A 144,179-nucleotide genomic window follows, 5' to 3' on the forward strand; every position below is an offset into this window, starting at 1 on the left:
TGTACCACCAGTAGAACCCTAAGGGGTTCCCCATTATTCAACCATTGAATTTCATTCTACAAATTTCATTTCACAATAAACTGATGGTTTGCGTGCTTATTCCGAGCTCACCAATTCTACTGATTATCTCATGCCATCAGGTTTATTCTTCTTCCCTGACCACGGTTGGGATGCCCCGGTGCCTCGGGATGATGGAGTACCTACGCGGGCTCCCTGAAGATGTTCGTGAGTTCGTGGCACGCTCTCCACCGGCAACGAGCTCGGCTCGTTCTCCTACCCTGACCACGGTCAGGATGCCCCGCCACAACGGGATGCCCCGATTCGTCGGGATGGCCCGAGACATCGGGGTGCGGTCTTAAGTGACCGGACGAGCTCGGCTCGTGCTCCATCGACTATTGAGTAGCGGTCCTCTCTGACCGGACGAGCTCGGCTCGTGCTCCATCGACTATTGAGTAGCGGTCCTCTCTGACCGGACGAGCTCGGCTCGTGCTCCATCGACTATTAAGTAGCGGTCCTCTCTGACCGGACGAGCTCGGCTCGTGCTCCATCGACTAGAGAGTAGCGGTCCTCTCTGACCGGACGAGCTCGGCTCGTGCTCCATCGACTAGAGTAGCGGTCCTCTCTGACCGGACAAGCTCGGTTCGTGCTCCATCGACTATTGAGTAGCGGTCCTCTCTGACCGGACGAGCTCGGCTCGTGCTCCTACCCCGACCTCGGCCGGAATGCCTCGAGACGTCGAGATGCCCCGGTTTATCGGGATGCCCCGATGCGTTGGGATGCGATCTTCATTGACCAAGACGAGCTCGGCTCGCTGTCCGCCGGCTTCAGCCGACGAGCTCGGCTCGTTCTCCATCGCCGGATTTCTCTGCCGACGTCCCCAAAGAATGAAGTCCGAGCAGAGAAGCGTCTTCAGTCGCTTCGGTGCCAGGACGCACACGGTACAAGCTACCCATTTATTTAATAGTTTTACATCTTATCTGCTTTTGGACTTCTCTGCCGACGTCCCCAAAGAATGGAGTCCGAGCAGAGAAGCGTCTCCAGTCGCCTCGGCGCAAGGACGCACACGGTACAAGGTACCCATTTAATTAATGCTTCCACATTAATGTCTCTATATTGTCTATTCTATTCTTGAATTTCTCTGCCAACGTCCTCAAAGAACGGACCCCGAGCAGAGAAGCGTCTCCAGTCGCCTCGGCGCCAGGACGCACACGGTACAAGGTACGCATTTAATTAATGCTTCCACATTAATGTCTCTATATTGTCTATTCTATTCTTGGATTTCTCTGCCAACGTCCTCAAAGAACGGACCCCGAGCAGAGAAGCGTCTCCAGTCGCCTCGGCGCCAGGACGCACACGGTACAAGGTACCCATTTAATTAATGCTTCCACATTAATGTCTCTATATTGTCTATTCTATTCTTGGATTTCTCTGCCGGCGTCCCCAAAGAATGGAGTCCGAGCAGAGAAGCGTCTCCAGTCGCCTCGGCGCAAGGACGCACACGGTACAAGGTACCCATTTATTTAATGTTTTTACGTTATCTATTCTGCTTTTGGATTTCTCTCTGCCGACGTCCTCAAAGAACGGACACCGAGCAGAGGAGCATTTTCAATCGCCTCGGCGTGAAACACTCACGATACCAACAAACTTGGTATAAACAGTGTTGAATCCCCGTCACGAGCTGACGAGCATTCGACCCATTCGCTGGAAAAGAATCCGACCCGCCCCGGCAATGTGGGGCTCGGACCCAAAGTTTACTAACTTTGCTAAAAAGTTGTCCCAGTGATCGCTTTAGGGCTTGGTCGAAATCTGGGCTAGGCTCGGAAAGACTCTCCGAGCCCAAATTCCTTAAGCACAAGCGTTGCTATACCACTGGTCGAAGGGCCGAGCAATGGAGCTCGGCTAGCCAAACCTAAAACCAAACCCTGTGGCGGGTAAAGCTGAGGCCCTAGGGCCCATGTCCTCGGAACCTAAAATGGATCCGAGCAGAGAAACTTGGACTACAACAGACGAGTTTCCAAAAAAGTATATTCATTTCAAAAAGCCCGTAGGCTGAGTACAAAAATTCGGGTTCGGCCCTTACAAGTATGGGGACCATCCCGACTTTACAAAAATAACAAAATTACACTTTAAGGCTCGAGCTCGACCACTTCGGCTTCGGCAGTGTCGGGGGCGGCGGGCTCAACAGCCGGGACCTCCTCGGCCTCGACAGCGATAGGAATAGCCTCGGAGGCGACCTCGGCAACTTCGGGGACGGCTCCGGCCGCCTCGGCCAGACCTCCCTGGTCGGCCCCCGGAGTTTCTGCCTCCGCCTCCGCCTCCGGCCTTTCGACTCCTGCTCCCGGTCGGAGCAGGTTTACATCAAAATCCGGGAGGAGCCGCCGCAGCTGGTTGCGGAAGTCCCGGAAGCCCTGGATTAGCCCATTCACGCCCTCCTCTGCTAAGAGGTCACGGAACTCCTCCGACTCGCGAAAGAGCGCCACCGCGCTCTGGGCTTGCTCCCGAGCCTCGAGCTCCCGAGCCTCATGATAGGTGGCCTTCCGCTCGAGGTCCCTTAGCTCCCGCTTGAGCTCTAAGTGGCGAACGCGGGCATTCCCCACCTCCTGCTCACGGGAGGCCAGCGCTTCCTCGGCTTTGGCCAACCGAGCCTCTGCGGCGCGCAGCTCGGACCTCGCCAGTGCATGCACGCCCTTCTCCTCATCGAGCTCTGCGGTAAGAGCTCGAACCCCCTCCTCGGATGCTCCAACTTTTTCCTGGAGCACCTGACGTTCGGCCTCGGCGGCTTGGTACTTCGCCTCGGCGGCTAGGTACCTCGCCTGGGCCTCGTCATAACCGTGCTGGCACCTCCGGGCCTTCTCCCGGTATTCTTGGACTAGGTGCATCAGCATCTCCGTCTCGTGCAAATGCTGTAAAAGAGACGAAAAGAAAAACATAAGGCGCCACTAGTAAAAAACCTATACAGATTACACAGGTGGAAAATTTTACTTACCCGGACGGCGTTACAGCGGGTAATGTCCATGAAAGCATTGTAGCTCATGGACTGCATCGCGGCCCGGTCGGCTGGGAGCAGCGCGACCCGGAATATCTCACGCGCTACTCGAGGGTTTTCGAAGGCTGAATCACCCTCGAATACCGACCAGGTGAGTGCGAGGGGCACCCGTTCTTCCAAGCCCGATGGGCCCGGAAGGCCAGCATCGGCTGGCCTAGGCGGAGCCGACCCCAAGGCTCCCTGATTGCTCCCCAGCTCGGAGCTAGGGGGTTGGGGTCGAACGAGCGGCTGATTTGACCGCCGCACAACTATAGCGGGGCGTGCAAGCACGGGACCCGCGGAACTCCTCCCCTGGTCGGCAACTGAAGCGTCCTGCCGACCAGAAATCTGCGCTAAAGGCGCTGGGCATGGGGGCGCCACCGAGGTTTCTCTGGAGCCCGAGCCCCCAGAATCCGCGCCCTCCCTCCGACCAGCTTCAGGGCGCGCGGGCTGAGAAGGGCCCGCCTCGGAGTGAGCGGGGCGAGAAGGACCCGCCTCGGCCACCGCTGCCGCCGGGGGCGCTGGGGTCGCCGAGACCTTCTGTTTCTTCCTCGGCTCGGTGGGCTCGCCCGAGAGCTCGGCTACCCTCTTCTGGAAGCGGGCGTAGAGGACTTCGCTTTTCGTCACCATCTTTGCGATATCTGCAAAGGCAAAAAGGATTAGAACATTAGAACAGTAAGGAAATAAAAAGACATCTTGTAATTACTTACCGTGGGGACGCGCCGAGCTCAAGCCCACGTTCACCAAAGCGTCCTCACATATGAGGCCGTTCAGTAAGATGCCGTCCCCGAGACTGCGGATGGCGTTGAGGATCCCCTGCTCACGCGGAGAAAGCTGGGGGGGCCTGTTGATAGACTTAAGCTGGGCCGGCCCCCACCTGGGGTCAAACCCCCAGGACCGTTCAGAGCCAAGGAAGAAGAATTTCTCCTTCCAGCCATGAATGGACGAGGGGGCACCATGAAAGAGTGGCCGACCCGCCCGAAGGGCGATGTAAAGCCACTCCCCGTCTCCCGGATTCGACTTAAAGATAAAAAGTCGCCGAAAAACGTTGACAGAGGTTGGAATCCCCTGCAGCAAACACAGTGACAGGAAGCCCATCACTGTCCTCCAGGCATTCGGAGTGAGTTGCGCCGGAACCAACTGGCATACCGTCAGCAACTCATTCACGAAGCCGTGAAGAGGAAATCGGAGGCCGACCCAGAGTGATTCCAGGTGCACTCCAATCCGGCCTACCGGAGGATCGGTTATCCGATCCCTTCGCCTGGCGGGCTCCAAACGGAACTCCTGAAGAGGGAAAAACCACTCTTCGGTCATTTCGACCTCCAGGACGCTCATGGTAGATGCAACCTCACTGGGAAGAGAACCCATTGAGAAAGAGAGATTAAAAAGAAAAAGGGGGACCTGGGGAAGACGCCGGAGAAAGGAACTTCGGACTGTGAAAAGCTGGGAGAAGAAAAGCTAGAAGCAGAAGGCAATAGGAAGAGGACAGAGGGCCAGGGGGGAGTTTATATAAACCTCCCCAACGGCCCCGATCGGCAAAAGAAAAGCCGCACCCTGTTGAGATGACCACACGTGTCGGTCCAAAGGACAGAACGACGCATTTAATTAGGGCTAACGCTTCGAACGCCGAAGCGCCCCATCGGATCGTGCGGCCCCATCATGAGCCTACGGCGCGAGGACGCCTCGCAAAAGGTGTCCCAATAATGAGGATTTTCGGGAAAGAAGAGACGCCGCCTATTAGAGGCATTTCGAAGCGTCCGATAATTCAAAATGCGCAATAAATTAAAATTTTTGGAATTCGTAACGGCCCAACTAAAGCTACTTCCCACGCTCCAGCTGGTAGCCAACTGGAACTCGGAAGTCGGAGGTAGTGTTGGGGGAAAAACTCCAAGTCATACCGCCACGGAGGCACTCGGCCAAAAAGCGCCGACCGGAAAGGCGCTCGGCCGAAGAGTGCCGACCAAAGAGCACCAACCGGAGGGGCGCTCGGCCAAAAAGCGCCGACCGGAAAGGCGCTCGGCCGAAGAGTGCCGACCAAAGAGCACCAACCAGAGGGGTGCTCGGCTAGAGAGCGCCGATCTGAAAAGATGCTCGGCCCAAGAGTGCCGACCGGAGCGCCAAGAGGCGCTCGGACCAACCAACGAAGTAGGGATGTTCGGCTAGAAAGAGCCGACCAGAGGACGCCGACCAGAAAAGCGCTCGATTAGAAGGCGCTGACCAGAGGAAAGCGCGCGAAATAAAGGCGCTCGGCTAGAAAGAGCCGACCAAAGGGCGCCGACCAGGAGCATTAGAAGCGACCCCGCCACAGGGCGCCCCATTGGGCGACCAGCTCGGCTCGGCACTCCTGCCGAGCCGATTGCCTTGACCAGATGTTCAACTCCTACCTAACCCCCTGAGGGACTTGACAACTCCACTACAACCTGCCGCTATCTCCAAGCCTTCAAGGCATAAGATCTCCGCAGGTATTTGGCACGACCTGCCATTAATGCATGAGACCTCCTCAAGTCTCCGATGCGCTCAGTCATTTAATGAACACGGCTCAAGACGATCTCCGGATCACTGAACCATCAAAGCGTATGGCTCTCCCTGACCGCCGGTTCATTCGGTAATAAATGCGCTTACCATCCATGGACCCCGGGCCTACCACGGCCGGCGGTTCAACCACTCCAACAGGTCCGATCGACCGTGACAACTCCCTGGTTCCGGTCTGAGTCGGCCTTATTTTCCACTATGCCATTAATGGGCCAAATCGTGCCCAATTATTACAAAAGAGGACAAACTCCCTGTCACCTCCCGGGCAACATAAAATCCCTCTATAAAAGGGAGCCTGGGAGGAAAGAGAGGGGGAGGGGACCGAAACACAATAGCACAGACAATTAAGCACCAATATCCTCTTATTCTTCTTCACCCTCTGGCTGGCTCTCTCCACATATTTGCCCCCTCTGACTTAAGCATCGGAGGGCCGGCGCCGGGGAGCCCAGCCACCGGCTTCTTTTTTGCAGGACGGGACAGGACAGGACGCACTCTCCTCTCCGCTCTCTCACACACCCCAGGAGGGTACAGGAGGACGCAGCCGGCCGGCGCACCGCCGTCCGCCCTCCCCGCGGCGGAGCTCCTCCTTCCCCAGCTTCGCGGCGGCCCCCGGGTCCAATTTCCAGCAACAAATACAATGAGACACACATTGATAATATGTGATGCAGACTTTAAAACGTCGAAGGGTAAGTGGAGATACATATGCACATGTTTGAAGTATAAAATGCATGCATTTAAAATAGTCGATGCACATTTAAAATACACAATGCATTTATCTAACAATGGGCACACACCCACTTTTTGCTAGTTGATTCTTACTCTATGATCTTTAATGCATATATTTAGAACATATAATATACACATAAAATAATTTATGTTAAAACAACTTGATCATACAAATATTTCATCTAGTAAAATAATGTACCAGACTCTCTATTCATTAAAATAGATTCTACGTAATCATATGTATATATGTCATATATACAATTTATATATGATTTTTTTAATATATGCTTTCTTTGTTTTTTATGTGCATCACCAAGTGGATGAAATTTTTGTAGTTAGTGTTAAGTACTTATTTATTAAAGAGAAATGCATACATATCAAGAAGATATCTATAGTAGATTTGAAATTCTAGAAAAATCAATTATGGTATTTAAAAATTGTTTCAAGATTACAAAAGATATGCCTTCCATCTCTCTCTCTCTCTCTTAAAATCTCTCTTAGTAGTGAAAAAGTTGATGATGGGGATTGTGGAACTTTGCATGCTTCTGCTCTTTCCCTCATCCATTTCTATGGAGGAAATAGTAATAATGGTAACAACAATAGTGTTGAATGATAATAAGATGATGAGGATCATTTTGTCCCCTATCAATTTTTGCTGAGAGAGTGGTAACAATGACAACAAGAAAGGGAGTTTGAAACTCATCATAGTTGCCTCCCTCCACTCTCTTTTTTGAAGATAAAGGATGGTGGTGGCGACCATGGTTCTTATCCTTTCCTTCCTCCTGAGTAAATGGCAGCTATGGTAGTGTAGTGGCAACCATACAACCCATTGCAAAAATAAGAAATAGATATGATTTTCAAATGCTTCTTATTTCTGAATGGTGAAGACGACAAAGATGACACTGAAGGCAATATAGGGAGAGAGAGGAAGAGAATGGTGAGCTGGTGATGGTGGTGAAGATAGTTGGTAGCAATGAAGGGAAGAGAAGAAGAGGATTGTGGAGCTGACAATTGTGGTAAAGCTTGTTTGCTATGGTGGATGATGAGAGAGGAAAACGATCATAGAGTCGGAGATGGTAGTGAAAATCATTGGTAGCAATGGTCGAAAGAGAGGAAGAAGATCATGGAACTAATAGTAATGATGATGAAGATCATTGGTGGTAATAAATTGGAAGAGGGTAAGATGATTATGGAGTTGGTGATGGTCATGAAGATCGTTGATCATGGATGGCAAGAGAGAAGAGGGTTGTGAAAACCTTCTCTTCCTCTACTTTCTTCTCTCCATAACTAATGATAGTAGAAAGAAAAATATCCAAGGTGAGGATGATAGTGGTATTTTGATGATTAATACAATGATTAATAATGAGATAAAATTTGCGATAGGAAAGGGATAGTGAATTCTAAATTTCAATTCGGCAAAGTTTCAAGTGAAATGTACTCTTAAGTGGACAATAGTAATTTTCATTGTTTAGAGTATGTAGCACCACCATGACATATATCCAAAATTGTTTAAAGTTTATTTCATTGATTATATGGATAAATCTAACCTTAAGTTGCAGCAAAGTATGGATTGAGTCGACCTCAAGCTTGATTGAGTCGACCCCGGCACATCAAGAAAACATCTGGCACACTTCTGCAAAAATGGCACGGATGAACAGTACTTAGGTCGACCCAAGTGAAAGTTGAGTCGACCCCATCTTCAAGCTTCAAGAAAACAAGTCTCTGGAATCCCTGAGAGGGTCGACCTAAATGAAACTTGAGTCGACCCAACCTTGAGTCGACCCCAACAGAACATGAGTCGACCCAAAGGCTAATGTCATTCAAAAATCAGTTCTCTGAAATCTCTGAGAGGGTCGACCCAAGTGAAATTTGAGTCGACCCAACCCAACCTTGAGTCGACCCAAAAAGTGTTGAGTCGACCCAAGTGAAGGAAGGCTGAAACACAAGGTTCTGTGGTTCCTGAGAGGGTCGACCCCAATGTTGCATGAGTCGACCCAAGTGAAAGTTGGGTCGACCCCAGTAAAAGTTGAGTCGACCCAAGTACGGGCAGAAGCATAACGACTAGTTCTGCAGAAGTACTTTTTGACCTCCAAACAGTAAGTAACGGCTAGTTTTTGAAATCTGACAAATGAGGGATGTCCAATGGGTGAGGAAAACTATTTAAAGAGACACTATTCATCAGAGAAGAATATCCTTTTGCAAAAAGATCAAAGCTTACACAAGAAAGACAAGTGCCCTAATCTTCTTCATCCAAGTGCTTCATTCAAGAATTGAAAAAAAGTGGTTGAGCAGATTCCAAGAGATATCAAGAGCTCCATCCACCCTTGAAGAGTGAAGCATTCTAGACAAAAAAGAGAGAAGTCTCATCAAGCGATAACTATTATCTAAACTCTTCTTTGTAGCTTATAATTATTATATTTGCTCATTTAGGAGCTTCAACTTTCTTCTTTCTTTTGTTAATCACCTTGTAAAGGTTTGTTGGTGAGCCCGCAAAACCAACGGCATAGGTTTATTGGTGAACCCATAAAACCAATTGTGAAGGTTCGTTGGTGAGCCCGTAAAACCAACAAAGGTTATTGGTGATCCCGGAAAACCAAAGTGTAAAGGTTTTTGGATTGTGAGCCCGGAAAACAATCCAACTGTAATCCGAGGGATTATAGTGAATTTCCAAGGGGTCGCTTGGGGAGTGGACGTAGGTGCTTAGGAGAGCACCGAATCACTATACTTCTTGTGTGTTTGTATTGTGCATTGTTCTAATTTCACTCACTCATCAATTAACTAAAGTAAGATAGCAAAAATTTAGAAAAACCAATTCACCCCCCCTCTTGGCTTGTCACCTTGGGCAACAAGTGGTATCAGAGCGAGGTGCTCATATAGTATTTGTTGATCTCACAATCAAGAGACAAAGATCATGACAACCTAAATGGGATGTTCTATGAGTGAGGGGCAATCCACAAATAGACCTCCTCTGTTTAATGGCACTAATTACACATATTGGAAAGCTAGGATGAGGATATTCATTCAAGCTCTAAACTATGAATTGTGGCATATTATAACTAGAGGACCTCACACACCCACAATTAGTGTAGAGGGCACTATCATACCCAAACCAGAAATGGATTGGAATGAAAGTGATAGAAGACTAGCACAACTAAATGCTAAAGCGATTAATGTACTTTACTGTTCACTAGATGTAAGTAAATTCAATAGAATATCTACATGCATCTCCGCAAAAGAAATTTGGGATAAACTTGAGGTCACACATGAAGGAACTAATCAAGTTAAGGAGTCAAAAATAAACATATTAGTACATAAGTATGAGTTGTTTAAAATGGAATCCACTGAGTCCATAACTGAAATGTTTACTCGTTTCACAGAAATCATAAATGGGCTAAAGAGTTTAGAAAAGTCTTATACTAACTCTGAATTGGTGCGAAAAATTCTCAAGTCTCTACCAAGAATTTGGGAGGCCAAGGTAACAGCAATTCAGGAAGCAAAGGACCTCAATACACTGCAATTAGAAGAACTTCTAGGATCACTCATGACCCATGAGTTGACCATGAGGCAAAATTCAGAAGATGAAGTCAAGAAAAGAAAGACCATTGCATTAAAGACTACTACTCCAAAATAGGAAACTGAATTGGAAGAATCTGATGATGATGAGGAATTTGATGAAGAAGGAATGGCTATGCTTGGAAGAAAATTCAGAAAATTTATGAGAGGAAAGAAGAAACTTCATAAAAAGAAGCCCTTCTTCAAAGGTAGTTCAAGCAAAGAAAATGGTAAGGACAAGAAAAAAGAAAAGAAAACGCCAATTTGCTATGAGTGTAACAAGCTCGGGCATTTCAAGATAGATTGTCCGGAATTGAAGTGGATGGCACGAAAACTTACAAAGAAGAACTTCATGGTTGAATGGAGTGAAAGTGAGGTGTCAAGTTCGGAAGAGGAAGATCAACAAGAGACGGCTCAAATCTGCCATATGGCTAATGACGATGAGGTAGATTTTGAACTTGAATGTGATTTTACTGTTGATGAATTACATGATGCATTTTTAGAACTCATGGAAGAACACAAAAAACTAATCAACAAAAATAAAGTTCTAAAAGATGAAAATCAATCTCTTATCAAAGATAAGTTGAAACTATCTAATAACTATGAAACATTAAGTAGGAGATTCTCAAATGAAACCAAGAATCTAATTGCTGAAAATGTCAAGTTAAAAGAAGACGCTGAAAAATACAAATCCTTAGTAGACAAGTTTACACTTAGCTCAACCAAATTAAATATGATTCTTGATAGTCAAAAAGCTGTATATGATAAAGCTGGATTAGGATATAAATAAATAGAAAACAAAAATACTTAAAGAATATATTTGTGAAAGCAAAAACATGAAAATATAACTTGTCATTGCTGCAATAAATTAGGACATAAAGCATATGAATGTAACTATAGAAAGTCCAGCTACAACAAATTGAGTAATAATTATAAGCTTAAATCTAAGAAAGTTTGGGTTCCAAAAGGAACATCGAGTACTAGCCCTAAAGGACCCAACATAGTTTGGGTACCTAAAGTTTATTCTTGATCTTGATTGCAGGGGTGTCTTGCAGCTAATAAGATGGATAAACGATGGTATCTAGATAGCGGCTGTTCAAGACACATGACAGGTGACGTAGAACAATTTGTCACCTTGGAATCTAAAAAGGGTGGAGTAGTAACATATGGAGACAATGGAAAAGAATATATCATTGAAAAGGGTATAATTTTCATTACTCCATCTATCTTTATAGAAAATGTCTTATTAGTTAATGGTTTGAAACATAACTTACTTAGCATAAGTCAATTTTGTGATAAAGGGTTTAAAGTCACATTTGAAGCCTCAGTTTGCATAATCACAAATCCTAAAGATAATAGCATTGTACTTATAGGTCAAAGGCAAAGAAATATTTACTTGGTAGACCTTCATGAATTAGGCAAGAAAAATGGATTATGTTTAATTACTAATGAAGAAAAGAAAAATGAAATAAGTTGGCTTTGGCATCGTAGACTAGGACATGCTAGTATGGACTTAATATCAAAACTAGTCAAGAAGGAATTAATAAAAGATGTGCCAAAATTGATTTTTGAAAAGGACAAAATCTGTGGACCATGTTCATTAGGAAAGCAAATAAAATCATTCTTCAAATCAAAGAATATAGTATCGACCACTAGGCCCTTTGAACTCATACATATGGATCTATTTGGACCTACTGAACCGCGAGTCTAGGAGGAAAGAAGTATGGACTAGTTATAGTAGATGATTTTTCAAGGTATACATGGGTTTCATTTCTTGCACATAAGAATGAAGCATTTTCAGCATTCTTTAAATATTATAAAAATATCATAAATGAAAAGAAGCTCACCTTAATAGCAATTCGAAGTGATCATGGAACTGAATTTGAAAATCAACACTTTGAAGAATTTTGTAATGAAAATGGTATCTCACATCAATTTTCAGCACCTAGAACGCCTCAACAAAATGGGGTTGTTGAAAGAAAAAATAGGACCTTGGCAAAAATGGCACGCACAATGTTGTGCGAGTCAAATCTTCCAAAGTATTTTTGGGCTGAAGCTATAAGTACCGTTTGCCATATTTTAAATCAGGTTTTAATATGACCAATAACCAAGAAAACTTCCTATGACTTTTGGAAGAATAAGAAACCAACTGCTAAGTATCTTAGAGTATTTGGATGTAGATGTTTCATTTTAAACAAAGGCAAGGAGGATCTAAGTAAATTTGATGCCAAGTCAGATGAAGGTATCTTCTTAGGATACTCTACATCTAGCAGGGCATACAGAGTATTCAATAAAAGAACTCTTATAGTTGAAGAGTCAGTTAATATCATTTTTGATGAGTCTGATAGTGAGTCTCCTAAGAGAGAAAGTATTCTTGATGATGATGCAGGAATTATTGACTTTGAAAAATTGAATCTTGATGACATGCCAAATCAAGAGATGGAAAATGATTGCGTGCCACCACAATCTCAAGACTTAGCAAAGGAATGGAGGTATGCATATGGACACCCTAAAGACTTAATCATTGGTGATCCATCTCAAGGGGTAAGAACTCGATCCTCTCTTAGAAATTTAAATGATTATCTTGCTTTTGTTTCACAGTTAGAACCTAAGACTTATGAAGAAGCTGAAAAAGACACCAATTGGATAAATGCTATGCAAGAAGAATTAAATCAATTCAAAAGAAGTAATGTATGGACATTAATTGAGAGACCAAAGCATAACTCTGTAATTGGAACAAAATGGGTCTTTAGAAATAAATTAGATGAAAATGGGGTAGTTATAAGAAATAAAGCTAGACTTGTAGCTAAGGGATACAATCAAGAAGAAGGGATAGATTTTGAGGAAATATTTGTTCCCGTGGCTAGATTAGAGGCTATTAGATTACTTCTAGCTTTTGCATGTTTCATGGATTTCAAATTGTATCAAATGGATGTAAAAATTGCCTTCTTAAACGGTTTTATAGAGGAAGAGGTATATGTAGAGCAACATCCTAGTTTTGAAAATCATGAATTGCCAAATCATGTGTTTAGACTACATAAGGCATTATATGGATTAAAACAAGCACCTAGGGCATGGTATGATCGACTAAGCAAATTTCTACTGAATAATGATTTCAGTAGAGAAATTGTAGATAAAACACTTTTTCTTAAAAGAAAAGACAAAAATCTGCTAGTGGTACAAATATATGTAGATGACATAATTTTTGGTGCCACAGATGATAATCTTTGCAAAGAGTTTGCTAATTTAATGCAAGGAGAATTCGAGATGAGTTTGATGGAAGAACTAAATTTCTTTCTCGGATTACAAATCAAACAAACTAAAGAAGGTATCTTCATTCATCAAACTAAGTATACAAAGAAAATATTAAAGAAGTTTGGGAATGAAAATCACAAGGGAGTAGGCACCCCAATGAATCCCACTAGTAAGCTAGACAAAGATGAGAAAGGAAAAAGTATAGATATGAAGCTTTATAGAGGATTAATTGGATCCTTGCTCTACCTTACTGCTAGTAGATCAGACATAGTGTTCAGTATGGGAATATGTGCTAGATACCAATCAGATCCTAAGGAGTCACATTTAAGTGCTGTTAAAAGAATTCTTAGATATTTGAGAGGAACTACAAATATAGGATTATGGTACTCAAGAGACTCCTGTCTAGATTTGCTTGCCTACTCTGATGCAGATTTTGCTGGATGCAAATTAGATAGGAAGAGCACTAGTGGAACATGTCAATTTTTAGGAAATAATTTAGTATCATGGTTTAGCAAAAAACAGAATTCAGTAGCCCTGTCAACGGCTGAAGCCGAATATATAGCCACCGGCAGTTGCTGTGCTCAAGTATTATGGCTTAAGCAACAACTAGAGGACTATGAAATTAAACTAGATAACATTCCTATAAAGTGTGATAATACTAGTGCCATCAACCTTACTAAAAATTCGGTTCAGCACTCTAAAGCCAAACACATTGAAATAAGATATCATTTTATTAGAGATCATGTGCAAAATGGGAACATATGTATTGAGCATGTATGTACTGACAAACAATTAGCTGACATATTCACAAAACCTTTGAGTGAAGATAGATTTTGCATGCTTAGGAGGGAATTAGGCATATGTGATCCTTTTGATTAAGGAGATATACAAAGGAGCAAGATGTCTTATGATACTCTCCTTCCATTTCTAAAAACCTATGAAACATTAGTCAAACTAGTCGTCTATAGATTCTTTACTAATGTATCATTGTCCCAGTAAGAATTTGTAAGGATTGGAAGAAAGAAAAATTTTTTTTGAAAGGAAAAAGGAAGAGAAGGAAAAATTTCTGAACTTGGGTCAACCCAACCCAGAATGGGGTCGACCCAATGTTGAGTCGACCCAAGAAAAATCTAGGATCGACCCAACGACGAGACCCCACTGTTAAAAGGAGGACCCGTGAGCAATCTAGGGCACTGTTTTCACTTTGTCCTCTTCCAAAAACCCTATTCCCCACTCTCAAATCTCCTCCAATCATCTCTAAACAGTAGAAGGAAGCTTCCCAAAGCCGTTAGATCAAAATCTTGAAGAAATGGGACCCAAGAGAGCCGTAGCCAAGCGATCCGGGAGGGTTTCACGGACCACCCGTGTTGATAAAAATGCTACAGAGTCTTCTACAGTGCCTCCACAAGGTGAGACACGGGTAGAGCCTCCTCCTCCTCCCTCCCCTTCAGTCCAACTTGCAAAATTTGCGGGGAGACCGGTTACTACAGGAAGAAGGATTCACTCCGAGTTTTTGGATCAAGAAGGGTTCCGGTTGGGTGATTGGATCCGAAGGCAAGAATGGGAGTATCTTTGCTCCCTAGATGTGGTGATCTACCCAGGGTTGGTTCGTGAGTTCTATGCCTTTCTGAAATCTGGAATGGGAGGGCTTATATCTGAAGTCCGAGGAGTAAGGGTTAGGGTTTCCGAAGAAAGTTTGAGTGAGTTGCTTCATCTCCCCTGTGAAGGAGCAACTCCAGAAAAGCCTGAAAATAAGTTGAGAGCTCTACAGTTGATTCTTGAGAATGATGATTTCGACTATTCCGAAAATGTAATAGCAAGCTCTCTTTCAGCTGAGATGAGGTTATTGCACAACTTCATAGGTCGGATTTTGTTTTCAAAAAGCGGAAGATTTGATCTCATTTCTGAGCGAGACCTGGTCGTCATGGAGCACATTATTCAGGGCATTCCCCTGAACCTCCCAGCTATGATGCTTAGGCAGATGAGAAATGTCATATGCAACTCGAGAGTCTCCCAGCCTTATGGTATGATACTCACCCTGATCTTCGACAGCATGATATATCAGTAGAGGGAGAGATCTCCAGGCATCTACTATTTACTGACACATACACTGCACGATCCCTTATTCGCATGGGGTATGAAAAGGTGAACGGGCAGTGGGTGCGTGCAGGAGCTGGGATTCATGCTGTATCAGAGGGTGATGCACCAAAGGGTGATGCACCAGAGATTGGAGATCCCATCCCTGAGGATGAGGAGCCTAAGGATCATCCTACAGCACCTTCAAGGGCTGGACCTTCGTCATCTGTTCCCACGGGATACACAGATGAGTTTTGGAGTAGGATGACTGAGCTTATGACAGCTCAAGCAAGGACTATCACTGATGGATTGACGAGCAGATTGGATATTATGACTGCTGAGATTAGCGATCTTAGAGAGCAGGTAGGAGCTCTACGGAGAGAGAGAGAGGTTCATGGACCATCTGTGCCCCAGGCAGCTGAGTCAGAGATTTCGGCACAGAGTCATCCAGCTCACCGAGCTCCACGCCAGACTTAGTCCCATCAGGCCCGACCTCCCCTCGCCACATATGCTCGGAGGATGAGGACTAGATCACAGCCATTAGATACCCCCTAGGCTGATGTTAGCACTTTTGGTATTAGTGCCTAGGATTTATCTAGTTCTCATATGTATTTTGTGATTGATCATGTACTTTGTACTTTCATTGAGGAATATTGTATTTGTTTTGTTTTGGCATTAATGTACTACAATGTTCCATTTTGATCAATGAAACTGAACTGTTTATTAATTATTGTGTCTATTTATCTATTACCATGCACCTATTTGATGATAACAAAAAGGGGGAGAAGTAAGGAAAGAGAAATAAGTTGACAAACAAGGTTGAAAATTATAATAGGAAAGACTATACATTTAAGGGGGAGCAATTTGTACAATGAAAATGTTAAAGTCTAAAATTTAAATCGAATTTCAGATTTTGGCACATACCTTTCATACCTCGATACATAATCTGAAACTCTTTCATTATCTCAAATTTTTGAAGTGTCATCTTTAACCAGTATAAAAGAAAGGGGGAGAAGACCATAAGTTCAAATTGGCAACATTTGGATGAAATAGGGGGAGACTTCACTCTCATATTTGAAAAGCTGAAATTCAGCAACTTGAGCCCTTCTAAAATTAATTTTAAGATAAAAATCAATTTGATCATACTCAATATTTTGTAATCATCAAAAAGGAGGAGATTGAGGATGATAGTGGTATTTTGATGATTAATACAATGATTAATAATGAGATAAAATTTGCGATAGGAAAGGGATAGTGAATTCTAAATTTCAATTCGGCAAAGTTTCAAGTGAAACGTACTCTTAAGTGGACAATAGTAATTTTCATTGTTTAGAGTATGTAGCACCACCATGACATATATTCAAAATTGTTTAAAGTTTATTTCATTGATTATATGGATAAATCTAACCTTAAGTTGCAGCAAAGTATGGATTGAGTCGACCCCAAGCTTGATTGAGTCGACCCCGGCACATCAAAGAAACATCTGGCACACTTCTGCAAAAATGGCACGGATGAACAGTACTTGGGTCGACCCAAGTGAAAGTTGAGTCGACCCCATCTTCAAGCTTCAAGAAAACAAGTCTCTGGAATCCTTGAGAGGGTCGACCCAAATGGAACTTGAGTCGACCCAACCTTGAGTCGACCCCAACAGAACATGAGTCGACCCAAAAGCTATGTCATTCAAAAATCAGTTCTCTGGAATCTCTGAGAGGGTCGACCCAAGTGAAATTTGAGTCGACCCAACCCAACCTTGAGTCGACCCAAAAAGTGTTGAGTCGACCCAAGTGAAGGAAGGCTGAAACACAAGGTTCTGTGGTTTCTGAGAGGGTCGACCCCAATGTTGCATGAGTCGACCCAAGTGAAAGTTGGGTCGACCCTAGTAAAAGTTGAGTCGACCCAAACACGGACAGAAGCATAACGGCTAGTTCTGCAGAAGTACTTTTTGACCTCCAAACAGTAAGTAACGGCTAGTTTTTGAAATCTGACCAATGAGAGATGTCCAATGGGTGAGGAAAACTATTTAAAGGGACACTATTCATCAGAGAAGAATATCCTTTTGCAAAAAGATCAAAGCTTACACAAGAAAGACAGGTGCCCTAATCTTCTTCATCCAAGTGCTTCATTCAAGAATTGAAAGGAAGTGGTTGAGCAGATTCCAAGAGATATCAAGAGCTCCATCCACCCTTGAAGAGTGAAGCATTCTTGACAAAGAAGAGAGAAGTCTCATCAAGCGATAACTATTATCTAAACTCTTCTTTGTAGCTTATAATTATTATATTTGCTCATTTAGGAGCTTCAACTTTCTTCTTTCTTTTGTTAATCACCTTGTAAAGGTTTGTTGGGGAGCCCGCAAAACCAACGGCGTAGGTTTAGTGGTGAGCCCGTAAAACCAATTGTGAAGGTTCGTTGGTGAGCCCGTAAAACCAACAAAGATTATTGGTGATCCCGGAAAACCAAAGTTTAAAGGTTTTTGGATTGTGAGCCTGGAAAACAATCCAACTGTAATCCGAGGGATTATAGTGAATTCCCAAGGGATCGCTTGGGGAGTGGACGTAGGTGCTTAGGAGAGCACCGAACCACTATACTTCTTGTATGTTTGTATTGTGCATTGTTCTAATTTCACTCACTCATCAATTAACTAAAGTAAGATAGCAAAAATTTAAAAAAACCAATTCACCTCCCCTCTTGGCTTGTCACCTTGGGCAACACAAGGATAATCTTGGATAAGAAAAACTAATTACGCGTAATCTTACAAACGAGAAAAAATTCTACCTGAATGTGCAAAGCTAAAACGAAGTAGATTTTTTTTTTGAACTTATACTAGTTTCAAAGCTAAATGGTGAAAAATAACCATCTATTTTATTCAATATATATATTAGGTACCGTAGTATACTCTTTTTTATATACATTTAATACATTATACGTTTATAATTTTTCAGTCAATATGAACAATAGTGATGTATTCTTAGCCAAGATCAGTATGGCTTTACCCGAAAGGGGTGGACCCCTCATGTAGTACATGTGCCCCTATGCGTGATCCGATCCCCATATTTTTCATCTGGAGCCTAGATTTTTTTTCTTTAATTTAGTATAGTTTGTTGGAATATGGTGTGTCTTTGTCCTTTCGAAAGCCCAGCATATTCCCCATGTTGGAGGTATACCCCTCACTCATCTTCAACTCAATAAGTCTGCATGGAATTAAATATGTAGACATGGCAGATGGTGGGCTATACCATTTTTCAACATGGTGAATGGATATTAGCATATTAGACTAGATTAGATATACACGTGAGGTGACCTTATCCTTAGCCACAGCTATTACTTAGGACTCGTTTCGTGGGCCATATGAGTTTTCAAAGGAGGGGGGTTTGGTTAGTGGTAAACACGGTTGCAATTGGTTAACCGTTTCACCTTTAAATAAGCTATGTTATCGTTTATCTCTCTAGAAAGTAAGTTCTTGTTCCTCCCCTCCTCTTATTAGGGATACCTTTGGGGGAATCTTGAATGGGGAACCAAGATCACACTTTTTCTCCAAGATGATCAGGTATTGAGATAGAAAACTTAGGACTCGTGGAAAGAGGAGGTAGGAAGTGGATCAATAGAAAAATAGAGAAATGCTTTATGTTTGGTTAGAGTTTTTAAAGGAGAAAGATTGAAAAGTAGTTTTTTCATGGGAATAAGATTTTCATGTTTTATGAAAAAAAATCTATGTTGGAAATGGAAAAGTCCAATTCTCATTGGCTAAAAATAGGGATAATTTTTTTAAAAAAATATCTTGAAGCTTTTAGATAGAATGGGGCAGGTCATTCTCTTTATTAAGGGCATGACAAGTATTTTATACAACTTTTGTAGAAAAGTAGATGCTCAACCAAATATAAGGTACTCTGGAATGTATTACTTTTTCATGGCCAACCAAACGTGCAAAGATACTTTTTAGGCATCATATACCCAGGCATTAGCTTTTCAGAAAAATATTCTAGTGAGAAAAAATTCATTCCACGAACCAGACGAGTTCTTAATGCTACTTCTGTTTCTTTGTTAAAAGAACTTCTTGGACTTGATGAAAAATAAATCTTAGAATGTATTTGTTTGTTTATTTATTTATTATGCATGCATGTATGTATCTATGCATGCATGTATGAGGTATTCTGCTAATCTTTTGCATTCTTCTTCTCATTATGTGCAGTGCTACTCTTTAAATATTGATGTAGGCTAGTGAAAACTTTTGGGTGCCTTCATTGTGCTTTCCTTGAAGCTTTCTTACCATGTGATGTTTTTTGTGGGACACTAAAGTAAGTTATTGATGTGAATGTGAATACTGAACTGATAGGTTGATTGTTCTAGACTTTGTGGTGGTTTGGATTGTGAGCGAATGGAAAAAAAAAAGAGTAGAAATTAAACGTTATTACACTGCATATTATGTTGTTGGGTTATAAAAGGGCTCGGACGTTGAAATTTTGTTAGCTTGGAAAAGGAATGCTAGATAGCTACTTGGCAATTATTTTATATGTAATTGGATGTTGGCAGACAAATTGCTCACAAATATGAAATGGAAATCATGAGATGACGTGTTTAGACCGATTTATTTACTAATGATGGTAACAATTACATTATGACTGCCTTTTTTTCGTTGAAATCATGTAGGGAATTGAATTTACTTATGTTTCATAGTGTCTTGGGGATTCAAAATAGAAGTCAATCTACAAATTAATGTGATAATTGCTTCATATTCACGCACCTGCAAATGAAATCATGTAAATTAGGTGGGTGCAAATATGAATTGTTACATTCTAGTTATATGCTGAATTCAAAATAGTCATTTAAGAGAGATCTTTTTTGCCAATATTATTTAAAATGGTTGAAATTTTCTTGAGGATCCAAAAAAGAAGTCAGCCAGTAAAATAATGTGATATCTACTTTATATTCATGAACATATATATAACACCATGTTACTGCATTGTCCGGCTTTACGCGCTTTGTGGCATGTATATGGATCGTTCATATATCCATGTGCCTAAAGCAAGCACACATCGTGCTTGCATAGTTCATTTCTCTAACATGTGTTTTAGATGGTATTCACATCCATATTATTTGATGTTCCATTATGATGATACACAAGGTTTCTACTATTTATTAATAACTTTCATCTTTTCTAATTTATTTATATGTGTTTGCCCGCACTTGCACCTATGTGCTGGGTGGGCCTAGTCACTTTGCCCACTTGCACCAATACTTTTTTACTCATGCCTGCGCATCCATGCCTTGCACAAGCTTGCGTCATGTTCGGCTAAGCTAAACTCCATGGTCACAATGGTGCCTTGCTGCAGCATGACTCCGAACCACGCCTTGTCCACCTAGATTGGCACCAATGCCAACACATAAATGCTGCTAGCAAGGGTTTGACAAACCACCGCCATTGGAAGAACCCGACACGCATGGCGGAATGCATGATAGACAGTCTTGGATTTGCTTCTCAAACTGCCATAATGTTGTTTCTCTCTCCCAACCTGCCTCACTTTCTAGTTCCTCCTTCCAATGAACCAAATATTCTGGCCTTTTGTTTTTCTTACTTTGCCCTAAAGTTCTGTGGTTCAATATCTTCTCCACCTCCATGTTGAAATGCATCCTTATAGTAGATGGCGCACATTGTGCCTGCGCATGGGAAGGATCCACCACATCCTCATGAAGAATTGCAACCTACAAGCAACATTATTAACCATTTTTACTACCTCAAAGGGATCACAAAACCAAAATGTGACCGGAGAGAGACGAAGTGAATCATCTTTTGCTTTTCGGTATAAATTTCCATATGGAATTAAATATGATTTATACATATGGTCACGGATGACCATTTATATATATGGTAGGTGGAGAGCTCTGCCAAGGTAGAGCACTCATTTTAATATATATCTATATTAGATTCCAGGTTTTTCACTCAAAGTCTATAACGAACTTGTGCAACATTGTGGTTATCGTTATAGTAGGTATATAATTGATGTTATTTGTCCCCATGGTATTAAAAATCTAAAAATAATGACCATTATGATGGTAGTTGCAACATAATATGCTAGTGAAGAAGATTTTTTTTTAGGTGGAGTAGACTCTTCTAAAAGAAAAACTGGTAAAGAATATGAGATATGAGAAGAACATTATTTTATATAGACAAGTAATGCAAATATCGATGTTATTTCTATTACATAATGACTATTATAGCAGAATAAATACTTGATGAAGCTCAGTGCTAGCTGCAGCCTTGCTTCTTCTCTGAATCAAATCTCTTTTCCTGTGGGGCTTTTAGTTCTCTATAATCCCCTATCAACTTTCCTACTCTTTCCCTACCCTTGTCTCTATGAATCCTTTCTATTTCAAAAATAGAATCCTTATTATAGTCTTAAGATGTGACTGGTTGGTTAGTCTATCTCACAACATTTTACAAATAAGGAAGTGGATAAATATTAAGAAGCTTCATGATGCCTATATTCAAGAATAGCCAAAATGTAAAGGATCACATACTATTGCTAATCTAATTCACAAGCCACTATATATAGGTAAGAGGTTGTAGTTCAATAATATGGCAAGTGAGTTCCCTCTCTTCGTCTATCAAATCAATGGTATTAGTAGACTATTTGGTCTTGAATTATGTACCATTTCATTGATTTATATATTTCTAGCAACCTAATTACATTATTGCATGAATATAGATTTTAAATCTATTCTTTTTGTTGCAAGTTATGTGAAATTATGCAATAAACGAGCTATGGGAAAATTCAATAACATTGAATAGAATGAATAGAGCATTTGAATAAAAACACTTTTTATATCTTTGCAAAAATTTATTATTAAAAAATTAAGCATAAAGGGAAAAATAGTTTTGGAGGTGAAAAATAGGACATACTAGGGGCTTACAAACTAGTGGAAATGATAATCTTTTTTTCTCCTTTTTATTTTTGAATTGGTTGATGGAATGATAATCATTGATATTGAAAAATATAACTTTCAGTTATCATCTAAATTATTTGACATTAAGTTCTTAGCAGAAATATGGGAATCATTTTGAGGAATTGCACCTATATAGAGGTTCAACAAATTCTAGCTTGGATGCAGAAATTTAGAAGTATATATGTTATCTTTTTTATTGCAAAAGTGTTGCTGCTAAATTGCCACAATGAAATTCTATATATGCAACCATAAGTTTTTGATGCGATATTGTTGGGAGATATTTTATTTCTGAGAATATGGGAGAAGTATCGAAACCATGTAAGAGCAAAGGAGAAGAAATAAGAAAATACAAAAAGAAGAGAGACAAGCAAGAGAACGAGAACACATAGGAAACTAAGAAGAGGAGGGAATGAGAGTAGAAAATGATGAAACCGCCCTTCCAAAAGCTTGCTCGTTCTTAACGGCACAAAGAGAATTCACTCTAATAGAGCTTTCCTTGGAAATGAGACTACAGAATGATTCTTATACAAAAAATTCCTAACTTTCTTGCTTGCCAAGTTCTCCAACAAATAATTAACACTAGCAAGTCCCATCTTTCACGGAGCATTTCTCCACCCTCTTGAATCTCCATATAGTTCAAGGAGACAAGAAAGAAGGCGGATGTTCTTTGATTCCTATGCAGCTCTTGCTACAAGAGTAATTAAGAAGCAACGAGAATTCATTTTAGCTGTAGCCTTACACAAGGAGCATGACATAGCGACTACCCAACCCTTTGTGTCAGTAGTAAGAATGCAATTTTTGATTGCCACAATCACATGAAAGTCCTATGCTTTTCTAGAGTAGGTGATTTTTAAAGTGCTCAATAAAAGGGGGGAAAGTAGACCACCCAGATTAACTACTAATAAAAGGAACTAACAAAGATTAATCCATAGTGAGCTTCCATACAGGCTTATCATCACATGTTGTTAAAGAGAGAGAAAAATCATCATTAAGGAACATCATTAGGCCAACCATCGTTCTAAAACCGAATATCTTTACCATCTCCTAGATTAAATGACTATAATTTTGTAAGGCAGCTAAGTTCTTGCTACTATATATCTTTCCAAAAAGGTGAAACTCCAGTGAGCAATTTCCTGCTTCTCAATCCCATTCTTCTCCTAGGGTAGTTGGAGGCACAAACAATGTTCTTCTACATTTTGTTTTCTTTCAATAAGAACTTCCAAGCCCATTTTGCTAGTAGGGAGGTGTTCATGTTAGAGAGACCTAAACCCCCCTTGGTCTTAACCTCGCCAACAATTTCCAGTAGGATGGCTGTTATTAGTTGTTATTCATTTAAATTTATGTCTGTGAACGTGTGTGTAGAGGGATTTCTTATTGAGCTATTAAGTTTATCACTTTTCTTTTATGATTTTTCAGAGCATCAGGATCCTTGGTGCTCTTCTAGGTCATGGATTGCTAGTGAAAGAAGGAATCCTTAAGAATGTATTAGTTATTTTTTGGAATTTTAGAAACTACTATAGCTGGTTATTACATTCTTATTTATTAGTGGTGGAATTTGGTTATTTGAGATTGTTGGTTATTTGAGATTTGTATAGGTTTCAAGGCCCTACATACTCTATGGGATCATGTCCTATGGAATGTGTGACATGTCACATACCTAGCTCGAGTGGTGGATTTGGGACACGACATAGACAAATCGATCAAACTTGGCTACTTGTGTCCATTCAAAGCTAGTTCTTTGGAATCTCTGTATCATCTTCATATTACTTTTTTTTTTTTGCTTTAACAAGTTAATCATACAATGCGTGTACGAACACACCCAATAAAATCAAAAAATACAAGCTCACGAAGTGCCCGAAGCAACTCCCCCTCTCCTGACCACAGTGTACTCCCTGAATGGTTAGCCATATAAGCAGCCACCCAGTTGGTTGCCTCGTTGGTCTCTCTAAATATATGTTTGGCCTGAAAGGCCCCACCATCCCTCGTCATCATCCAGATGTCTCAGAGCAAAGGGTGATCCGAGCTCGCATCTCTCGGACCCTCTGGATCCAACTGATCACCGTGGTCGAGCTCCAAGATGACCGAACTGGCCTGTAGTACTCGCCTCGCATGTCAAAGGCTCGCCCAGGCAGCCCTCAATTTCGCTCCGGAGGCCAAAATGTCGAATAGTTGGCAGCCGCCTGTTGCCACCACCTTGGAGTATGGATCTCGAATGACAAAATCCGTACCTCCCCTTGTGCCTCCATCCAAAATAGATCCATTAAAGTTGATCTTGAGAAAACTCGAGGGTGGGGGCTCCCAAGTAAAGAACACCATTTAGAGGCTGCCTGAGCAGAGAGGGAATCCCAGGTATCTTGAGCTATCAAAGGTCCATCAAAAAAGGAGGTGTGACTGATCTCTGCCGCCTGCACCCGGGCGTGCTTTGCCACAAATCTCGGTGACAGCCTGTGCTTACTAAAAGTACGAGCATCTCTTGCCAGCCAGATCTGATATGCTGTACAAGTCGCTCTAGTGACCTCCTGGCATGTTTGTGGACTATCTAGCCACTGGCGAATCATCTGTAGGAGCTGCACCCTCTGGCTCTAGGCCTCCCACGGAGTCCTTACCCACTGCCAAGTCAACCTCGCCAATGTGCACTGAAACAGCACGTGGTCCACCGTCTCATCAACACCACATCTCTCGCACTCGGGGGATCCTCAATCCACGTCGACTCAGTACTGTTCTCGTCGGAAGGCGTTTCCAAATCACCTTCCATAAATAGAGTGCTACCCTCGGGTAAAGCCCGAACCTTCAGATCTAAGTGCAGTCCGGCCCTGGCTCATGCTCCCGCTAAATAACACGGGATTCTTCATATTACTTTTTGATAATGAAAGTCTTCCTCAAGTTTTGGTTGTTTCCTTCAATGCTCAACTATGCTAAGGAGGTAGTTGCATTTCTAGAATTAGCACTCCATCATTGAAACCTGTCTTCCATAGAGAGTGTGTTGTGTGAGGAGTTCAAGAGAACAACAAAGTGGATCCAAAGTCCATATGCAATAGAGGATTAGAAAATTTCAGATAGATGGTAATGTTATCTTGCATTGTCATTTCCATTTTCACATCACCAAAGGATTAGTGAACAAATAACATATTGGATGTGCAAGTGTAGATATGGAATGCAGCATGGTTTGTAGACTTCGTCTCTATTTTGTGTCCTTCACTGGCTTGATGTTTCTAATTTCAGATAGCTTTTTTATTTTGTCTTGTTGTTTTCTTAACTATATACTGGTGGAGAAGTAATTGTGCAAGCATTTCTTTAATACATTTAATGAAAGCATCATGTCTCTGTAGATAATTCTTTTTGCACGCTGAACCTATCTATTGTATTTGAAGGCATATTATTCTTAATTTATGGAAAAAATTGAAACAATTATTTCATCATTTCTTCGTGGCATTTTTGTTTTATTTCTTTAATTTGCAGAAAATTAGTTTATGGTGTTACTTGATAATTGCTTATTTGAATCAAGCATCTTGTTTCCTTTGTTCTATACTAAAAAGTTCAACTGAGTAGAGTTCTCAGAGCCCTGTTTTCTTCAAGAAACTTAACTAAGAACTTAGACCAACTTTACATCAATTCTAGCAAAGATAATACAAAGGATTAACAGCCAAATGTCTTACATGTTTATAGCATATGCTTTTTTATCTAGTGTCTTATATTATTAGAAGGAAGCAGGCATGCTTGTTTGAGAAGTTCCAATCTTATTCAGGGTCAACTTTACCTCCTTGTTTGGAATGAGGACTAAGATATAGCTTATTTAGTTGATACATATCTTCAAGACATCAGTTTTAGAAAGAATTCTTGATAATGGGGTTCTATGCTTCACCATGTCACAAGAGTGGCATCGGGTGGCTCCAAATATGAGAGGAAGGAGATATAAGTAATTCCATTTTCAAAAATATGACCAAATACATTAAAATAAAGTATTGTCTGCTGAGATGATTTCAGTCAGAGGCCCAGAACCAAATCATTTTTCTTTTTTCTTTTTTTTTTTTCAAACTAATGTTAGAAAAAGGTCTAGCCTGGCTAACTTGGATTAATGGCATTTATCCAACCCATTTTCTGGATTGGCCTGATTTGTGCTGACCAAATGTGACTTGTCAGCCTATTGGTACCCAAGTTAGCTCATATGGTTTGGCCCAGGCTGAAGGCTTCAATCCAATCCTGACCTTACTTTATAAAAGATTCAAGCCAGATAGTGAGCTTTTTGTCTACAAACCCACACACAATTTTAATTGGGTTGAGTTCAGCTTGGTAAGAAAACAAAGTGTTAAGATGGGGTTGGGAGCCATAATGTAGAAATATGGCTAAGTTTCAGATGGGGTTGCGTCAAATAGCATTCTCATAAAATGGTTAGGTTTAGGTTGGTAGGAGTCATATAAAAGTTTAGGCTGTATTCATGCCATGTTAGGCTATCTAGGCCTTTAACCTAAACCTAACTAGACTTGAAATTAGTTTAATATTTTGCAGCAAAAAATTTGTGGGCTAATCCTTTTCAAATTTATTCTCTTATTATAATTCTAATACTTTCAACATAAAGCATTATACTTAACTTTTAGTTGACACATACCCCTTTCTTAAGGATACATTTATGTTAGCTCTTGCCTAGGAGAAAAATATAAAAGAAATGCACCATCTAAAAATAAGTGTATTTGTGTCATGTTTGGATCGGATCCAAACCCATGACGAAGTCCAATAGGCTTCTTTTAGCCATTGCAGCTTACTATGATGGTGACATATGACAGATGGATGTTAAGACTATGTTCCTTAATGGAAATTTGCAAGAGGATATATACATGCTTCACCTGAAAGGATTTATTTCTCTCTGTAGCTCAAGAGCTATTTTGTGTAAGTTGGATAGGCTGATATATGGCCTCAAACAAATCTTTAGAAGTTGGAACAAGAGATTTGATCAATTAATCAAGAAGTATGGATTTGAACAAAACCTTTGAGTTTTGTGTTTATAGGAAGGTTTATTGTGTACTAGACCAAATATATGTTGTGCCTTTGGACTGGTATCTAGATACTAAAATAATCTAGGAAAGAAATAGTGGGAAGTCGTCAAGGATGTGCTTGTATATGGTGATGGCGACTTGGAGATTGTAGGGTACATGGATGCAAATTTTCAATTTGACCCAGAAAATTGTCCATCTACCATTGGGAGTATATTTACCATCAAAAATAGAGCTATGTGTTAGCGTAGAATGAAGCAAAAGTGCATCATAGACTTTATGATGAAGCTAAAATATATTAGAGCATCAGATGCGGCAAAGGAAGCTATATGGCTAAGCATATTTATACTTGAGTTAGGAGTCAACCCTTTCATAAAACATCCCATTCTCTTGTATGTGACAATAGAGGGGCCATAGCTCAAAGTGTGGAGCTAAGGTCTCATCATAAGGCGAAGCATGTGGAATGCAAGCATCAACATAATTAGAGACCTCAATGAGAGGAAGGAAGTGAATGTTCAATCTGTTATTTGAGCATGGAATATCATATCCATTGACTAAACTAGTTATATGGAAGGCCTTTACAACTCATGTAGATGGGATGGGTCTAAGATATATTCTCAAATGGCTTTTAGTATAAGTAGGAGATTATTAGACCTATGTATACCCTAAATGCTATTTGCATGTAATTGTATTGGAGGCTTTCTCCAAGTAGATAGGATCTATAGGAAGGATTGGATAGATCTAGGTCATAAAATTTGCTCACAATTATGGATGAGGTTGGATATTGTTCGTCCCTTTCCTGTCCACCTAAAAATATGCTAGACAGATCGTTGTTAGAACTGACGAACAAAAGTTAAATTAATTTTACTCTTACCTTTCCTACTCGAAGAATAGCGGTTGTAAGAGGTCGATCCACAGGGAGGCGATTGGAGTTGCATAAAAATTAGAACGTTCACTCGAATTTGAAATTGATTTTTTGAATGATAAAAGGAAAACATTACGTCGGGGATGTTTGAATGATTCTCTGGTCTACTAGAGAATGTTTTCTACTTGAAGAATAAACAAAAGAAAGAAAGAAAACTTTGTAATTGAGAATGTAATGCAGAGTAGCGGTCAAACAGCAAAGAAAAATATTTAAATAAGATTTTCAGTACAAATAAAATAAATTGCAGGAATTAAACTGAAACTTAGAACATAGATTGCATAAAAGAAAATTGATGGATATAAAAAGAAAACTGATTACAAATAAAAGTGGAGATTAGAAGGCCTAATACTCTCCTATTTTGCAAATAAAATAAAAACAAGAAATCTTATTTCCTCTCCCTTTCTCTCCCACGGTGAACTTTCAACATAAAACACCTTTTTTTTTTCTTTCTTCTTCCCAAGAACAGAGCATTGCTCTGTTTCTTCTTCTTTGAACCAGCCGAGCTCCCACCTCCTTTGGTTCCCACCCCAACCAAGCACACCCCTCTCTTAGTCTTCCCCTCTTTATATAGCCAACTCTCACTCGGCTCATGCCTGATCTCACGGGATGCTGGAAGGATTGATCACAGAAGAGATTTGGTTGCGGGATTGCTGGGCTGATCGCTCCGGACGACTTCCTTTTTTGGCCACGGGATGATTCGGAATGGAGCTTGGAATCGCTCGGAACGGCAGCTGGGCTGGCACGCGGACGTGCTAGAATGGAAGGTTGCTACGGCTGGAGGTGCGGACGGAGGCGTTGATCGCGGGAAGGCTGAGATGTTGGGATCAAGCGTGATCACAGAAGATGCTTGGGGGATCCGATTGCTGGGGCACGGAAGAGATCTTGGAAGCTTCACGGCTGGAGCGGAAGGGAGGATGGCCGAATTGGAAGCTTCGTGGATGGCTGGGGCGGCTGTGAGGCGCTGGGATCACGGAATGGATTTGGGACGCATGCGGAAGGTGGGGACACTGGCTGGTGAATCCTTTCTTCTCCCCTTCTTTCGCATGGGATCTGGCACGTGGTTGATTTGGAGACCCTGAGATGTTTGCTGCTGGCTGGCATGCTGGGGACGCGGGCGGCTTGGATCACGGAAGCGAATCGGGAAGGAGGATAGCTGCGTTGGAAGGAGCTGGGAGACACCAAGTTCCATTCAATTAGTCATATAGAAAAAAATAGTGTGATATGAAATTTGGCTTGTAGACGGGTCATCTTGGAGGTCAAGTGCAATTCTTTCGAGTCATGGGTCACCCAGCACCTTATAGTTATGATATGGCCAAATTAGATTTGCCCAAAATTCTTTCCCAAAAGCACAAAGAAATTGGACCCGATTCGAATCCGAACCCGACTCGGATCCGAACCCGACTCGGACCCGATTTGAAGTCAAATTTGTACTCAATGTGCATTTTATCTCTAATTTATACTAATCTATGTTAAACCCAAATATAATATTAATCCAGTGAATTTATCATTATCGGTTAACAATAACACTAATTTTAGTAACATGTAGGTCGCACTTTTGTGCTCTCATCACACCCCCCAACCAGCTTATTGCTAGTCTCTAGCAATTTAGTGCGACAATGATAAAATGAGAGTGCAAAAGTTTTATTTATTATATATATATAAATATACATGAACTAAGATAAATACTCACTTTCGTAGAGCATTACGACTGCACTTAGCACGTGCAACAAGCCGTTAAACCCCTAGGTTACCCTAGTGGACGAGTGTTGTCTCGTGAGGGTTTGCAGTGAAGTTACCCACAAACTTCGATCCCAAAATAAAATTTGGTTTGTGAAATGAAAGTTTAATTTCAACTACATAACTGATAAGAATTTCAAAAGCACACAAGGTTTTAATTACTAAGTAGCCCAATTTCTAGGTTAGTATGCAATTTAAGTTGAAGTTATTAAGTTTTCCGTTAGGAAGTTGTAAGACTTATTTATACTTGAGTGCTCAGTGAAGTTTGGACCGTGCACAAGCTAAGGTTTTGGATCTCCAAAATATCGCTAATATTAGTAGTTTCCAAGAATTGGTCGGACAAGACCTATTTGCTGATTCAAAATCATCTTTTCTGCAGGATTTCGAGAGGTGTGGATGTTTACTTTAATACCTCATGGGCTTTATCTGTAATATTCCAGTTTACTCGAATTTTTACAACGACGGCTTTCACACTATTGTCTTTCTTAAGGTCAGTATACATTTTTTTTTTCATTTTTTTTGTTTTGTTTTTTTTGTTTTTTTTTTGCATTAAAGAGAAATAATAATGTATATATTGTGCACTTTTACTCCTGTGATGATTCCTCCATGTAGCGAGCAATTAGTCGACAATTCTCACACCAGTTGGCATGAGGTGTCGGGCATCAAGACTCCCCTACGGACCTATGCTCGGGTTCCTCATCACAAGCCCGCTGACCTTTGACAATAGGTAGCCCTTTTCGATGTACCTGACTAAATCCACCATTTTTTTTTTTTTTTGGATCTGAAAAAGATGGTTCATCAGGATTCGAGGTTGCTACCATATTCTCAACACAATGTCGAACCTATACCTTAGAAAATGCAGGCCAGATGTGTTGTGAAATTTAAAGTACTAATTAGCTTACAACTCACTAAAAGGAACTTAATAAAAAGAACTCACTTTGCACTACTTCCAACTAGTCATTGGGCTCTTAGATTTTATATACCTTGTGTGTTGTATATATATATATTTTTTTTTCAAAAATTTTAACTAAAAATATTTTTTTTTATAAAATTTCAAATGCGTAAAAATACCCCCAAACCTAAATCTAACATTGTCCTCAATGTTAAAGAAAATTTAAAGCAGTAAGAGGACAGAGGAGAAGTACCTGATATGGGTGGGTAAATTGAAAGTTGGGGCAAAATCCCCCAAACTTGCATGTTAGTAATTTATTGAATTTTTTTTTTTATAGAAGATATTTACATGTTGGGTTGCCTCCCAAGAGCGCTAAGTTTTATGTCTTCAGCCGGACAAAATGTAAATCCTCCTTTTTTTTTCAACCATTATCTAAGAATGGTTTTGGAAGAGTCCGATGAAGAACAGTCGGCTGATGACGATCTATGCTCATAAGGGGAGCAGAACTAAGGGGCGCATGCTTGACCCCTTCCTCGGAATGGGCAAGGTAAGCTTCTAAAGGGTCCTTATTATAAGTTTGTAAGAAAGTCTCCTGAACCAGACTTTCAATCATGTCAACTTCATTGATTTCTTTGTCGTCTGGTGGTTGTTTACTTATGTTGAAGACATTAAGCTCGACTTTCATGTTGCCAAAAGATAACTTCAGCATCCCATTTCGACAGTTGATCACAGCATTTGCTGTGGTTAAGAAAGGTCTACCTAAAATTATAGGTGTGTGACTGTCTGGATGTATTGCAGGTTCAGTCTCAAGGATAACGAAGTCCACAGGATAGTAAAACTCATTTACTTTCACTATTACATCCTCTACAATCCCCTTGGGGTACTTCACTGTCCTATCTGCTAAGGAAAGGGTAATATTTGTAGGCTTTAATTCCCCCAAACCTAATTTTTGGTACACATAGTAGGAAAGTAGGTTTACACTGGCTCCTAAATCTAATAGAGCTCTTTGGATGATCGTCTCTCCTATTTTTATTTCAATAGTTGGGCAACTAGGGTCTTTGAATTTCGGGCAATCTGTTGTTGAATGAGAGATGAGGCTTGTGCAGCCATAACAGCTTGCCTAGGAATACTGGTTTTTCTTTTGACCGTGGTGAGGTCTTTCAAGAATTTTGTATAGGAGGGAATTTGTCTTATGGCATTGAGAAAAGGTATATTTATTTGAACAGTTTTAAAGACTTCCATGATCTCATCAAAGTTAGATTGTTTCTTGGAGTCCTGAAGTCTACTGGGAAAGGGAACCTTGGGTTTGTATGTTTCTATGGGTTCTTTCCTTTTTTTCGGTTTGTCCTGTTCTTGACCCCTCTTCTGAATAGGGTTCTTATCGGATTCAGTTTTATTTTCTTTTTCATGTTCAGGAAGTTGGACTTTATTGTCCACTTGCTTGCCAGACCTTAAAGTGGTAATTGCCTGGACTTCATAGGTCGGATTTCCATTAAAATTGATTTGATACTGACCTATCTGACCTTGATTTTGTTGTCTACTAGGGTTAGGCACTGGTTGACTAGGTAGTTCACCTTTCTTCCTATCCCCTAGAGAGTTAGCTATTTGGCTCAGACTAACCTCAAGTTTTGCAATTGCTTGCGCATGGAATTGGTTAGTCTGGGCTCGGGCTGTATTGGTCTGTTGTTGTTGCTTGATAAAATCTTGTTGTTGTTTCATCATATTAGCCATCATGGTTTCTAATTGTGAAGGTTGCTGTGGGATAGGGGCATTATAAGGCGGTACAGATGGAACCAAAGGTTGGTTCATTTGTGGTGGACCTATCCTGGAGAAGTTGTTCTGAAAACCTGGTGGACCACTTTGATGCTGAATAGGTTCATTTTGTTTGTATGAGAAATTTGGATGGAACCTATTATCAGGGTGGTAGACTGGACTGAATGAATTGGGAGTGGGCTTTTTGAAGGCACTATATGAATTTAGAGCATTTGCTTGCTCAGCCTTAATGTTGGATAAACGAGGACAGCACTCCACTAGATGCTCAGAACTATTACACAAGATACATAAACTATGTGACTCGTGATCCACTTTCATGATGGAATTTAACTCTTTATATGAACTCGAGCTAGTGGAAACAGTGAAAGCATCAAACCTTTTGCTTAAGTTGTTCATTCCAGTCACCAGATTGGACATGACATTTTTGAGTTCTGGGTCTGCTTTCATTTCATAATTACCTGGTTTTCTAGACCCGAACTCATCTCTATTTACTTCCTCACCATAGCTACTCCAATTTTGGGCGTTCTCGGCTAAGTCAACAAGAAATTCATAGGCTTGATCCGGGGTTTGGTTCATGAACCTACCCTTGTGCATGGACTCAATCATGTTTCTATATGCCGGAGTTAGTCCTTTATAAAAGAAATGTACTAGATCAGCCTTGTCAAGCCCATGGTGCGGGCACTTGACTAACAGATCATGGAATCTTTCCCAAAGTTGGGAAAATTCCTCCTCAGATTTTCCTCTAAAAGTTCTGATGGCATCCTTAATTTTTTCAGTTTTTACCATGGGATAGAACTTAGCCATGAACTTCCTAGACAACTGTTCCCATGATGTGATGGAATTTGAAGCAAGGGAATACAGCCATGCAGCAGCACGATCTTCTAAAGTCATGGGAAACAATCTTAATTTAATACCCTCTTCATCTAAGTTTTGATTTCTAAATGTTTGACAGATTGTCAAAAACTTGTTTAGATGAATATAGGGTTGTTCACTCTCGAACCCATGAAACTTGGGTAACATGTTTATTGTTGCAGCCCGAATTTCAAATTGGGCTGCATTATTTATTGGCAATACTATGCATGTAGGTGGACTAGCGGATGCAGGAGCGAATAATTCATTCAGGGTTCTAATATGTTCACCCATTGTAGAGATCGACGGTTGGTTTACAGTTCGCAGGTTATGATGAAAAGTTCTGTCAATCTCAGGATCAAATGGGGTTAACTTATCCCTTAATGACCTTCTACCATGCATACATTTTCCACAACTTAATTAGACTCAAATTTTTTTTTTTTTTTTAAACAAAATCCTAAAAGATAAGAAGAAGGGCTAGACCAAGATGACCACAATCAACACCACACAATAATTTGACCCTATTAATTTTAGAGCTAAGTGAGGTTTAGTAGCTTCTTATATCTAGTTGCATAGAGACTTATCAGGTTAAAAAAAGTTCCTGAAATTCTCTCTAGATTAGACAGCTCCTAATCTCCCTTTCAGATTAAGCTTGAGCTTACCAGTTAAGTGATCCAGTAACCAGTGACCAGGAAAGTCCCGGGGTGTGCAGTGGTGCCAGAAGGGATACACCGATACCACAATACCCGTAACAGTTCTCACTGTTGTAAAATTTTCCTAGACATCACCAATTACTAAATCCTCACTGGAGTGGCTTTCAGCCGCTTCTTTCCAAGAGCCTAATTGAGCTCGAAAACCCTAAGGCCAACGTCTAATTTGATTTTAATTTAATTTGGCTTAGGATAAGTATGCAAGGTGGTGATTTTTGGGCTAAGGACAGGTAATGACTTCCCGACCTTATCTTTTTAATGGGTTTTGCCCTTAATTACTTTATGCAAATGCTTAATACTAAATGCAGCAAATAATCAATATTTTTTTAAAGTTTATGCAATGTCATTAGGTTGTACTGATTAAATGAGCAAGCAATTTTTTTTATTTTTTATATAATTTTTTATTTTTATTTATTATTTTTTTATTTTTTTTTTTATATATAGCAATAACTTGAATGTAAACTAAACACAATTCTTATGCGTCAGTCAATCTCCGAATGCCCGTTGAATAAGCTCTGGAGATTACTCCGTGAGGAGTCCCAATAGAGGTATGATCACCTCGGGGGATTGCGCCTTATCAATTACTAGCAAAAATAATATAGATTTTTTTTTATTTTTTTTAAATTTTTTTTTGAATTTTTTTAATATATTTTTTAAATTTAAATTTAAATTTCGAATTTCGAATTTCAGAATTCAAATTTTGAATTTAAATTTTTGAATTTTTGAATTTTGAAATATTTTTTATATTTTATTTTTTTAATTTATTTTTTTATTTTTTTTATTTTTTGAATTTTTTTTTTCGAATTTCAAATTTCAGAATTTAATAACTACGAAATTATTAACTGAAAATAATCAAAATAATAAAAATAAAAACTTACTACCGGAGTGCGTTCACTCCGGGCATCCAAAATCCAATTTGATCTTCGTGATCGTTCTTGCTTCTCGATTTGCCTCCCCGGCAACAGCGCCAAAATTCTGTTCGTCCCTTTCCTGTCCACCTAAAAATATGCTAGACAGATCGTTGTTAGAACCGACGAACAAAAGTTAAATTAATTTTACTCTTACCTTTCCTACTCGAAGAATAGCGGTTGTAAGAGGTCGATCCACAGGGAGGCGATTGGAGTTGCATAAAAATTAGAACGTTCACTCGAATTTGAAATTGATTTTTTGAATGATAAAAGGAAAACATTACGTCGGGGATGTTTGAATGATTCTCTGGTCTACTAGAGAATGTTTTCTACTTGAAGAATAAACAAAAGAAAGAAAGAAAACTTTGTAATTGAGAATGTAATGCAGAGTAGCGGTCAAACAGCAAAGAAAAATATTTAAATAAGATTTTCAGTACAAATAAAATAAATTGCAGGAATTAAACTGAAACTTAGAACATAGATTGCATAAAAGAAAATTGATGGATATAAAAAGAAAACTGATTACAAATAAAAGTGGAGATTAGAAGGCCTAATACTCTCCTATTTTGCAAATAAAATAAAAACAAGAAATCTTATTTCCTCTCCCTTTCTCTCCCACGGTGAACTTTCAACATAAAACACCTTTTTTTTTCTTTCTTCTTCCCAAGAACAGAGCATTGCTCTGTTTCTTCTTCTTTGAACTAGCCGAGCTCCCACCTCCTTTGGTTCCCACCCCAACCAAGCACACCCCTCTCTTAGTCTTCCCCTCTTTATATAGCCAACTCTCACTAGGCTCATGCCTGATCTCACGGGATGCTGGAAGGATTGATCACAGAAGAGATTTGGTTGCGGGATTGCTGGGCTGATCGCTCCGGACGACTTCCTTCTTTGGCCACGGGATGATTCGGAATGGAGCTTGGAATCGCTCGGAACGGCAGCTGGGCTGGCACGCGGACGTGCTGGAATGGAAGGTTGCTACGGCTGGAGGTGCGGACGGAGGCGTTGATCGCGGGAAGGCTGAGATGTTGGGATCAAGCGTGATCACAGAAGATGCTTGGGGGATCCGATTGCTGGGGCACGGAAGAGATCTTGGAAGCTTCACAGCTGGAGCGGAAGGGAGGATGGCCGAATTGGAAGCTTCGTGGATGGCTGGGGCGGCTGTGAGGCGCTGGGATCACGGAATGGATTTGGGACGCATGCGGAAGGTGGGGACACTGGCTGGTGAATCCTTTCTTCTCCCCTTCTTTCGCATGGGATCTGGCACGCGGTTGATTTGGAGACCCTGGGATGTTTGCTGCTGGCTGGCACGCTGGGGACGCGGGCGGCTTGGATCACGGAAGCAAATCGGGAAGGAGGATAGCTGCGTTGGAAGGAGCTGGGAGACACCAAGTTCCATTCAATTAGTCATATAGAAAAAAATAGTGTGATATGAAATTTGGCTTGTAGACGGGTCATCTTGGAAGTCAAGTGCAATTCTTTCGAGTCATGGGTCACCCAGCACCTTATAGTTATGATATGGCCAAATTAGATTTGCCCAAAATTCTTTCCCAAAAGCACAAAGAAATTGGACCCGATTCGAATCCGAACCCGACTCGGATCCGAACCCGACTCGGACCCGATTTGAAGTCAAATTTGTACTCAATGTGCATTTTATCTCTAATTTATACTAATCTATGTTAAACCCAAATATAATATTAATCCAGTGAATTTATCATTATCGGTTAACAATAACACTAATTTTAGTAACATGTAGGTCGCACTTTTGTGCTCTCATCAGATATCATATCTATAAGGTTGTCATTGTATATAGTGATAATGTAGAGTTTCTCTTTTACCAAAATAAAATCTTGCACTCACATCTAAGTATGCCATCACATTAAGCAGTTAACAATAACAATCTACAACATAAAGCACAATCATAGGTAAAAATGTAAACCAATTCCACCGGCTTGTAACTGGTCTTGATCAGAAAGGCAAGATACCTACTCGTAATTCAAAGGGCAGTATGACAACCTGGACTTTGTATTTGATAGTGGTTTATTAGATTTTAATGAGTGAGAGTCAAATTGTCCAATATGAAATCATCATAATAGCATAGTTGTCATATTTGAATAGAGATTATGGTTAGATATATAAGTCCAGAGACCCAAAACAATAACTCAAAAAGAAAAATAATTATTTTACAAACCATAATTTATAATAATTAATTATTTTGAAAATCAAAACTTCGTGTGAGTAGTTTTCTCAAAGGGATGTTTAATATGATATAGGGTTCTAATGGGTCATGAAACCATAAAACTAGGATCTGATGGCAATATGCTTAATGGCCATATCTGGAACCTAGAATGATGGAGGATTGAATTGCAGGATAAGGTTTGTATGGTAACAAAAAACAACTAGCTTCGTCTTACCAAGAGGTTCGGTAATGCAACATGGGCTCGATATCTATACAGTTGACTTGCGACTAAGTGAACCTAAAGAGACAGATTGTCGGTAAGTGAAAACCTAATTGACTGAATAACACATCTAGGACGTGTCATTTATTTCTAGTTCAGTTGAGATTGGATTCCAATTGAAAGTTCTCTCACTAGTTAGCCCAAGTAAGGTCCAATTTATATTAGAGAGGAGATTAGGCTAGGGAATTAGCTCGGATAAACTTGGATTGGACCTGATAAGGTCAAGAAAGATCTGATTAGGGCAAATTAGCCTCTTGGGTTAGACCTAAGTGAGAGTTAGTTTCAAGAGTTGGCACCCTTCAAACCTTCTAAAAAGAAGGGGGCAGCCACCCTAGCTAGCTACCACCTTTTTTTATTTGGAGTCTAAGTAGGGCTTCTAAGAGAGGTGGCTAAGATAAGATACTGCCCCGCTCTTCTTTCCTCTCTAGGATGTCAAGTCCTTTTAGGACTTGAAAAGAGGTCCCCCCTCCACTACAAAAAGAAGAGTATCCGTGGTGGATTCCAAGAAAGAGAGAGAGAGAGAGGCAAGGGTATTCTTCTTCTTCGCCAAGAGTGGAGTGAAAAATAGAAGAAAATGTTGCTGGATAAGCCTTTCTAGCAGCGCATCCCTTGGCCTGCATTTTTTGGAGACTCCGAACCTGAGCTTTGGAAGATAGGCACAATATTGAAGCAGTTGCGGATAGTAATTCTCTCAGGGTTATGTTCGCATGCGTAGTAGTATCTCCAAGAATGCAAAGATTGCCTTCAAATATATCATATTTGTTAAACCCAAACACATTTTTTAGGCCATGTTAGGGCAATGATTTTATGCTATCTCAAATGAGACTTAAGTTGTAAGAAAAGTCTTTACTTTATAGAATATAAGTTATATATTTAGATTGGTCTGGTAAGAAGCTGTGAGTTATATATAAGTTGGGTTGGTTAGAAGCTATCTAGTTGTAGACTAAATATAGGTTATTAATTGATTGGAACTCCTTTCATATAAAATTAAATTTGGTTTAAAATGAATCAAACAGTACAGATGCAATGTAGTGTAGATATAAAAGTTTGAAATATCAAGTTACTAGATAATTAGTTAAGGTAAAAACTGATAAATAATATAAGAAAATTGAAAAATTTATCAAGTAACTGATGGTATTTTCTCAGTCAATACATTGCTTTTCAAGAAATGCTTAACAATATATCACAGACTAGTCTTTTGAAGGAAATTAGGCCTAGGACTCGCTGCAAAATGGAATTCATGACCCAATTTGTTCTTGTTTTGTAATTAAAATTCCTGCATCGTTTGGAAGAACACGTTAGCAGATGAAACGCCGCGGAATAGTGGAACGCCAGCAGCCTGTAGAAACATACATTCAAATATTTACATAATTGCCATTAATCGTATTCCCTTTTAAAAAAATCTTTAATTTTAGGGTTGAAATCGCTTCTGCTTCTTCCCCTCTCTCGGCCATGGCGACAAGAAGGCTTCCTCACCTCCTCAAAACTCTCGATCCTTTTCGTTCCGCTTCTAACATGCGGGCAATCAACACGCTCGTTAGCAAGCACACCGCCAAATGGATGCAGGTAATCAGTTTTCGTGTTACACTCTGCCGTAAAAATCCCATCTTTCCCTCTCTTTCGATCAGATCTCGTTTTGATTGGAGTTCTTTTGTTACAGTGGTTTCATCTGTTTCTTTGGTCTGTCCGGTCTCCGATTAGATCGTGTGGTTCGAAAATGGCGAAGAGGATTTTATTAGGGGTTTGTCCGGTTTTCTTTTAAGGAAAAAGACTGATTTTTTTAATAAAAGGAGAATTGGGAAGTATGATCCATTATGAAAGTAGGTTCTTTTGGTTGTTTTGATCGTTGGAGTTTACTATGAGATCTCTATCATGTACTTTGGAGTTACCCTTGCGTAAATATATAAAGATAATGATTATGGCATGGAACTTTAGGATCATTTTTTTTATTATGTAGAGAAAGCTATTCCACAATGCCAATTATTTCTTTTTTTTTGCCCTCCCCCTTTTAGGCTTTGATGTTGGTGCTGTGAGGGGGGCCTGTATTGAAATGTAAACAATTTACAAACAATGTGGTAGTATTCACGAAATATTAAAGCATCAATAATGCATGCAATTGAGATCCGAAAGAAAGAAGAATGATTTTGAATGGAAAATGAAAATTACGTACTTTTAAATTGAGATAAAAGACTTGTGCAAAGCGTTATAACTTATTGGTGGTGAGGAGATATCTGATTCTTGTAAGGAAATTGTTTCTCCTTTTCTCTATCTTACAAAACCTAGATGTACGGTTGACTCATTTGATCACCTTATAAGTTAACAGGTTGACACCAGGACTTGTAAAACAGGGAACGTTCTGTTGTCCTTCACCACATATAATGGCATCCGCTACGCATCATTTGATGCATGTGTGAAGGTTATGACAGGTGAGGATTCTTTTGGGAACAACCAACTATGAAAAGTTGTGGATCACGCATACTTGCGTTGCGCCCTAAACAGTCTGCTAAACAGGATGTTGGTACCATGTAGGTTAGGAACATGTCAAGGATTTAGAGTTTGAAGTCTCGTCTCTACAGTTCATGGAATGTATAAGCATATGCCTCACAAAATGTTGTACATGAGACTCATGATTGCATTTAGAAAATTAAAATGAGGTCACGAGGCATAGAAGCTCCCATATTGCTTTTATGTTCTTATAGGCTGATGAGCTGAGGAAGTTGGGTCTGATGCGTCATGAGGCGGACACCAGGTAACTTTTCTAGGCCATGCTACTTTCAGTATTAAAAAGAGAGCTGGCATGTTTGTATTTTCTTATCAAGCAGAACTTGGATTCATTAGAAGGGGGAGGCACTATTTGTTTAGAGTCTGATTTGACATACTTTTAAAAGATATCAATGCATGCCACCAGATCGTTATCAGTATGAGTGATCAGAGTGCTAGGATCAATTTGGCAACCAAGAGCTTCCTGTACAAATTTCCCTTTAGAGCCTAGGAAAATAGGACCACTTAATATTCCTTGTTAAGTGACCTCTGGTCACAGTGAAGGTGGTTAGAAGTTTCTTTGTTCTTATTTATCTGCACTTGTCTAGAGGCAGGGGTGTATATCCTCATGTTCCCAGAGCGCGAATTGGTAGTGCAATCCTGTGGTAGGCAGTTTGTCTGGTAAATGAATTTCAATAATTTTTTGAGGGTTTTCTTTGTTTGGTGGACCCTCAACTTATCCTTTGCTCTGCAATTATGACTTCTTCATTTATGCATGATTGTAATATTTGTTTCTACGGCATGACTGATTACAAATTATAAATTTGAATTGAATGATATGATCAAATGTTCAGGAATATTTTAAATTAATTTTCATGAATGGTACAGGACACCAGTAAAAAATCTCCAATGGAATTGATTAGCGAAGTACCGCCAATAAAAGTTGAAGGTCGAATTGTTGCCTGTGAAGGAGGTAGCAGCCTATCCTAGTTCTACAACTGGAATCAGTTTTTCTTGCTTTCTATGACTCGGTGTTCTCATGACACACTGGAACTCTGGATGATTAATTTCCATTGCAGATAGTAATCCTGCCCTTGGCCATCCAATTGAATTCATATGCCTCGACCAGGATGAACCAGCAGTATGCAAATATTGTGGTCTCCGTTACTTTCAAGATCATCATCACTGAGGAGATGGATTTTAGTTGAATCTTGTCCATGGTGACAATCTTAAATCATGCCACCTGGCAAGAAACAGTTCTCTTTGCTTTGCTTTGATGTATTGTAAGAAAGTTTCACATGCTTAGCCCATAAAAGCTCAACTTGTTTATGTGAGCAGAACTAATATGTCCTGGAGTCTGGACTTTTCTTTCTTATTCGATACTTAATCTGATGGAATGTGTCATATGTGATAACATTACAAAACATGCATTTTTTATTCTTGATGGGTATAGGAGTTAACCTTATGATCCATGCATTTTTGAAAATTTGCCATTTGAGAGGAGCTCACCAGTACCAATGCTTCCCTTGGCAGAGGGAATGCACATACAATAATAAAGTCAGGGTTCGCCGCATTGATCATACTCCACTTTCTGTTGGGGCAGCTTATAACATAGCACCCAGCTTCACAGGATTGTTCTTTTGATGCTTGTCAGCCATCTTTCCTTAATTCATTTCAGACCAGGAATGATGGGCTTTTCTGTTGCGGCTATAAAAGTTTCTTCAGCTTAACGATATGATATTCCTCCAGAGTGTAGAGATGCATGGCTATCACATTTGCACGATTTCGTTGCTATCAGAATGCATATAGGTGCATTCTGCTGTGGAGAAGGAACAACAAGAGGCAGAGGTATAAAGTGATCAGTCTTGATCATTCTATCACAAATACCTTGACTTACTCATATCGTTGGTTAGATGAACTCGAACTACTCCCACCAAATCGATGACCCAACGGGGTGGTGTCCCAACACGATCAACCGATACTGGCTCCATACGGATACAACAAAACATTAACACAAATACCAGTTTCATCATATCATTCTGGTTCACATCTGCCTACAGGATGCTCCTTGCATTTATTCTTATTCCAACCAATTGACTAAACATTGCCTTTGGTAAATATCTAGAGCTTAAGTTTGAGTTTTGAATAAAAAAAGAAAGAGAAAGAAAACAGAGGTCCGAGCAAGAATGTATTAAGCTATTTAAGATCCTCTTGATAACAGCTTTATCATAGAATTGTCATAATGTCATTAACTAACTTCACACTGGTGCTGAAAAATTCTGGAAACCAAGAATATTATGAAGCATAAATTACAGCTTGATCTGAATCTGGATCAATAGTAATGAACTACAGGCTGGAGCATCCTTGCATAAAAAGAACAAATTCAATGTGTGAACCCATACAAAAGCATGAATAAAGTGATATTGAGATCAATTATGATTATTATTATTAACTTGCTGATTCTGTGGTAACTTTTTACACATCTCCAGTGCGTACCCCAAAATGGAACAAAGCACAGGTCATAACAGCGAGTACTGCTATTACATACATATGGCAACCTTGCTTTCCACAGACCCTTTTCACTGACATAGGTTACAAATAACTTCAAAATAGCTGCCATGTCCCCATCCACAACCAAAAATAATAACAAAAAATAAGAGTGCAAAAAGAAGAGAAAAAAAGCAGAACTCATTTTTTTTTTGGCAGCAAGATATCAAGACTCGCAGCTTAAGCCTCAACTTTACCAAAAGATTAATGGAGACAACCCCTACAAAATGCCTTCAAAATTTGCTGCTTTTGAATGCAAAGGTTTTCTTTGGGAAGAACTCGGGTAGTTGCAAATTGTTGCCTGCCATCTCTTCAAGATGATCAATTGGCTGGATGACTCTCTCCAAGGAAAGCAAAAACTCTTGATCTAAATAACCGGGCTAAATCCATGATCTCACCCTCGATCTGTGTCGTCTTTCTGCCACCATGTTTCCAGCAGCCTCTGCTTTTCTGGGGTATTCTATTTGCAACATCAATAGTCAAGCTTGCAGTTGAATTGCTGCTCGTCAGTGCATCTAGAGCAGCTCTTGAGTAAGTAGGATGTGATGCTAACCGGTTTAATAAAATCAACGCTTCTCTCATTAGTGAGGTTCTGTGTGTAAAACCATGAGTACGATTAGTTTAAATCACACAACAGCTAATGGATAGGTAATAACATTCCAACTTAAGTCAGGAAGTATAACCTCGGGAAGTATACCAAAGTTTTGGTTAATGGGGAACATTTTTTATAAGAAAAATGACAAAATAGTTATGCGCAAGCCCAATATACTTTTCAATCAGCATAAACATACGAATTGGAAAGTATATTTATTTCTTTTCTATAGTAGGCAAACTGAAAAAAGACCAAGAATTAGGTGTTGAAATAGCAGCCTCATTATTGGGACAAAAGGAACGACTAGTCGAAATGAAAGCTGAAAGCTAAATGATTTGCTCCCAGGTAGAGCCAGTAGATACTCAAGTTACCTTTCCTTGCAGAGGGCATGCATTTTGGCAAAGTCCGTTATTTCCGCATCCATCTCTGATGCCAATACTCGTACAATCAGCCCTAAGAAATTAAGACCCTGAGGTCTCACTGGATTTAGAAGAACTTCAAAACCAGATTGGCCATATGATGCTATGTGTGCCAACAATATAATTATTTGCTTGTGAAGCTTGAGCTCCTGAAAATTTCCATCCTTCTTAGTTATGTTAAAATACACAGGTGAAATGCCATGTGACTATAATGTAACGATAGCCAACTGTAAAAGTTTTTATGAATGAGAAAGTGGACACATTCATGGATTTGAAAACAGAAGCATGTATAGCTCTAAAAGACCATAAATTTCAACACAAAACCTGCTCAAAACCCAGTTCCAATTTTAATATTTAAATAAAGTAAAAACCAATGATGGTTTGCACCTCCAAGGCTAGCAATCTTTGATCCAAGTCACCAACCTGGCTTGAACTTAAATGAAGTTAGGTGTTTGGGTTGGGCATAATCAGGTTTGGATTGTCTGCTAAATGGGCTGGGTTTGGATTTAGCAACAAAACTTTGACCTATATGATCCTTAAATCTAATTGGATCAACATGATTATGAAACTAACCTGAAAATGACCAAATACCAACCCATTTAGCATTGTATGGATTAATATGTTGAAGTCACATTCATGGAGTATCGTGCAAACTGCAACATTTCACGAAAATGTGAAATTAATTGTATTAATAATAGATGATTGATTAATTGTCTCGGTATTGGATCAACTTGTCTCGCATCAGCTTCTCTCAGAAGAAAAGGGTCAAACTTCAGGCTTATCTATGTTGAGTTGGTTTATCAGGTTAATCGTCACCTCAGAAATGACCAAACCAGATCCATTCACTAAATCGGTTATAAAGGTCAGTTCATGTTACATGTTTTATTAACAACTTGTGATCACATTTGAGTCTCTGGCCCATTTATTAAATGGGCCGAATCCAGATTGATAATTTCATCCAGAAAAACTGTGTCCAGATGACACAAACATGATCCAGCCCCGCCCATTTAAATCTCCACCTGTCTCCAGTGTTAAAGAAACATGGATGGAGACATGTCTTGGGATGTTGCATTAGGCATGCAAGTAGAATACAAAGACATGATAAGAAAGAACAAAATATGAATTTACCTACTGATAGTAATATATGTTAACTGAAAAAATGTAATTGAATAGTTTGCTCTAAGAAAGCCTGAGCATAGGTCTGGTAACATATATAGAATTAACTTCATTTATAGCTCATATGAACAGGGTAGAAAACTTTTAAGACAATCTTTATAAGATGCAATTTAGAGCATTTAAATATTGAAATTAGGTATGCAAATCCTATGCAGAATTATCTCAAGTAGAATGCCTTTTAAAAAAAAGTTTAGTGCTGAACCCTAGGTGATTGAATTGTGTCCTACTTAAAAGAAAAGCTGGAAGGAAATGAGCCGGTGAAAATCAATTTTTTTCCATTCCCTCTGTGTGTGTGGGTAATTTTTGCTAGATTTAACATTCCTGTGAATCTAGCAGCTTAGCTTAAAGAGTATACATTGGGAACAAAGGATATAGATATTATGTAATCATGATGTATCTATAGTGTCTGATGCATGTTGAGACATGGATAAACTGTCAACATGGAATTTTTGGGATTTGCATGTCCAAGAAACATTTCCTCTTAAAATGTGTTCTCATTACCTTAGTAATATATGCTAGTCAGAACAAATGATCTAAATGATTTGACATAGATCTTAACTATAAAACTTGTCATGTTACCAGGTATTCTGCCATGAATAAGGATTCAAATCCCATGGGATGGGGCTGTCCCAGTTTTTCCATGAAACAGGACACCCTGCATGTGAACTTTGTGAAATCCCATAAATATTTGATAGATTGCAATCTGAAATATAGCTTCATTTCTCTCCTGAACCCAAAAATCTGCTTTTAGTTAAGCAGAAAATGCATGAGGATTGTGGTTCAAATGTGAAGAGAACAAAAATTGTATTGGATCTCTCATACTAAAGAAGAGTTTTAGTAACTTGTTCCAAATATAACTCTGTGATCTTCTGTCCTATACTAGCTAAGTATGGAATGCCTCATGCCAGAGAAGCTACTAATCCTAGAACCCTCCACTGGCCACAATCGTTGTTTTAAATATTTAGAATTGTGGAAATATTGTATATGAGAGGAATGCATTGAAAAATAAGCAGAAACCTTGCTCTAAGCTAAAAAGCGCCATACAATTTCAAGAATCATGTCCAACAGCAAGTTGGATATTTATATATTCCTTCATAATTGCATCTCTTTGTATATTATCATTAGCTTTCAATCATCCATAGAAAAATCAATACCAAAGTGCCCATACGTACGATATCAATATCTATAGTAATACAAAGAGATGCAAATGAGTTGGATCGGGTCATACATTGGTCGGGTCAAATACAGTTTTGGATGAAAAATTGTCAACCTATACCTGACCTATTATTAAATAGGTCAGAAATTGAAACCAACGTACCATAGTATGCCGAACCGGCTGGTACAAACCGGTCCGGCCAGTTACCGGTATGCCGAAGCCGTGGAAACCGGTACAAGCCGGTTCCGTGCCGAAGACAAAAAAGACGAAGAGAAAAAGAGAGAGCGCGGGGAAGAGAGGGAGGGAGAGCACCTTCGGCCGCCATCGGAGAGCCATGGAGGGGCGTTGGAGGCCGGCGGGGGGCGGCGGAGCCTGGCGGGGAACGGGAGAACCCGCGGGGGCGCTTTTGAAACAGTGGACGCGGCCGCGGTTTTTAATTTAGGGATTTTAAGTGAAGTCGGCAAATCGGTTGCCGACTTCACTTAAAAATTCCCATTTTTTTTTAAATCCCCAAATTTAAAACCGCGGCCGTGTACCCTATTTCTTTCGAAACAGTGGACGCGGCCGCGGCCTTGGCCTCCGCCGCGCCCCCGCGGGTTCCCCCCTGCTGGCCTCTGACGCCCCTCCGCGGCTCTCCAATAGCGGCCGGAGGTGCTCTCCCTCCCTCTCTTCCCCGCGCTCTCTCTTTTTCTCTTCGTCTTCCCCGGCTCCGGCGAAAAAGAGCTTTTCGGTTCGTACCGCCCGATTTCGGTACGAACTGGAACCGTACCGGTCCGGTAGGCAATCGGTACGCCTACTGGACCCGGTATGGCGGATCTTGCAACGTACACTGTCTCAATTTCAGATCTCATATCGGTGCTACACTATCATTGTGCTGGTACGGTATGGTACGAAATCGATTTGGCATACCAAGTATCGGTATGCCCTCCATACTATATTACCAGTACCGAGCCGGTACGGTACGGTACAGTACACCTTGTACCATCCAGTTCGATATGGTACAGAGAACCTTGATTGAAACCCATACCTTGCTTGTTTAATAGATAGTAACCTGGCCCAACTTGCTTGACCTATCTAATAATCGGGTGGTGCCAGGATGACCTAGAAATTAGGAGAAAATATTGGGAAGAAAGCCAAACATCTTCATCATTCTACCCATCCTGGTTGGATTGAGCGTTATCGTTGTCGGATATTCCATCTAAGTCCTTTATCATCATCGTTGGCTGTTGCAACCTCTGTGGCCACTTTTTGCCATCATGCCTCGACCTTGCTAACTTAAGCCCTAGAGCCTTGCCAAGCACTCATGCTCCCTCCAGCCCCACTCTCACATTTGACCCCTTGAAGGCTTGAACGCTAGTTTCGAGCGAAGGATGGTGGTGAGATTACAATAGCGGCCATGGCCATGGGTAGGCTACAAGGGAGGCAATGATGAGAAAGAAAACAAAGGGTTTCAAAAGAGAAGAGGGGAAGTGGATGCAAGTCGTTGGATTTAGGGATTGATATGGAGTGGATAAGATTTAGCTATCAACTTTATAAAAGACCTCAATGTATCCAATACAATCCTTTCAATGATGCATACGGGTTTGGGTCTTATATGGGTCAAACCAAATTGACTAATAATAAACAGGCCAACATGGGTTAATCAGGTTAGATCCTTCAACCCGAACCTGACCCGTTTTATAAATATGTTTAATCATGTCAACTTGTTTCTAAGCCAAACTTGTTTATAGTGAACGGGACCTATTTAATATGGATCAGGTCAGATTCATGGACCCAGTCAAGAATTGCCACCTTTAATCTATATCATAGAATGCCAAGGTTGCATATCCATGTAAACTAATACCAGCCGATGTTGTTTCATAGTAAAGCAATATCGGCTAGTATGTAACCAACATAGTAGTATAAAAGCTTGTACACTATTTTCACGTATTATCAAACCAATCATCCTGATTCCTAAACAACCCTATTCCTATTCAAGAAAGTCCACTCTTTCCATTCATCTTTTTTTTCTTTGGTGGCCCAAGTTACAAATCTGGCATGGAATCCATCAAAGATTTATCATTCTACACAAGACCAAAAGTAAGATTTATGATAATCCATGATATATTGTCTCCTATGAAATGTTTTTAATGAGTATGGATAATTATATGTCCTGTCTATTTCATCATTCATTTGGAGGTTTTTAGTTACTAATATGGACCATACTTACATTAGTAGGAATCTTCCACTTAGAGTGGCGTATCCGCTTTAGAATATGCTCAAAAACTTGTCACTGCACCCACTACCCAAGCCTTTTTTGATTTTTTTTTATTTCTTTTATGAGACCCAATTCTCCTTACCCATGCTCCCACTCCAGCACCCATGTCTTGTACTAGAATACACTTGTCTTTTGTTAGTTGTGCAGCAAATTGCTTGAAACAATGCAATGCATCTGTTAAACAGTAATTGGTATATATATTTAGGATGATAATGAATTGATAGAGAAGTTAAAGCAACATTCTTTTGTTTGAACCTATCTATGTACACACATCAATAAATTGAATTAGTTGATGTTGAAAACTTAGAGTAACATAGTGTCTTATAGTGTCAAATGCAAATCTTTTACATACTTGCAGATCTTTTTGTGTCGTTACACATTTAGTCACTTGAGTGTCCACATAACATGGCACAGCACTCAAAATAAATCCACTTCATGATCAGCACAAGCATGATATAGACACTTTATTCTGTAATATAACTCTCCGGAACAAAAACTCAGAACAGACAAAATGTGGATGCAATTTATCAAGTTAGAGAAAACAAAACAGTCTCTAGAATGGTTTTCAAAAATTATGCACAAATGGTCCAATTACTTTTCATTGCATCCAGCATCTACAAATCTTCAAAAATCAGCCACCTTGGCTGCTAAATGGCCTGCCTCAGAAGGGCTGCCTAAGGGCTGCCTATGCTCCCATCTTAACATTTTGCATCATGTTGAGTACAGAGGATACAATCAATTCATAGATTAGAACCAGATGTTGCTAGGTTTATGGTTCCTTTTTTTTACTACATCTTATTTGATATGTTATGTTTCTTGGATTAGAATTGTTTTTTAGTTGTCCTTTTATAAAGTTATCTTTTAATTTATTATTTTTGGCAGATCTGATCTCCAGCCCCCAGTTTAGTGACTAGGTGCTAGGCTGTCACTTGTCCATCCATTGGATGCCTACAGCTTAAAAACAACATAATAACAACTCAATACGTCAAACAAGTTCAATTTACAATTTGAGTACAGAGATACACACTGCATCAACTGCATTACTTAGTAGCAGTAATCTTCCATTCACTGTGGCTCACCTGCTTCCAAATCTCCTTGGCTCGTCTCCGCATCTGCCTCCTAGGTGTCTTCTTTCCTTTTTTATTTTAAGACCGGCTGTAGGTAACTAAGCCCATTACAAGTAAACATTACTTGTTATTCTACCAGTACATTTTAGATTAGCAAACCATGATGTTTCGCTTATACATTGATCTCCAAACAGGCAATAATTGCTCCATTTGTACATTTAGCTTGATAGTTATATTAATATTTCTAATCACATGTGTTGACACCTTGCCCCTTTCTTCATATTGTAGCAGTAGTAATTCAACATAATCAGTAGGATTTCTGAAGTACTTTAAATCACTTTTAGTGTAATTGGCTCCACCAGGATGCAATGAAAGAAACAAGCTATGGATATGTAAAGCTGAATGCCAATTCCAAATCAAGCAATTATATCCTGGTGCACTGAACACCACATAAATACCCATAGTTCTAACAAGAATCTGATAAATATCCAGTGCTGGCAGGAATTTTACTTCTATAATGTAGGTATGGACTTCGATAAATTCATGTAAGGATACAATATATTCTATTTTTTATTTCAAAACCAGAAAGATATAAGCTCCCATAGTATGCGCCATTTATTCCATACATAGTCAGATTTCGGAATTTCGATTTTAAAAGTGTTAGCAAGCCAGATAGGTTGTAGCTATGTCTGGCTTAGCTTTGGCTCCAAATCCCTAAGTATAGGCTGAACTCACGCCTATCCCTTTTGGTATTCAAGTCTGAAGCTCAGACTCGATCTTTAGGTATTTCCTATACTCAACATCAGCTCACATCAAGTGAATGATATTTCACCTAATTAAACCCATTTCTGTCACAGCATACTCCAAAGCCTTTCTGCAGTAAATGAGCAAATTTTTGCAACCAATTCCTGAACTTGACGTCTACCCTCCAATGGATTACACAAACAATCTGGCTGTGGCCATTTGGGAGGTAAAGGGTCTACCCAGAAGATATAGGAAACAAAAGGGGAAGAAGAGTAATAAGGGATAGAAACATGTGAATATATGAATAAGAGTCCAAGTGCATATATCATATGCTTTCAAAAGATTTAATCAAAAAAAAAATATACTGTAAAACTGTTACTGAAATTATTTGCCCTTGTAACTCCTATATTACTAATTCTCTAATTGTCAAATGCCCCAGCTATTTAAGATCAAGTCTCGGGGTTCTTTTTTGACTTGTCATTTCAATCAAAAAACAAGTCATGATCAGATCAAGTTTCTCCACAACCTTCAACATTAATCTAGTGCCAAACCCTCCTATGCCTTTTAAACTGTACTTTAACATCACCACCTCCAATCTACTTCAGAAATTCTCTAAACCATCTCGATTTCTGTTCTATCAGAAGACCAGTGTTTAAGATAAAACCAAGCTCAATTGAAGATGAGCCTTTCTAACTTAATTGGGTGCATTTGCTACGAAAGCTTGAAATAAGGCTTGGACCCACCTCATGAACTGAAAATCTGAAATTAGAATCAGCCAATGCCATGCTCATCATACCCCTACTAGGAGTAAGCTAGAATTATGGACTCCAAATATTTTGGATCAAAGATAGCAAGTATCCTGGCTGCTTGATTCAGATATCAGCTGAAGAAAGAAATATAAAACAAAGTTTAATACCTAATTGCTGCCAACATTATATAGTTGGCAGCAAGGTACGCTGTACCAGCCCGAACCGGACGGTACAGGGCGTACTATACCATACTGGTTCGGTACTGGTATCCGATACGGATGGCGTACCGACACTCGATATTGCCAAAAAAAGTCCACACCGTACCGTATCGACACTGTGCTAGTGTGGCACCAGTACGAGGTCCAGTATCGAGACAGCGAACCTTAGTTGGTTATACTACAATTACTTAAAGATCATCAGTTTATGAGCATCACATGCGTAATACTTGCTCCAACAAAACAATGTCAAATCTCTCCCATTCTCCACCTTACTATATTCTGAATTAAGTTTCCAGAAGAATAGTAAGCATAATTTTGAGTTCACAGTTGTGCTAAGATTCCAAACTTTTTGTTACCATGTTGAATGAACCCGTTAGCTCCACTAGCAACAAATTTCCACTATTCAGTTTAAGTGTTGACAGGCAGAAAAAACTTCATGGCAACTAAAAGAAAAAAGTTGCTTCAGACAAAGCATCCATGTATGATTGCAACCACAGAGCAGAGGTAATCAAATTCTAAATGTAACCTCCAATAATCAAAATAATTATAACAATTTCATAATTCAGCTTAACAATTATTGATGGCATAGTTATATGATGGAGGAGAGATTGATGAAGTCACATAGGTTGGATTCTGTACAGCCAAAATGCTATGTTCAGAGCATCCAAAATTGTGCCAAATGCATCCCAATTTAGCCAGCAGATAAATATATGCCTACTTGGTGTAAAAGCATACCAGAGAACCAGTTCCACCAGAAGCTAAACATTCTGATAAAACCTCAAGAACTGAACTGATTGCTCTTTGCAATGCATCTATATGACCATCAACTGTTTCTTCTTGTTCCATGCCCACCTTACCACCACTGCAAAACATCATCAACATCTCTGGGCCTACAATTCAAGAACATTATTCGCTACTGAATATTGTAATGTACAATTGTATGGAAGATAATAAATCCTTCAGCAAAAGATATACGCCAAAATAAAATGCCAGAAAGCAAAAAATCGTTTTGAGTATCTATTGACAGATATTTGCATATATTGACTACATCAAACAGAACATCAGAAGGAATATTATTGCCACAAAGCAAAAAATAAGGTGACATCAATATGAAACAAAAAGTATAATGTACTTCATGGTTGACTCTTATTGTCTTGAAGGACTATACTTTTGCTGTTGCTTTTAAGCAAGCTTAAAGCATACCAATCTTTATAGTAGTGATGTGATTTTTGTTTTATAATGACTGAATCTCTTAACATCTTGACTCCCCTCTCTCTTTCTCGCATGCATGGACACACATCATAATGAAACAAAAAGCAAACAATATGGTGACATCAATATGAAAAAAAAAGCATAATGTACTTCATGGATTTGACTGTTATTGTCTTGAAGGACCATACTTTTGCTCTTGCTTTTAAGCAAGCTTAAAGCATACCATTCTTTAGACTAGTGACATGATTTTTGTTTTATAATGACTGAATCTCTAACATCTTGAGTTCCCTCTTTCTCGCATGCAGGCACACACACGTATTAGGATTTACCTCTTTTGTGATCACTGCCTCTGAGAAATGCCATATTGCCAAGCAATAAATGCCTTCTCAAGGTAGATAGATCCCGGTAGGGATGTTGGCAGGAAGAGGTAGTTAATGCAGTCAATGACGTAATAAAATAGGCAAGTGTAGTGGAAGTAACAACTACATGGCATAAGCAATGAGTACAGAACCTAAAGGGGATGATGTAAATAACAAGCATTGGGGAAAGATGGTGGCAACAAATGGCAGTTGGAGTGGCCTCAAGAATGGATGCAACAATAAGGAGAAAATCAAGAGGGAGGGCAAATTGGTCTGCGCTTTTGGTGGCCAAGATTTAGATAAACATCATATGGATACAAAGTCAACATTGTTTGTAATGCTAATTATAGGATCTTATATCTCAGCAAAAAAGTAAAAAAAAAATAAAAAGACAAACTATAAGATCTTGTTTCAGCCAAGCCTCTACCAGTATCAACTTTCCATTCTTTCCATGCACTGTACATACATTATAGACCCTATAAGGACTAGTCTATTATTTTAACCTCTTATGTTATTTTTGCATAGGAAACCAAGTCAATTTCACAGAAGCAATAGCCAATAATGTCTCATATCTACTTTTCATTTGGAGATTTTGTGGAAAAAAAATCAACTTAATTTTTTAATTTGTAAAAATGGTTCACCTTTATCTTTTTTTAATCAAAAGGTCCATTTTAAATTTTGTTAGACCATTATACCCCTTCACACAGGACTGATTTGAAGAACATTTTTAAGTGTGCATCCATTGGCATGTACTACATGTGCATCCATTGCCAACATCTCTGCATCAACTAAGATAAATGTACGCATTCATCTGAGTCAGTGTCATAGTTCCAATAAAGTCCCAAGTGGACCTTTTTGCAGAAATAAATAAATAAATTACTGAGGCACTTTTTCTGCAATTACGAAAATAAAGTGATTTTTTCCACAAAATCCCTTGTGTTTTTTAGTTCTTCGAGGTTATCGTTAGCTGTTAGAATTTATATTTCCCTGTCAAATCATTTCGGATTGCACAAATTTGAGCAGCTAGATTCTAGCTACCCTGATCTTCAACATAATTGTTTTTTTCATTTTAATTGAATTCTGTAATTATCCATCATATTTTGTAAAACTTCTACATGTAAGTTTAAATCTTAAAAATTAATTGAGCATAGGTACACTTGACTTTACATTAGAAAAAAAAAAACACTAAAATCGGATTGGACCCAAATTACAAGGGGACTATTTGTTTGGTGTTCTAGCTAAAGTCAAAGCAAGAAAACATCAGGAGCTTTGTTAATATGAAAAGAAACTAGAAAGAATTATAGAGATGCTATAGTGTTAATCTCTATCACTTTGCTTCTTTTAAGTTACTCTTCTTGCATACATGTTATTTCCCTGTAATACTAAAACAATGCGATGGCAAACCATGTAGACAGTCTTGACAAAGGCCTGCATGCAGATGAGCCGAGATATGTCTGAAAGGGTCAAAAAAGGGGCGATAGACCTTAGAAATCCTAGGTGAGACATTGGGGACTTAAAAAATTCAATCAACACAGAATGGATTCTTTGATATGGACAAATGGAGAAAATAGATCATAAACCAGCCATAATATGTTATTGAGCTTATTAAACAAGCATGCAAATGCATTAGCCAAGAGCATGTAAAATACTACAATGAACTCTGAAGTACAAAACCTATTTATCATAAATTAATTTATTTGATAACAAAACAGAATATACTTGATTTTCTCTTTCATAATCTTCTCATCTGTTAATCATATCTGGAAAATAATGAGCTCTGAAGTACAATACTCATTCATCATAAATTAATTTATTGGATAACGTAACAGAATATACTTAATTTTATCTTTCATAATCTTCGCTGTGAATCATATCTGGATAATATATATATATATATAGAGAGAGAGAGAGAGAGGGAGAAAGAGAGTGAGTGACTACACACTAATACTGTATCTTTGACAAAAGATTCAATGCTTTCAAAATTAATGATAGGTCATCCAAATTAAAGATCCATACTATTGATCTAAGCTTGTCTAGAAACCTAAAGTCATGTATGCATCAAGTCAGTACAAACAAGGACAGTATCAATTGCACTAGTTACTAAAATACATGAAAGGGCACGAGTTGAAAATCCAGCTTATTGATCATCATCAGAAACCTTAAAACATGGGTAGATTTATATCATTAGATTTTGATGATTATGTCGTAATAAAACATTGTGTCATGCTATCAAAACCATTCACATTTTGCACCCTCTTGATGCTTAGATTAGAAACCAACAAAATACATGAACTTTCATTTCTAGGCTTCTTTTGTAGGGTAGAACATCCTCAATGGTTTGGACCAAGGAAAGCTGGACCATCCCGAACTACTGGTTTGAAGCATACCGACCCTTGATCAATTTCTGAGATAGTAAGGCATAATGGTTCGGTACATGCCTCAAACCTACCTGAATTGACCCGAACCAAGCAAAACTGCTCAGTTCCACTCAGTTTGGGGGTGTTTGGAGCTTGTACCACCCCAATAATTGACGTAGAGGCCTCTTCTAGCTTCACTACCTCCTCTCTATTTTTTTTGGGTTTTCAGGGCGAAGAGGATGGGATCTTCACAAGGTTCCGAAATGGGTACCAAGATCCATGTCGGTTGGCAATTGGCCCATACCGTACCATGCCGATGGCGTTTTGGCCTTTTTTTTATTTTCAGATCTTGAACCGAAGTCAGCGAAGGATGTGCCAACTTCAATTTAAAATTTAAAAATAAAAAAAGTTTCAAAACTTCCCCTATTCCGAACAAAAACAGTGGGAGAGAGGGGAAGAGGGAGAAGGAGAGAGTGTAGGAAGGAGGGAGGGAGGGATAGAGACGAAGAAGGAGGAGGCGAGAGAGAGAGGCTGAGAGAGAGAGGAAGAGAGGAAGAGAAGAAGAGAGACAAGCCATTCTCAAGAAAGAGAGAGAGAGAGAGAGGAGAGAGAGGAAGAGAGACCTACTAGGGCTTCGAGGACCTCGTCGGTCGCTACGGCATCGTTTGGCATCATCATCGAGTACCGGGGATGTAGATCACGGTTTGGACATCGAGGGTAGGGTCAAAGCAATGATTAAGGGATTTTAGTGATGGAATGGGAGCGAACTGAATTTATATCACAAACTGTGCCAGTAGTTAGCCGTCCAGTTCGGTACACCCTGAACCGGCTGGTTCGGCACAGTTCGGCCTTCCTTGGATCTTCAAATGTTCGCCGGATTACATGCCGAATCTTTAGTTCTTGAGGTATAATCCCCCCCACCCTTTTAATCCTCCCATTTTTCTTTAACATGCCAAAAAATTGGCAAGAAGTGAAGAAAATAAGGGGAGATCATAATAAAAATTTGTATTTTGGCATGATTTATGACAAACTGTAGATCCAAGGATGATGAACACAATGATTAAGAAATATTTTTTTTGTTGATCATCTATTTTTTAGATTTAAAAATATATTTTTGGATTAAAAATAATAATAAATAAAATAGTATTCAAAGATTTTTGTAAAATTGGTAGCATGTTTGGAGGTATGCATTCTACTTCAATTTGACGAAAATTTATTTAAAACTGGGCATGATTATGGCTATCTGAACCTAAGCCTAAATTCAAATAAATTACAAATCAGTGGTGATTAATACATACTTATAAGCTGAAAAAAAATATATAGTACCCCCATTAGGGTTCTATATCGTATTCGAACAGCTACCACCCTCAACAGTCTTAGCCAAGTTACACGTCAGATTTTGTTGCCTCGATCTTCCATCAGATGGGATGGCCAACCTAGTATCACACATCAGATCAGTATCAAGGTGGCTAACTAGGAGGCTTGGAATACCAAATGCAAGGGTGGGCATATTATTTGGGTTGCAATCAGATTCCAAGCCCGGTCTATGATTAGGATCCCAATGTCTACAAGCGACATAGATAATAGATACTCCATGAGGAACTAGATATCGGTACATATTTTGTACTTCAAATCAATTTGATATATGTATTTTCAATTATATGTACTCATGCATTCTTTATGTCAATTATATTACAATTGTATCTATTAATCAATCATACGATCGATCAAGACCAATATGATGTGAAAACAACAAAATAGTATTCAAAACATAATTCAAACAACCACAATCATTAAAATGATCCCCCAAAACATCAAAATAGCATTAAAAAACATCAAAGCAGCATTAAAATAATCCCTCAAATCAAACAAGTAGAAAACAAAATGAAAAAACAACAAAAATAAAACATGGTGTACTAGTATCAAACTTGTATACCATGGTATACAGTGTATTAATATGGTACAAAACAATATCATACCATACTGCTCACTGACCGGTACGACACTTGATCCGGTTCAACGGACTTTGGATTTTCAATTTCGATGGTTATATTGTTGATTTTGAATTGTTAAATTTTTTACCAAGATTTAAAATTGAGTGCAGTCATACATATGTACATATATGCATGTATGTATATATGTACGCATGCATGCATGAACTTATGTATGTATGAGACAAAGCTTGTTAACTTAGTCCAACCATTGCGCTTAGATATAGCTAGCCATGATATTCATAATCATTATCAATAATGCCACCATTGCCATGTCAACATGCTGGTACATTAGTTATCCTAAAAAGTGTTGAGATTGGTGTAATAATACATTACAGCATTAGAATGTATTCTGGGTAATCACACCCATGCATTATGTTGCCATGTAAGCACCGCTAAGGGCATATGAAGGCAAAATGGGTACAAGGGTCAAACAAGTCAAATTACCAATATGATTAAAGGAGGAAGGGAAAGAGGGATGGAAATTAAAAGCACGTGCATGGGAAAAGAATTTACAAGCAAATCAGAGCCAATTGAGTTCAAAAGACGAGAGCCACAGGACAACTTTATTTAACAAAAAGAAAAATCTCATCATAACAGCTGCCAATGCGAATTCCAGGATGGTGCAGTTATCTAAGAATAAAGTGGCAAAAGTAACATGTCTACAAATTTAAGTGGATATTGACACAGTATCAAGCATGGAGACATACAGTTCAAGAGCAAGAATAGTAAGTGGACAGTTTGCTTTTGTACATGCAGGCCAACTTCCTTCTGCAGTAACCGTGGCACAAATTCCAAAAACGAAAGCAGCCCAAACCTGCGTACATCAGAACCTCATCAGGTGACAACAAAAAATTCGCAGAAAAGAAAAGGAAATCATGAAATTAGTTGAATTCTTCCAATTCCAACAACTAACCTTTTCCTCTCTGCATTAGGGTTACTTCTCATCAAAATGAGAATCATTATAGATAATGTTTCGATTTGGACACACTCTTTTCCAATCCTCAAAGCTACTTGTTTCATTGCCCCAAAAATTGAAATCCAACTTTCAGAAGAGAGAACTGTATCATTGCTCCCAAGTTTTTCCTTGCATAGATTTTCCAAATCAAAAGATCTTTTATCCGTCGAAAATAAACTTGAAGATTCACCTTTATTGCATGCCTCTTCAGAATTGTGAAACTCCACAATTTGATTCTCAAACTCGACACTCTTCTCTTCATAAACTTCATTCTTTAATGATTGATCAATGAGGACATTGTTCCTGAGCAGGGTACACTGAAAAAATCATATTGAAGTCCATAAGCTTAAGAAATTTTAAAGGATTGGTAGAAGAAAGAAAAACAGATGACTGTAACCCATTATATATGTTCCCTATACAAAATCGTTAAATGAAAGAAGACGCTTACAAGGAGTATGCCATGATACAAAGTACAAAAATACATCACACTGTTATCAAATTCGAGGGTAATTATACACACTAGGTTAGCCAGATTGTTTCCACTTTCAGACATTGTTAATGTCAAGAAAAAGAAAATAAATTGTTACTAATTTCTATTCTGATGTCACAAGATGTCATAGAAATTTCATCACATTTTTCACCTTATCCTACTTGTAACCATCTCTAGGAAATGTTGAAATAAATTCTTTTAGCTCTGAATATAACTGCATGAAACCCAGTAAGAGATTTCAAAATTCCAATTTTCGATTATCCAGGTTATATTCTTTCAACGTAAACAAGCACTAGTCATTCATTTTGTCAAGATAATAAAGCTACAAAGAAAAACAAGTTTTAATTATGTTTACAAAACAACTGAGTTTAAATCAAGTACCAACCTGTACCTTGGATTAGAACTAGTGTCCCAACTTGGCAAGAGTTGCAGGATGGCATGCAATATACGCAATGATCTGTGAACAAGAACAACCTGCACCGCAACAAAGCTATGCATTAAATAAAGAAGAGTAGGCTCTATGTCCGTAAGCACCAAAGAATATGTCAACCAAAGAAGTTTATGATAATTGGATAAATTAGATAGCTTAAAGTTGCACACCATAAACACTAAATAAAGCTATATTTAAACATTTTTTAACAGCATACCTAAATAAATCGATCATAAACAAGTTCATGCTTCATCCACTAGTGCAGCATGTAGACAGGAAGAGAGCCGAAGAAACAGACCAATGAAATCTTGTCTAAGATAAAACATGTATGGATATGGACATGCTAGCACAATCGAATCAAGCTTGATCTGGCACGGGCCTAATCAAGCTCAACTTAAAATTTATTTCTATCCTAGAGTTTGAGATCAAGCGCGACTCATTATATGATCAAAGCTTAATCGAGCCTCTATCCAAGCTGAGCTGAACACAGACCTATATGAATTGGCTCAATAACCTTCAATATAGCTATAATGATGTAGCACAAGGTGCAGCCAATAGGTACTATGACCAACTAAACCATGCCAAGCGTCGAAGGAGCCAGCGGATTCGCATGAAGACTGTAGTAAGCAAAATTTTTTTCCATTAGGGACAAAATCAAATTTCACCTAGGTTTCCATATTTGTAATATAATAATTCGAGTATGTTTTTTTTATTGTTGAGTCCTATTTTAAGTATGATTTTATATCAAGTTTAATACCCGAATAGGGTTAAGGTATCATGTCTTATAAGTATGTGCATAATACATTATCAGAGCAGCCTTTGAGATATTAATTATTTTTTTTTCAAGAGAATTTCTTTCACTAAGTGAAGGATTCTTCAATCTAGTTTTCTTATATTTGTGTGTTGATCTTCGAAGCATAACCTCGTCGATCAAATCACCGCTTCCTCCTTTTTTGCTACATCATATAATCTACCAATATTGAATCAAGTTAGAATCAAGCTTGAACAGCTTGAAGAAAAGCTTGATTCAAGTTGAACTTTAGTCTAACCTGATTCTAACAATTCAAACTATCCACCAATCAAATCCTTAACCTCGCCTTAACCACGTCCAACATCAGATTTTGTATCTATTTTAATGGGAACATATATCTTACCAAACCAAGCCTGATCAAGCAAAATTGATTTCGAGCCTGAGAACTAGGTCCAAGCTTGCTCAATTAACTTAAATCTAGGCCTGATTGAGCTTATATTCCAACCAAACTCGAGCTGTTTAAATTATTTCACAGCCCTACATGCACATGCCTGTGTCTACGGCTCATGCACAACTTGTCTACATGAGCGTACATACACATACACATGCGTATATATACACAACTACAAAATGTACCCTTGTTCGATTTTCACTACTGCACATCTCACCTTAATGTAATCCACTAAGGAGAAATTAAAAAACTGAATTAAGAAGTAAATTCTCACTCACATTTTCAAGAGTGCATAGATCAAGTAATGCTTCAAGGAAAGCATGCAACTGTCCCACTTCCTTATGCATCTGTAAGGACAGAAAGACAAAAATTAGTTTCAAAAAAAATGAAGGATCTAAACTAGATTTACATGATGGAAGCTGGTCCTTGAAAATTGTACTGGTTCTGGCAATCAGATAAACACAAAAATACTAATATACAGTCACAAGTTAAAGCATTCTGAAATAATCTAACAAGGTTGAGCAGTTTGGTATTTGGAAAAAATCAAGCAAATTCAGGAGAAGTCCAGAATTTTTAAAAATACAAATTATATTTGAAAATACATATAATGTAGATAAATACACAGATACACACACTGAACATACATAGATAGATACATAGACAGATACATATATACATACATACATATAGATATATGCAGATGTACAGCAAACTGAAGGATATTTCTAACCAAAACTGGCATGCACTCAAAACATATGAGCCATAAACAAGAGTTGCAAGTTAACACTGTGGAGAAGGTTGTGAAGAAAGAAACATGGGCAAGAAGTAGACATGAGAAACAAGGAAAAGAAATAGGGAATGGGGGACAGAGATAGGAACGACCTTTTGGTTTCCCTTTTCTCAAAAGAAGAAAAAATAATTTTTATTACTTCACATTCTGTAAGTCAAAAATGCAGACATTATATCCCATGCCATGGCCTGCCTCAGTACCTCGAGCAGAAATCTTTTTCCTCACCCAAAAATTCAAGGATTAATGAATTGTTCGCTAGATTTACAAGTGTAACAATATGTTCATGATGAAAATTGTGAATATGCAAATTATTCACCAAATGATTTGGCTAGACATCTGATCATGAATAATTCACAAAAAATTGCACGAATCATGTCACCATGCTGATATACACATCTCTTGGTTTTTATCTGCTCCCTCTCAACCATAAAAGGGATTTCTTCTTGCTGACATATTTAACTTACAGAACATGATGTATATAAGTTTAATTATAGCAGAATTCAAACACAGTGTTGTGTAAGAGACAACAAACAGGAGCCCAGCATATATATTATTTTTTTCCATTCTTCAATCTAAATTGAATTCTTAGAATAGTGTACATATGTGTCCCTTAGAATCAATCCTTGCTCAAGCAAAACTGCCTTTCATATAAGCTGCAACCTTCAAGGCTAAAGGCATTCCCAAGTCGCTGCAGACCACGTTTGAGGAACTTGTTAAGCTCCATGGAAACCCATAACAAGTAGGAAAATTCATATTTCTTGTCACTAGGATTATAAGTTAAAAACTCAAACAGATGACTCAATTGAGATTACAGGACTTAATTTTTGGCAAATGGCTTGACACATGAGTACAACATTATTTAGTCGGTGATCTTTACTCAGCCTGTCACGGTTACTGCCATTCTGGCTGCAAAGATTGGAGTTCTTCATGCTCCATGTACCACCTTCATTTTGCTATTTATTGTCTTGAACAAACCTCTTCATGTCTTGTTCATACAGCCCGAACCTGCAGTTTCTGACTCACCTTGAACCTGCGAGGGCAGGATTTATTGTTTCTATAGTGCATCCATACATGTGTCTATGCTTCATTTTTTGTTATATTTCACTAAGTTGGTGATAACATTTCATGTACATCAGTACATTCTGTAAATCCTTGTGCATTTTAATATATTCTACTAAGTTGGTGATCATGCTTATGCAAATTCTTGACTTATACCCTTTGGAGAAATGCTTTGCATTTTTAGCACGTCATCAGCAACTAGCAAATTAGCCCATTGGTAATCAACCTCAAGTATTTTACATGATAAAATCAAAGCTTTAAAATCCTTATAATGCATACAATGTAGTTCACCAGAGAAGTTTCGCCAGGGTTATCACAAGAGCTTATAAGGGCATGCACCTCAAAAGATAACAAAAAACTGAAAAAATAACATTTGTATGCAGTACAAAGGAGCAAGGTTTAAAGTCTCAATAATGGTACCCTCGCAAATATGATACCATACCATATCGACACATGGTATGCCCATTGGTGCCAACACAGTAAAAGTGCGATATAGAATCGTAGTGGTATAGTATGGCATAGTACAGTACCGAGGGGTATACTGTTACATTAGCGATATGGTATGGCTGATACTAATGCAGTACTGTACTTTGATCCTGACAAGGAGTGTTGATAAAGTATATAACATATGGTAATGAATGGCCAAAACACAACCTGCTAATGCTTGCATATGATTAAAAAAGGTTTTTACATGCATTCATCATGCTAAAAAATACACAATTTTAATATTGTGATCAAGATCTTAAATACTGGTAGGATGGTAGGGTACCCCATATCCCACATATTGAGATAGGATGAATCATGAAATAAATCAGGACAGGAAGGGACATCTCCTATCCCTAGTGTTAGTACATGGGACGTCACATTCCATGGAATGGGGTGACCCTGTGCAATGGTACTTACAACTTGGATTTTGATGGCTTACGTCTTGCAATTCAAAGATGATGAGTCAAAAGATCCTATGCAGATCAATCATGATCACATTACCACAATCATTCCCCTCCATCTTTGCAATAAATTCAGGGGATGCAACGAACCTAGTAGTTCTCTACCTCTTCCTTCTCTTAGTCCTTATATCCTTGCTTTCAGGCTCCTTTAGCTTGCTGGCTAAGACTGACAGTCGATAAACCAGGCATCTCAAAAGAAACTAAGAATGTCAAATCTATTTGTGGCATTTTATCTCTCTCTTTCTCTGTGTGTGCATGAGTACATGTGTATATGCGTGTGTTTGTGTTTTATGTTGCACAACAGGCATAAGTAAACAGAGATTTATATCTTCCAAGTTGCTACAAGATGCAAATAAGCAGAAATGGTCATAAACTGAACATGATCATTCTGGATCAGCTTATGTAAGAAATTACAGTTAATGCAAGGTAAAAAGGGTCATAGTGACTTTCTACCTTCATCAATATTGCATAGAGACGGGACACTTTAGCAGCATCAGTCAATAAGAAAGGTTGTGAAAGACCATCCAAAGCCATGTCAGCAAACCTTTTATCTGATGGACAATCCAGATCCATTTTGGATGTCATACTCAAGCACCGGAAAAGCACACAAAAATCAGCCGAGCAAGATACAACCAACTTCGAGATCAGATTTCTTCCTGTGTTTCGGTTATTTGGGGAAACCCAGATTGCTAGCAGTTTGCTTGAGATGTGCTCCTCAGCTAGGTCCTTTGGAGTAATAAGGCTATAATCCTGAACAAAATCTGTTTGAATTCCTACAGTCTTATTACACTTTGACTGAGCAGGTATCTCAGGAAAATAACCTTCCTATGCAAACATAAGTGAAAAAATTATTCAAGTTCTTTGAAGAGATATATAGAATGGCAGGTAAAATATTCCATTACAAGCATGAAGAAATGGCAAAGATACCTGAACAGCACCTCCACTGGAGGTGGTCGAGCCTAGTGAAATATCAAATCACCAAGAATTAGATCAAGGACAAAATAGAAGAGATATAATAGTGGAAACAGAATGAAGGAGTTATAAGACAAATATCTAACTCTTACTATTATCAATCAAAATACGACGCTTCAATTCAGATACTGCAGCTGGTCCATCACTAGGAACATCATTTCTTTTAGGACCACAAGATTCAAGCATTTGAGAGTCCAAAGAGAACCCACCTGAAGGTCCATTTGCTCCCTTTGATCTCCCATAATAACTATCTGTTGTCCTTTGCAAAGCCTGTGTGATACTTTGAGTACCTTTATCTTCATTAATACGAGAATGACCAGCCTGGTCAACAAAGGAACCATTATTGTGAAGATCCAGCTTAGAAGCATCCCTGCAATGGAAAAATTGATAATCAATAACACGTATGGGGAAAAAAATGATAAAAGGTGATTGAGAGATGGAGGGGGGATCAGAGACAGATAATAAATAGGAACATGCTCATGCATTTCCATATGAAGGATAACATGAAAACATTTAAAATAAAAGCACATTAAGAAAAAAAAACACACTTAATTAAGACCCTGAGGAGTTTTGCAAATGATGCCTTTCTAAGTTGAGACTTAACAATAATGGGCATAAAAAGTTAGTCACTTATATGTTGGCGAGGACTAATATATTCAATTTATGCACAATACTTGAAACCGACTTTCCATAATCCCAGCCTAGGTCCTCTGAATTGGTAACACGCATAAATCCACTCAGTTATTTCCTTCAAAATCTTTTTTGGTCATCCCTTCTTTCTTTCTTTCTGTAACACCCTCCTTGTTGATGTGCCTCTCCAGAAACCAGCATCATGATCGACAGAGTGATGCTGCTACTATGGAGTTCGCTATTCTAACTAACCCTTCTCAAAGGCTTCTGGTGTTTCTTTGAATCCTATTATCTCATGTCTCTCTATATTAATGGAAGTTGCATACAACAATAATACCTAATACAAGGCAGCTTCAAGGCATTCTACAGAAAAAACGTAAAAGACCAGTAAGACAAGATGGTAACAGCTGAAGTATATCATTTTTCAAAAACAAAATTTAACAAGTAAATAAGATCATACAGCAGAAACTTGCTAATTTAAATACCAGCAGTCCTACAAACATCAAGTGGGGGAACACTTTCTTTAGCAGATTCCAGCAAATACTCTATCCATAACTCAATACGAAGGTATGTTCTTTCGTATGTGTAATAAAATGCTAAGTTTTATCACAAAGCATACATGACATTCAGCAGGCCTTCCAATGAGCCAATGATAGTTTTGGAGACAACCTTCAGATGATCCATCCAAAGTAACTCTGATCAGCTCCATGCATGAATGGGCACAGAGAAATACAGACAAGAAAACATTACTAGCTAGATCATTTGTCACAAAATCTGGTAGGTCACTAATCCGCATTGTAGCTGCTTCATCAGAAAGTTTACTACTGCTGACAGCTCTTACAGGATCTTCCACCTAACCAAGTTGTGAGCTCTCTGTTACTCACTGCATTCCCTTACTACTTCCCTGCTGCTAGCTTTTTCAAAGTTCCCTATTCTTCTTCCTGCAGAGCTTTTAGAATTTTTTCATTTCTTGCATGAATTTGAAAATGTTGAGGGGAGAGCCATACCACAAGCATGACCATCAAGCCTCATCTCGACTATTCAGATTCACATTTATGGATCCTCGTTTGCCAAGAAATACTTAGGACCATCCCTGATGTAACTTCAAGCTTTTACATAGCTTTTCTTACGACCTCATCCATGTCATCTTAGCCTTCCCCTCCAACATCTTTCAACAAAAATTAAAGTACCTCTTCTTATTGGAGACCTCTCAGAGTTTCTTTGCAGTTGTGACCATCAAGCCTCATCTCGACTATTCAGATTCACATTTATGGATCCTCGTTTGCCAAGAAATACTTAGGACCATCCCTGATGTAACTTCAAGCTTTTACATAGCTTTTCTTACGACCTCATCCATGTCATCTTAGCCTTCCCCTCCAACATCTTTCAACAAAAATTAAAGTACCTCTTCTTATTGGAGACCTCTCAGAGTTTCTTTGCAGTTGCCAAACCATCTCAGTTGGTTCTCTATCACTTTGTCTTTAATTCATGCAACTCCAACAACTCCTCTAATATACTCATTTTTCAATCTATCAATTCTAGTTTTACCACACCTCCATCTCATTTCTGCTCCCCTTATTTTCTTGAACCCTTTTATTAGTCAACATTCAGAACCATATAACATTGCAGGCCTTACTGTTCAGCCATATAACAATCAAAACACCCTGCCAACAACTATGAGTTTCAAATAAGTTTGTGAGGCAACAAGCAGATGTTGTTACTTGCAATATATTATTAGTAGAGTAACTTCATAATAATCTATACTTTTCATATTCTCTCTAAATTTGCACGTAAAAGCATTTCCACAAAATCATAGTTAATTGATCAGCAAACACAGGTTCTTTGGGTAGTGAAAATCTGTCTGTCAAACATCCAAAGTGGCCAGCTTATTATTATGCACATCCATATCACAAAATATAGTATACTAAGGATAATAATGCTTTGGTGTAATAGTGTAAACTAGCATTGTACTATATGAACAACCAGAGAGAAAGGTTCACAAAAAAAAAAAATATTATAAGAGAAGGGCACCTCTACTTACAAATTTGCCCCTTTCAAACTGCGGATTTCAGCATCTTTGGCTTCAATCTGTGAAAAGGCACATTTAAGTTGCTCATCTTTCCAAGCTCTGTCCTTTTTAAGTTCCATACACTTATGTTCCTGAAGCATGTAATCATTTGAAACAATGAGCCTACTTACAAGACAAAGAAGGCAAAATTAAACTGCATATGTGTACTTAGAAAGATTTGTTTACACTAAACCACCACATATGCCATTTATCAAATAAAATATATAAACCACAAAAGTAAACTTCCTAGTTCAATGCTAAGACAGTCTTATTCTAAAAGCAATACAAGCACACATCTGAAGATATCAAAATTAAGCAGAATAATTTATTGAAGACAGAAAACAGGGTTGCAAGAAACTATTGTGGTTTGAATTTTTTTTTGATTTTGCAAAACATCTTCTCAAACAAAGTACGAAGTATATAAGTAATGACTGATAAGAATGTCATTTGAAAAAAAATAAGGCAATGATGACGTTACTCAGATAATGACTACCAAGTTAAAAGGATTTTTACTATTACATTTTATTCTGAAAAGCATGTTAAAATTGTAAAGCAATTACTTAGTTAAACTAATATCTCTAACATACTTCCAAAACTCCATGAAACTGTGTCCCTAATTTACAATGCTCTAGTATCTTCCAACAAAACTTTTGCCTAAGGGTAAAGCTTCTGTTGTTTGTTGGTAGATCTTGGTGACAGGCAGGCAGGCAGACAGATAGAAAGAAACGGAAGAATGTAGAAATAAATAAAACCTTCTGAGTGGAGCAAGCTAAAATAATCAATTACAACCACACATTAAAGGAAAACTAAAAGCCCAAAATCTGCATTACAGATGGGATGCCATCATGGAGTAGAATGAGGGGTTCCAACATCTCCTTTTTTGATGATGACACAAGCTCTTCAACAAAGGCATCAATATCAAGGAATCTAGCAAAATTCCTGAACCAAGCTAAAAATCAGATGCATCATGTCATCATGGGTTCTGAACTAGAATCTGACAGGGGCAACTCAGGGTAGAAGCCATGGAGGGAGAAAATGCTGACATGCGACCCCAACAGTTCAAGCAATTAACTATTGATTAAAGATTACAAAGTAAAACAGTAACTAGATTTTCCAAGTTCAATTTTTCACATATTATAGTGTGAATAGCTGTATTTTCTTTTACATTAATATATGCCCATCTCAATTTTATATACCCACGTGTGCTTGCACGCACACACACGCATAGACATATACACATATATATATACACACATACATACATACATATATATACACACACATACATATAGATGCACGCATGTATGCATATGTATGTATGTAGTACTTGAACCCAGTGAAGGTTGATACCTAAAATTGTAAGAATGCGATTTGGTGAAGATGGGCCTTGAACCTGAATATAAACAGAATTAAGAAATTTCCAGCAAAGATCATCTTTGCAAAGATAATAGGTGATTGTTCAAGATAATCACAAAGAAATCACCAGGGAGGAGGAAGAAAAAGGAGCGGAATAAGCCCAACGTTTCTGATGCATCAACTCAAAAAAAGAATAAAAAAAAGAGTCACAGCAGTGTCTTGGGCTGCAACGCAGGTCGGATCGGGATTGGCACACCCAAAGCCAATCAATATTTGAATTTGGTCCAAAAAATTTAAGCCCAAGCCTAATCCATTTCCATTCAGGTTAAACCAGATCAGCTTTATTCTTTATTTTATTGATCCATCAGCTTTTGGGGGTCAAATCAGGTCAAAAACAATCCTAAAAGAAACCAAAATAAATGTGTATAAAAATTGATTGTGTAAGTATATCATGAATATATTATGCAATTAACAACAGTAAGCAACATGTAGACATATGTCTACAACCTTTTCCACATAAGATTTGATTGACCGCCACATTACAAATTATAGTCAACAACATAAATTAATAACCATGGTATGCCGAACTGGCCCGTACCAGCCGGTACGGGCCGGTACAAACCGGTCCGGCTAGCTACCGGTGCGCCGGAGCCGTGGAAACCGGTATAGGCCGGTTTCGTGCCGAAGACGAAGAAGACGAAGAGAAAAAGAGAAAGCACAGGGAAGAGAGGGAGGGAGACCACCTTCGGCCGCCATCGGAGAGCTGCGGAGGGGCGTCGGAGGCCGGTGGGGGGCAGCGGAGCCCAGCGGGGGGCGGGGGAACCCGCGGGGGTGCGGTGGAGGACGCGACTCGAACTCGGCCTCCGCCGCACCCCCGCGGGTTCCCCCGCCCCCCACCGGACTCCAACGCCCCTTCACGGCTCTCCGATGGCGGCCAAAAGTGGTCTCCCTCCCTCTCTTCCTCGCGCTCTCTCTGGTTTTCTTCTTCTTCCCCGGCTCCGACGGGAAAGAGCTTCCCGGTTCGTACCGCCCGAAGCACGGTACGAATCGGAACCGTATCGGTCTGGTAGGCAACTGGTACGCCTACCGGATCCGGTACGGCGGACCTTGTAAATAATAACTATCTAAATTAAATTTATTATGGAAATGAATGAATAGTTTCTTAAATTCATGAGGATTTCAGAATATATAGTGTTATTAGTTTCATGCTAGTTCAAGTCTGGATCCAGGTATTTAGTGATCCAAGTCCAATACATATTTAGAATGGAGATTTTTTTTTTTTTGGTCAAATGGAGATATTTTTCAAACCAAGCTTGATACAAAGAGCTCCAGATTGGGGGTGGGTTACTTGCAGCCCTAGCAGAAACTTCTTAACAAACACTTTAGAAAGCCACATAGCTTCTCTATAAGTTTCTTAATGGAAATAAGGACATTGCCTAACAATGGAAAAATACTTAGACATGCCACATTAGGGTAAACAACTAAGAGAGAAGGCATAAGGTGTGGTGGCAGTTGCAATGGCCCCTACAAGGCCACACACCCCTTTAAGATAATGCCACAAACAAGGATTCAAGTCCCGGCGGGATGTCCTGCGGGACACTAGGATGGGGTACCATCCTATGTGTCAGGATATGACCGTCCCGCCATCATCCTAGCATCCCGATCAGCATGCCTTGGAACATTCCCTGTCCCAAGTGTCGGGACAGGGCGGGACAGTGGCACGTCCCCTTCCATGGAAAAACTAGGACAGCCCTATCCCATGGGATTTCAAACGTTGGCCACAAGTTTGTCTTTTTTCTCCATTTTTCTTTATCTATGTAAGGTCAAGCTAGCAATTTCTAAGCAAACCCCCAAAACCGCCCAAGTTAACACAAATATCAGCTCTACAAAGGGTCTTCTCATATTCAGATGACTTTCAAGTTGGTGAAAACAGAATGGATTGTTTTCACGTTTGCCTCATAGACCCAAGAGTCATAAGGGAAGTATGGCAAGTCAAAAGCTTGTGCAACACAGATTTGACCATCAATGCATAAAGGCCAAGGAATGGGGGTGATGCACCACATCTGATGGGTCAGAAGGATAAGAGAGAGAGTGAAATAGAAGGGGCCAAGGTCCAGGTATCTTCCAACAACAGGTAGCCTACAAAGTTCAGTAGTGGCCCATAAGTGTCAAGGGGCAAAAGACAAAAGAGAAAAGAAGGACAAGAGGGAGATTGGCTGGTTAACTTCGGACCTATGCAAAATTAATGGGTTGAACTCGATTATAGGTTTTCCAACCCCCACAAATTGAACCCAACATAATCCATTCCCAACAAATTTAAAGCATGAGGCCCTCAATAATAGCCAGCACTTGTGGGAGCAATATGTTTTGAGTGGGCGGTCCGAGATCACAAAAACTGCAATTATCATGAAACTGACTGGAGGATCCACCACCATTCTATAAACAAGTCTAATGCTGCATCATTAAAACCTGATTATCTCCACTGACCATCTATTTGCTATCTAAATACAAGACTTGGATGTAACTATTCTAAACCTAAAATTAGAGATTTTTTTTTTTCCATTTCTTTTCCTACCCTTCAGTTTCCTCCTTTTCCATCAAAACACATTAATTCCCATATAAAACCCACCCATCTCATCAGGGTCCTTAAATATTATGCAAGCCACTAAGTGAACCAATCTCACAACCTGAGAAACATGTCAAGCCAATTAAGCTCTCCACATATCCATCTTTCTATTTCTCGTATGCAATAGCTCTTTTCTTGACCTACAATAACAAACCTCCAAAGACCCATTTTCAATAACAAAGTTTCATTTATCACATATAACATAAAACACAAGTTGTGGGCAGTATTCATAATCGTCCATTTGAACCAAGTAATGAGAACAAATATTCATGAACTTGTTCTTCTCACCGAACATTTTGAATATGTGATGACTAAAATATGTGTTCAACCCAAGGAAAGCCGTACCGGTCCGTACCGGCCGGTACGGGCCGGTACGAACCGGTCCGGTGCTTGACCGGTACCGGAGAGCGATGAAAACCGGTATATCCGGTTTTCATCTGTGTACCGGCCGGTACGGACCCCGTACCGGCCGGTACGGGTGGTTTTTTTTTTTTTTTTACGAAACCACAGCTTCGCGCTGTGGTTTCAAAAACCACGCGCGCGCGTGGTTTCAAAAACCACGCGCCGCGCGTGGTTTTAGGGAGAAGTGGCCCACGGGGCCACTTCTTTCAATTTTTTTTTTTTTTTTTCGGGGAACCACAGCGAGGCGCTGTGGTTCCCAAAACCACCGCGGCGCGTGGTTTCAAAAACCACGCGCCGCGCGTGGTTTTGTGAAGGAAGTGGCCAACCGGCCACTTCTTTCAATGAAAAAAAAAAAAAAAAATTGCTGTGGCCGACAGGCCACAGCTTTCTCCCTTTTTTTAATAGGAAAAGGAGTGGCCGGAGGCCACTCCTTCCCATTAAAAACCAAGAAGCGGCCGACCGGCCACTTCTTTCCGTACGAATTTAACATTACTAAGCTGGAATTTTCTGTTAATCTGGGATTAACTTAAGCCTCTCGTTCGGTTATAAAAACCGAACGAGGCTCACTTCTTTCCCAAACAATTTGAGGTTGAGACTTGAGAGGTTCTAGTTAAGGTGCGGAGACGGAAAGATTTGAGAGATAGCGAGGAGGAGGTCCTGCCCAAAAAATCCAGCGGAGACTATTTAAGGTGCGGTTTTTTTATCCTATATTATTTCATTAATTTTGTTAATAATTTATTTAAAAAAAATAGTTTATAAATTACTTAAATAATAAGATAATGCAAAAATTTACTTTATTAGCTTAATTTTTTGATAAGTTGTCCTTTTATGATAGAAATGGGTTCTATTTAAGGTGCGGAGACGGAAAGATTTGAGAGATAGCGAGGAGGAGGTCCTGCCCAAAAAATCCAGCGGAGACTATTTAAGGTGCGGTTTTTTTATCCTATATTATTTCATTAATTTTGTTAATAATTTATTTAAAAAAAATAGTTTATAAATTACTTAAATAATAAGATAATGCAAAAATTTACTTTATTAGCTTAATTTTTTGATAAGTTGTCCTTTTATGATAGAAATGGAGCCATCAAGAAAAACGAACCCTGCAAAGCGTGATATTGGCTGGTCTTATGGGCGAAGACTTGGAAGTGAGGGGCAACGACACCAGTTTCAATGCAAGTTTTGCGACAAGGTTTTCAAGGGAGGAGGGGTAACCAGGTTGAAGCAACACTTAGCCGGAAATTCCGGTGAGGTTGCTACGTGCCGAAATTGTCCTAACGAGATTCGTGTGCTGATGAGGCAGAATCTTGCTGAGGCCAAAGAAGCGAAGGAGGTGGCTTCCAAGAAGAGGGCGGAGGTCGATCGCCAAGCGGCAGAGCCACCTTCCTATCACTCTAGGGAGCCAGAGGAGGTCGAGGATCTAGATGAGGAGGAGGCAGATATTCAGGCGGCCATGCATGCAAGCCTGGATGATCAGTGGCAGCAGGAGGAGGTGGCCAGGCATAGGGCTCGATTTGGGCCCTCTGCATACGAGTCGGGCGGCGGTTCTCGAAGCACTAGACAAGATCCAGAGTTCTTGAGGACAACTTCAGTAAGGGAGGGCGTCGGCAAAGAACGTGGCCGGATTGCATCTATGCTGGGTGGTTTTGGTAGCCGAAAAAAGTCATCTAGAGGAGTTGCAGAAGGAGCGACAATTCATGATGTAGATCCGCATGCTCTCCCCAGTAGAGATTCAAGGCAGCAGAGGGTAGACACAATGTGGATGAAGGATAAGAAGAAAACTATGTGGCGAGCTATTGGATCCTGGTTTCACTTCAGCCACATCCCAGCGAATGTGGCAGACAATACATACTACAGGTCTGCCATTGCCGCCATACAAGCTGCTGGTCCCGGTGTAGCTCCTCCAGGCCCGAAGGATATATACGGTGAGCTTCTTGACAACAATAAGGAGGAGCTGGAGAATTGGATTGACTCCTACAAGAGCAAGTGGCCCATATATGGACTAACCATCATGTGCGATGGTTGGACCGGTCCGACCAGGCGGAGCATCATCAACTTCCTGACATACTGTGATGCTAAGACCTTCTTCCACAAGTCGATTGATGCTTCGGCTTCTGTGCACAACACCTCGTACATGCTGAAACTTATGGAGGATGTGATTGATCTGGTAGGAGAGGAGAATGTCGTGCAGGTCGTCACTGATAATGGGCCGCAATATAAGGCTGCCGGGCAAGTCTTGATGGAGCGGCGGCCACATATTTTCTGGACCCCATGTGCTGCACATTGTATCGATCTTATGTTGATGGACATTGGAAAGATCCGTAGGGTGCAACAAACGGTGGAGACAGCCCAACGCATTACGAGGTATATTTATAACCATAACTGGGTTCTTTCATTGATGAGAAAGTATGCAGGGGGAGAGATTCTGAGACCAGGAGTCACACGGTTTGCTACCAACTTCATCGCACTTGATAGCATACTCGAGAAGAGAGGAGCCTTACGTCAGATGTTTGCCAGTCCGGAGTGGTATGATAGTAGATATTCTTATGCCGGCTCTGAAGGGAGCAAGATAGAAGACTTGGTGACGAGACAACCATTCTGGCAGCGGGCTACTACAATAGTCAAGGCTATCAAACCATTATATGAAGTGCTGCGGGCCGTAGATAGCGAGATCTACCCCCAGATGGGGTTTTTGTATCACATGATGGTCAAGGCAAAGGATCAGATTATGGAGGCAGATCCAGCACATGGCCGGTCATACATCAACATCATTGAGCAACGGTGGGGAGCGCAAATGGGTACGGAATTACATCTAGCAGGTAAACTAAGATATAATTATAGTGACAATTATAGTGATGGATATAATTATATAATTATGCTAAGATAGTCTCGTATATGTGCAGCATACTACCTAAACCCCCGGTTTCAGTACAGCATAGATGGAATTGGTATGGATGAAACACTTCTGGATGCTTTGCGTAATGTGATTTACAAGATGGAGGCAGATCCAGAAAAAGCGGCCCTATGTCTTGAAGAGGTAATTATGATTTAGTAATTACTAGCATGTGTAAGTATATCAGCATCTTCAATTATTAACATGGTTTTCTTATGCTTATTTTTCACAGAGCAAATTATTTAGAGAGGGCAGCTACAGTTTTGGCCAACGAGCGGCTGTCGTCAGCAAACACAATATGAATCCAGGTACGTGACACATCAGCAAAACATTCACCTGGTGTTACTTAGTTACTATTATGGAACTATCATATATGTAATCTTCATAAATATTTTTGCAGCTGAATGGTGGGTGCATTTTGGCGGATCCGCGAGAAATCTAAAGCGGATAGCTATCCGGATCCTCTCCCAAACAGTCTCCTCTAGTGGATGTGAGCGCAATTGGTCCACCTTCGCCCTTATCCACAGCAAACAAAGAAACCGTTTGACGCAAAAGCGCCTCAACGACCTTGTTTATGTGCATTACAATTTGCGGTTGAGGTTAAAGTGCATCCAGGAGGAAGTGGAGCTCAAGTATACAGATCCGATTTACGGGTCCTTCACCGCTGATGACGATGATCCACTACTCGGCTGGCTTGTAGGCCAGCAGCAGGAGCCCGAGCTTGACGAGCCAGGATCGCCTCCACGACCAGCTACCTTCATAGCCACCGAAGCTGGGGTCGATCCAGAGCAATGGGCTGAGCGCAATATTCCACGCACTCCCAGAGCTGATCAGCCGCAGGCACAGGGGAGCCAGACAGAGAGGGCCAGGAAAGGAAAACAAAGAATCCCAATGGAGAGTGTCGAGGAAGAGACTTGGACTAGTAGCGATGAAGGTTCTGGTGGTGATGGATCTTCTAGCCATGGAGGGAGCGGAGGACAGTATGGTACTCATGAGACACAGCCGGAGGGTGGTCTTTATTTCACCGGTGAGTCCCAATTTATGGGTGCTACACAGGATACGGACCACGGTCGACCACCTGATAGAGATCGTGAGGATATTATTGGATATAGAAGACGGGCTCCTCGAGGTCGTTCAGGAAGACAGGATACGACTGCAGATCCGAGGACATACGGATACGGATTCTATTATCCACAGCCTCAGCCTGACGAATACGGATATGGTGCATTGGATTTTGCTTCCGCCATATTTGGATGGGCCCCTACACAATCAGAGGACACCTCTCAGAGCCAGAGCGTGAGCGAGAGATCCGACAGTTCTTATAACCTGGCGCGTGTTCCTTCTGATTGGGTTGATTTGCCTCCTCCTGATTATACTTATGATCCAGATATCTACGAGAGCCATCGGCACTCGTCCCGATTTTAGATATCCTAGAGTACTTTAAATGTATGTAAATGATTGTATCTTAATTCGAAGATATTTTATGTGTATGATTTTATCATTTCGAACGGGAGGAAAACGTAACATGCAATCATGCATCATATATGTTTCAAATTTCAACCCTAAATTTAAATATGAAAATATCAAAAATCATGAAAAAAGTAATAAAAAAACATCAATTTTCATTTAATTTAAGATCCAACAGAGACAACATTAAAAAAAAAAAAAAGTCTGACTCGTGGAGCCCGGCCGGTACCGTACCGGTCCGGCCGGCGACCGGTACGCCGGACCGGACCGGTACGGCGGACCTTGGTTCAACCCAATGGCCAAAAGTTGTCCCCATTCACAATGACAATGAGTACCACACTACTAAATCTGGCAGGCACACATAGATGATGCATTCATAAGGAACTCGACACCCAATACATTTTCCAGGCTGCATCGCAAATGGCTAATAATCTCAAACAAGTGTTATTGGATCTTAGAAATTTTGAATCCCAATTACAGGGCAAGTCCCTTGTGGGTCAAAATGTAACAGCCAATATGGAGATTCTAGAAGGGGAAGAAGGAAATACTTTTATAAGCAAGGAGGGTAATAATGTACAGAAATTAATATAATCCTTAAATATTATGGTCCTTAAATATTATGCAAGCCACTAAGTGAACCAATCTCACAACCTGAGAAACATGTCAAGCCACTTAAGCTCTCTCCTCCACATATCCATCTCTCTATTTCTCGTATGCAATAGCTCTTTTCTTGACCTACAATAACAAACCTCCAAAGACCCATTTTCAATAACCAGCTTGAAATGACAAAGTTCCATTTATCACATATAACATAAAACACAAGTTGTGGGCAGTATTCATAATCGTCCATTTGAACCAAGTAATGAGAGCAAATATTCATGACCTTGTTCTTCTCACCAAACATTTTGAACATGTGATGACCAAAATATGTGTTCAACCCAATGGCCAAAGTTTTTCACCATTCACAATGACAATGAGTACCACACTACTAAATCTGGCAGGCACACATAGATGATGCATTCATAAGACACTCGACACCCAATACATTTTCCAGGCTGCATCGCAAATGGCTAATAATCTCAAACAAGTGTTATTGGAACTTAGAAATTTTGAATCCCAATTATAGGGCAAGTCCCTTGTGGGTCAAAATATAACAGCCAATAAGGAGATTCTAGAAGGGGAAGAAAGAAATACTTTTATAAGCAAGGAGGGTAATAATGTACAGAAATTAATATATAATCCTAACTGCCATTTAAAAGCTTCGATATTCCCACTACATGGGAACTTTTGCAATTGAACTCTCATAGTATGATTCCCAAAAAAAAACCAAAACTCCCATATACCAGAGCCATGAATTCTCCACGTGATGATTGGGCCTGTGCAAATTCTCTACAATCCTGCATCCAAAATAACTTGTTCAACTCCCCTTATGATACTCATCAGACTTTAAAAAACTCGTGCACTTCTAAGCTCTTATAACTCCAAAATTTTATTTAGCACACAGAACCTGTTAGACTCTTTCAATGAACATCAAGGCCATTATGCTCCAAATCCACTCTCATCAGAGGCTCTACTAATTAAATTATGAGTCCACTTTCACAAAACCAACTACACCCATACTGACAGAGGATTTGTGTGTCTAATTGATATCATGGTTACCAACTCTTGACAAGGGAATTTCTAACGGTATGATCAAAATGAATGGCCAGATCTGGAAAAAATGCATCCTGTTTTTTAATGCTTTTCTGGCATGTTCTAGCAAGAGTGGCGAGAACTATGATTTGATCAATAATCTAATGTGAGTTTATATTGGCATCCGCAAACATTATGCGGTTCAACATCCCAAGTGTCTACTTGGTCCACTAGTCTCGAACTGCTAATTGTGGCGACTAAAATAAAGTAATACTTTAATACTTTTTTTCAAATTTTTCATCTTCATAATGGATTGTTATAATTGCTGAAAATAGTCCAAATTAGGTTTAAGGCATGGTCAATATATATGAATAATAATGCCATTAACAACATTATAAAAATTCAATCAAAAATTCAATAAAGTCATAGCATGCATGCATATGTTTCTGTGACAGATTATCAATTAGCAATTCATATTGTCCATAAGATTTTATTTTCCATATTTAAAAAAATAATAATTTTTAGCAAGGGCGGCCAAATGCATGACGTTCAGACCATTGTAGGGTATGGGGAGGGTCAGTTGTTCAGGAATTTATCCCCGCATGAAGAGAGGTTGTTCCACATTTTGACCCTATGACCTCTAGATCACAATGGACCAATCCTACCATTTGCACCAAGGCTTACCCTGAGATTTGCAAATTTCCAAAATCTTCATTTGTACAAAAGGTTATTTGCAGATATCTCAACTCTAAGTTTTTTTCATTCTTGCAAACTACACAAATATGTGTGTGTGTGTGTGAAACTTTGCTACTTATTATTGTATGGCAAGTATCTATGAAAGTGTGTCATATTTGTAACAGAAAATCAAGATGCACATGCTACACAAGCACCTTCACATATTAGTTACTTTTATAGCCTCTCACATACCACAGTAACAAACCATGATACAAGATGATAATATTAATGCACAAGACACAGTCATGTATATGACAATTCTTCGCAAGTACAATACAAACTGTCATATGGTCCGTATATGAAGGTATATAACAGTAGCTGATCACGTTTCAATTGTTTCATCAATGACAATAACATGATGTTTCTTATTCATTAGAAACCATTAAAAGGTCAGTTAACAATAGAAACCTTGTTTCCTCAAAAATATTATCATATATCAAGTATGAAGATATAATATATATGTATTACATTGTATTACTTTATAAGGAATTTTACCAAAGAAAGAAAAAATAACACATGAAATAGATGCTTGCAAAGGAAAAAGTCAATAAAGAAGCCAAACAAAAACCTATAAATTTGAAACTAAAATATAGGGACGAGGCATCAATTTTTGCACAAGAGCAGGTAACTAAGATAGGTATGAAACGAGCAATTGGAGATGACCAAGATCAGGACTTAGACAATACCAAAAAAAAAAAATCAGATCATAGTATCAAAGATAGAGATTTCAATTCACAGAATTAATAAAGCTTTAGAAGTGTACTAATAAAGCTTTAGAAGTGTACCAAATGATTGAGTTGCTTCAAGACATGCCCCAACTCCCTCTGCAATATAGAAGAAAAGTCAGATTATCCAAATATGTACTGTCTATCTTTTTCAAAATAAAAATCATACTAAAATACGATTGATTCCTAAGTCCATGTTATATCTTTTTCTAGGATAGGTTATGGAAAACAGAAAGCAGTGCTCTAGTTATAGTATGACTGCAACCTTACCTCTCGACCACTAAAAGATAGTTTGAAGTTAAGGTTTCACAAGGCTAGAAATTTTGTGAACAGAAAACAAAGTTTAATAATCCATACGCTTAGTAGCATTATATTTAAAATTAAACTTCATATGGCTACAAAAGTAGCAGCATCGACAAGAAAGTGAAACTCAATGCCACCTAAGTAAATTACTCTCCACAAACTCAATAATGAAAACCAAAAAGAGACAATTTCCAAGAATTACCTTCCATATGAACCCTGCATTTTTTGGAGAAAAGAAAATGGACATCATTTGGTCCTGATGTTTGATCCTCTAGTAATTAAAGTGGCCTCCTAATCTTGGCAACATTCAGTTCCCTCTCAATTCAAATTGATGCATGATCCTGCTCACCAAGTAAATGCTCTATCTATCAGTATTATTTTCTATCTAATATCATCTATATTTTTCAACTATCTTCCACCATGTATCTGTTCACTAAATTATTTATCGTCAAAGTTAGCATTAAGCCCCCAGGCCACCCCCTTAAGCAACTAAACTCTATCATTCAATTAGCACATTTCGTCAAGAACTACTTCTAAAATTTAAATCTGCACCCGACCATCATGCCCATCTAATCATATGGTTAGAGTAACTCTTAATATAACCACTGAAGGACATGCTATTCTACAATAAAATTCTGACACCCTATCCACCAATCTGCACAGCAATGAAGAGGACAATAGGATAAACAGACAAAAGTTAACTCTATATAAAGAATTAGGTGTGTTTTTTTAGCTGTAAAAAGTTAGTGGGCCATTGTGTGCCCAAGAAGCAAACTAGGTCAATGAAAGAGAAGAATTCTCCTAATGAACTTGATGAATGAAACTTTCTTAGAGAATGGCATGTAGGATGAAAAGGATTCTTGATAAGATTGTTAATGAGAGACAATGAGCTTCAATCAAGGTTAAGAAAGTACCTAATCATTTTCTTTTGGGAGGGAATAATAAGATTAGGTCCATATTTCATTTATTTTCTGTGCGGGACCTGTTTTAGCTAACAGAATTGATCAATCAGCAATCAAATAGGTCAATCTGTTAAGTAACATTCTTTGAAGCTTCCATACTTCTATTGAAAAGACGAACCAACACGCAAGCACAAAATGCAGATTTCTTACCTCCTTCAACTTCATGATTAATATTCTGTGCCTTGATTAATTACTAAGATATTCAAGGGTCTTTTCTGAGATTTTTTACAAGTGTTAGCACAAAAGACTCCACCTAAAGGGGATCAGAGGAATGCCAAGAACACATGACTGGCAAAAGATTAAAGGTTATTTGGCAAGCACGATTTCAACTTGCAGTTGGGGAATGAGTTTGGGAAATTAGGAGAACTGTAAACCATAACTTCATAATAGAAAGTCTTTCCTATCACAATGGGGCCATCAGTGGAGCACAGCTCAAAATCAAGCTGTACTGACAAACTGACAAGATTTTGTGCCAAATTGTCAAGGTGGTATCAACCTTTTAATATTAGTACTAAATTCCTTGGTAAGAAAACTTTAAGAAAGATCGGGGAATCACATTTGTCGGTTGGCAGGTTGGCAGCCTATTCTATTGCTTACATGGAAAGAGCGTAGATGAAGAGGGAAGATGACAATGCTAAATATAGGGAAACGGATAAAGTCAAATTTGAAACATGATCCATACAAACTAACACCAATGAAAAATGTTAATTCCACTAGTTAAGGGGAGAAAGGTTATGGCCACCAAAACGGGCATAGGCAAAGGTAAACATAAGGGTGTGATAATGTTCAGGGTTGGACTGAAGTATTAAAGATTAAGAAAACTCAGATGCTCAGTGTGGTATCATTTCTGCTCTTGGATTGAATAAGAAAGGCAAGATGTTCTTGCTTAGTCGCTGTAGGACTTCTTGCATGATAAATACAGAAAAAAAAATGTCATGAAATCTTACACCAAGAACCAGTCTGCAGACCTTAGTCTCTTGATAGCTATATCCTTTGTGGTTTGGATTACCATAAGCAAAGAATCTTTTTCCCTACATTGAGAAATAAAGAATTCCTTTTTTTTCACGAAAATGCTGTCGCAATAGATGTCATATTTCTATTCAAAAGTATAAAAGATCATCAAAATGCAACCAAAAAGATGATGTTCCAAAGAAACGCAAGACAAAAACCAAAAAGATCATCAAAAGTAAAACAAGATGAAATCTTTAAACATAACCATCTTCCAGAAATCACATAAAAGACCTCACCTTTAATCTCTCAACCTCCTTGTCCTTCCTAGCCCCGCCACCCCCACTCCCGGCGCGGTCACTAAACCCAACATTGTTCAAAACCAAAGGCTCGATAATCTCGAAATCCACCTCCAAGTTAGGCCTCTCCGGGAACCTCTGGGAGAGCTCCCGAGGAGGCGAGAAGCTGAAACCGCCGTCGTGGGCCCCCCAACCGGCACCAGACACAAAGGATGGGATGGGAGGGAAGTACTCCTGGTCCGACCGAACCGGGGCTGGGTTTCTCGGAGGGATGGGCTCCGGCTCCGGTTCCGGCCGAGAGGAGACCGCGGCGTTGTGGTCTCTGGACGAGGAGGAGGGATCCGATGAGGGGTTTCGAGACGAGATAGCCCCAAGCTCGATTCGGATCGCCTCGTCGAGGAAGTTCTCGTCCCATTCGTCGATCCCCTCGAAGCTCATCGCATCGAGAAGAGTGAGAGGACGGGTGAGCAAGGGGAGTCGGAAATCGGAGGGGAAATTGAGGAGAATAAAGCTCGGGTTTTTAAAGCCAGAGCACGTGATCCGCGCCTGGAAGGACCCAAGTTCCCCGTTTCCATATCTTTCCCCTTTGGGGGCATTTGGTAGCCCAACGGGATCACCACGGTGATCTAAAATTCTTGGTAATCCAAATGCTAGAGTAATTTGATCCCGGTAATCTAAAATTAATGTATTTGGTAGGCTATAGTTCAGTGATTTAAAATTTTTAGGTATCCATGAGTAACTTATTTGGTATGATATAGAGATTCAAAATCACCGACCACATAATACCATAAATACTCCTGATATATCTTAGATGAATTTTTTATGCGTTTTTAATTTTTATAAATCAAAAATATAAGTCAATATGTTAATTTTTATAATAACTCCATAATTTTGTCACATATTCTACTTTTAATAGCCTTTATCATATATTTATTAATCATATAAAATATATTATAATAAAATATTAATATATTTATCAATATATTAATTATTAATATATTCTATAAAAATATATTTATTACTCCTATAAATTATTAATCTTATAAAAATATGTTATTTTTCATTATAGAATTAATATTTTTATTTATACTTATAATAGATTTTTTAATATTAATAATTATTTTGATTAGAAAAATAAGGTAAATAGGAGTAATATATTAAATATTTTCATTATATAAATATAAAATATAATAATATATTTCTACTATAATTTAAAATTATCCTTCAATAATAATATGATAATAATATGATTAGTAGTATATTATAATATAATATATATCATTAATATAATATATATAATATCAACATAATATTTTATATTTATATATATAACATTGACATAATATATTGATGGTATATTGATATATTAATTTTTCTGCTAAATTGAGGAGTATTTTTGTCTTTAACTTTCAACCTAGGATCACTGCCTTAGGGTGATCTTTGATTTCTGACCTCAAGGACAGGTATCCCATCACCGAGTTGGGCGGTAATTTGAGAAGTGGAGGTAATTTAGGATCACCGCCACGTAGGATCACCGTGGTACAACCAAATGCAGTGATCTCATTACTTCCACCCACATCACCCTTGATCCTGGGACGATTACCCCATACCAAACGTCCCCTTTGGTAAATGGGTTTGTTTGGATATTAAGGTTGATGGATGGTTGTGATCCACAATCAGTTTGATGAATATTGTTGCCACTGAATCCCAGATCGAAGTCGGAGTGTAGCTTGGATGATCATGAGATCAGTAGGAAACGAACTAAGGCAAGGAGTCCAAGGTACAGGCATGTTGATCTCCTCCAGGGATGGTTTGCAAAAAGTCCATAGGCCGAAGAATTTCCGACAGGAGACCTTCCGATGCCAAAGTTAAAATAGAGAAGCAATAGTATGAAAAGAAGAGATTTCAGTAGAGTAGAGCTCTCTAAGTAGAGCTCTCTTTGTATAGGGTAGTTCATTTTGTCATTACTTGAGCTAATGCGACGTGCGTTAAAAGCCAGTGTACATTTATGGCATGGGTATTGTTGGGAATTGTATCCTAAATGTCAATCGTCAGTATATTGATAATTGAATTTTGTAAATAAATTGATAAATTAATAAAGTGTTATTTGGCATTTATTCATCATTTTATTGTACATCTCCAAATGAACTCTTATATGATGAAGTCCTTAGGACTTATTTTATGATAAAGGAGGATTTATCTTCAAGTCCTTAAACCTGTTTGCGACCAAATGATATGTTGTTACTAGGACGACAGCATTATCGAGATTAGGTCGTTATGTGATATATACGTTGGTTGTCCTCTTAACCAAGGAGTGTGGAGACACTGATATGTTACACAGGTGAAATGTAGGAGTACATTTCACTGAACATGACCAATTTCGGAACACTCTACTGTCAAGAGATGTTCCGAGTGGATATGGGTATAAGTATCCCTCAGATCTGAGATCACCACAGTGATTAGCAAGCAACTCACTGTACTTTGGTACCGGACTAGCAGAATTTCTAATTCTGGGACGGAAGGTTACTGGGTGCAATCAAGTACTTGCAAAATCGGTGCATGAGTCGAGATGGAATTGACCCCTCCTAAAAACAGGAGATAATGCTTTGTGTTCAATTTAGCAAAACCTTGGCTAGGGTAATCCTTGTGATGAGTCACAGGATTTCTAAAGTTGATCACTTAGTGGATGTGCTGATTAGAGAGTTGACAAAACTCTGAGGTCATCCTAGCATTAGGAGTCAAAGGGATGAATTATACAGTAACCATAGTCTGGGGTTTCAGAATATTTGCTTCGCATATATTCGTCCTATCCGGATGTTGGGTACCATTGCTAGATGGTCACATCGATTAGTGCAAAAAGTCGTTTCTGTACTACCGATTTTGTAGAGTAATTGAGTATTCCCTAATTGATTTTGATGAGCACAAAGCATTTTGAGTATATCTTATGTTGTACTAATGAATTCAATCTAGTGTTTCAGGCAAATATGTGTAAATTTCTGTTTAAGTGCCTCGAGCTTTGGTTCAAAGTAATTTAGCTAAGTGTTGGACTCAATTTGAACCAAAGTTTGCATCACGAGTCGACTTCGGAACTTTGCGAGTCGACTCCGGGTGGTTTAAAGGTTCTGGCACAAGCTTGAGTCGACTCCAAATGGTTTCGAGTCGACTCCGATGCTTGGCGAGTCGACTCCAGATGGTCCCGAGTCGACTCCAAAGGGTAACAGACAGAAAGACAGAACGATGGATTTTAGACCCTGTTACCGAGTCGACTCTAGAATATTGCGAGTCGACTCCGACGCTTGGCGAGTCGACTCCTAGAGGAAAGCAGTTTGAAAGGCAGAGAACCAATCTCGGAGACCCTGTGAACGAGTCGACTCCAAGTATTCCAGAGTCGACTCCCAAGTCAGCCGAGTCGACTCCAACAAGGCCCGAGTCGACTCCGAGGCAGATCAGTTCAAAAGACAAAGAATCGGTTTTCCGGTCTCTGAGAATGAGACGTCTTCCGAAGATCTCGAGTCGACTCCAAGAAAACCCGAGTCGACTCCAAGAAAACCCGAGTCGACTCCAAGACGAGACAAGCACTTTAATTCAAATCCTGAACAGTGAGCGAGTCGTCTTCAGTAAAGCGCGAGTCGACTCCAGCAACAGCCGAGTCGACTCCAGATCACACGAGTCGACTCCGATCCCAACGGATACATTGTCAAGATGTGCAGACGGGATAGAACAGCTCCAAATCACTCTCTAACGGCTAGTTTTCGAAAGGAATCACTTAAATAGCCAGAGTAAACAGTAGTAAAGTAGTAGAGAGGAATTCCATTTGAGCATTGAAGTCTTTCAACCACCAAGTGCTTCCGTAGAGTGAATCCAAGCAAAAGAAGGAAGAAGTGCATTCAACTCAATCCAAAAGTTTTTCCTTCGCATTCAAGGCTCTACTACTGTCCTCCATACTTCGAAACATTCAATAGGAGACTCAGAAATCGAGAAGCCCCCACTTCTTCAACTCAAATCTGTTTGAGGGCTTCTAGCTCAACTTTACTTATATTGTTTCATATCTGCTTTTTAGAAACTTTCTTTATAAACCTTAAACTCTTGCTTTTGTACTTGATTCAATCAGGAGATTGAATCAAGGGTTGTAAGGTTTGTTGGTGAGCCAAAGATAAAACCAACGGTGTAAGGTTGTGGTTGATGAACCCGAAAAAACCAATTGGGTTTGATTGTGAATCCGGAAAAATAATAGGGTGGTTCTAGTCGGTGAGCCTGTTAAAACCGACCGAGTTCGTTGTGACATCGTGAAAACAACAAGTTGGGTTGTGAGCTTGTAAAACAACCGGCTGTAATCCTAGGGATTATAGTGAACTCCCAAGTGTGGCTTGGGGAGTGGATGTAGGAGCAAGAGTTGGCTCCGAACTACTATAAATCTTTTGTGTTTGTATTGCATCGTGTCTGTTTCACTCACTGCATCTAGTAATCTAACTAATTCACTTGCAATAGATTTAGTTAATTACTCATCATATTTTTAATTGATCAATATTTAATTAAAACCCAATTCACCTTCCTCTTGGGTTGTCTCTTTGGGCAATAAGTGGTATCAGAGCAGGTGCTCTCATATCGATTGGTGTTCCAATCCTTAAAAAGAGTAAAAGATTAAGATGACAACCCCTTTTGGATCTTCCCTTAGTGAGAGGCAATCCACCAATAGGCCTCCATTGTTCAATGGAGCTAACTATACCTATTGGAAGGCTAGAATGAGGATATTTATCCAAGCCCAAGATTATAATGTTTGGAGCATCATAATTAATGGACCATATATTCCTTCTATCTATGTTGATAACATTGCTATACCCAAGCTTGAAAAAGATTGGGATGATAATGATAGAAGGAAGGCACAACTAAATGCCAAAGCAATAAATATTCTTTATTGTGCCTTGGATCCTAATGAATTCAATAGAATCTCTACTTGTAATTCTGCAAAAGAGATATGGGATAGACTTGAAGTGACCCACGAGAGCACAAATCAAGTCAAAGAATCTAAAATTAACATGCTAGTTCACAAATATGAACTATTTAAAATGGAATCTAATGAAACCATTTCTTGAATGTTCACAAGATTTACTGATATTGTCAACGGCTTAAAAAGCCTTGGCAAAAGTTATACTAATAGTGATCTTGTCAGGAAAATCCTTCACTTTCTACCAAGGTCATGGAAAGCCAAGGTCACGGCAATCCAAGAAGCAAAAGACTTGAACAAGCTGCCACTCGAGGAGCTTCTTGGATCTCTAATGACATATGAGCTCACAATGAAACAACACAGCGAAGAGGAATCCTCCCATAAGAAAAAGGTAATTGCCCTCAAGTCTACTTTTTCTAACAAGGATCTTTCTTGCAGTAGCAGCAGTGAAAAAGAAGACAATGAGGAAGATGAAGAAGAGGCTCTCCTTGTGCAAAAATTCAGAAGATTCATCAATCGGAAGAAGCCCTTCCATAAGAAGAGAGTTCCCTCGAGTTCCTTCAACAAGGATAAAGGTAAGGAAAGGAAAAGTGAGGGAATCGGATGCTATGAATGCAAGTAGCCGGGTCATTTCAGAGCCGACTGTCCCTTGCTGAAGAAGGACAACAAGTACAAGAAGAAGAAAGCTCTTGTCACCACCTGGACTGACTCCGATAAATCATCATCATCATCGGAAGAGGAACAAGAGAAAAATGCCAATTTCTGCTTTATGGCAAATAAAAATGAGGTAATATCTGAAACACATTTAGATTTTACCTTTGAAGAATTGTATGATGCCTTTAATGAACTAATGGATGAATATAGGTCAATAAACCTTAAAAACAAAGAATTGAAGCTAACTAATCAATCCTACATTCATAAAATGATAAATTTAGAACTTAAAACAAGCAACCAATTGCTAACTCAAAAAACTGGTACCTTAATTAAAGATAAAGAAAGACTAATTAAGAAAATTTCAGAACTTAAAAATAGTAATCAAACTCTAAAAGATAACTTTACAAAAGATTTAAACTTACTAAAAACAGAAAAACTGAACTTAACAAAAGAACTTGAAAAATATAAACCTATTGTTGAGAAGTTTACCTATAGTTCTGAAAAACTAGAAATGATTCTTAATAGTCAAAGAGCTGTGTTTAATAGAGCCGGTTTAGGGTATGAGCCTAAGAACAAGCAAAAAATTCTTAAAACTTCTTTGTAAAAGCCGATGAAAGTAAAGCTAAAAATGTAACCTATTTTTGTTGTGGTAAAGTAGGACATAAAGCTAATATGTGTGACTATAGAAAAATAAAAGCTAAAAGAAAGATTAAAAAGGTTTGGGTTCCAAAAGGAACCAACATAACTAACCTTGAAGGACCCAAAAAAACTTGGGTACCTAAGACTGTATGATTTCCTTGTGTAGGAGTGTCTTGCAGCCAAGCTCAATAAATACTGTTGGTACTTGGATAGTGGTTGCTCAAGACACATGACGGGTGACAAGGAGCAATTCTTCACCCTAGAATCTAAGAAAGGAGGTGCGGTGACTTTTGGAGACAATAACCAAGGTCACATCATGGGTATCGGTAAAATACAAATCACACCTTCAACCTTTGTTGATAATGTTCGGTTTGTAGATGGTCTCAAGTATAACTTACTTAGCATTAGTCAATTATGCAATAAAGGTTTTGATGTTTTGTTTAAGCCATCTATGTGCATCATAACTAATTCAGTTGACAATAGCTTAGTTTTCAAAGGACTAAGACGTGGCAATGTTTATGTAGTAGATCTTGATGATCTTGCTAAAAATAACTGTTGCTTGTAGCTGATGATACTAAGCTCAATGAGGCAAGTTGGTTATGGCATCGTAAATTAGGTCACGCAAGCATAGACACACTATCTAAATTAATTAAAAGAGATTCAGTGATTGGTTTGCCAAAGTTGAAATTTGAGAAAAATAAAATTTGTAGAGCATGTCAATTTGGCAAACAATCTAGAAGTTTTTCTAAGTCCATAAATTGTGTCTCTACTACTAGACCTCTTGAGCTACTTCATATGGACCTTTTTGGACCAACTAGGACCACAAGCTTTGGTGGAAACAAGTATAGTCTTGTCATAGTAGATGATTTTTCTAGATACACATGGGTCATATTTTTAGCTCATAAAGATGAAGCATTTTCAATGTTTAAGAAATTCCATAAGAAAATAACAAACGTAAAAAATACTTCAGTTATAGCTATTAGAAGTGACCATGGAATGAAATTTGAAAATCATCTATTTGAAAAATTTTGTAGTAAAAAGGGAATAACTCATAATTTTTCTGCACCTAGGACTCCACAACAAAATGGAGTGGTGGAAAGAAAGAATAGAACCCTAAAGAAAATGGCTAGGACCATGTTGTGTGAAGTGATCTCCCAAAGTATTTTTGGGATGAAGCTATTAACACATCATGTTATATTCTAAATAGAGTTCTATTGAGACCAATTATAAAGAAAACACTTTATGAACTTTGGAGAGATAGAAAGTCCAAAGTAAACTACTTTCATGTTTTTGGTTGTACGTGTTTCATTCATAATAATGACAAAAATAACTTAGGTAAATTTGATTCCAAATCTGATGAAGGTATCTTTTTGGAATATTTTACATCAAGTAAGGCATATAGAGTCTTCAACAAAAGAACCCTTGTTATTGAAGAATCTATTCATGTTATTTTTGATGAGTCTAATGATGCTTCCTCTAGCAAGAGAGTAGCTTTTGATGATGATGCAGGGATACTTGAAGAAAATATGAATGACATGACCTTACAAGAGGATGAACCGAAGCAAATTGAAGAGACTTCAACAAGCCAAGAGGTAATTGCTGAACATGGGCTTACAAAGGCCTGGAGGTATGCTTACGGTCATCCTAAAGAGTTAATCTTAGATGATCCATCTCAACCTGTTAGAACTAGAGCCTCTCTTAGAAACTTAAATAATCATCTTACATTTGTTTCACATCTAGAACCTAAAAATATTGAAGAAGTCGAAAGTGATGTAAATTGGATAAATGCTATGCAAGAGGAACTAACCAATTTACAAGAAACAAAGTATGGAACTTAGTTGAAAGACCCTCTGAATACTCAATAATTGGAACTAAATGGGTGTACAAAAATAAACTTGATGAAAATGGAGTTGTGGTTAGGAACAAGGCTAGACTAGTAGCAAAGGGCTATAATCAAGAAGAAGGTATAGATTTTGATGAGATCTTTGCTCCTCTGGCTCGAATGAGGTAATTAGATTGTTACTAGCATTTGCATATTTTAAAGATTTCAAATTATTTCAAATGAATGTAAAAAGTGCTTTCTTGAATGGGTATATTAACGAGGAGGTTTATGTAGAACAACCTTCTAGTTTTGAAAATCATCAATACTCCAACCATATTTACAAATTAAATAAAACACTTTATGGTCTAAAACAAGCCCCTAGAGCATGGTATGAAAGACTTAGCAAATTTCTATTAGACCATGAATTTTCTAGAGGGAATGTTGACACAACCTTGTTTTTGAAAAAGAAAAACAAAGATATGTTAGTAGTGCAGATTTATGTAGATGATATTATTTTCGGTGCTACTAACAATCGTCTTTGCGAAGAATTTGCTGAATTAATGCAGAGTGAATTTGAGATGAGCATGATGGAAGAATTGAACTACTTTTTCGGACTTCAAATCAAACAATCTAAGGAAGGAATTGTCATCAATCAAGCTAAGTACATCAAGAAAATGCTAAAAAAATTTGATATGGATGGAAACAAGTCAATTGGCACTCCCATGAGCTCATCATGCAAACTAGACAAAGATGAATCAGGTAAGTCAGTAGATCAAAAGCTGTATAGAGGTATGATCGGATCATTATTATATCTTACAGCAAGTAGACCTGATATCATGTTTAGTGTATGCATGTGTGCTAGGTATCAATCTAATCCTAAAGAATCACACCTAATTGCAATTAAGAGAATTTTTAAATATCTAATAGGAATAAAAGACATAGGTTTATGGTACTCTAAAAAATCAAGCATAAACTTAATAGGGTACACTGATTCCGACTTCGCTGGTTGTAAACTTGATAGAAAAAGCACCAGCGGGTCATGTCAATTTTTAGGAGAGAACTTAATCTCATGATTTAGTAAGAAACAAAACTCGGTTGCACTATCTACGGCGGAAGCCGAATATATTGCTGTCGGGAGTTGTTGTGCTCAAATTTTGTGGATCAAGCAACAACTTGAAGATTATGGCATTAAACAAGACAAGATTCCTATAAACTGTGATAACACAAGTGCTATAAATCTAACTAAAAATTCAATTCAACACTCAAGAACTAAACACATTGAGATAAGACATCACTTCATAAGAGATCATGTGTTAAATAGTGATGTGATGATTGAATTCGTATGTACTGATGATCAACTTGCTGATATCTTCACAAAATCTTTGAGTGAAGATCGATTTTGTATTCTTAGAAGAGAGTTAGGAGTGATTGATCCATTCCTGTGATACTCTTCTCTAATTCATTGATTTTGATGATTAGTTTATGTTAGATATAGGATTTCACGTCTGTGATCATCAAATCATTCCTTAAGTTTTAAAGATTTCTATATCTCTCTCTTTTGGAACGGAATTAACTGAGATTTTGGGTATGTGCCAGAGTTCGAGTCGACTCGAATGAATCTAAGAGTTGACTCGTGGGCGAGTCGACTCGCGCATGTTCAGGAGTCGACTCGAGGGCGAGTCGACTCGCGAATTTTCAGGAGTCGACTCGAGGTCGGAAATCCGTCTTTTAACCCTAAACAAAATGATTTTTCCCAAAACCTATTTTCGGCTGTCACTGTTCCAAAAACCCTAGAGTCGTCTCCCACGGTCGTCTCTGACTCCCTTCTTCATTTTTTCTCCATTTTTTCCTCCCTTTTTCACGTCTCTCCGTCCTTGATAGGTCAAGATGCCTAGGAAAGCCGTTGTCCCTAGCCGGAAGAGACCTCTCACAGCGAGCGGCGCCGAGAGACGGTCCAAGGCGCGGAATGAACCCTGAGGCCACAACCTCCGGTTTCCTCTCCGCCTAGGTCGATTCCCTCGCGTTCGTGCACCGGGAGGGTTGTCTCCACTGGGAGGAAAGTCGATTTTGACTTCCTCTCCCTTGAAGGATTCACATTAGGGCATCATCTTAGGGCCCAAGGTTTAGAATATTTTTGTTCCCTTGACTTTCCTACATACCCTAGGTTAGTCAGGGAATTGTATGGCACCGTCACATGGGGTGGCGGTGGTATTCAAGAGAGGGTAGCCAACACTCTTATTTGCATTTCGGAGGACCTCATTGCATGAGTCCTCCACCTCTCTCGAGAGGGGATAGCTCCCACTCATCCCTCCGATAGGTCTGAGGCCCTTACAACCATCCTAGGGAGAGTACCCCAATTGCCCATTGAGGAGGTTTTTGCAAATCAGCTCTCCGCTGAAATGCGCCTCCTCCTTAGTATCATCTCTCGCACCCTCTTTTCCAAAACCGGTAGATTTGATTTCATCTCTAAAAAAGACCTAGCCTTAATGTTCTATATCTTACATGACGTTCCTCTCAACTTCCCAAAACTCATTTATAGTTATATTAGTGAACCATTAGACAAATCTAGATTGAGTCTCTCCTACGGCATGCTCTTCACACTGATATTTAGGAAGTTAGAGATTCCTATCCTTAAGGGGGAACCCTCTCGCTCACTCCGTTTCACTAACCATATAGGCGAGGAGACTCTCCACCGAATGGGTTTCCACAAGGTTGAGGGTGTTTGGGTTAGAAAAGGTTCCTCTACCATACCATCTGACCCCACTGCTCCTCACTCTCCCATCTCTGATCATGACCAGGACATCTCCACAGATCCTTCCACCTTTCCATCCACAGCTGGTCCCTCATCCACTGCCGGCCCATCATCCTCTGCTGGACCTTCATCCACAGTGCCACCACCTCAGCAGCCTCTAGAGGTCCGAATTTCTCCTGAGCAGCCTTAGAACCTTGAGGGATGACATTGTGAGGAAACTCAGAGCTACCATCAGCACACCCTCCACTGCGTTGACCCCCTTGACAGTAGCAGTATCAGTCATGGTAGCTGAAGTTAACGAGGAGCTGTCCAGTCTGAGGAATCTAGTTCAGGGTCAGTATATGAGATTCTCCAAAATTCAGGAAGCTACCAAACAAATGCGAGACTCGGTGAGGTCCGAGCTCCAAAGCCTGAATCAAGGAGCAGAAAGGCTTGCAAATGTAGTGATAGATAAGCTTGATACAATCAATGAAAGCGTAACCCAACTGACCCAGACTCAAGCTAGGACTACTTCAGAAATAATTGCGCAACTGGGGAATCTCTTTGAAGCAATTAGTTTGGTTTTGCAGTGTCAGTGAAGAAATCTGGGAGCTTTATCTTCTACTACTAGACGTCCTTAGACTTGTATTTTGTTTTTATTATCATTTAAAGTCCTTTTGGACTTTCAATCATTGTACTCAAATTTTGTAATACTTACAATGAATTGAAGTCTTTTACTAAAAACTTGTGTACATTGTGCTTTCCGTGTTATGAGTATTGTGTTATGAGCATTGTCATTGATTCATTGATATTCCACCTTTTTGCTATGATGACAAAAAGGAGGAGAAAATATGATACATTGTATGTAAAGGGAATCACTAAACAATTTTTTTTTTTAAGCAAAATATGATTTGTTCTTTATGGATTCGATACCTTGAGGCTCATTATCTTTCTGTTGGAGCTCCTTAAGGAGTAATCTCCAAAATCTATTCAAGAAATATTCGGAGATTAGTTGAATCATATTTAAGAACAAATCGTCAGATTTTTCCTTCTATAATTAAGAACTTAAGCTCAAGTTTAAAACATTAAACGAAAATTCAGAAAATTCGAGCAAAATTCAAACAAAATTGAATGTACATGATGAGGGGGAGAATCTAAAATTCTAAGAAAGCAAATTCATTAAACACATATAAGCCAAACAATTGATTGCATGATTTGAAGGCTTATATAATTCCAAATGAAAGGAAGAGCTTTAATTTCAAAGTTTACTGACTCATACCTGATAAGTGCTAAATAATGCATAAATTAACGTCTTTCTCATAGTACTTACCATAATTTTTAATACACATATTTTGTAAATTTAACCATAAAAAAATATGTTACCTTCACCATTGCATTTTACTAAATTGTCAAAGGTAATTCGAGTTTGATTTGATTATTTATTGATTGAGCCTTATGTATGTAGGTCAAGTCAAATCCAATTGAATGATGCTTGAACCCACACTGCACTTCATCAAATTCTTTTGCTTTCTTCACACGTTCACCCATCAAGTTCTTTTCTCCGCATATGGCCACCCCAAGTTCACGTGTCTCCTCCCCTGCTCCGTGTCCTAGCCAGAACCCAGCCATCAACCGGATCCCCAACTTCATCCCTTCCGCATTCCAAGTCTTAGATCCCATCCTCTCCGGATTCTTCTCATTTACGATGGCCTCCCTCCCAGCCGGATGAGCACCCCAGCTCTCTCCGCATCTGAACACCATCCCACATTTGATCCCAGCTACATCCACTCACATCAGCCATATCCACCGTTCCCAAGCTTCAACCGCATCCTCCCCTATTTCGGAACAGCAGCAATATCCCCTCTCAGCCGCATCACCTTCTCTTGGATCACACTGAGCCTCACGGAATCCCCAGTTCTGAGACCACTTCTAGCTAAATCCAGTCATCCCAGCCTTCCCATTCATCACCCCACGTCCAAGCTTCATCCTTATCCCGTAGTCAGGAGGGATAAGCCTTCTGAACACCCAGATTGCCCATCATCCTGTTCGGAACGGAGTCCAGCGGCCCATCGGTGGATCACATCCCCTGCATCTGCAACAATTCGGTCTTCATCTCAGCCGTAAACAGCACCCCAGCAAATCTCCTCATCCCAAACCGACCAACCTTCATCCCAACGGCAGCATCACCTTCCTCTTATTCTGGACTCCTTCCATTCACAAACAAAATCCCAGCATCCCCTGTTCCCAGCCACATGAACTTCTTCTCAGCTGAATATTGACTTCAAACCGAACAAACTAATCAACCCTTCATCCAACCTGGATCGATTCCAATCTTCCTTCCGAGTTTCCCGCGATCCATCCTTACCCCATGGCTGTCCCGAATTCATGCATTTTCTCCCCTTGCTCCATGTTGAATCTCACATCCACAAACGAACTCTTCTGTTCAGACTCCCAGCCGTGAACATCATCCCTAGGATTCCCAGCTTTATCCGTGATCTGGCTTCATCCTCCCGAGCTTCTCAACACCCATTGAGTTCCCATGCATTGGAACAGAGCGAGGATCCTCTCAACGTCCACCGTCCGCATCACCACCGCGTTGAAGCAGCGTAGATTTCTTCCGATCTAGCTATAGCCGCACTCATTCCGGGATATGATCGAGATCAGCCTTCATCCACGGATTGCATTCCATCCACCGTTCATGAAATCTCCCCTGTTACGTGTATCTTCCAGCATCCGGATTAGAGCCACAAGTGTTCACCGCGTCCAAGGATTGAGAGATATCTGCTTTTCATCCTTATCTTGTACTCGAAATAGGGGAGGAAAGAGGGAGTTTGCAGCCTATAAAAGGCCCAGACGTGAACAGAGGGGGTATTCTCTTCTCAACCATTCCAAGGGAGCCGGTGGATCCCATTCATCCTTCGGAGGAGTTCTCACGGGAGACAGAGAAGGGAGGAGAGAACCAGAGACGGGAGGAAGAAAAGAAAAAATGGAAGCTCTCGGCGCTGCCACTGTTCAACTCTTCATGGAAGGCTAATCTCTTCACTAGGGCTGGATGCAGGCCTAATAAAGGGAAAAGGATTTTGTATATTTAATTCTTTGTTCTTGGAGTTGTATGAATTTAATGCTTTTAATGAATATCTTCTTTCATCTCATATTTAATTTCTGTGATGTTAAATATGACGTTTATACAACTGGTTTTCATGGTCACTAAGTAAATAAAAAAGATCACCCATGCTTAGGAAAGATGCAGTGTCCTGCCACATTAGTTTAGGGTAGACATTTCATGCCAATCGAAGATGGATGTTCCTAAATTACTTTTGTGAAATTTTATTTGAATGCTTATTAGGCTTGTAGCCAATTTGCATGTTAATCCAAGAATAAATTAAAATACAATTAATCCTTGTTACTTTGTTAGTGGTGAATTTTTTGCCCTAGGTTTTCTCAAACTGATATTATTTTTAATTGCATTTCTTCTAAATTATTTAGTTCAATAGTCTTCACAAACTTTCTTTTTAAATATTTTTAAGAAAATAACTGTATTCCAATTCCTGTAGATCGATACCCGTAATCACTATCCTACTAGATACGTGCTATTGCGTGGTCTTTAAAGTTGACTATCAATTTTTGGCGCCGTTGCCGGGGATTGCTAGCATAGTTATTTTTCTCTTCATAAAAAAAATTTTCAAAAAATATATATATATCTAAAATAAAAAAAAATATTTTCTATTTTTGTTATTTTCCTTATCTCTTTTTTCTCTCTTACTAATTTTTGATTTTTCTCTTGGTATTATTTGATCAGGAATCGAAGAGGAAATCTGGAACGATCAAAAAGGAAACTGCTGAAAAAGGAATGATGTAGAGGTTTGCTTAAAAATAAAAAAAAATTGCTAGGAAAATTTCCTTTGGTAACCTCTAAACCTTTCTTATTTAAATTGATTCCTAGTTAGCTTGAAATTTTGTAGTGATTGTTTGATTTTAATTTCAGTAAAAGTGTGAATGCATGCTTGATACACATACACCAATTAATCCGCACATAGTAAGGGCAATCACCCCAACAAGATAAGAACTGGATTTCATCACCAGATTCTTACTCAAATTAGGTGAACCAATTCGCACATAGCTATCACCTTAATTAAAATTAATTAGACGTTGGCCCCTAGAGACATTCGAGCTCAATAGGACAAAGATCACCGAAAGTTGCACCAATTTCGCTTTGTGGCTTAGTTGATATCTAGGCAAGCTTTGTCCCTATAAGGGAGACAATTCATCTGTTCGAGGCAAGTGATTTTTAAGTGGGATCTTTGCGAACGCATCGTGACCCCCCTACTTACCTGGGAGCTTACCTGGTCAACTCAGTTCATTAGACCGGATTGGAGGCTTAGGTGCCCTCTTCAAACCAATTAGGAGTTGTCTAGTGATTTTAGGGCAAATACAAGGACTTGACGTGTTTTTTCTTTTAGTGCATGCTTGACTGTACTTGACTGATCAGAAGGGTATTAGTGTATGCTAGGGTGTCGTTCCAGATCTTCTGAATTAGTACCTTTTGATTCTGAAATAGAGCGTTCTATTAGGACCCTTCGAGCCGAAATTCGTACCTATAGAACCATAGGATCTGCTCCACCTATCGAGATGGCTGAAGAACAATCCAAGCTATTAAAGGAGTACTTTACTCCTTCCATTTATACCTCTCCATCTTGTATTCGACTACCTGATACCACTGCTACAGTACAATTTGAAATTATGTCTAGTGTCATCCAAATGCTTCCCTCTTTTTATGGACTTAACAATGAAGATCCATACAAACATTTAGATGAGTTCCTTGAGATCTACACTACTGTCAAAATTCAGAACTTTACGATGATCTCTGAAACTTAGGCTGTTTCGTTTTTCCCTTAAGGATAGAGCTAAGCAGTGGCTCCATTCATTAGAAGCCAATTCCATTCTCTCTTGGGCTCAAATGCAACATGAATTTCTGAAAAAATATTTTTCCATAGGAAGAACGAACCAATTTAGGCGTGCGATCATGAGCTTCTCCCAATCTGACGGAGAAGAATTTTATGAAACCTGGAAAAAATTTAGAGACTTACTCCAAAAATGCCTGCATCATCAAATACCCAAATGGCAATTAGTGCAATGCTTTTATGACGGGTTATCTGAACAAAACCGTCAGATAGTTGATGCTTCTTGTGGGGGCACTTTCATGCTTAAGAGTGAGCATGAGGCATGGCAGTTGTTTGAAAACCTTAATGAAAATTTCCTCCACCATGCCTCCGCCGCTCGTCAAGCACCCCCGCGTTCTCAAAAAAAGGGACCATAAATGAAGTTAGCCAGTCCATAGGTCTATCTGACAAAGTAGATGCACTATCCCGCAAGTTGGACCAGCTAATGTCTAGAGAACAGCTTCCAAACATTCCCCAAGCACAAGTTTGTGCTCTTTGTTCTAGCCCGTCTCATCCTATTTTTGAGTGCCCTTCGGCAGCTCAATTTCCTAAATTTGTGCAAGAACAAGTTAATGCTGCCCAAACACAGTTCCGACCAGGTAATGATCCATATCCCACTACTTATAACCGGGGATGGCGCAACCATCCAAACTTCTCTTGGAAGCAGCAGACTTCCAATACCTTCCAACCTTATTTCCAAAACTTTCAACCATTTCAGAATATTCATCCGAACCGTCCTCCTACTCACTATTCACAATTTCAACATGTCCCTCCTCCACCATCCCAGAGAGATACTGCTTTTGAGCAGAAAGTATTAACTGCTCTTCAAGGACTGGAAGCCAATACACAATTGTTGCACTCCCATACCCAGTCTATTGCCAAATTAGAAACCCAGCTAGGGCAGCTAGTGAGTGCACTAAATAAGAGAGAGGAAGGCAAGCTTCCGAGTCAACCAGTGAGTAACCCGAGGGGGCAGTACATGGCTCAAGACACTCACCCGAATGATGTTCACCATGAACAAGCTAATGCCATGACTACCTTAAGAAGCGGACGCGTAGTGGACAATAAGGTTGGAGAAAAAGAACATAAGGAAAATGAAGACAGGAGTGTGACTGTGCCTAAAGAAAATCCAAACTCTTCTTTGTCACCATCTAGTCCAGTATCGACCACACCTTTTACACCAAAGGTCCCTTTCCCTCAATGTCTGAAAGCACCTTCTCCCTTTGGCATGAAAGGAACTCCGTTGGAAGAAATAATGGAGGTCTTCAAACAAGTCAAAATCAACCTCCCCCTCCTTGATGCCATAAAACAAGTTCCAGCCTATGCCAAATTTCTTAAAGATCTTTGTACCCAAAAACAAAAATCTAGGACACATGTGCCTAAAAAGGTCTTCTTAACTGAACAAGTAAGCTACATCCTCCAGCACAAAATTCCTCCTAAGTTCAAAGATCCTGGTGCCCCTACCATCTCTTGTGTGGTAGGAGACAATTCTATTAATCGAGCACTATTAGATTTAGGAGCAAGTGTTAACCTTCTTTCTTATTTAGTATATGAAAAGTTCGGATTAGGTGAATTAAAGCCTACTTCGGTGTTCCTGCAATTGGCTGATTGATCTGTTAAAATACCACGAGGAACAATTGAAGACGTCCTAGTCAAAGTAGACAAATTTTATTTTTCAGTCGACTTCATTGTCCTTGATATGGAACCTGTGCCGAATCTTAAGAAACAGATCCCTATGATTCTTGATCGTCCCTTCCTAGCTACAACCAATGCGTGTATTAACTGTAGAACTGGGGTGATGGATATATCTTTTGGAAACATGAAAGTCAAATTAAATGTATTCTACGCCTCTAATCAACGTACAAGGGAAGATGAGTGCTTCCTAGTTGACAAAATAGATGATCTTGTAGAAGAAGCCCTTCCCTATATTCTGGCAGATGACCCTTTGGAAGCATGTTTAGCCAATTTTGACATTGATAACTTTGATTTAGACAAGGCCATAGAAGAAGTCAATGTCCTGCTCGACAATCCGCCTTCCACGGATTCTCATCCTTGGCGAATCCGATATGAACCTCTTCCTACCCTTTCTAGTGCGCCACAGTGCCCCTCCATCGAGTCCCCTCCCAAACTTGAGTTAAAGCCACTTCCGGTAACCCTTAAGTATGCATTTCTAGGACTCGAAGATACCCTATGACAAGAACCCACCAGGAGACCTGCCCTAGGAACCCTTGAATCAATTTGCTATACTTGCCCCGAGATCGCTAGAAAAACAAGTTGTAGGAGATCAGATTAGAACTCTAAGGAAACTAAGTCCTTAAAACCCTAATCCTTGAAGACGCCACAAAGGTTGATCACTCCCTTTGATAAGTCAGAATTTTGTATTCTAATCCAAGAACACAAAAGAGCATAGCAAAGCTTGCCAACACTTTAATTCATTCATAATCATCCCTTGGTTACATATGGCAGCCTTTATATAGGCTTCAAACTAAGCTATTGGAAAGGACACCATCCCCTTTCCAAGGCAATAAGTAAAAAACGTTTTCCAAGTCACAACTTCCAAGTTACAACTTCAAAATAATAAATGACACAACTTTCAAGGTTCCTAACTACGAAGTACATGAATAACTTAGGAAAAACGAGTTGACAAGTCAAAACTTCATGTACAAGTAATTAGGAACACAACAAGACTCAAGCCCAAAAGTACCCACGAAAAATGGGCCTAAATAGCATCTCCACGTGGATCAGCCTTGTTTAATGGCTCCAAGCTTTGTTCTTCAGCATTTACTATGTAAAGATAAGTGATCAATCTTGGTGAAGCCTTAGAGTCTTCTAGAGCAGCCTCCTTCTCTTGAATTTCCATGACTAGTCCATATAAAGCTTCTTTCATTTGTTTTGCCCTTGCTCTAGTCATTGGACCTCCAATTCCTTGTAATGGATCTTTGGAATTAGCTTGAACCATTCGGCCAGCCCCTTGATCTCTATCACCCTACCTGTAATCATCGCGGCTGACCTATCTGACAAACAGAAAAGTCAACTTTTGAGCGTGCTAGGAGAATACAAACATGCAATTGGATGGTCTGTAATCGATCTGAAGAGGATTGACCATCTATTTGCATGCATCGAATTCACCTAGAAGAAGATGCAAAACCGACCCGTGAAATGCAAAGGAGACTCAATCCTAATATAAAAGAGGTGGTCAAGAAAGAAGTAGTAAAGTTGCTAGATGCCGAAATCATTTATCCTATCTCTGATAGCAACAGGGTAAGTCCGACTCAAGTAGTACCAAAGAAGTCGGGCATTACTATGGTCGAAAATGTAGAAGGAGAGTTGATGCCCACACGCACGACCACTAGCTGGCGTGTTTGTATTGACTATAGAAAGCTTAACTCCATGACTAGGAAGGACCATTTTTCTTTGCATTTTAATGACCAAATATTAGAAAGGCTAGCCAGTCAGGGTTTCTACTGTTTCTTAGATGGTTATTCTTGATATAACCAAGTGGCCGTGTATCCCGATGATCAAGAGAAAACCACTTTCACATGTCCATTTGGGACATTTGCGTATAGAAGAATGCCATTTGGACTCTACAATGCATCCGCGACATTTCAACGATGCATAATGACAATTTTTTCTGACATGGTAGAAAAATTTCTGGAAGTATTCATGGATGATTTTTCAGTTTTTGGCCTCTCATTTAATGATTGTCTCAGTAATTTAGCCCTGGTTCTGAAAAGATGTAAGGAGACCAATCTAGTGCTGAGTTGGGAAAAGAGCCATTTCATGGTTCAAGAGGGTATAGTCTTGGGACACATTGTGTCCAAAAGGGGTATTGAGGTGGATAAAGCTAAAGTTGATCTTATTTCTAATCTTCCTTCACCCAAATCTGTGAAACAAATCCGTTCTTTTCTAGGCAATGCTGGTTTTTACCATCGCTTCATTAAAGATGTTGCCCAGATAGACAACCCAAGAGGGGGGGTGAATTGGGTTTTAAAATAATTTTTCAATTAAAATGTTTGTGGATGACTAATTAATACTTTTGCAAGATGATTAATTAGATGCTATGTGCTGTGAATGAAATGAAAGTAAGAGAGAGACACAAACAATCACAAACACAATGATTTTATAGTGGTTCGGAGCTAACCCTTGCTCCTACGTCCACTCCCCAAGTCTCACTTGGAAATTCACTATAACCCCTCGGATTACAGCCGGTTGTTTTGCAAGCTCACAACCCAACTTGTTGTTTTACGAGGTCACAACGAACTCGGTCGGTTTTCCCAGGCTCACCGACTAGAACCACCCCGATTGTTTTTCCGGGATCACAATCGAACCCTTACACGTTGGTTTCAACCTAGGCTCACCAACAAACCTATATACCCTTGATTCAATCCCCTGATTGAATCAAGTAAGAACCAAATGGAAAGAACAAGGACAAACAGAAAAATAGAGCTTCTAAAAAGCAGATATACAGCGATATATATAAGAGAAAAGTTAAGAGCCCTCAAACACGTTTGAGATGAAGTAGAAAAGGGCTTCTTGAACTTTGGGTCTCCTCTTGAATGTCTCGATGACTTGGAGGCGGGAGGAGACTTCTTTAATGCTGGGAAGAGTTGGTTGACTGGAGTTAATGGCCCTCTTCCTTCTTTTCCGTTGAAATCAGTTTGCAGATGAAGGATTCTTGTTTTCTTTGAGTGGAATGTTACTTCTCCACTTTGCTACAGTCCTCTGTGGCTATTTAAGCCATTCCCCATGGAAACTAGCCGTTAGACACACTTTACTAGCCGTTCTGCACATTCTGCACATCCTGACAATGTGTCCGTTGGGGTCGGAGTCGACTCGCGCGATCTGGAGTCGACTCGGCTGTAGCAGGAGTCGACTCGACTTAACTTGGAGTCGACTCGCCAAAATCTGGAGCTGGCCTTGCACTTTTGGAGTCGGCTCATCCCAAGGAATCCATAGATGTATTCTTCAACTTGGCTCACTCGAGTCGACTCGGAAATTCTGGGAGTCGACTCGGCGCTCAGAGCCCGAACTCCCGATCTTCTGTCTTTTGGCTCGTCCAGTCTTGGAGTCGACTCGAGCTGTCCCGGAGTCGACTCGGCTCTCAGTATCCGCAAAACAATCTTCTGTCTTTTTGGAGTAGCGCTGCCTTGGAGTCGACTCGCGTCTCAGAGACAACAATACTGTCTTCTGTCTTTTTGGGGTCGCGCTGTCTCGGAGTCGACTCGGGCTTTGCGGGAGTCGACTCGCCTCTCAGTGCCCGAAAGTTGGTCTCTGACTTTTGCCTTGCATAACACTGAGAGTCGACTCTCGCTTTCTTTGGAGTCGACCTGCCAACCATCGGAGTCGACTCGGCTCTCAGGGTCCGAAAACTGCTCTCTGACTTTTTGTCTGTAACTCCCTGGAGTCGACTCATACTACCCTGGAGTCGACTCGGCTAGCATCGGAGTCGACTCGCGCACTTCAGGAGTCGACTCGCTAACAGGTTCTGAGTTGGGTCTTTCTGTTTGTTTGTCTGTTCTTAGTCGGAGTCGACTCGTAATATTCCGGAGTCGACTCGAGCCTGTGCCAATGCTTCTGATACGCTTGGAGTCGACTCGTACTATCCCGGAGTCGACTCGAGTCTCAGACTTTGATTCAAATTGACTTCTTAACTTATCCCAAAATATCTTGAACCATATCTAGAGACTCTTAACCATAAATTTACAAGATTTTCACTGAAACACTAGATTGAATTCATTAGTAACCATAAGATATACTCAAATGCTTTGAGCTCATCAAAATCAAATAGGGTTACAATCAATCACTCCACAATCTCCTCCTTTTTGATGATGACAAAACATTGAGTATATGTAAAGTGAATTGCTCAAACAAACAAGGAAATTTACAAAACATTTTCGAAATGAATTCAAATGTCTGGTTATTTAATTTATCCATACTTGAAAGGTGTGAAACAATAAATTTTGGAGTTAAAGCTCCCCCTTTCATTTGGAATTATATAAGCCTTCATATCATGCAATCAATTGTTTGGCTTATATATATTTAATGATTTTGCTTTCTTAACAATTCAGATTCTCCCCCTCAACATATGCATTCAACTTTGTTTTGATTCTCTAAATTTTCTTTTAGTGCATTGAAGCTTTTGAACTGAAATTTTTGGTTTTTAGAGAAAAAATCTGTCAATTTGTTCTTGAGTAGGATTCGACTAATCTCCGAATATCCCTTGAATAGATTCTGGAGATTACTCCATTAGGAGCCCCAATAGAGAGATAATGAGCCTCGAGGTATCAAATCCACTACGAACAAATTATTGTTTGTTTTAATTTTTTGATTTTCATTTTGATTCCTTTTACATATCTATTAGATATTTTTCCCCCTTTTTGTCATCGTATCAAAAAGGAGGTAAGCAGAACACACAAGCAAGTAGAGATCAATGTGCACAATATTGAAGAAAATTGTCTACTCATTGTATTGATGTATATGTAAGTACATTTGTGAATACAATAAGTAAAGACGTAAATACATGTCAAAATATAAAAAGAGCTAAGGCTTCCTCGAGGAGGATGCGGCTCCCCTGGGCTGTCTGGACTGTTGTTCCACGAGTAGGGTGACCGCATCGGTGACGTGCTCTAACTGTCTGATAATGGCCGAGGTGGCCCTGCTGTGTGTCGTGTCGAGCTCGGTCACAGTCTGCTGAAGTGTGTCCAGCTTGGCGATCAGCACCTTCGCCAAGAGTTCGGCCCCCTAACTAGTGGTGCCCATATCCTGTCGGATGTCATCTCGCATCTGCCGTGTGGTGCGTGTGACATCACTCATGCTAGAGAACTGGGCTTGTATCAGGCTCCTGACATTGTAGATTTCTTCCCGCAGATGGGCCGTCATCTCGGTCACGGCTGACAGGGAAGGAACCAATGCAGAAGAGGGTGCAGGGGAGGGAGCAGTCGCTGGACCTCGGAGCTCCCTCAGCAGGTCGTCCCGAAGATCCCTCACTATGTCCTGTCGTAACTCCTGGAGCTGCTCAGGAGAGATCCGGACCTCCATCAGCTGAGTGGGTGGAGCGGAGGAGGAGGGTCCGGCTGAGGTGGAGGGTACTGAAGTGGAGGGAAAGGTAGGAATGTCCGAATCAGGGTTAGGACTGGGGGAGTGTCTGGTAGTATGTGTGGAGGTAGATGGTTTTCTAACCCAGGTTCCCTCTACCTTATGAAAACCCATCCGGTGCATGGTCCCCTCGCCCATGCGATCTGTCCATCGCAGACCGCGAGAGGGTTCCCCCTCAGGAATGGGGATCCCAGACTCCCTAAAGATCAATGTGTACAGCATACCATAGGGAAGGGTGAGCCTAGGCCTATCTAGTGGCTCACATAGGTATCTGTAAATGAGTTTCGGGAAGTTGATTGGGGTGTCCTGGAGGATGTAGAACATAAGGGCTAGGTCCCTCTCAGAAACAAAATCGAAGCGGCCAGTCTTCGGGAAGAGGGTCCTAGAGATGATACTCAAGAGGAGCCGCATCTCAACTGACAGTGAGCTGGCGGACACCTCATCTAATGGGGACTGGGGTGGACACCCTAAAATGGCCGTAAGGGCCTCAGTCCTGTCCTCTGGATGTGTAGGAGATACCCCAACTTGGGGAAGATGGAGGATCTGAGCAATGATATCCTCCGAAATGAACAATGGGACACCGGCTACCGTTTCCTCTATCCCACCATGGCCCCTATGCACGGTACCGTAGAACTCCCTAACTAGCTCTAGGTATGTGGGGAGATCTAGGGTACAGAAGAACTCTAAACCCTGGGCCCTTAACCTTTCTCCTATGGTGAAGCCCTCCCGGAAGAGATAGTCAAAGTTGACGTATCTCCCGGTGGAGACCGCCTTTCCGGCGCACGGACGCGAGGGAGCGGGCCTCGGCGGGGAACGAGCCGGAGGTTGTGGCCTCACGGGATCGTTCCGAGCCTTGGACCGTCGCTCGGTGCCGGTCGCGGGTTGGGGCCTCTTCCGGCTTGGGACAACGGCTTTACGAGGCATGGTCGACCTTGTTGCCCAGATAGACAACCCAAGAGGGGGGGGGGGGTGAATTGGGTTTTAAAATAATTTGAATAATTAAAACGATGTGGTTGACTAATTAAAAACTATTGCAAGTTATTTAATTAATGCTAAGTGCTGTGAGTGATGTGAGGGGAAGAAGAAGAGAGACAATCCAACACAAACACAAGGTTTTATAGTGGTTCGGAGCTAACCCTTGCTCCTACGTCCACTCCCCAAGTCTCACTTAGGAATTCACTATAACCCCCTTGGATTACAGCCGGTTGTTTTCCAAGCTCACAACCAAACTTGTTGTTTTACGAGCTCACAACGAACTCGGTCGGTTTTCCCAGGCTCACCGACTAGAACCGCCCCGATTGTTTTCTCGGGATCACAATCAAACCCTTACACACGTTGGTTTTAACTCGGCTCACCAACCAACCTCAATCCCCTTGATTCAATCCCCGATTGAACCAAGTAAATACAAGTTGTAGAAAGAAAACAGAAAATGAGCTTCTCAAAAAGCAGATGAAAACAATATGAACAATAAATGAAGTTAAGAAGCCTCAAACGCTTTTAGATTGGAGATGAGGGATGGCTTCTTAAACTTCTGGTCTCCTCTTGAAAGAGTAGTCGACTTGAATGCAGGAGAAGGAGGCTTTAATTGCTGGGAAGATATAGTTGGAAGCAGTAAATGCAGATCTTCCTCTTTTTCGTTGAAGAGCACGTTGCAGAGCTTGAATGCTTGATTAGTTGGAGTGGAATGGTTTTTCTCTGCCTTGCTACAGTCCTCTGTGGCTATTTAAGCCAACCCCCACGGAAACTAGCCGTTAGAGTGCTTTTTCTGCCCGTTCTGAACACTCTGCGCAGCCTGACAATATGACCGTTGGTGGGTTGGAGTCGACTCGCGCGATCAGGAGTCGACTCGGCTGTAGCGGGAGTCGACTCAAGCTTTTCCGGAGTCGACTCGGCAACTGTTCCAAAAGTTGCCTTCACGACTGGGAGTCGACTCGTCTTGACCTGGAGTCGACTCGTCAACTTCTGGAGCTGACTTGGCAATTTTGGAGTCGGCTCATCCACTGAAGTCCGTGGATCCAATTTTGAATTTTGTCCACTCGAGTCGACTCGACTGTCCTGGGAGTCGACTCGAATCTCAGAGCCCGAACTCCCGATCCTCTGTCTTTTGGCTCGTTCAGTCTTGGAGTCGACTCGAACTTCCTTGGAGTCGACTCGGCTCTCAGTTTCCAAAAGATGGTCTTCTGCCTTTTGACGTGAAGCTGTCTTGGAGTCGACTCGAGCTGTCTGGGAGTCGACTCGAATCTCAGAGGCAGTAACTTGGTTTTCTGTCTGTCTTGGGGTCGCGGTGTCTTGGAGTTGACTCGCATATTGCGGGAGTCGACTCGAATCTCAGAGTCCATAAAATGCTCTCTGACTTTTTCTTTGTGTACCGCTGAGAGTCGACTCTTGCTTTCTCTGGAGTCGACTTGCCACCTATCGGAGTCGACTCGCGTTCCACTGGAGTCGACTCGAATCTCAGACCCGAAAACTGTTCTCTGACTTTTCTGCCTGTGACTGCTTGGAGTCGACTCTTACTTCCTTGGAGTCGACTCGGTGAACATCGGAGTCGACTCGCGCACTTCGGGAGTCGACTCGCTGACAGGTTCTGAGTTGAAGCTTTCTGTCCTTCTGTCTGTTCTCAGTCGGAGTCGACTCGTACTTATCTGGAGTCGACTCGAGCTCGTGCCAGTGAACTTGATACGCTTGGAGTCGACTCGTGATACTCGGGAGTCGACTCGAGTCTCAGACATTGGTTCAAACAGACTCCTTAACTTATCCGAAAATTATGAACCAAGTCTTGGGACACTTAGACAGGATTTTCACTGAAACACTCAATTGAATTCATTAGTAATCAAAAGATATACTCAAATGCTTTGAGCTCATCAAAATCAAATGGGGTTTTAATCAATCACTCCACAATCTCCCCCTTTTTGATGATGACAAAACTTTGAGTATATGTAAAATGAATTGCTCAATAAATAATGAAATAAAATCCATAAATGAATTCAAATGTCTGGTAATTCAATTTATCCAAGCTTGAAAGGAGTGAAACAATAAATTTCGGAGTTAAAGCTCCCCCTTTCATTTGGAATTATATAAGCCTTCATATTATGCAATCAATTGTTTGGCTTATATGTCATTAATGATTTAGTTTGATTAAAATTCAGATTCTCCCCCTCAACATATGCATTCAACTATGTTTTGATTCTCTGAATTTCTTTTTAATGCTTTGAAGTTTTTGAACTGAATTTTTTTGTATTTAGAGGGAAAATCTGTCAATTTGTTCTTGTGTAGGATTCAGCTAATCTCCGAATATCCCTTGAATAGATTCTGGAGATTACTCCATTAGGAGCCCCAAAAGAGAGATAATGAGCCTCGAGGTACCGAATCCACTTAGAACAAATTTGTGTGTTTTTAAGAGTTTTATGTTTTTATTGATTTCCATTGATTTCTTTTACATATTTCGCCCCTTTTACATACTTTATACATATTTCTCCCCTTTTTTTTTACATATTTTATTTCTCCCCCTTTTTGTCATCATATTAAAAAGGAGGCAATCACACACAATCAATGGCACAACCAATCATCAAATGGCACATAATTGAAGATAAAATGTCTACTCATTGTATTGATATGAATGTGAATACATGTGAGAATACAATAAGTAAAGTAAAACAAGACAAAACACAAAAACATCTATGGCCTCCTCGAGGATGAGGCACCTCCTCTCGAGGATGTGGGTCCTCCTCTCGTGGATGTGGCTCCTCCTCTCAATCGGCTCTGCTCCATGAGGAGGGTGACTGCATCTGTAACATGGCCAAGCTGCGTGATAATAGACGTAGTGGCTCTGCTATGTGTAGTGGAGAGCTCAGTCACCGACGTCTGAAGCCCAGTCACCGATGTCTGAAGTGCGTCCAGCTTGTCGATGAGTACATTCGACAAGCGCTCGGCCCCCTCGGTGGTGGTGTGCATGTCACGACCTATGTCCTCTCGCATCTGTCGAGTGGTGCTCGTGACCTCACTCATGCTGTGGAACTGGGCCTGGACCAAACTCCGGACATTGTAGATCTCTTTCCGTACATGAGCCGTCATGTCAGTCACGGCTGTCAAGGAAGGGACCAACTGAGAAGATACGGGTGCAGGAGTGGGAGCAGGCACCGCACCTCGGAGCTCCCGAAGCAGCTCATCCCTCACATCTCTGACTATCTCCTGTCGCAGCTCCCGGAGCTGCTCAGGATCAATCCGGACCTCCATGGATGGTGGAGCCGAGGAGGAAGGTCCGGCGGAGGTGGTAGGAGCAGGAGGAGTGGATGGAAGGTCTGGATGGTCTGGAAGGTCTGGGTAGTCTGAATCGGGCTCAGGACTGGGTGAAGGTCTGGTGGTCTGAGCGGTGAGGGTAGACTTTCTAACCCATACCCCCTCTCTCTTCCGAAACCCCATCCTGTGTAGGGTCCCCGCACGCGTGCGATCAGTCCATCGCAAAGCGCGAAAGGGCTCCCCCTCAGGAATGGGAACCTCGTACTCCCTAAAAAGAAGGGTGAAAATCATGCCGTATGGGAGGGTGGCCTAGGTCTATCTAGGGGCTCACACATATACCTATAGATGAGCTTAGGAAAGTTGATTGGGGTGTCCTGAAGGATATAGAACATAAGAGCTAGGTCTCTCTCATTTACAAAATCAAATCTCCCTGTCTTAGGGAAGATGGATCTAGACAAAATACTCAAGAGGATCCGCACCTCAATCGGTAGTGAGCTCGCGGATACCTCGTCTAGAGGTGACTGGGGTGGATGTCCTAGAACGGCCGTAAGGGCCTCAACCCTATCCTCAGGGTGTGCGGGAGCCACCCCTGCTAATGGAAGGTGGAGGATGTGGGCAATAAGATCCTCCGTGACACGCAAAGGGACACCGGCTACTGTGCCCTCGATACCTCCATCTCCCCGATGGACGGTACCATAGAACTCTCTAATAAGGCCCGGGTATGTGGGGAGGTCCAGTGTAAGGAAGTACTCTAGGCCCTGGGCCCTAAGTCTATCACCTATGGTGAACCCTTCCCGGGAGAGGAAGTCGAAATCGACATACCTCCCGGTGGAGACGACCTTCCCGGCCAATGGCCTCGCGGGAACCGCCCTAGGCGGGGAACGAGCCGGAGGTGGTTGCCTCGCGGGATCGTGCCGCGCCTTGGAGCGCCGCTCGGGACCGGCCTCGGGTCGGGACCTCTTCCTAACTACGGTCTTACGCGGCATTTTGACCTAAACTGAGAGGAAAAACCTAGAGGACGGTGAAGGACCGACGGAAAAGACTCGGAACCGACCGGGAATGACCTAGGAAGGGAGGAGAACTCAATGTCCGGCGAAGAATCGATGGGAAAATGGCTTGGAGACGATCGGGGACGACCTAGGAGTCGGCTCTAGGGCTTTTTGAACAGTGGCGGCTTGAAAGAAAAGTGTTTTCGAAACGACAAATCTAGGGTTAAAAAGTCGGATCCCGACTGCGAGTCGACTCCACTGAGTCGCGAGTCGACTCGACCTCGAGTCGACTCCAGAATATGCGCGAGTCGACTCTCCTTATGCGCCTGTGGACCTCGAGTCGACTCCCCCTCTGCTGCCATCTTTGCGAGTCGACTCCCGCCAATGCGCGAGTCGACTCCCCCTTAGGAGCCGGCTCTGAAACTTACTCGAGTCGTCTCTAACTTTGGCACGCACCTAAAACTCATGCTATAATCGTGCCGAATGATGGAAAATCACTTAATTAAGATCTGATTTGATGATCATTGGAAAGAAACTCTATTTTTAACCACATTGTAATCATCAAAATCAATGTATCTAGTGGAACCACTAGGATGGATCAATCACTCCTAATCCCCTCCTAAGCACACTAAACCTCTCTTTACTTAGGGGTTTTGTAAAAATATCTGCTAATTGATTATCAGTACAAACAAATTGGAGTGTCACATCACCATTCAATACATGATCTCTTATGAAGTGATGTCTTATCTCAATGTGTTTAGTTCTTGAATGTTGAATTGGATTTTTAGTTAGGTTTATGGCACTTGTATTATTACAATTAATGGGAATTTTATCTTGTTTAATGCCATAATCTTCTAATTGTTGTTTAATCCATAAGATTTGAGCACAACAACTCCCGGCTGCAACATATTCAGCTTCTGCAGTGGATAATGCAACCGAGTTTTGTTTCTTGCTAAACCATGAGATAAGGTTTTCTCCTAGAAATTGACACGACCCGCTGGTACTTTTTCTATCAAGCTTACATCCAGCGAAGTCTGAATCTGTGTACCCTATTAAGTTTAGGCTAGATTCTTTAGAGTACCATAGCCCTATGTTCTTAGTTCCTATTAAGTATTTAAAAATTCTCTTAACTGCAACTAGATGTGATTCTTTAGGATTAGCCTGATATCTAGCACACATGCACACACTAAACATAATATCAGGTCTACTTGCAGTAAGATACAGTAAAGATCCTATCATACCTCTATAAAGTTTTTGATCTACAGATTTACCTGATTCATCTTGGTCTAACTTGCATGATGAGCTCATGGGGGTGCTGATTGACTTGTTTCCCTCCATGTCAAACTTTTTGAGCATCTCCTTGATATATTTGGCTTGATTGATGAAGATGCCTCCTTCAGACTGTTTGATTTGAAGCCCGAAAAAGTAGTTCAGCTCTCCCATCATGCTCATCTCAAACTCACTCTGCATCAAATCAGCAAATTCCTCGCAGAGGCGATTGTTAGTAGCACCGAAAATGATATCATCAACATAAATCTGTACTAATAACATATCCTTATTTTGCTTTTTCAGAAATAGTGTTGTATCTACATTTCCCCTAGAGAATTCATGTTCTAATAGGAATTTGCTAAACCTCTCATACCATGCTCTAGGTGCTTGTTTTAAACCATAAAGTGCTTTATTTAGCTTATATACATGATTGGGGTATTGATGATTTTCAAAACCAGGAGGTTGTTCTACATATACCTCCTCATTAATATACCCATTTAAAAATACACTTTTTACATCCATTTGAAATAGTTTGAAGTCCTTAGAGCATGCATATGCTAATAGTAGTCTAATCGCCTCAAGTCTAGCTACGGGAGCAAAGGTTTCATCAAAATCTATACCTTCTTCTTGATTATACCCCTTTGCTACTAGTCTAGCCTTATTCCTTATAACAATTCCATTTTCATCAAGTTTATTTTTATAAATCCATTTAGTACCAATAATTGGATATTCAGAAGGTCTCTCTACTAGATTCCACACTTTGTTTCTAGTAAATTGGTTTAGTTCTTCTTGTATTGCATTTATCCAATTTACATCATTTTCGGCTTCTTCTATATGTTTGGGCTCAAAGTGTGAAACAAAAGCTAGATGGTTATTCAAATTCCTAAGGGATGCTCTAGTCCTAACGGGTTGAGATGGATCATCTAGAATTAGTTCCTTAGGATGCCCATGAGCATACCTCCAAGCTTTAGTTAGCCCATGATCCATAATAGCCTCTTGGCTTGATGATTCTCCTTCAATCAACTTTTGATTATCATCTTGTAATCCCATCTCATCTATCTTTTCTTCAAGTATTTCCATATCATCATCAAAATTAACCTTCTTACTAGACGAGATGTCACTAGAGTCATCAAAAACAACATGTATAAATTCTTCTATAACTAAGGTTCTTTTATTAAAGACTCTATAGGCTTTACTAGTTGTAGAATAACCTAAGAATATTCCTTCATCAGATTTAGGGTCAAATTTCCCTAGATTATCTTTCCCATTATTATGCACAAAACACCTACATCCAAACACATGAAAATAATTAACCTTTGGTTTTCTGTTTTTCCACAGTTCATAAGGTGTTTTCTTTATAATGAGTCTCAATAGAACTCTATTTAGTATGTGACAAGAGGTATTAATGGCTTCTCCCCAAAAGTACTTAGGGAGGTTACTTTCACATAACATAGTTCTAGCCATTTCCTCTAGTGTTCTATTCTTCCTTTCCACCACTCCATTTTGTTGTGGTATCCTAGGTGCTGAGAAATTATGGGTTATCCCCTTCTTACTACAAAATTCATTAAATGACTGATTTTCGAATTCGGTACCATGGTCACTTCTAATGGCTATGACTGAAGACTCTCTAGCATTTGTTACTTCCTTATGGAACTTCTTAAACATAGAAAATGCTTGATCCTTATGCACTAGGAACATGACCCATGTGTACCTAGAGTAATCATCTACTATAACTAGACCATATTTATTTCCACCTAGGCTTGTTGTTCTAGTTGGACTAAATAGGTCCATGTGTAATAATTCTAGAGGCCTAGAGGTAGAGACACATTTTATGGATTTAAAAGAGTTCCTAGATTGTTTGCCAAATTGACATGCTTCACATATTTTGTTCTTTTCAAATTTTAATTTTGGCAAACCTATCACGGAGTCTCTTTTAACTAGTTTAGTTATTGTGTCCATGCTTGCATGACCTAACTTACGGTGCCATAACCAACTAGCATCATTATCTTTAGTTTCATTCATAACTAAACATTGGTTATGTTTTGCAAGATCTTCTAGGTCTACAACATATACATTTCCACGTCTAATCCCTTTAAAAACTAAACTATTATCATTAGGGTTTGTTATAATGCATAGTGATGGCTTAAACATAACATCATACCCTTTATCACATAATTGACTAATGCTTAATAAGTTATGCTTAAGACCATCAACATATCTAACATTATCAATAAAAGTAGAAGGGGTGATTTGAACTTTACCAATACCAATGATGTGACCTTTGTTGTTGTCTCCAAAAGTCACAGCATCTCCCTTCTTAGCTTCAAGGGTGAAAAATTGATCTTTGTCACCCGTCATGTGCCTTGAGCAGCCACTATCCAAGTACCAGCAGTTTTTGTTGACCTTGGCTGCAAGACACTCCTACACAAGCAAATCATGTCATCTTAGGTACCCAAGTTTTCTTGGGTCCTTCATGGTTAGTCAAGTTGGTTCCTTTTGGAACCCATACCCTTTTAATTTCCCTTTTTGTTTTATTTTTCCTAAAATTACACACATTCGCTTTATGACCTATAGTACCACAGCAAAAGCAAGTTATTTTCTTAGTTTTAGTTTCCCCAGCTTTAACAAAGAAGTTACTAAGAAGTTTTTGTTTATTTCTTGGTTTATACCCTAAACCCGCTTTATTAAATACGGCTCGTTGACTATTAAGTATCATGTTTAATTTTTCAGAACTATATGTAAATTTTTTAACTAAGGGTTTGTATTTGTTAAGTTCTTTAGTTAGAGTTTGATTTTCTGCTTTTAGGTCATTAAGTTCTTTTGTGAGATCCTTATTTAAGATTTGTTTATGATTTTTAAGTTCTGAAAGTTCCTTAGTTAGTTTTTCATTATCTTTAGTTAAGGTACTAGTCTTTTGAGTTAAAAGTTGGTTGCTTGTCTTAAGTTCTATATTTTCTTTGATGATTAAATCCTTATCCTTAACTAATTTATCGTATTTATGTAGGTATGATTGATTAGCTATTTTTAGTTCTTTATTCTTAAGATTTATGGCCTTATATTCTACCATTAATTCATTAAATGCATCATAAAGTTCATCAAAAGAAAAATCAGGATGCGTATCGGAAGTTACCTCGTTTTCATTGGCCATGAAGCAGAAATTGGCCTTCTCTTCTTGTTCATCATCTGATGAGGAGGATGATGAGTCGGAGTCGGATAGTGTTGTGACAAGAGCCTTCTTCTTCTTGTACTTACTCCCCTTCTTCAGTAAGGGGCACTCAGCTCTTATGTGACCCGGCTTCTTGCACTCGTAACACCCAATCCCCTCATTTTCCCTTTCCTTACCTTTGTCCTTGCGGTAGGAATTTGAGGGGCCTCTCCTTTGATGATAGGACTTCTTGTGGTTGATGAATTTCTTGAACTTGCGCACAAGAAGAGCCTCACCATCATCTTCCTCATTCTCTTCTTCGTCACTGCTGCTACTGCAAGACAAGTCCTTGTTAGATGAAGTAGACTTAAGAGCTATTACCTTTTTCTTGTGGGAGGACTCCTCTTCGCTGTGTTGCTTCATGGTTAGCTCGTGAGTCATTAGGGATCCAAGGAGCTCTTCAAGTGGAAGCTTGTTCAAGTCTTTAGCTTCTTGGATTGCCGTCACCTTGGCTTCCCATGACCTTGGTAGGCAGCGAAGTATTTTCCTGACAAGATCACTGTTAGTATAGCTCTTGCCAAGGCTTTTTAGGCCATTGACAATGTCAGTAAACCTAGTGAACATGCTAGTGATTGTCTCATTAGAATCCATTTTAAATAGTTCATACTTATGAACCAATATATTAATTTTGGATTCTTTAACTTGATTCGTGCCCTCATGGGTCACTTCAAGTCTATCCCAAATCTCTTTTGCAGAGTTGCAAGTAGAGACCCTATTGAATTCATTTCTATCCAAGGCACAATAAAACATATTCATAGCTTTAGAGTTTAGTTGTGCCTTCCTCATGTCATGTTCATCCCAATCCTTTAGTTTGGGTACGTTGATACCCTCTACATATATGGATGGGATGTATGGGCCATTTACTACAATGGTCTACATCTCATAGTCTTGGGCTTGGATGAATATTCTCATCCTAGCCTTCCAGTATGAGTAGTCGGATCCATTAAAGAAAGGGGGTCTTTGGGTGGACTGACCCTCAATGTGGGAAGATCCAAATGGGATTGTCATTTTGATCTTTTAACTCTTGGGTGGAAGAGTTTAGGCTCTGATACCACTTGTTGCCCAGATAGATAACCCAAGAGGGGGGGGGGGGTGAATTGGGTTTTAAAATAATTTGAATAATTAAAACGATGTGGTTGACTAATTAAAAACTATTGCAAGTTATTTAATTAATGCTAAGTGCTGTGAGTGATGTGAGGGAAAGAAGAAGAGAGACAATCCAACACAAACACAAGGTTTTATAGTGGTTCGGAGCTAACCCTTGCTCCTACGTCCACTCCCCAAGTCTCACTTGGGAATTCACTATAACCCCCTTGGATTACAGCCGGTTGTTTTCCAAGCTCACAACCAAACTTGTTGTTTTACGAGCTCACAACGAACTCGGTCGGTTTTCCCAGGCTCACCGACTAGAACCCCCCCGATTGTTTTCCCGGGATCACAATCAAACCCTTACACACGTTGGTTTTAACTCGGCTCACCAACCAACCTCAATCCCCTTGATTCAATCCCCGATTGAACCAAGTAAATACAAGTTGTAGAAAGAAAACAGAAAATGAGCTTCTCAAAAAGCAGATGAAAACAATATGAACAATAAATGAAGTTAAGAAGCCTCAAACGCTTTTAGATTGGAGATGAAAAATGGCTTCTTAAACTTCTGGTCTCCTCTTGAAAGAGTAGTCGACTTGAATGCAGGAGAAGGAGGCTTTAATTGCTGGAAAGATGTAGTTGGAAGCAGTAAATGCAGATCTTCCTCTTTTTCGTTGAAGAGCACGTTGCAGAGCTTGAATGCTTGATTAGTTGGAGTGGAATGGTTTTTCTCTGCCTTGCTACAGTCCTCTGTGGCTATTTAAGCCAACCCCCACGGAAACTAGCCGTTAGAGTGCTTTTTCTGCCCGTTCTGAACACTCTGCGCAGCCTGACAATATGACCGTTGGTGGGTTGGAGTCGACTCGCGCGATCAGGAGTCAACTCGGCTGTAGTGGGAGTCGACTCAAGCTTTTCCGGAGTCGACTCGGCAACTGTTCCAAAAGTTGCCTTCACGACTGGGAGTCGACTCGTCTTGACCTGGAGTCGACTCGTCAACTTCTGGAGCTGACTTGGCAATTTTGGAGTCGGCTCATCCACTGAAGTCCGTGGATCCAATTTTGAATTTTGTCCACTCGAGTCGACTCGACTGTCCTGGGAGTCGACTCGAATCTCAGAGCCCAAACTCTCGATCCTCTGTCTTTTGGCTTGTCCAGTCTTGGAGTCGACTCGAACTTCCTTGGAGTCGACTCGGCTCTCAGTTTCCGAAAGATGGTCTTCTGCCTTTTGACGTGAAGCTGTCTTGGAGTCGACTCGAGCTGTCTGGGAGTCGACTCGAATCTCAGAGGCAGTAACTTGGTTTTCTGTCTGTCTTGGGGTCGCGGTGTCTTGGAGTCGACTCGCGTATTGCGGGAATCGATTCGAATCTCAGAGTCCATAAAATGCTCTCTGACTTTTTCTTTGTGTACCGCTGAGAGTCGACTCTTGCTTTCTCTGGAGTCGACTTGCCACCTATCGGAGTCGACTCGCGTTCCACTGGAGTCGACTCGAATCTCAGACCCGAAAACTGTTCTCTGACTTTTCTGCCTGTGACTGCTTGGAGTCGACTCTTACTTCCTTGGAGTCGACTCGGTGAACATCGGAGTCGACTCGCGCACTTCGGGAGTCGACTCGCTGACAGGTTCTGAGTTGAAGTTTTCTGTCCTTCTGTCTGTTCTCAGTCGGAGTCGACTCGTACTTATCTGGAGTCGACTCGAGCTCGTGCCAGTGAACTTGATACGCTTGGAGTCGACTCGTGATACTCGGGAGTCGACTCGAGTCTCAGACATTGGTTCAAACAGACTCCTTAACTTATCCAAAAATTATGAACCAAGTCTTGGGACACTTAGACAGGATTTTCACTGAAACACTCAATTGAATTCATTAGTAATCAAAAGATATACTCAAATACTTTGAGCTCATCAAAATCAAATGGGGTTTTAATCAATCACTCCACAGACCTAGAATGGGGTAAAACGCTAATGGACGGAGGAAGGTCGACGGAAAAAGTCCTAAGGACGGTTGGAGACGATCTAGGAGACGGCTCTAGGGTTTTTTGAACAGTGGCGGCGGTGAATAGAAGTGTTGATTAAATGCTTGGATTAGGGTTAAAAACTCGGATCCCGACCTCGAGTCGACTCCACTGAGTCGCGAGTCGACTCGACCTCGAGTCGACTTCGAAGTATGCGCGAGTCGACTCCCCTTATGCTTCCATTGTCCTCGAGTCGACTCCCGTCTATGTGCGAGTCGACTCTTCCTTATGAGCCGACTCTGAAACTTACTCGAGTCGACTCGAACTCTGGCACGCACCTAAAAATCATGCTATTTTCGTACCAAACCAGGGACACTCACTAAGTTATGATCTAATTTGATGATCATAGTTGAGAAACTCTATTTTTAACACAATTTAATCATCAAAATCAATGAACTAGAGGAGAACACCATTAGGATGGATCAATCACTCCTAATCCCCTCCTAAGCACACTAAATCTCTCTTCACTTAAGGGTTTTGTAAAAATATCAGCTAATTGATCATCAGTGCAAACAAATTGAAGTGTCACATCACCATTCAATACATGATCTCTTATGAAGTGATGTCTTATCTCAATATGTTTAGTTCTTGAATGCTGAATTGGATTTTTAGTGAGATTAATGGCACTTGTATTATCACAATTAATGGGAATTTTGTCTTGTTTAATGCCATAGTCTTCAAGTTGTTGTTTAATCCACATGATTTGAGCACAACAACTCCCGGCAGCTACATATTCAGCTTCAGCAGTAGATAAAGCAACCGAATTTTGTTTTTTGCTAAACCATGAGATTAAATTTTCTCCTAAGAGTTGACATGACCCGCTGGTGCTTTTTCTATCAAGTTTACAACCAGCAAAGTCTGAATCTGTGTATCCTATTAAATTCAGACTAGATTCTTTAGAATACCATAAACCTATACTTTTTGTTCCTATTAGGTATTTAAAGATTCTTTTTACTGTAATTAGATGAGATTCCTTAGGATTAGACTGATATCTAGCACACATGCATACACTAAACATGATATCTGGTCTACTTGCAGTGAGATACAATAAAGATCCTATCATACCTCTATATAACTTTTGATCTACAGATTTACCTGATTCATCTTGGTCTAATTTGCATGATGAGCTCATGAATGTGCTGATTGGCTTGTTTCCCTCCATATCAAACTTCTTAAGCATCTCCTTGATGTATTTAGCTTGATTGATGAAGATCCCCTCTTTTGATTGTTTGATTTGAAGTCCGAGGAAATAGTTCAGCTCTCCCATCATGCTCATCTCGAACTCACTCTGCATTAAGTCAGCAAATTCTTCGCAGAGGCGATTGTTAGTAGCACCGAAAATAATATCATCAACATAAATCTGTACTAATAATAAATCTTTGTTTTTCTTCTTAAGAAACAGTGTTGTATCTACATTTCCCCTAGAGAACTCATGATCTAGTAGAAATTTGCTAAGTCTTTCATACCATGCTCTAGGTGCTTGTTTCAAACCATAGAGTGCTTTGTTCAATTTATATACATAATTAGGGTATTGATGATTTTCAAAACTAGGAGGTTGTTCTACATATACCTCCTCATTAATATACCCATTTAAAAATGCACTTTTTACATCCATTTGAAATAATTTGAAGTCCTTAGAGCATGCAAATGCTAGTAAAAGTCTAATTGCCTCAAGCCTAGCTACTGGAGCAAAGGTTTCATCAAAATCTATACCTTCCTTGATTATACCCCTTTGCTACTAGTCTAACCTTATTCCTTATTACAATTCCATTTTCATCAAGTTTATTTTTATAAATCCATTTGGTACCTATAATTGAATATTCAGAAGGTCGTTCAACTAGATTCCATACCTTGTTTCTAGTAAATTGGTTTAATTCTTCTTGCATTGCATTTATCCAATTTACATCTTTTTCAGCTTCTTCTATGTGTTTGGGCTCAAAATGTGAGACAAAAGCTAGATGATTATTTAAGTTCCTAAGGGATGCTCTAGTCCTAACAGGTTGAGATGGATCATCTAAAATTAATTTCTTAGGATGCCCGTGAGCAAACCTCCACGCCTTAGTTAGCCCATGATCCACAATAGCCTCTTGGCTTGATGATGCATCTCCAATTAATTTTTGATTATCATCTTGTAACGTCATCTCATCTATCTTTTCTTCAAGAATTTCAGCATCATCATCAAGATTAACTCTCTTACTAGAAGAGGTATCACTAGAATCATCAAAAACAACATGTATGGATTCTTCTATAACTAGGGTTTTTTTATTAAAGATTCTATAGGCTTTACTAGTTGTAGAGTATCCTAAGAATATACCCTCATCAGATTTAGAGTCAAATTTTTCTAGATTATCTTTCCCATTATTATGAACAAAACACCTACATTCAAAGACATGAAAATAATTTACCTTTGGTTTTCTGTTTTTCCAAAGTTCATAAGGTGTTTTCTTTATAATGGGTCTCAATAAAACTCTATTTAATATATGACAAGAGGTATTGATGGCTTCTCCCCAAAAGTACTTAGGAAGGTTACTTTCACATAACATGGTTCTAGCCATTTTCTCTAGAGTTCTATTTTTCCTTTCCACAACTCCATTTTGTTGTGGTGTCCTAGGTGCAGAAAAGTTATGAGTTATCCCCTTTTTACTACAAAACTCATCAAATAAGTGATTTTCAAATTCGGTTCCATGGTCACTTCTAATAGCTATGACTGAAGTATCTCTAGCATTTGTTACTTCTTTATGAAATTTCTTGAAAACTGAAAATGCTTGATCCTTATGAGCTAAGAACATGACCCAAGTGTATCTAGAATAATCATCTACAATAACTAGCCCATATTTATTTCCACCTAGACTTGTGGTTCTAGTTGGTCCGAATAGGTCCATGTGTAGTAGTTCTAGAGGTCTAGAGGTAGAGACACAATTTATAGATTTAAAGGAGTTCCTTGATTGTTTGCCAAATTGACATGCTTCACATATTTTATTCTTTTCAAACTTTAGTTTTGGCAAACCTATCACGGAATCTCTTTTAACTAGTTTTGATACTGTGTCCATGCTTGCATGACCTAACTTACGGTGCCATAACCAACTAGCATCATTATCCTTAGTTTCATTAACAACTAAATATGGGTTATGTTTGGCAAGATCCTCAAGGTCTACTACATACACATTCCCACGTCTTATTCCTTTAAAAACTAAACTATTGTCATTTGAGTTTGTTATGATGCATAGTGATGGTTTGAACATAACATCATAACCTCTATCACACAATTGACTAATGCTCAGTAGATTATGCTTAAGACCATCAACATATCGAACATTATCAATAAAGGTTGAAGGGGTAATTTGTATTTTACCTATACCAATGATGTGACTTTGGTTATTGTCTCCAAAAGTCACAGCACCTCCCTTCTTAGCTTCAAGGGTGAAGAATTGATCCTTATCACCCGTCATGTGTCTTGAGCAGCCACTATCCAAGTACCAACAATTTTTGTCGACCTTGGCTGCAAGACACTCCTACACAAGCAAATCATATACATTTAGGTACCCAAGTTTTCTTGGGTCCTTCATGGTTAGTAATGTTGACTTCTTTTGGAACCCAAATTCTTTTAATTTTTCTTTTAGTTTTACCTTTCCTATAATCACATACATTTGCTTTATGTCCTAATGTTCCACAACAAAAACAGGTTATTTTCTTAGTTTTACTTTTCCCTGCTTTAACAAAGAAGTTACTAAGGAGTTTTTGCTTATTTTTAGGTTTATACCCTAAACCTGCTCTATTGAATACAGCTCGTTGACTATTAAGTATCATCTCTAATTTTTCTGAGCTATATGTAAATTTTTCTACAATAGGCTTGTACTTTTCAAGTTCGAGTGTCAATTTTTGGTTTTCTGTTTTTAGATCATCTAATTCTTTTGTGTAGTTACTTCCAATAGTTAGTTTATCCTTTTTAAGTTCAGAAATTTCCTTGGCTAGTTTTTCATTATCCTTAGTTAAGGTATTAGATTTTTGAATCAACATTTGATTCCTTGTTTTAAGTTCTACATTTTCTTTAGTGATAGAGTCCTTATCCTTAACTAATTTATCGTATTTGTGGAGGTGAGATTGATTGGCTAGTTTTAGCTCTTTATTCTTAAGATTTATAGCCTTATATTCAACCATTAATTCATTAAATGCATCATACAATTCATCAAAGGTAAAATCTAGATGCGTTTCGGATGATACCTCATTTTCATTTGCCATGAAGCAGAAATTGGCCTTTTTTTCTTGTTCCTCATCCGATGATGATGATGATGAGTCGGAGTCCGATAAGGTGGAGACAAGGGCTTTCTTTTTCTTGTACTTGCTCCCCTTCTTCAGCAAGGGACACTCAGCTCTGATGTGCCCCGGCTTCTTGCACTCATAACATCCAATCCCCTCATTTTCCCTTTCCTTACCCTTATCCTTGTGATAGGAACTTGAGGGGCCTCTCCTTTGATGAAAGGACTTCTTTTGGTTGATGAATTTTCTGAACTTGCGCACGAGAAGTGCCTCATCATCATCTCCCTCATGATCTTCTTCTTCACTGCTGCTACTGCAAGACAAGTCTTTGTTAGAAGATGTAGATTTGAGAGCTATTACCTTTTTCTTATGGGTGGACTCTTCTTCACTGTGTTGCTTTATTGTTAGTTCATGCGTCATGAGGGATCTAAGAAGCTCCTCGAGTGGCAGCTTGTTTAAATCCTTGGCTTCTTGGATTGCCGTTACCTTGGCTTCCCATGACCTTGGCAAACAGCGAAGAATCTTCCTGACAAGTTCACTGTTAGTATAATTTTTGCCAAGGCTTTTTAGGCCATTGACAATATCAGTAAATCTAGTGAACATGCAAGTGATTGTTTCATTAGAGTCCATCTTAAATAATTCATATTTATGAACCAATATATTTATTTTGGACTCTTTGACTTGATTTGTCCCCTCGTGGGTCACTTCAAGTCTGTCCCAAATCTCTTTTGCAGAATTGCAAGTAGATATTCTATTGAATTTATTTCTATCTAAAGAATAATAAAGCACGTTCATGGCTTTGGCATTCAGTTGTGCCTTCCTCCTATCATTGTCATCCCAATCCTTTTCAAGTTTGGGTATGGTTACACCCTCTACAAAAATTGATGGGACGTATGGTCCATTAAGTATGATGGACCACATCTCATAGTCTTGTGCTTGGATGAATATTTTCATCCTAGCCTTCCAATATGAGTAGTCGGATCCATTAAAGAATGGGGGTCTTTGGGTGGACTGTCCCTCAATGTGGGAAGATCCAAATGGGGTTGTCATTTTGATCTTTTACTCTTAGGGTAAAAGAGTTCCGGCTCTGATACCACTTGTTGCCCAGATAGACAACCCAAGAGGGAGGGTGAATTGGGTTTTAAAATAATTTTTCAATTAAAACATTTGTGGATGACTAATTAATACTTTTGCAAGATGATTAATTAGATGCTATGTGCTGTGAATGAAATGAAAGTAAGAGAGAGACACAAATAATCACAAACACAATGATTTTATAGTGGTTCGGAGCTAACCCTTGCTCCTACATCCACTCCCCAAGTCTCACTTGGGAATTCACTATAACCCCTCTGATGCCGGACCAAATTTAAAATGAAAGCAGGAGAAGAGGGGAAGAGAAGGAGGAAGAAGAAGAGAAGAAGGAGAAGGGAGGAGAAGAGAAGAAGAGGAAAACGTGGGGGAAGGAAGTCTTTAATTCTGCATTAAAACCCTAATCAGCATAAAGTTCCCTTTAAATAGGGCCCCATAAGAACAATTAAAATAAACCCCTTACATAAAATAATTCCCCACAAATAAGCCCTAAAATGCAAATAAGCCCAGAATAAAATAAACCCCAAATAAATCCTAAAACACAAATAAACCCAGAGATAACAATAAGCAAATATGCAAATAAAATGGGGACCTAGCTGATGTCCCCATCAACTCCTCCCGGGTGAGAAAAACTCGACCCCGTCCAGTGTAAATCGGGTCGGCTGTCGTACTGCTCCAGAAGATCCGGGTCAAGGCGCTGCAACTCAGCTCGCGAAATCCACGACACATCTGATTCGGGTCGACCTTTCCACCGAACAAGGTAACGTTGGTAGCTTCCTCTCTTGGTAGGTATAACCTGCTCATCTAATATATGTTCTATGTGTTCTCTGCGTGCATGAAACTGTGGAGGTGGAGGCTCACTAGCAGGTGCTAGAGCAGGGTAATCAACAACAGTGGATGTATCAACAAAAGGGTCAGAAGGAATGAATGTTGATTTCTTGTATGGGACTAAATCTTCAATATTAAATGTCGCACTAATCCCATAGTCTTCAGGAAGATCTACAACATACGCATTCGAACTGATTTTCTTTAGGACTTTGAACGGTCCCGCACTACGAGATTGCAACTTTTTGAACGTCCCCAAAGGAAGTCGTTCAGGTCTAATTCTTACCATGACTGAATCACCTACATTTAATTCTTTATAACGTCGGTGCAAATCAGCAAAGGATTTATATTTTAAGTTATTAGAGTGAATAAGTTTGCTGATCTCCTGATGCAATGAATGCAGGTGTGAAGCAAATGATTGTGCAGACTCAGAGACTCTATGTTGATGAGACATGGGAATCAAGTCTATGGGTTGCCTAGGTTTATAACCATTCACCACTTCAAAAGGACTCATGCCTATGGTCCTATTGACCGAACTATTATATGCAAACTCGGCAGTTGGTAACACGAGATCCCAAGTCCTAGTATGCTCACCTACCAGACATCTGAGAAGACTCCCTAGACTTCGGTTGACAACTTCGGTCTGGCCATCAGTTTGGGGATGATAGGCAGAGGAAAATTTTAATTTGGTACCCATCATGTGCCAAAGAGTTTTTCAAAAATAGCTCATAAATTTAACATCCCTATCGGACACAATAGATTTAGGGAGACCATGGAGTCTAACGACTTCGTCAAAATAAAGTTTCGCAATCCTAGAAGCATCAGAAGTCTTAGAACATGGGAGAAAATGAGCCATTTTAGAGAACCGGTCCACTACTACAAAAATGGAATCGTGTTTGGTCGAGGTACGTGGAAGCCCTAACACAAAATCCATGCTAACATCTTGCCACGGACAATCAGGAACAGGTAGTGGAGTGTAAAGCCCAGTGTTCTGTTTACGTTGTTTGGCTAATTGACATGTGCGGCACTGAGCGACGATCTTGGCCACGTCTCTCTTGAGACTCGGCCAGAAGAAACGTCTTTCCACCATCTCAATTGTTTTGTCTCTCTCGAAATGCCCAGACAGTCCTCCAGCGTGTACTTCCCATACTAGAAAATCTCTTAAAGAAGTTCGAGGAATACACAATCAGTCGGAGCGAAAGAGATAATCATCGTGTAAAAAGAAATCATCGTGCTCTCTCTCTACTCCATCTCGTAAGGTCAGGTATACATTACTAAAATCGGGACAGGTGGCATATTGTTCCCTGATCCTTTCAAAACCAATTACTTCAATGCTCATCATGGATAGGAGGAAGATCCGTCGACTGAGCGCATCAGCAGCCTTATTCTCAATTCCAGCTTTATGTTTCAGCACAAAAGTATAGGCTTGTAGAAACTCAATCCATCGGCCGTGTCGAAGGTTTAGTTTCTTTTGAGAATTGAGATACTTTAAAGCCTCATGGTCTGAATACAGGACAAATTCTTGCGGTAGCAAATAGTGTCGCCAATGTCGCAAAGTTTGCACTACCGCATAGAATTCCTTATCATAGGTGGAATAACGCAACCTGCCGTCACTTAACTTTTCACTAAAGAACGCGACAGGGTGGCCTTCTTGGCTTAATACACCACCTATGCCAACGCCAGAGGCATCACATGCGACCTCGAATACCTTAGTGAAATCAGGGAGGCGCAAGACAGATGCTTCGGTCATCCTATGTTTAATATCTTTAAATGCTTGGGATGCCGACTTAGTCCAGATAAAGTCTCCTTTCTTCATGCAATCTGTGATGGGAGACATTATTGAACTAAAATTCCTAATGAAGCGACGATAGAAAGTAGCCAGACCATGAAAACTACGTACCTCGGCTAAGGTCTTGGGCTCAGGCCAATCGACTATCGCGCTTACTTTTTCTGGATCAGCGGAGACACCCTTGGAAGATACTATGAATCCTAAGAAAGTGACGTGATCAGTCAGGAAGGCACACTTCTTAGGGTTTGCAAAGAAGCTTTCTTTCCGCAGGATTTCACAAACCTGCCTTAGGTGTGAGAGATGGAGCTCTTGAGTTTGACTATAAATGAGGATGTCATCAAAGTATACAACGACAAATTTGTTCAAGAAAGGTCGAAAGATCTGTGTCATCACCCTCATAAAAGTACTTGGAGCATTTGTTAATCCAAAAGGCATTACTAACCATTCGTAGAGTCCATCTTTGGTCTTGAATGCAGTTTTCCATTCATCCCCAGGACGAATCCGAATCTGGTGGTACCCACTCTTTAGGTCGATCTTGGAAAAAACTGTAGCACCAGACATATAGTCTAAAAGGTCGTCCAGCCTAGGAATGGGAAAACGATACTTAACCGTGATCTTATTGATAGCACGGCTATCGATGCACATCCTCCAAGAGCCATCTTTCTTGGGAGTGAGGAGTGCAGGTACAGCACAGGGACTCAAACTCTCACGAATATACCCTCGAGTGACGAGTTCGTCAACTTGGCGTTTCAGTTCAGTGTGCTCGTTTGGATTGAGTCTATGGTGGGGAAGATTTGGCAGTGACGCTCCAGGAATGAGATCAATTACGTGCTGGATATCACGCATTGGAGGGAGTGCCTCTGGAAGATCAGTTGGGAAGACAGAGTGAAACTCCTCCAACAGAGGAACTACGGCGGCCGGATGTTCGACATTTGACTCCACATTAATAACTCTAGCCACAAGGGTGAACACAGGTGAATGGCTTTCGATATCTTTCATTACCTCTTTCGAAGTAATGATGTGAAGTGACTCTTCTTTTTGTGGCGTAGCACCCTTCTTCTCAGGGCCGGGTTCTCTAGGAGGCAATGAATTCAGTATAATTTTCCGACCCTGGAACATAAAACTACACGAATTTGACCGACCATGAAGTGTGACGTCCCTATCGTATAACCAAGGTCTTCCTAGAATGACTTGACCTACGTCCATCGGAAGGCAGTCGCACCAAATCTCGTCTTTATAAGATAGGAATTGAATCGGGACAAGGCATCTTTCTGAAACCGAAATGGACGTCTTATCTACCCAGGCTACTTTATATGGATTAGGATGAGGGGTAGATTTCAGGCCAAGGCGAGAAACAACTCCAGACGCAATGGCATTGATGCAACTCCCGCTATCAAATAAGATTTTGCATGTTTTACCATTGATCTTAATAAGTGTATAAAATAGGGAGGTTCTTCGCCAGTCTTGTTCGATCTTTGTTTGGGCTAGTGTGCACCTAACCACATGGAGCCTATGGTTTTGGTCATTCCTATCAGTGGGCTCATTTTGGTATTCAGTCTGAACAAACTCTAACCCGGTCTTTTCGTCTCCAAAGTCATCTACAAAATCCTCGATGTTTGGTTCATAGACTTCTTAGACACATTCAGTATCCTGGGTTCCTGCTTCCAGTTCAGTCATTAAATAGGTCTTGGCATTACATTGGGACGCAATATGGCCAAACTTTTGGCACCTGAAACACTGGGTTTGGTTTCTTAAGGGCGGGTTGGACCCTAATATGCCTTTTCCTTTATCAGTTGATGTACTTTGAGCAGGCACCGGGAACGTCCTAGTCGGTGTTTGGCTAGAACTGGGTTGGGAGGGATGGTTGGAGAGTGGTCTGGGTTGTGGGAGATGGCTTTGATTAGGTCGGGCTCCTGGGGGTAAAAACCGAGAGTCGGTACGTCTCACCACAGGGACTCGTAAAAAACTATCCACGTCTTGAGCCAATTGGTATGCCTGGCCAAGGGTAGTAATCTCTCGGAGGATCAATTCTTTCTGGATCTCCTCACGGAGTCCTGCTCGAAACCTAGAAAGAGTAACAGTCTCCTCTTCGATTACACCACACCTCATGTGAAACTTCTCAAATTGTGCAATGTAATCGGCAACAGTTGAAGTTCCTTGAGTTAGTTTCTGCCACCTATCCATAAGGCGTTGTCGGTAAGAGAATGGCAGATACTTCTCATTCAGTTTTTCTTTCATATCCTCCCAAGTGGTGATACGTGGAAGCCTCTGGGTCTCACGCCGATGTTCAACGTTATGCCAGTACCAGTGAGCTTGCCCAATAAGCTTCATTTTGGCAAACCGTACTTTTCTATCTTCAGTCATATCGTACCACTCAAAATAATTATCCATAGCTGCTCTCCAATCAAGGTACACGCTCGGATCTAATTGACCAGCAAATGTGGGGGCTTCTACTCGCACGGTACGAAGTAGTCGCTCGTCAAGATCGCGCTGGTGATCAGGATGATGTTGGTTCCTAGGGAGATGGGGAAAAGCTACAGGCGGTGTGGTCAAACCAAACTCGGGATAAGCTGTGATTGGGGATGATGGTTCCGGAGTCCTAGGGTGTTGTACTAGAGCACGGATCTCACGTTTGAATTCGTCGTGATCAGCTCGTATTGCAGCTAATTGTTCCAGAATATCTTGTATAACTCTGGGGTCCATGGTGGATAAAGGGGTCTGAGAGTCAGTGAGGAGGTACTCTCTACCACTACGGGTGGGCATACAGGAACGACTCTAATTGGTGATATGATATGCAATACTACTAATGAACCCTAATTGTCCAAATGTAATGCAGGACAACCTACTGATGCAACCCACTAATGCAACCTACTATGAATTCGAAAATCAGCAACTTTTTACAAAAATAACTTAAAATTAAATGTTACTAATTTGTACTTTGGTTATTTCAGAATTAAAGTAGAAAATTAGTCACTATAAGAAGTTAGGTTGCAAACACGTTTTACAGTCATTCAAAATCTGAAAGTAATCTGATCTATGGATGTTGATGATGTCCTGACACTAAGGTGTGCTAATTTAATATTTAGATTTAATTGGTAGGTAGGACGGGTGTGGTGGAAAATGTTCTAGGTTTTGCAGTTTGACAAGAAAATAAGTTTCAAAATAGGGCTGTCATGCAAGAGAACTAGAACATATTTAGATAAGCAAGCCCAAAGGAGGAAGAACCTATTACCTGTGGTGAATGCAGTTGACCAGAATCATCTGCTCGTGGAGTCTCGAACACGAAGTCAGTACCGGGCGAAGTTAGCTGGAACCGTGGACTCGGGCTGCAGCACAAAACCTTCTGAATTTCTGGAACGGGCTGAAGAAGATGCTGAATCGGGCCAGTAAAAGGATCTGTGGTCAATTGGGCTTGGACCGTGCTACAGTACAGCGCGCGGGCTGGGCTGGCGGCCTGCTGCAAGGAACTGGACCAGGCTGGTCGGGCTCGGATGTGGCCTGATGGGCAAGTGAAAACAGGGCCAGATCTGTTGGGCCCAACTGTGAATTTGGTGGGTGTAAAGTGGGTCTAATGAAGCCCACAATGATGACCCGACTGAGTGCAAGAAGGGGGAAGGGAAGTCGATGGTACTCAGCGAGGGACGAAAGCGGCCGACGGGAGAAGAGCTTGGCTGATGGGCGCTCGGACACGGAACCGGCGGCGGTCTTCCAGCGGCGGGTGCGGTGGTGGATGGTGGAGGTAGGTGGGACGCGGCCTGTGGAGTCGGCCGATGGTGAGGAAAAATGGCAAGGATGTACGAGGAGGCGGACAAAGGGAGGGAAAATGGGAGAGGGGTGGTGGCTGGACGGATGAAAAGGCTGCCGCGAGAGATGAGCAGCGGCAGAGCTCGGCGAGGCGGCGGAAGTGGGGTTGGCACGATGGCGGCGAGGAGGAAAGGCGGAGCGGCTGGTGGTGGCGCTGCAGGCGGAGCTCGGCGACGGCGGCGAAGGAGACGGTGGAAACCCTAGGGTTTCCTTTTCGGCAGAACAGAGGTTAGTTTTTTTTTTTTTTGGAAACACGTGTAGGTCACGTGATCCTACGGAATTTTTTTTTTTTTTTTTTTAACTTACTGGATGTGAACCCGGGCTATCGGGTTTTGGGGTAACGGGTTTAGAACTTACCCGTTACCACCCGTCTTCAACCTCCCGATTGATTCGGGAGAACGGCCCGGTCGCTTCGGCGGTGGTTGCGGAGCGGCCGAACGGCGTGGCGGCGGAGCTTGCGGCCGCAGCTCCGTGGTCGGAGGCGACAGGCGGCGGCCGGTCGTGGCAGCGGCTGGGCTTCCCCTGTGGGCGGTGGTCGGCGGATGCGTCGACAGTGCCGAGGGATAATGCTGAGAATTGATCGGCGACGCCCTTCTTCTTTCCGGCAGCGGGAGTCACGCGTGGCCCTTCGACACGCTCCGGTGTCCGTGGTCGACGTACGGCGTAGTATTCGTGCGGCCACAGGAAATCGGGGATCTGTTGGCGCTCGGCCATACACCGGTGGTGGTGGCGTCGGTTGCAGGCTCCGGTGGAGGACCAGAGGCGGTGCTGCAGGGAGGGCTCCGGAGGATCTGATGGAAAGAACTGGTTGCAGCAGGGAGGGGCACAGTGGAACTGCTCGGCTACGGGGAAGACTCTCTTTTTTTTTTTTGTTTTGCTCTGATGAAAACACAGACCGAGAGAGAGGAAGGGTCGGATGCGGGTGGCTGTCGATCTGGGCCTTCACAGACTCGGCAGTGATCCTTTTTTTTTTTTTTGAACAGGCTGACAGAGGGAAGGCCCTGTTCTCCTTGAAGCACCGTGAGAACTAATGGGAAAGAAGGGCTGTTGTTGGATCGGGGCTTTGGCAGCAGGGGCAAAACCAGCCTTGCTCTGATACCAAGTTGATGCCGGACCAAATTTAAAATGAAAGCAGGAGAAGAGGGGAAGAGAAGGAGGAAGAAGAAGAGAAGAAGGAGAAGGGAGGAGAAGAGAAGAAGAGGAAAACGTGGGGGAAGGAAGTCTTTAATTCTGCATTAAAACCCTAATCAGCATAAAGTTCCCTTTAAATAGGGCCCCATAAGAAAAATTAAAATAAACCCCTTACATAAAATAATTCCCCACAAATAAGCCCTAAAATGCAAATAAGCCCAGAATAAAATAAACCCCAAATAAATCCTAAAACACAAATAAACCCAGAAATAACAATAAGCAAATATGCAAATAAAATGGGGACCTAGCTGATGTCCCCATCACCCTCGGATTACAGCCGGTTGTTTTGCAAGCTCACAACCCAACTTGTTGTTTTACGAGGTCACAACAAACTCGGTCGGTTTTCCCAGGCTCACCGACTAGAACCACCCCGATTGTTTTTCCGGAATCACAATCGAACCCTTACACGTTGGTTTCAACCTAGGCTCACCAACAAACCTATATACCCTTGATTCAATCCCCTGATTGAATCAAGTAAGAACCAAATGGAAAGAACAAGGACAAACAGAAAAATAGAGCTTCTAAAAAGCAGATATACAGCGATATATATAAGAGAAAAGTTAAGAGCCCTCAAACACGTTTGAGATGAAGTAGAGAAGGGCTTCTTGAACTTTGGGTCTCCTCTTGAATGTCTGGATGACTTGGAGGCGGGAGGAGACTTCTTTAATGCTGGGAAGAGTTGGTTGACTGGAGTTAATGGCCCTCTTCCTTCTTTTTCGTTGAAATCAGTTTACAGATGAAGGATTCTTGTTTTCTTTGAGTGGAATGTTACTTCTCTACTTTGCTACAGTCCTCTGTGGCTATTTAAGCCATTCCCCACGGAAACTAGCCGTTAGACACACTTTACTAGCCGTTCTGCATATTCTGCACATCCTGACAATGTGTCCGTTGGGGTCGGAGTCGACTCGCGCGATCTGCAGTCGACTCGGCTGTAGCAGGAGTCGACTCATGCTTTTTTGGAGTCAGCTCGGCAACTGTTCCAGATTTGAATTGAAGTGGTCTTCTCGACTGGGAGTCGACTCGACGTAACCCGGAGTCGACTCGCCAAAATCTGGAGCTGACCTTGCACTTTTGGAGTCGGCTCATCCCAAGGAATCCATAGATGTATTCTTCAACTTGGCTCACTCGAGTCGACTCGGAAATTCTGGGAGTCGACTCGGCGCTCAGAGCCTGAACTCCCGATCTTCTGTCTTTTGGCTCGTCCAGTCTTGGAGTCGACTCGAGCTATCCCGGAGTCGACTCGGCTCTCAGTATCCGAAAAACAGTCTTCTGTCTTTTTGGAGTAGCGCTGCCTTGGAGTCGACTCGAACTGTCTTGGAGTCGACTCGCGTCTCAGAGACAACAATACTGTCTTCTGTCTTTTTGGGGTTGCGCTGTCTCGGAGTCGACTCGAGCTTTGCGGGAGTCGACTCGCCTCTCAGTGCCCGAAAGTTGGTCTCTGACTTTTGCCTTGCATAACACTGAGAGTCGACTCTCGCTTTCTTTGGAGTCGACCTGCCAACCATCGGAGTCGACTCGCGTTCCTCAGGAGTCGACTCGGCTCTCAGGGTCCGAAAACTGCTCTCTGACTTTTTGTCTGTAACTCCCTGGAGTAGACTCATACTACCCTGGAGTCGACTCGGCTAGCATCGGAGTCGACTCGCGCACTTCAGGAGTCGACTCGCTGACAGGTTCTGAGTTGGGTCTTTCTGTTTGTTTGTCTGTTCTTAGTCGGAGTCGACTCGTAATATTCCGGAGTCGACTCGAGCCTGTGCCAATGCTTCTGATACGCTTGGAGTCGACTCGTACTATCCCGGAGTCGACTCGAGTCTCAGACTTTGGTTCAAATTGACTTCTTAACTTATCCCAAAATATCTTGAACCATATCTAGAGACTCTTAACCATAAATTTATAAGATTTTCACTGAAACACTAGATTGAATTCATTAGTAACCATAAGATATACTCAAATGCTTTGAGCTCATCAAAATCAAATAGGGTTACAATCAATCACTCCACAAAAGACTTCAGCAAAATCTCTAGGCCCTTGTGCAATCTCCTTGCCAAGGATACACCCTTTGTCTTTGATGAAGCATGTAAAGAGGCCTTTGAAAAGCTCCGATCTAAGTTGTCTACAGCACTTGTCATACAACCTCTCAATTGGATCCTTCTATTTGAACCTATGTGTGACGCTTCTGATTATGCCATTGGGGCGGTTTTAGGGCAATGGCTAGATAAATTACCTCATGTCATTTACTACGCTAGTAAGATACTCTCAGATGCACAATTGAACTACACTACTACTGAGAAAGAATTACTAGTAGTAGTATTTGCTCTGGACAAATTTCGGTCCTATCTCTTAGGGTCCAAGGTTATTGTGTTCACTGATCATTCTGCTCTCTGGTACCTCCTTTCAAAGAAGGACACCAAGCCTCGCCTAATTCGATGGATCCTGTTGTTATAAGAATTTAATCTAGAAATTCGTGATAAGAAAGGTACCACAAATGTTGTAGCAGACCATTTATCTAGAATCCTTCTCGAGCCTCCTCATAACATTTCACCACTTCAGGATTCCTTTCCAGATGAACAATTATTTGAGGTACAACAAGTGAGAACACCATGGTTTGCCAACATAGTGAACTATCTTGCCATAGGACAAATTTTCGATCACTGGTTCAAGCAGGACAAGGACCGATTCTTTTCGCAAGTTAAGTTCTACTTTTGGGATAACCCAGATTTGTTTAAATACTGTCCTGATCAAGTAATCCGTCGATGTGTGCCTGAATGTGAATTTCAGAGTATTTTTGATTTTTGTTATACCCAAGCCTGCGGGGGACATTTTGGGGGTAGAAAAACTGCAGCTAAAGTCTTACAAGGTGGATTTTATTGGCCCTCATTATTCAAAGATGCTCACAATATTTGCCAGACTTGTGAGCGATGCCAGCGAATGGGTACAATCACCCGTAGAGATATGATGCCACTTAACACCATTTTAATTATAGAAATTTTGACTTCATGGGTCGTTTCCCGCGCTCTTTTGGTTTTGAGTACATTCTTGTCGGGGTTGACTATGTCTCGAAGTGGTAGAGCAGTTGCCACTAGGACTAACGATCATAAGATTGTGGTTAAGTTCTTACCAACAAATATATTTAGTCGCTTTGGCACACCCCGAGCTATCATTAGTGATGGGGGATCACATTTCTGCAACCGATCTTTTGAAGTTTTAGTTCGCAAGTATTCCATCACCCACAAAGTTGCCACCCCGTACCATCCCCAAACAAGTGGACAAGTTGAAGTTTCCAATAGGGAGATAAAATACATCTTAGAGAAAACAATACGCCCCGATAGGAAAGATTGGTCTCAGAGGTTAAACGATTCTCTCTGGGCCTACCGTACTGCATATAAGACTTCTATTGGCATATCTCCTTATCGACTGATTTTTGGTAAAGCTTGCCACCTACCGGTAGAACTTGAGCATAGAGCTTTTTGGGCCATTAAAAAGTTTAACTTTGATATGGCAGCAGCTGGTTCTAACCGGAAACTTCAACTCAACGAGCTTGAAGAGTTACGCAATGAGGCATATGAAAATGCCAAAATTTATAAGGCAAAGACTAAGGCTTTTCATGACAAATCCATTAACCGTAAGTCTTTCGAGCCTAATCAAAAGGTTTGTCTATTCAATTCTAAATTGCGTCTCTTCCCTGGTAAACTTCACTCTAGGTGGGATGGTCCCTTTTTAGTTCGAAAGGTTTTTCCTCATGGTGCGGTAGAAATTCAAAACATCAGTGATGGTCGAATCCTGAACGTCAATGGTCAAAGATTGAAACCTTATATAGAGTGTGTTGCAGATGGACAATTGATTGAATCCCTTGATTTGATGGACCCTATTTATCGGGATAATTAAGGATGTACTGCGTCTGGCTGAAGATGTTAAACTTAGCGCTTGTTGGGAGGCAACCCAATTCTCATAGGTCATTTTTACACATTTGCTTGTTGCAATTTTTTTTTCAAAAGTCCTCATATTACTGATGCAACTAAGGTAAAATGTTTCTATCCTCCATATGCATCATATTTTTGTCCAAAATAAAATAACGTAAAATAAAAAAATATAATATTAAAAAAAATATTGAGGACAGTGTCTGATCTAGGTTGGGGGGTATAAGATTCGAATTTTATTTAAGAAATTCTTCACATTTTCGCATTTTTGAATAAGTTTTTCGAAAAAGAAAAAAAAATTCCTAATTTCTATGCCTTAGTGCTGAAATGATAAATACACAAAGTATATAAAATCTAAAAGCCCAATCATTAGTCAGGAGTAAGACAATTTGAGTTCTTTTTATTAAAAGTTCTTTTAGTGAGTTGTAAGATAATTTTTTTACTTTGGAATTTCACAACACACATGGCCTGCACTTCTAAGAGTTAGGTTCAACATTATGTTATTAAGTTTGGTATCAACCTTGAGTCCTGATGAATCATACCTATCTAATTCACCATGATCTTATCTCAAAAAAAAAAAGAAAGAGAGAGTGAATTTAGTCAGGTACATCGAAAAGGGCTACCTATTGTCAAAGGTCAGCGGGCTTGTATGAGGAACCCGAGCATAGGTCCGTAGGAGAGTCTTGATGCCCAACACCTTATGCCATCTGGTGTGGGAGTTGTTGACTGAATGCTCGCTACACGGAGGAATCATTATAAGAGTAAAAGTGCATAATTTATTTATAAATACAAAATCAAAAAAAAAAGAGAAAATAATATTGACCTTGAAAAAGACAATAGTGTGAAAGACATCGTTGTAAAAATTCGAGTAAACTGGAATATTACAGATAAAGCCCATGAAGTATTAAAGTAAACATCCACAACTCTCGAAATCCTGCAAGATTGGATGATTTTGAATCAGTGATTAGGTCTTACCTGACCAATTCTTGGAAACTACTAGTTTTAGCAGTATTTTGGAGGATCTAAAGCCTTAGCTTGTGTATGGTCCAGATATCACCGAGCACCCAAATATAAATAAGTCTTACAATTTCCTAACAGAAACTTAACGACTTCAACTTAAATTGCATACTGACCTAGGATTTGGGCTGACTTAGTAATTAAAAGTTTGTGTGCTTTTGAAATTCTTGAAACTTATGCATTTGAAATTAGATTTTATAAAACAATAAGATAAATTCTTTGGGTAGAGACAGCAGTTTGTGGGTATATGAGCCTGAAATCCTCACGAGACAAAACTCGTCCACTAAGGCCACCTAGGGGTTTAAAGCCTTATTGCATACGGTAAATGCAATCGCGATTCCTGCGAAAGTGAGTTAGTTTTTTTTTTAATTTATTAATATTATTTTGCTCGAGGCCTAGCAAAATGTAGGTTGGGGGGGTGTGATAAGTGCTAAATAATGCATAAATTAACCTCTTTCTCATAGTACTTATCATAATTTTTAATACACATATTTTGTAAATTTAACCATAAAAAAATGTGTTACCTTCACCATTGCATTTTACTAAATTGTCAAAGGTAATTCGAGTTTGATTTGATTATTTATTGATTAAGCCTTATGTATGCAAGTCAAGTCAAATCCAATTGAATGATGCTTGAACCCACACTGCACTTCATCAAATTCTTTTCCTTTCTTCACACGTTCACCCATCAAGTTCTTTTCTCAGCATATGGCCACCCCAAGTTCACGTGTCTCCTTCCCTGCTCCGTGTCCTAGCCAGAACCCAGCCATCAACCGGATCCCTAACTTCATCCCTTCCGCATTCCAAGTCCCAGATCCCATCCTCTCCGGATTCTTCTCATTTACGATGGCCTCCCTCCCAGCCGGATGAGCATCCCAGCTCTCTCCGCATCCGAACACCATCCCACGTTTGATCCCAGCTACATCCGCTCACATCAGCCATATCCACCGTTCCCAAGCTTCAACCGCATCCTCCCCTATTTCGGAACAGCAGCAATATCCCCTCTCAGCCACATCACCTTCTCTTGGATCACACCGAGCCTCACGGAATCCCTAGTTCTGGGACCACTTCTAGCTAAATCCGGTCATTCCCAGCCTTCCCGTTCATCAGCCCACGTCCAAGCTTCATCCTTATCCCGTAGTCAAGAGGGATGAGCCTTCTGAACACCTAGATTGCCCATCATCCCGTTCGGAACGGAGTCCAGCTGCCCATCGGTGGATCGCATCCCCTGCATCTGCAACAATCCGGTCTTCATCTCAGCCGTAAACAGCACCCCAGCAAATCTCCTCATCCCAAACCGACCAACCTTCATCCCAACGGCATCATCACCTTCCTCTTGTTCTGGACTCCTTCCGTTCACAAACAAAATCCCAGCATCCCTTGTTCCCAGCCACATGAACTTCTTCTCAGCTGAATAATTACTTCAAACCGAACAAACTAATCAACCCTTCATCCAACCTGGATCGATTCCAATCTTCCTTCCGAGTTTCCCGCGATCCATCCTTACCCCATGGCTGTCCCGAATTCATGCATTTTCTCCCCTTGCTCCATGTTGAATCTCACTTCCACAAACAAACTCTTCTGTTCACACTCCCAGCCGTGAACATCATCCCTAGGATTCCCAGCTTTATCCGCGATCTGGCTTCATCCTCCCGAGCTTCTCAACACCCATTGATTTCCCATGCATTCGAACAGAGCGAGGATCCTCTCAACGTCCACCGTCCGCATCACCACCGTGTTGAAGCAGCGTACATTTCTTTCGATCCAGCTACAACCGCACTCATTCCGGGATACGATCGAGATCAGCCTTCATCCACGGATTGCATTCCATCCACCGTTCGCAAAATCTTCCCTGTTATGCGTATCTTCCAGCCTTTAGATCAGAGCCGCACGTGTTCACCGCGTCCAAGGATCGAGAGATATCTGCCTTCCATCTTTATCTTGTACTCAAAACAGGGGAGGAAATGACGCAATCGGGGTGGGCCGCAGATTTTTCTTCTTGAGGATGGCTGAATCTTTCTTCTCTTTTTTTTTTTTTCAAAGCAATGGCAATGGAGGCTAGGGTTCTTTGTGGTGGAAGGAAGGAGGAAGAAGATGGGTTGCTGGTTGGTGAGATTGGGTTCAAGGAGGGTCAGCCAATGGACCAAAATTAGGCACCAATTTTTGTGGGGCTGAAATTGGCTAGACCAATTTTTTTAGGCTGAATTGGGTTGTGTGGAGTCCTAATGGCAATAGGACTTAGAGGAGGACGTGGGAAAGGAGTCTTGGGCGTGAGGGAGGTGCTGAAATGCTGATGTGGCACTCAAGGAGGTGCACCTACGGGAACAAGCGTGAAACAAGGGAGAGAGAGAGTGGATAAGGATGAATTAGTTTTGGAAATCTCATCCAAACTAATTCAAATTTTGAAGACTTGAAGGGAGGCGTCCCACCTCTTTCTTCAGCCTCTTGGCATCGCACCAAGCAAGGGACTTGCCCCTCCTCACGTAAACAAAGGGAATTTTGAAATCCAAAAGAAACTAACTTCATTCATCATACCCTTCTTTATATAGAAAGAAAGGTTGGCAAAGGATAAGGATAAGGACTACACAGAATTTTAAATTGGACTCCTAATTACATGATGACTCAATTCAAAATTTAAATTTTCTAATTGACCAATCAAAGGCCTTGACACCTAAGCCTAGACACCTAGGAATCCATTCCTTATGGCGTGTGGATTGAAACCCATCAAAAGGAATTCAGCCGCATGCCACGAGTTAGAATCTAGGTGGAACTCCTTCTCGGGTACCAACATCAGCATGAAGTTCGGGAGACTCCTCAAATTTTATCTGATCTCCAAATTTCACGTTCTTATAGTCATTGGAAAGCTACGGATGTCTACTTTCCAACAAAATTTGAATCACTTAATCAGACTTCTGTAGCTCCCAAAATCTTCAAAATACCATATGGTGTTCAATCTGTCACGGATTTCAACTGGATCTGAGCTCTGAATTTCTTCCACATGTGAGAGATCTTCATGGTTGAACTTCTCCACGTGATGAGTGATGATCTTCATGGCATTAGGAATCCTTCTTAATGGCACTCAATTATAAGGACTCAATCTTAAACACATGGACTCAATCCTCTCACATAAGGACTCAATTTCACTCATACGACTAAACTAAATTCTCCACACATGACCCAATATGACTTGACTCAATCCTTGCATAACATGGACTCTTTTGATGCCACTTGGTATTCAATTACAAACATAAATCAGCAAATTGCAAATCCAAAATAAGAACTCAAATAAACCCAAAATAAAAGGACTCAATGTGACCAAAATAAAATAGACTCAATCCAATTAAATGCTAGAAATTACGAACCCAATGTGTTTTCGGGCACTCCCAAGCAAGAATCCAAACTCGATGTACATCTATTATGATTTGGGCTCGTGCTCCTGCATCAATTCCCCCCTTCTGGAAAAAAGACTCGACTCCGTCGAGTTTCACAACTGATAGAGCTTGTGGAAGTTTGGGTTCAGCTATTGGACTTCCTCCATCTTTAATCATGAGCGATCTGAATTTAGTCGGTCCTCCAATGAAAAACTTCTGATATCCTCCTCGGTGGGTGGACACTATCTGAACAAATAGGATGTCCTCAATGATGGCCGTCGGGGCTGATCGTCGAAGAAGTGAAGATGGTACAGATGGGATGTCTTCATCTTCAACATAGTGAGCATCATAGGGCTGCAACTCTTCAACATAGAAGATGGGGCTAACCTGCAAATCATCTGGTAACTTGAGCACAAGGGCCTTGGGTCCCATCCACTTCAGCACCTTGAAGAATTCGACTTGGCAAGGTTGAAGCTTCTGAAAATTTCTGCATTCAACACTCAACCACATCAACACAAAGTTTGCTTCCTTGCGTAGGGTCGACAAATAGAACTTATCCTCCACCATGGTGGCTGTTTTGACATAGCCAAAGTGACCACCAAGGTCTCCGCCATGGACCTCTCGAACAATATGATCACCAAGTGAGGTCTCCGGGACACATAAAAGAAAGCAATCATGGGTCAAAAATTCTGAATGCTGCCACTGATCCACTGCTGAAACTTCTGCATATATGGGCTGAAAATATACTTCAGAGGGGTACAAAAATTTTAGATTGGCAAATCCCATTACCTCAACATTCAAAAGAGTTAGAACATATGAATTTTGACTGAGGGCATCAGCAATAAAATCTTCTGCATGCGGCCCATGCTTCAGGACTTGGCGACGAGGCTCCTCGTGTTCTTTTGGGTTCAACCAGCATGCAGGAAGGTTCGGCAAGCTTGATCTGGGCACCAAATCTATGGTGCGCTGGTTGTCTCTCATCAGTGGAAGATTCTTGGGAAGACTCTCAAGGGTTATATTAGAGGAATCATCCAATATGGACTTGAAATCAGGAGGAACAACTTCTGAAATTTCAGCCCCAACTTCCCTAGCCATTAGTGCATACATGACCCCAATCTCTCGGCTACAAGCTTCAAACTTTCTCATGGTTAAAACCCGTTGGATTATCAGATTTTTAGAGGTAAAATCAGTGATCCTAAGGGGCTTTAACACAACTCTTTTGTTGGCACAATATAGAGAATAACAATTGGATCGACCATCATACTCGACACTACGATCATACAACCAAGGTCTTCCTAGAAGAAGATGGCACGCTTTCATGGGCAGAACATCGCACCATACTTCATCTCGGAGGTCCTTACCAAGTGAAAAACTGATCAAGCATCTTTGTTGAATAGGGATGGAGGAGTCTTCGATCCAACTTACCCGATACGGCTTTGGATGCGGTACCGGTTTCAGATTCAGCTTTTTCAGCACTTCTTCGGAAATGATATTCATGCAGCTTTCATTATCAATGATGAGGTTTAGAGACTTGTTGGCATGCTCGACGCGAGTGTGGAAGATATTGGTGCGCCTCCAATCTTCCTCCACGTTCTCCTCCAGCTTGCAACCCGTAAGAACCCGCCGCACGACGCACACAGGTAGATCTGAAGCTTCTAGCTCCACCGCAGGGGCTTCTTCATCATGTTCTTCGTTTCCTTCATTTCCCTCTTCATCAGCGGGCTGAGAGGGAGGAGTGACTTCAGAGGGTCCTATGATCTCATCCTCCTCACATACCAATGCAAATCGTTGGTCTCGGGTAGGACAAACAACGGCGAAATGGCCTTGCCCGCCGCACTTGTAGCATTCAACAGGATTCTTCCCTTGCGGTGTGGATTGTGGCTTAGGACCTTTACCCTTTTCATTAGCCCTTGGAGCACCCCTTTCCTGATATGTGCTTCTATTTACAGAGGTTTCAGATCTGAAAGCAGGGGTGTTACCTCGAGGAAATGGAACTCCTCGGTTGGTGTTGCGCTCGGGAAATCGTCGTACAACTGGTGCTTGCGCAGGGCGTCTTTGTCGTAGCTGTGATTCAACTCGAATGGTGAGTTGGTATGCCTCCTCTAGTCTGAAGATGCGTGTTGTCATTAGCTCCCTCTTGATGTCATCCCTCAGCCCGGATCGGTACCGAGTTAGGGACTGTCGATCCGTCTCCGTGAGGTTGCTGCGGATCATCAACTCATGGAATCGGGCCGTATACTCCTCTACGGAAGAGCTTCCTTGACGAAGTTTCAGAAGTTCTTCGAAGAGTGTCTCCTCATAATCAAGGGGAAGATACTTTTCCTTCAAACGAAGTTTCATCTCCTCCCAATCATTGATAGGGGGCTGTCGGAGTCGATGAAGCTTCTCTTCAACGCTATGCCACCATATGCGTGCTTGGCCCTTGAGCTTCATCTTCACGAATCGCACCTTGGTTTCATTGGGCTTGCTGAACCATTCGAAGTAGTCTTCGAGAGGCATCAACCAATCCTGAAAGTAGGTTGGGTCCATGCTTCCGCTGTAATCAGCAACTTCTACACGAACCCGCTTCATGACATCGTCGAGATCATGGCGCTCCCACTGATTTTGATGAACATAGGGGTTCCTGAAATTATTCCCCATACGAGGAATGTTTGGAGGGGGCATTCGCTGATCCCTAGGTGGCCTTTGGGGTGATAGACCCCTGGGGGAGAATGCTTCAACATCGGGGTCTCCTCCAAATGGCACTTCTGAATTTTCAGGTTGCGCGGGGATAGCATGTTCATCTTCAAGATTGTTTGGCTCGGGGAAGAGACGATCCCAAACAACTTCCACCTTCTGATTCAAGGCCGCCACTTGCCGGATGAGCTCGGCCATCATCTCAGCATGTTGTCGTTCATTGTTGTAGGGGCGACCACTTCTGGTACTCATGGCGACAGGGATTCGCTCTGATACCAATTGACGCAATCGGGGTGGGCTGCAGATTTTTCTTCTTGAGGATGGCTGAATCTTTCTTCTCTTTTTTTTTTTCAAAGCAATGGCAATGGAGGCTAGGGTTCTTTGTGGTGGAAGGAAGGAGGAAGAAGATGGGTTGCTGGTTGGTGAGATTGGGTTCAAGGAGGGTCAGCCAATGGACCAAAATTAGGCACCAATTTTTGTGGGGCTGAAATTGGCTAGACCAATTTTTTTAGGCTGAATTGGGTTGTGTGGAGTCCTAATGGCAATAGGACTTAGAGGAGGGCGTGGGAAAGGAGTCTTGGGCGTGAGGGAGGTGCTGAAATGCTGATGTGGCACTCAAGGAGGTGCACCTACGGGAACAAGCATGAAACAAGGGAGAGAGAGAGTGGATAAGGATGAATTAGTTTTGGAAATCTCATCCAAACTAATTCAAATTTTGAAGACTTGAAGGGAGGCGTCCCACCTCTTTCTTCAACCTCTTGGCATCGCACCAAGCAAGGGACTTGCCCCTCCTCACGTAAACAAAGGGAATTTTGAAATCCAAAAGAAACTAACTTCATTCATCATACCCTTCTTTATATAGAAAGAAAGGTTGGCAAAGGATAAGGATAAGGACTACACGGAATTTTAAATTGGACTCCTAATTACATGAGGACTCAATTCAAAATTTAAATTTTCTAATTGACCAATCAAAGGCCTTGACACCTAAGCCTAGACACCTAGGAATCCATTCCTTATGGCGTGTGGATTGAAACCCATCAAAAGGAATTCAGCCGCATGCCACGAGTTAGAATCTAGGTGGAACTCCTTCTCGGGTACCAACATCAGCATGAAGTTCGGGAGACTTGTCAAATTTTATCTGATCTCCAAATTTTAAGTTCTTATAGTTATTGGAAAGCTACGGATGTCTACTTTCCAACAAAATTTGAATCAACTTAATCAGACTTCTGTAGCTCCCAAAATCTTCAAAATACCATATGGTGTTCAATCTGTCACGGATTTCAACTGGATCTGAGCTCTGAATTTCTTCCACATGTGAGAGATCTTCATGGTTGAACTTCTCCACGTGATGAGTGATGATCTTCACGGCATTAGGAATCCTTCTTAATGGCACTCAATTATAAGGACTCAATCTTAAACACATGGACTCAATCCTCTCACATAAGGACTCAATTTCACTCATACGACTAAACTAAATTCTCCACACATGACCCAATATGACTTGACTCAATCCTTGCATAACATGGACTCTTTTGATGCCACTTGGCATTCAATTACAAACATAAATCAGCAAATTGCAAATCCAAAATAAGAACTCAAATAAACCCAAAATAAAAGGACTCAACGTGACCAAAATAAAATAGACTCAATCCAATTAAATGCTAGAAATTACGAACCCAATGTGTTTTCGGGCACTCCCAAGCAAGAATCCAAACTCGATGTACATCCATTATGATTTGGGCTCGTGCTCCTGCATCAGGAAAGAGGGAGTTTGCAGCCGATAAAAGGCCCAGACGTGAACAGAGGGGGTATTCTCTTCTCAACCATTCCAAGGGAGCCGGTGGATCCCATTCATCCTTCGGAGGAGTTCTTACGGGAGACAGAGAAGGAAGGAGAGAACCAAAGACGGGAGGAAGAAAAGAAGAAATGGAAGCTCTCAGCGCTGCAACTGTTCAACTCTTCATGGAAGGCTAATCTCTTCACTAGGGCTGGATGCAGCCCTAACAAAGGGACAAGGATTTTATATATTTAATTCTTTGTTCTTGGAGTTTTGGATCCTGTTAACGAGTCGACTCCAAATGGTTTTGAGTCGACTCCGATGTTTAGCGAGTCGACTCCAGATGGTAACAGACAGAAAGACAGAACAATGGATTTTAGACCCTGTTACCATGTCGACTCCAGAAGATTGCGAGTCGACTCCGATGTTTGGCCAGTCGACTCCCAGTTTGTCCGAGTCGACTCCCAGAGGAAAGCAGTCTAAAAGGCAGAGAACCAATCTCGGAGACCCTGTGAACGAGTTGACTCCAAATGTTCCCGAGTCGACTCCCAAGTCAGCCGAGTCGACTCCAACAAGGTCCGAATCGACTCCGAGGTAGATCAGTTCAAAAGACAGAGAATCAGTTTTACGGTCTCTGAGAACGAGACATCTTCCGAAGATCTCGAGTCGCCTTTCATGACAACCGAGTCGACTCCAAGAAGAAAAACAGAAAGATGGATTTCTGGAATCCTGAGAACGAGCCGACCCCTAAGTGCCCGAGTCATCTCCAGATGTTGGCGAGTCGACTCCAGTTTTGGTCCGAGTCGACTCCAGGACGAGACAAGCACTTTGATTCAAATCCTGAATAGTGGGCGAGTCGTCTTCAGTAAAGCGCGAGTCGACTCCAGCAACAGCCGACTCGACTCCAGATCGCGCGAGTCGAATCCGACCCGACTCAACTTTACTTATATTGTTTCATATCTGTTTTTTAGAAGCTTTCTTTATAAACCTTAAACTCTTGCTTTTGTACTTGATTCAATCAGGGGATTGAATCAAGGGTTGTAAGGTTTGTTGGTGAGCCAAAGATAAAACCAACGGTGTAAGGTTGTGGTTGGTGAACCAGGGAAAACCAACTGGGTTTGATTGTAGACCCGGAAAAATAATTGGGTGGTCCTAATCGGTGAGCGTGTCAAAACCGACCGAGTTCATTGTGATCTCGTGAAAACAACAAGTTGGGTTATGAGCTTGTAAAACAACCGGCTGTAATCCTAGGGATTATAGTAAACTCCCAAGTGTGGCTTGGAGAGTGGACGTAGGAGCAAGAGTTGCTCCGAACCACTATAAATTTTTTGTGTTTGTATTGCATCGTGTCTCTTTCACTCTCTTCACTCACTGCATCTAGTAATCTAACTAATTCGCTTGCAATAGATTTAGTTAATTACTCATCATATTTTTAATTGATCAATATTTAATTAAAACCCAATTCAACCCCCCCCTCTTGGGTTGTCTCCTTGGGCAACAGGGTTAGATTTGAACCTATGAGATCACATGCATAGAAGTTTCCTGATTGATCAAGATTGCTGATGAATGATTGAGAATCATTCAGGAATAATTTGGTCAATTCGATTGGCAAATTATCCTATAAAATAATTAAAGTAATTATTGGAGGATTAATTAGTAATTAGATTACTAATAAACTCAATTTGATTGAGTAAATGGACTAAGGATGAGCCAAATTGAATTGGATTCAATTTTGGGTTCAATCAGGGTTTTAGACCTGATTGGGGCAACTTGAAGGAAAGAGGGGTCGACTCGAGATGGGGTCGACTCAAGCTTGGCTGGGGTCGACTCTCTCAGAGAGTCCAGAGGACGACCTCTTCTGTTTTCCTAGGTAGGGTCGACTCGAAGCAAGTTGGGGTCGACTCGAGCTATGAAGGGGTCGACTCGCTGGGCGTATTAAGGAAAAGGTTCTCTGTCGTCTCAGCCGGAGTCGACCTGCGAAGCTATGGGGTCGACTTAGGTCGACTTTGGAGTCGACTCGAAGGGGAAGGAGTCGACTCGAGGCGACTTGGAGTCGACTCGAGATTGGGAAGGTCGACTCCTTCCGGAAATCCTAGAGCTCACGGACGTTCTGAACTTTCGGGATTTTATCTAGAAGTAGTCTTTCAATGAAATCTCGTGGGATTTGGATCGTGGAACATGTGGAAAAATAGCTAGATGATGATGGAAGATCATCACCATCTATTTTGATCCTATCTTACTTGCATGAACCGTATATTGTTTGAATTTTGAATTCAAACAAGATAAGATCT

General features: G+C 40.5%; 4 protein-coding genes and 1 long non-coding RNA gene across 9 annotated transcripts; 2 read left to right on the forward strand and 3 right to left on the reverse strand.

Moving 5' to 3' along the window:
• Positions 1-38,750: 38,750 nt before the first annotated feature.
• On the forward strand, positions 38,751-41,248 carry LOC103696138 (NADH dehydrogenase [ubiquinone] iron-sulfur protein 6, mitochondrial-like). The gene is made up of 3 exons (XM_008777673.5): positions 38,751-38,909; positions 40,713-40,797; positions 40,904-41,248. Exons 1-3 carry the CDS (start codon positions 38,796-38,798, stop codon positions 41,011-41,013), a joined length of 309 nt encoding a protein of 102 aa, XP_008775895.1. The 5' UTR covers positions 38,751-38,795; the 3' UTR covers positions 41,014-41,248.
• Positions 41,249-42,247: 999 nt separating this feature from the next.
• SUV2 (protein dimerization) lies at positions 42,248-81,206 on the reverse strand. Of its 5 annotated transcripts, XM_026800789.4 has the most exons (14): positions 80,560-80,698; positions 78,553-78,691; positions 78,108-78,146; positions 66,188-66,306; positions 63,609-63,886; positions 63,472-63,503; positions 62,998-63,369; positions 60,027-60,095; positions 58,502-58,590; positions 57,585-57,929; positions 57,379-57,485; positions 51,485-51,639; positions 43,335-43,531; positions 42,248-42,963 (listed from the first exon to the last, which is right to left on the reverse strand). In XM_026800789.4, exons 2-14 carry the CDS (start codon positions 78,598-78,600, stop codon positions 42,693-42,695), a joined length of 2,121 nt encoding a protein of 706 aa, XP_026656590.4. In that variant the 5' UTR covers positions 78,601-78,691; positions 80,560-80,698; the 3' UTR covers positions 42,248-42,692. The 5 variants fall into 5 exon arrangements, with proteins under 5 accessions (XP_026656590.4, XP_008775894.4, XP_017695862.4 ...); XM_008777672.5 differs by lacking the exon at positions 78,553-78,691 and having other exon boundaries at positions 58,508-58,590; positions 80,560-81,206; XM_017840373.5 differs by lacking the exon at positions 78,553-78,691 and having other exon boundaries at positions 80,560-81,206.
• LOC149752712 (uncharacterized) lies at positions 71,176-74,807 on the reverse strand. Its single transcript, XR_016396635.1, has 2 exons — positions 74,687-74,807; positions 71,176-72,116 (listed from the first exon to the last, which is right to left on the reverse strand). It is a non-coding gene; the product is annotated as an uncharacterized LOC149752712 (long non-coding RNA).
• Positions 71,674-76,427, forward strand: LOC149752713 (uncharacterized). Its single transcript, XM_089925783.1, has 4 exons — positions 71,674-73,414; positions 73,499-73,632; positions 73,721-73,796; positions 73,889-76,427. The coding sequence occupies exons 1-4, from the start codon at positions 71,674-71,676 to the stop codon at positions 74,911-74,913; spliced, it is 2,976 nt and encodes a 991-aa protein (XP_089781909.1). The 3' UTR covers positions 74,914-76,427.
• Positions 81,207-91,361: 10,155 nt separating the features above from the next.
• On the reverse strand, positions 91,362-113,870 carry LOC149752714 (uncharacterized). Its single transcript, XM_089925698.1, has 3 exons — positions 113,010-113,870; positions 112,231-112,300; positions 91,362-91,630 (listed from the first exon to the last, which is right to left on the reverse strand). The coding sequence occupies exons 1-3, from the start codon at positions 113,868-113,870 to the stop codon at positions 91,362-91,364; spliced, it is 1,200 nt and encodes a 399-aa protein (XP_089781824.1).
• Positions 113,871-144,179: the final 30,309 nt, after the last annotated feature.

The sequence above is a fragment of the Phoenix dactylifera genome, chromosome 10 (assembly GCF_051530095.1).
Source record: "Phoenix dactylifera cultivar Ajwa chromosome 10, Ajwa_hap1_PhDact_Kaust_v1.1, whole genome shotgun sequence".
Lineage (NCBI taxonomy): Eukaryota > Viridiplantae > Streptophyta > Magnoliopsida > Arecales > Arecaceae > Phoenix > Phoenix dactylifera.

What these genes read in the sequence shown, in the direction of transcription:
- LOC103696138 (XM_008777673.5), top strand. Translation starts at nt 38,796, where the DNA reads ATGGCGACAAGAAGGCTTCCTCACCTCCTCAAAACTCTCGATCCTTTT. An exon ending in ACACCGCCAAATGGATGCAG is followed by an intron (nt 38,910 to 40,712) that starts GTAATCAGTTTT and finishes TGAATGGTACAG; the next exon opens with GACACCAGTAAAAAATCTCC. An exon ending in AATTGTTGCCTGTGAAGGAG is followed by an intron (nt 40,798 to 40,903) that starts GTAGCAGCCTAT and finishes TTTCCATTGCAG; the next exon opens with ATAGTAATCCTGCCCTTGGC.
- LOC149752713 (XM_089925783.1), top strand. Translation starts at nt 71,674, where the DNA reads ATGGAGCCATCAAGAAAAACGAACCCTGCAAAGCGTGATATTGGCTGG. An exon ending in TACGGAATTACATCTAGCAG is followed by an intron (nt 73,415 to 73,498) that starts GTAAACTAAGAT and finishes GTATATGTGCAG; the next exon opens with CATACTACCTAAACCCCCGG. An exon ending in CGGCCCTATGTCTTGAAGAG is followed by an intron (nt 73,633 to 73,720) that starts GTAATTATGATT and finishes TATTTTTCACAG; the next exon opens with AGCAAATTATTTAGAGAGGG.
- SUV2 (XM_017840373.5), bottom strand. Translation starts at nt 80,997, where the DNA reads ATGAGCTTCGAGGGGATCGACGAATGGGACGAGAACTTCCTCGACGAG. An exon ending in TGAAGCAACTCAATCATTTG is followed by an intron (nt 66,307 to 78,107) that starts GTACACTTCTAA and finishes TACATGCTTCAG; the next exon opens with GAACATAAGTGTATGGAACT. An exon ending in AGTTTGAAAGGGGCAAATTT is followed by an intron (nt 63,887 to 66,187) that starts GTAAGTAGAGGT and finishes TTTCCATTGCAG; the next exon opens with GGATGCTTCTAAGCTGGATC.
- LOC149752714 (XM_089925698.1), bottom strand. Translation starts at nt 113,870, where the DNA reads ATGAGGAAGGCACAACTAAACTCTAAAGCTATGAATATGTTTTATTGT. An exon ending in TCATGGCCAATGAAAACGAG is followed by an intron (nt 112,301 to 113,009) that starts GTAACTTCCGAT and finishes TTGCTTGTGTAG; the next exon opens with GAGTGTCTTGCAGCCAAGGT. An exon ending in CTGCTCAAGGCACATGACGG is followed by an intron (nt 91,631 to 112,230) that starts GTGACAAAGATC and finishes GCTACTGTCAAG; the next exon opens with GGGGTCAACGCAGTGGAGGG.